General features: G+C 44.1%; 3 protein-coding genes and 1 non-coding gene across 6 annotated transcripts in view; 3 read left to right on the top strand and 1 right to left on the bottom strand.

The window, feature by feature from the left end:
* Positions 1 to 11504: 11504 nt before the first annotated feature.
* Positions 11505 to 11631, bottom strand: LOC137353243 (U6atac minor spliceosomal RNA). The gene has a single exon (XR_010969822.1). It is a non-coding gene; the product is annotated as a U6atac minor spliceosomal RNA (small nuclear RNA).
* A 513-nt stretch (positions 11632 to 12144) lies between these two features.
* On the top strand, positions 12145 to 27729 carry eif3k (eukaryotic translation initiation factor 3, subunit K). Its single transcript, XM_068018867.1, has 8 exons — positions 12145 to 12338; positions 13196 to 13294; positions 14545 to 14665; positions 16592 to 16666; positions 17590 to 17656; positions 19597 to 19674; positions 26866 to 26991; positions 27608 to 27729. Exons 1-8 carry the CDS (start codon positions 12280 to 12282, stop codon positions 27637 to 27639), a joined length of 657 nt encoding a protein of 218 aa, XP_067874968.1. The 5' UTR covers positions 12145 to 12279; the 3' UTR covers positions 27640 to 27729.
* A 4327-nt stretch (positions 27730 to 32056) lies between these two features.
* zgc:85932 (uncharacterized protein LOC405875 homolog) lies at positions 32057 to 62267 on the top strand. The gene is made up of 20 exons (XM_068018866.1): positions 32057 to 32510; positions 34551 to 34620; positions 35895 to 36013; positions 36260 to 36393; positions 37350 to 37518; positions 39054 to 39125; positions 40377 to 40462; positions 43205 to 43276; positions 44027 to 44193; positions 45095 to 45258; positions 45378 to 45586; positions 47642 to 47681; positions 48376 to 48453; positions 48767 to 48827; positions 49377 to 49441; positions 50742 to 50810; positions 52653 to 52731; positions 53180 to 53296; positions 59488 to 59546; positions 60706 to 62267. Exons 1-20 carry the CDS (start codon positions 32265 to 32267, stop codon positions 60730 to 60732), a joined length of 2103 nt encoding a protein of 700 aa, XP_067874967.1. The 5' UTR covers positions 32057 to 32264; the 3' UTR covers positions 60733 to 62267.
* Positions 62268 to 104318: 42051 nt separating this feature from the next.
* The window catches only part of LOC137352994 (alpha-actinin-1-like), a 155676-nt gene continuing 128354 nt past the window's right edge, over positions 104319 to 131640 (top strand). Inside the window, exon 1 of one of the 3 annotated variants that reach the window (XM_068018864.1) lies at positions 104319 to 104772. In XM_068018864.1, the coding sequence (XP_067874965.1) occupies positions 104647 to 104772 (126 nt within the window). In that variant the 5' untranslated portion in view covers positions 104319 to 104646. Of the gene's footprint in view, positions 104773 to 105050; positions 105069 to 131640 lie in introns of those variants that run through there. The other 2 variants (XM_068018863.1, XM_068018865.1) reach the window with 2 other exon arrangements.

The raw sequence follows: 131640 nt of genomic DNA, 5'->3' as shown, positions 1-131640 counted from the left end.
CCTTCACATATTTCCTTAAATGCAGCACCCAAAACTGGACGCAATACTCCAGCTGAGGCCAAACTAGTGTCTTATACAAGTTCAACATACTTACTATCACAGAATCAAGAATTATTACAGCACAGAAGGAGACCATTTGGCCCATCGTGTCTGCATTGCCGTTCCCCCACCTTCCCCACCTTCTCCCCTTAATCCTGCACATTCTTTCTTTTCTATGCCCCTATTAATAAAGTCTAGGATACTGTATGCTTTATTAAGTGCGTTCTCAACCTGTCCTGCCACCTTCAATGACTTATTCACATATACACCCAGGTCCTCTGCTCCTGCACCCATTTTGGAATTGTACCCTTTATTTTATATTGTCCCTCCATGTTCTTCCTACCAAAATGTATCACTTCACATTTCTCTGCATTGAACTTCATTTGCCACTTGTCCACTCATTCCACAAGCTTGTCTATGTCCTTTTGAAGTTCTACTCTTTCCTCTTCACAGTTCATAATGCTTCCAAGTTTTGTATCAACTGCAAATTTTGAAATTGTGCCCTGTTTACCAAGGTCTAATTCATTAATATATATCAGGAAGAGCAAGGATCCCAACACTGACCCCTGGGGAACTCCACTACAAACCTTCCTCCAGCCTGAAAAACATCCATTAACCACTACTCTCTGTTTCCAGTCACTCAGCCAATTTTATATCCATGTTGCTACCATCCCTTTTATTCAATTCAACTTTGCTCTATTATGTGGCACTGTATCAAATGCCTTTTGAAAGTCCATGTACACCACATCAATAGCATTGTCCTCATCAACTCTCTGTTACCCCTTCAAAAAACTCCAGCAAATTCATTAGACATGACTTTCCCTTAACAAATCCATGCTGGCTTTCCTTAATTAACCCACATTTGTCCATGTGACTAATTATTTTGTCCCAAATTATTGTTTTGAAGTTTCCCCACCAGCGAAGTTAAACTGACTGTCCTGTAGTTGCTGGGCTTATTTTTACATCCTTTTTTGAACGAGGGTGTATCATTTGCAATTCTCCAATCCTCTAGCACCACCCTGAGTCTAAGGAAGACTGGAAAATTATGACCAGTGCCTCTGCAATTTCCACTCTCACTTCCCTCAGTATCCTTGGATGCATCTCATCTGGTCCTGGTGCTTTATCAACTTTAAGTACAGCAGCCTATCTAATATCTCCTCCTTAAACATTTTAAATCCTTCTAGTGTAATAATTACCTCCTCGTTCACCGTGGCCTGGGTTGCATCTTCTTCCTTGGTAAAGACAGATGCAAAGTATTCATTTAATACCTCAGCTAGTTCCCCTGCCTCCATGTGTAATTCCCCCTTATGGTCCCTAATTGGCCCCACTCCTCCTTTTACCACCCTTTTACTATTTATGAATGTTGCCCTTCAAAACTGCTGTCTAAGTCCTCAAAAATTACACCCTAGACCCCTCAGTCCTTTAAAAAAAAATCACCCATTTCCTACCTCCTTTTCCTCTCCAAAGTCTTTGAATTGTGGTCACCTCCAAAATCTGTGCTCATCTTTTCCCTAACTCCATGTTTGAACCCCACAGATCAGAATTCTGCCCCTGCAGCAGCACTGAAACAACCCTAATCAAAGTCACATCCTATGTGACTGTGGCCATGGTGCACTATCTCTCCTCATTCTCCTCAACCTGACTGCAGCCTTTGAAGCAATAGACTGCACACTCCTTCAATGCCTTTTCTTCATTGTCCAGCTCGATGGGACTGCCTTCGCATGGTTCCATCTTAACTATCCAATCGTGGCTACAACATCCCTAGCAACGGTTTCTCTTCCTGCTCACAGCCCCATTACCTCTGTAATCCCCAAAGAATCCCTCCTTGGCCCCAACATATTTCTCATCTACATGCTGCCCCTCAAAGTTATCATCTGAAAACACAAAGTCAGGTTCCACACATACACTGATGACATGTAGTTTTACCTCACCATAGCCTCTCTCGACCCCTCCACTGTATTTGATTTGTCATGCTGCTTGTCTGACATTGGATGAGCAGAAATTTCCTCCAACGGAATATTAGGAAGACTGAAGCCATTGTTTTTGGTCCCTGCCACAAACCCTGTTCACCAGCTACCAGTTCCATCCATCTCTTTGACCAATGTCTGAGACTGAACCACACTGTTCACAACCTCAGTGTCCTATTTGACCCTGAGCTGAGCTCACAACCCCAAATCCACTCCATCACCAAGACAGCCTACATCCACATTCAAAATATCACTTATCTCTGCACCTGTCTCAGCACATATGCTGCTGACATGCTCATCCATTCTTTTGTTACCTCCAGACTCCACTATTCCAATATAATAAAAGCAAAATACTGCGGATGCTGGAAATCTGAATTAAAAAGAAGAAATGCTGGAATCACTCAGCAGGTCTGGCAGCATCTGTGGAAAGAGAAGCAGAGTTAACGTTTCGGGTCAGTGACCCTTCTTCGGAACTGACAAATATTAGAAAAGTCACAGATTATAAACAAGTGAGGTGGGGGTGGGGCAAGAGATATCAAACACCAGGAGGGAAATAGAAAGCAATGAAGGTGAACAAGGTAAAAGAGACAAACGAAAATCCCGTCGGAGAGAAGAGCAGAACTTCTTCAAGGTAGGCATTCCTGGAAGAGAAGTGGCAGTGAATTAAACACTGAAATAAAAGCAAAATACTGCGGATGCTGGAAATCTGAAATAAAAACAAGAAATGCTGGAACCACTCAGCAGGTCAGGCAGCATCTGTGGAAAGAGAAGCAGAGTTAACGTTTCGGGTCAGTGACCCTTCTTCGGAACTGACAAATATTAGAAAAGTCACAGGTTATAAGCAAGTGAGGTGGGGGTGGGGCTGTCCAATACTGTCTTCATCAGCCTTCCATCTTCTACCTTCTGTAAAGTTCAGTTCATCTAAAGTTCTGTCACTTATCTCGTGACTGGCACCAAATTTCATTCACCCATCACCCCTGTGCTCACCGACCTCAAAATCAAATCTCTTCATGGCCTCACCCCTCCCTATCTCTGTCCCTACAACCCTCCGAGAACGTTTGGTTCCATCCATTCCGGCATCTTGTGCCACCTCAATTTCCACTGTCCGGACATTGGTGACCGTGCTATTGGTTGTCTTGACCCCAAGCTCTGGAATTCCCTCCCTAAACCTCTCTGCCTCTCTCTCTCTCTCTTCCTTTAAAACGATCCTCAAAACTTTCCTTTTTGACCAACCTTTTAGTCATCTGTCCTAAAGTCTCCTTATGTGGCTCGGTGTCACATTTTGTCTGATAATGATCTTGTGAAGCATCATGTGATGTTTTACTATATTGAGCAGACTCGGAGGGCGGAGTTCCGGAGCGGTGAGTATATAAAAAAACTTACCTCGGGGATTCTCGGAGCAGACTCGGAGGGCGGAGTTAACCTCGGAGATTCTCGGAGCAGACTCGGAGGGCGGAGTTAACCTCGGAGATTCTCGGAACAGACTCAGAGGGAGGAGTTCCAGAGCGGTAAGTTACCTCGGGTGGGAAAAAAAACTGAAAAAGTGGTTACACCCAAGGTACAGACAGATAGATGGGTGACCGCTAGAAGGGGCAGGCAGTCAGTGCGGGAATCCCCTGTGGCTATCCCCCTCTCTAACAAGTATACCGTTTTGGATACTGTTGGGGAGGATGGCCTATCAGGGGAAAACAGCAGCAGCCAGAGCAGTGGCACCACGGCTGGCACTGTTGTTCAGCAGGGAGGGACAAAGCGCAGAAGAGCAGTAGTTATAGGGGACTCTATAGTCAGGGGCACAGATAGGCGCTTCTGTGGACGTGAAAGAGACTCCAGGATGGGATGTTGCCTCCCTGGTGCCAGGGTCAAGGATGTCTCTGAATGGACAGGGGGCATTCTGAAGGGGGAGGGTGAACAGCCAGAGGTTGTGGTACACATCGGTACCAACGACATAGGCAGGAAGAGTGATGAGGTCCTGCAGGGGGAGTTTAGGGAGTTAGGTAGTAAGTTAAAAAACAGGACCTCTAGGGTTGTAATCTCGGGATTACTCCCTGTGCCACGTGCCAGTGAGGCTAGAAATAGGAAGATAGTGCAGCAAAACACGTGGCTGAGCAACTGGTGTAGAAGGGAGGGTTTCAGATATCTGAACCATTGGGCTGTCTTCAGGGACAGATGGGACCTGTACAAGAAGGATGGGTTGCATCTAAACTGGAAGGGCACTAATATCCTGGCTGCAAGGTTTGCTAGTGTCACTCGGGAGGGTTTAAACTAGTGTGGCAGGGGGGTGGGAACCAGAGCAGTAGGACAGCTAGTGAAGTAAATGAGGAGGACATAGTAAATAAGGCCAGTAGGACTAAGAGGAAGAGCAGGCAGGGAGATGTTGCTGAGCACAGCGGGACTGGTGGTCTGAAGTGCATTTGTTTCAATGCGAGAAGTATAACAGGTAAGGCAGATGAACTTAGAGCTTGGATTAGTACTTGGAAATATGATGTTGTTGCTATTACAGAGACTTGGTTGAGGGAAGGGCAGGATTGGCAGCTAAATGTTCCAGGCTTTAGAAGCTTCAGGCGGGATAGAGGGGGATGTAAAAGGGGTGGGGGAGTTGCATTACTGGTTAAGGAGAATATCACAGCTGTACTGCAGGAGGACACCTCGGAGGGGTCATGCAGCGAGGCAATATGGGTGGAGCTCAGGAATAGGAAGGGTGCAGTCACGATGTTGGGGGTTTACTACAGGCCTCCCAACAGCCAGCGGGAGGTAGAGGAGCAGATATGTAGACAGATTTTGGAAAGATGTAAAGGTAACAGGGTTGTAGTGGTGGGTGATTTTAACTTCCCCAATATTGACTGGGACTCACTTAGTGCTAGGGGCTTGGATGGGGCAGAATTTGTGAGGAGCATCCAGGAGGGCTTCTTGAAACAGTATGTAGATAGTCCAACTAGGGATGGGGCCATTCTGGACCTGGTATTGGGGAATGAGCCCGGCCAGGTGGTCGAAGTTTCAGTGGGGGAGCATTTCGGGAGCAGTGACCATAATTCCATAAGTTTTAAGGTACTTGTGGATAAGGATAAGAGTAATCCTCGGGTGAAGGTGCTAAATTGGGGGAAGGCTAATTATAACAATATTCGGCAGGAACTGAAGAATTTAGATTGGGGGCGGCTGTTTGAGGGTAAATCAACATCTGACATGTGGGAGTCTTTCAAACGTCAGCTGATTAGAATCCAGGAGCAGCATGTTGGCGGCACAGTGGCGCAGTGGTTAGCACCGCAGCCTCACAGCTCCAGGGACCCGGGTTCGATTCTGGGTACTGCCTGTGTGGAGTTTGCAAGTTCTCCCTGTGTCTGCGTGGGTTTCCTCTGGGTGCTCCGGTTTCCTCCCACATGCCAAAGACTTGCAGGTTGATAGGTTAATTGGCCATTATAAATCGCCCCTAGTATAGGTAGGTGGTAGGGAAATATATAGGGACAGGTGGGGATGTGGTAGGAATATGGGCTTAGTGTAGGATTAGTATAAATGGGTGGTTGATGGTCGGCACAGACTCGGTGGGCCGAAGGGCCTGTTTCAGTGCTGTATCTCTAAACTAAACTAAACATGTTCCTGTGAGGAAGAAAGACAAGTTTGGCACGTTTCGGGAAGCTTGGATAACACGGGATATTGTGAGCCTAGTCAAAAAGAAAAAGGAAGCATTTGTAAGGGCTGGAAGGCTAGGAACAGATGAAGCACTTGAGGAATATAAAGACAGTAGGAAGGAACTTAAGCAAGGAGTTAGGAGGGCTAAAAGGGGTCATGAAAAGTCATTGGCAAACAGGATTAAGGAAAATCCCAAGGCTTTTTATATATATATAAAGAGCAAGAGAGTAACCAGGGAAAGGGTTGGCCCACTCAAGGACAGAGATGGGAATCTATGCATGGAGCCAGAGGAAATGGGTGAGGTGCTAAATGAGTACTTTGCATCAGTATTCACTAAGGAGAAGGACTTGGTGGATGATGAGCCAAGGGAAGGGAGTGCAGATAGTCTCAGTCATCTCATTATCAAAAAGGAGGAGGTGTTGGGTGTCTTGCAAAGCATTAAGGTAGATAAGTCCCCAGGGCCTGATGGGATCTACCCTAGAATACTGAGGGAGGCAAGGGAAGAAATTGCTGGGGCCTTGACAGAAATCTTTGCATCCTCATTGGCTACAGGTGAAGTCCCAGAGGACTGGAGAATAGCCAATGTTGTTCCTTTGTTTAATCCAGGAAATTATAGGCCGGTGAGCCTTACGTCAGTGGTCGGGAAACTATTAGAGAGGATTCTTCGGGACAGGATTTACTCCCATTTGGAAACAAACGAACTTATTAGCAAGAGACAGCATGGTTTTGTGAAGGGGAGGTCGTGTCTTACTAATTTGATTGAGTTTTTTGAAGAAGTGACGAAGATGATTGATGAGGGAAGGGCGGTGGATGTTGTCTATATGGATTTTAGTAAAGACTTTGACAAGGTCCCGCATGGCAGACTGGTGCAAAAGGTGAAATCACACAGGATCAGAGGTGAGCTGGCAAGATGGATACAGAACTGGCTCAGTCACAGAAGACAGAGGGTAACAGTGGATGGGTGTTTTTCTGAATGGAGGGATGTGACTAGTGGTGTTCCGCAGGGATCAGTGCTGGGAACTTTGCTGTTTGTAGTATATATAAATGATTTGGAGGAAAATGTAGCTGGTCTGATTAGTAAGTTTGCGGACAACACAAAGGTTGGTGGAGTTGCGGATAATGATGAGGATTGTCAGAGGATACAGCAGGATATAGATCGGTTGGAGACTTGGGCGGAGAAATGGCAGATGGAGTTTAATCCAGACAAATGTGAGGTAATGCATTTTGGAAGGTCTAATGCAGGTGGGAGGTATACAGTAAATGGCAGAACCCTTAGGAGTATTGACAGGCAGAGAGATCTGGGCGGACAGGTCCAAAGGTCACTGAAAGTGGCAACGCAGGTGGATAAGGTGGTCAAGAAGGCATACAGCATGCTTGCCTTCATCGGTCAGGGCATAGAGTATAAAAATTGGCAAGTCATGTTGCAGCTGTACAGAACCTTATTTAGACCCCACTTAGAATATTGCGTGCAATTCTGGTTGCCACACTACCAGAAGGATGTGGAGGCTTTGGAGAGGGTACAGAGGAGGTTTACCAGGATGTTGCCTGGTCTGGAGGGCATTAGCTATAAGGAGAGGTTGGAAAAACTCGGATTGTTTTCACTGGAACGACGGAGGTGGAGGGGCGACATGATAGAGGTTTACAAAGTTATGAGCGGCATGGACAGAGTGGATAGTCAGAAGCTTTTTCCCAGGGTGGAAGAGTCAGTTACTAGGGGACATAGGTATAAGGTGCGAGGGGCAAAGTTTAGAGGGGATGTGCGAGGCAAGTTCTTTACACAGAGGGTGGTGAGTGCCTGGAACTTGCTGCCAGAGGAGGTGGTGGAAGCAGATACGATAGCGACGTTTAAGAGACATCTTGACAAATATATGAATAGCCCCCAGCGAGTTAACATCCGTAGCTCTTAAAGCAGCCAGAAGCACTGCACAAACAACAGCCAGGCGCTGCGCAAACGACTACTGGCAACACCTATGCAGTCATATTCAGCTGGCCTCAGACACCGGAAACATCAGAGGAATGTATGATGGCATTAAGAGAGCCCTTGGGCCAACCATCAAGAAGATCGCCCCCCTCAAATCTAAATCAGGGGACACAATCACTGACAAACGCAAACAAATGGACTGCTGGGTTGAGCACTACCTAGAACTGTACTCCAGGGAGAATGCTGTCACTGAGACTGCCCTCAATGCAGCCCAGCCTCTACCAGTCATGGTTGAGCTGGACAGACAGCCAACAAAATTGGAACTCAGTGATGCCATTGATTCTCTAGCCAGCGGAAAAGCCCCTGGGAAGGACAGCATTACCCCTGAAATAATCAAGAGTGCCAAGCCTGCTATACTCTCAGCACTACATGAACTGCTATGCCTGTGCTGGGACGAGGGAGCAGTACCTCAGGACATGCGCGATGCCAATATCATCACCCTCTATAAAAACAAAGGTGACCGCGGTGACTGCAACAACTACCGTGGAATCTCCCTGCTCAGCATAGTGGGGAAAGTCTTTGCTCGAGTCGCTCTGAACAGGCTCCAGAAGCTGGCCGAGCGCGTCTACCCTGAGGCACAGTGTGGCTTTCGTGCAGAGAGATCGACCGTTGACATGCTGTTCTCTCTTTGTCAGATACAGGAGAAATGCCGCGAACAACAGATGCCCCTCTACATTGCTTTCATTGATCTCACCAAAGCCTTTGACCTCGTCAGCAGACGTGGTCTCTTCAGACTACTAGAAAAGATTGGATGCCCACCAAAGTTACTAAGTATCATCACCTCATTCCATGACAATATGAAAGGCACAATTCAACATGGCGGCACCTCATCAGAGCCCTTTTCTATCCTAAGTGGCGTGAAACAGGGCTGTGTTCTCGCACCTAATCTTTTTGGGATTTTCTTCTCCTGCTGCTTTCACATGCGTTCAAGTCCTCTGAAGAAGGAATTTTCCTCCACACAAGATCAGGGGGCAGGTTGTTCAACCTTGCCCGTCTAAGAGCGAAGTCCAAAGTACGGAAAGTCCTCATCAGGGAACTCGACGATGCTGCTTTAACATCTCACACTGAAGAGTGTCTGCAGAGTCTCATCGACAGGTTTGCGGCTGCCTGCAATGAATTTGGCCTAACCATCAGCCTCAAGAAAACAAACATCATGGGGCAGGACGTCAGAAATGCTCCATCCATCAATATTGGCGACCACGCTCTGGAAGTGGTTCAAGAGTTCACCTACCTAGGCTCAACTATCATCAGTAACCTGTCTCTAGATGCAGAAATCAACAAGCGCATGGGAAAGGCTTCTACTGCTATGTCCAGACTGGCCAAGAGAGTGTGGGAAAATGGCGCACTGACACGGAACACAAAAGTCCGAGTGTATCAAGCCTGTGTCCTCAGTACCTTGCTCTACGGCAGCGAGGCCTGGACAACGTATGTCAGCCAAGAGCGGCGTCTCAATTCATTCCATCTTCGCTGCCTCCGGAGAATACTTGGCATCAGGTGGCAGGACCGTATCTCCAACACAGAAGTCCTCGAGGCGGCCAACATCCCCAGCTTATACACACTACTGAGTCAGCGGCGCTTGAGATGGCTTGGCCATGTGAGCCGCATGGAAGATGGCAGGATCCCCAAGGACACATTGTACAGCGAGCTCGCCACTGGTATCAGACCCACCGGCCGTCCATGTCTCTGCTTTAAAGATGTCTGCAAACGCGACATGAAGGCCTGTGACATTGATCACAAGTCGTGGGAGTCAGTTGCCAGCGTTCACCAGAGCTGGCGGGCAGCCATAAAGGCGGGGCTAAAGTGTGGCGAGTCGAAGAGACTTAGCAGTTGGCAGGAAAAAAGACAGAGGCGCAAGGGGAGAGCCAACTGTGTAACAGCCCCGACAAACAAATTTTTCTGCAGCACCTGTGGAAGAGTCTGTCACTCTAGAATTGGCCTTTATAGCCACTCCAGGCGCTGCTCCACACACCACTGACCACCTCCAGGCTCTTACCCATTGTCTCACGAGACAAGGAGGCCAAAGAAGAAGGGCCCCGGAAGTGCAGAAGGTGTTAGTTTAGGCAGGCATCAAGATCGGCGCAGGCTTGGAGGGCCGAATGGCCTGTTCCTGTGCTGTACTGTTCTTTGTTCTTTGAAGGTGCAATGTAAATGCAAGTTGTTGTTGTAAATACAAAATAATTAATTAACTGTAACAGACAATGTCTATGTAATCATTGATTTCTGACTATAATAAACTATAAAAATTGACTAATTGATTACTAACTGTAACAGATTAAAAATTTATTAATTCTTAACTATAAGACTGTAAATATGGAATAATTCATTAACTGTAACAGACTAAATCTGGAATAATTGATTATCTGACTAATAAACTGTAAATATGGACTAATTCATTATGGAACTGTAACAGATTAAAAATTGGATAATTCATTAACTACAAGACTGTAAATATGGAATAATTCACTATCTAACTGTAACAGAATGTATATATGAAGCCTGAAACCATAGCATGACAATTGACATAACAAAATTAAATGAAATATATTGATACGACAATTTATAACGGTAAATGACAGAAAAGTGACCAAAATCTATAGCAATGGGAAATAAGGTTTGTAGATTTCTTTGCTACTTAAGATAACAACATGTAATGGATACTATGGAATAGATAGAGAGGTTCATTGATATTGGGTCATTATTTTGATACAGTGATTATCAGGGAGCATGCAAACTGTTGGGACACTCTAAGCTGGAAATGGACGGAGAGCTCTGCAGTGAATGTTAATGATTGTCAATTATTGCAAGTTAAATTGCTGATCACTCAATTGTTATTTTCATTCTGACAAGAAGGTTTCCTTATTTCTCCCAGGTTTTTGTCCTTCAGATAGTGTGACCTGTTGGGTTATAATACCAGCCTCCTGCCGCTTGGCCCAAGTTATCGTCCTTCATTTGTGAGCTAAGACACTCGAGTGCTTCATGCTTCTTTGAATCGCATTTGACTTCAATTCTGTCCTCGTTCAAAATCCACAGATCTTCCAGCTGCTGTCATTGGGGATCAAAAGCAGGAACCCTGGCTGATGTAAACTTCACTAACACAGACCATTGAACCAAACAGGTTGAGATCAGGGATTGAACTTCAGGTGAAAACATGAAAATGCTGAAAACACTCAGCAAGCCAGGCAGCATCTATGGAGAAAGAAACAGAGTTAACGTTTTGGTGTCAATGACCTTTCATTAATGTACAGAGCTAGGGAAAAGGACCGGGTGTAGGAAAAGAACAAAGGGAAGATCTGTGATAGGGTGGAGGGCAGGAGTGATTAAACGACAAAAGTTATGATGAAAAGCAGAAGGGAGTGGTAATGGATGAAAAGATAGAATGCTAAAAAAAAAAGGCTTATTATTGCATCCTCACTATGGGCACCATCTTGATGTTTTCTGATGCTGGGCATGGAAACATGATGTTCTGTTGCTGAGGCTACAGTTTAGCTACGACCATGTTTTGGACATGGAAACAACCCACTAGTCCAACTGGCAATGTTGTTCTGAAATGAGAAATGTATATTGGTGGGGTTGTGGTGGGGGGGGGGGGGGGGGAATGGGGGAGGAATGGATGGTGTAAAAATTAAAAGATTGATTAAAAAAAAACTTACTTAGCATATCAATCAAGACTATCACTGTGGGGGCATCACCAGACTGGGTGCTGAGTTACCATTGCTGAACTGTGTTGTTGTGGAGTAACAGGAGACTGAGGTGAATGGGAGTGAAAAGTTTGAAGGAGGTTTATCCCAGACTAGTTTCACGGATCTCTTCCATATCGGTAATAGGTTTAATACCAATCCCATAGATGCATGAGCAGAGAAAAACCACAGGGAAAAAAGGGATCACGCCCTGAAAGAAAAACATGGTTAGATGCCACTAAGTAGATGGCAATGCCTTAACCATTTGTGTGTTGTAAGGCCACTAGGACCTCTTCCATCCTTATCAAGGGGAGTGCTAACCTTCTCTCCTTTCATACAACACATTAGCAAGGCATGTAACTAACGGTATTTAAATTCCGAAATACTGATAGCTATTACTATGATAGTGATCTATGTAAGATTTATGTATGTATATATTTGAGTTCTGAATTGTAACGCAATTCAACCACAGAGTACAAAATACCAAAACTTATCGAAAGGACCATAAACTCTGTCTTTTTGATCAGTTTAAGTTTGCATTTATGCAGCAGATGTCTAATTATGTTAATATATGCATGGTCTCAGCCAATTACTTTTCACTTTATATTTTAGCTTCAAAGTTTGCACAAAACAAAACCAAGATCAGTCCGGCGATTGCGAAGCTCAGTACAAAAAGAAAAATGTGACAGGAAGTGATTGGAGATCATCACAGCTTCAATGGTTGGCTGTTACGCGTCCTCCAACTGTTCAGCGGATTGCGCATGCCCAACAAGAGACACCATTCTCATGCATAGGAACACAATGAGCAGGAAAGCGCACGCGCTGATACCGGCGATCCGGCCGGGGTTGCGCATGCTCGCTAACTGCTTTTCCCTTTGACCTCCAGTGTGCCCGAGCCGCGTGTGTTGAGGCCTTCTCAGTTTTTTTCAGGTCCGAAGACTCCGTTACCGAGAAAGCGCCGACAGTGAAGCGGGAGGGTCCGAGTGCAGCCATGAGCGCCATCGAACAGATGAGAGCGAATGTGGGGAAGCTGCTGAAAGGCATCGACCGGTGAGGGGGGCCCGGGGAGTAACAGCCCTGGCAACCGGGGCCCGGGGAGTAACAGCCCTGGCAACCGGGGCCCGGGGAGTAACAGCCCTGGCAACCGGGGCCCGGGGAGTAACAGCCCTGGCAACCGGGGCCCGGGGAGTAACAGCCCTGGCAACCGGGGCCCGGGGAGTAACAGCCCTGGCAACCGGGGCCCGGGGAGTAACAGCCCTGGACCATAGCAACAGGGGCCGACAAGGGCAGTAGTGTCTGGGGCACCAGTAATTGGAGAATTGATGATTGAAGTGTTGTGCTTTCAAACCCACTATGGGTTGACACTTCAGTGCAGTACTAAGGGATTGCTGCAGATGGGACATTAAACAGAGGCCGAGTCTGCCTGTTTAGGAGCGTGTGAAAGATCTCACGGCACTATTGAAAGAAAAGAGGGGAGTTCTCCTCGGTATCCTGGCAAATCCCTCAATCAACATCACTACAGACAGATTATCTGCTCATTTTCTCATTGCTGTTTTTGGGTGTCGCTGGCAAGACGGGTATTTATTGCTCATCCCTAGATCCTGAGAAGGTGGGGATGAGTCGTATTGATAGAACTGAGGATATTGAAGGGTCTACCATGGTTTGGACTGTTTAAGAACAGCAGGTTTCCTTCCCTGAAGGAACCAGTTGGGTTTTTATGACAATCCAACAGCTGCATACCTCACTTTTACTGAATCCCGATTTTTATGTCCAGATTATTTAAAGTGAATTCAAATTCTCAAACTGCCACAGTGGGATTTAAGGCCCGTTCTCTGGATTATTAATGCAGGCCTCTGGATCATCATTCGAGTATGATAGCTCCAATTCTGTGTCCTCTTCTCCCACAGGTATAACCCTGAGAATCTTTCCACGTTGGAACGGTACGTGGAGACACAGGCCAGGGAGAATGCGTATGATCTGGAAGCCAATCTGGCTGTTCTTAAACTGTACGTATTTAATTTAACTTTGAGAAGTCTGAATATCTTGTTCTTTTTCCAGTTTTCTCCTATCCTGTATTGCTCCATCATTGGAGTGCAGTTCCCAGTTCCAGGGCTCTAGTCACACTCCAGTACCTCACATTATTCATGTATGAATTTATTCTAGCAAGGTATTCAGTTATGGGGACCAAGCCCAACACTGGCTGATTATCTTCTGCCTAACCCATGGTTGCAGGGATGAATTGTAGCTCTCCTGCCTGAAACTAGCTGACTGTACAAACACCTGAGATAGAAGCTGGGGTCTTCCTGGCCTGGTGTGACAGTTCTATTCTCGGTAGTGCTTGGCAGATAAACCATCAGGAGCTGTCTTTATTGGTGCAATTTTTAAAAATCCACTTTTTGTGCAGAGGTCACTTTTCCTTCTCAACTCACCCCATGAGGCCCCATATTAACACTTCGGTTCATAAGTCTTCAGGCTTGTCTCTGTTCCTCGTTATTTTATATTTTGGGATTTTACAGTTACACGCATCTTGTGAATGTGCTCACTGTGTCAAATATTCTCCTCATCTCCCCTCTGATGCTTTTGCCAATTACCTTTAAATCTGTGTCCTCTGGTTACTGACCCTCCTTCCAGTCGAAGCAGTGGTTAGCACCGCAGCCTCACAGCTCCAGCGACCCGGGTTCGGTTCTGGGTACTGCCTGTGCGGAGTTTGCAAGTTCTCCCTGTGACCGCGTGGGTTTTCGCCGGGTGCTCCGGTTTCCTCCCACAGCCAAAGACTTGCAGGTTGATAGGTAAATTGGCCATTATAAATTGCCCCGAGTGTAGGTAGGTGGTAGGGGAATATAGGGAAGGTGGGGATGTGGTAGGAATATGGGATTAGTGTAGGATTAGTATACATAGGTGGTTGATGGCCGGCACAGACTCGGTGGGCCGAAGGGCCTGTTTCAGTGCTGTATCTCTAAATAAATAAGCAGTTTCTCCTTATTTACTCTATCAAAGCCCTTCACCTCCCTGATCACATACCCACTCTGAGGTTGCAATTTTTAGACAGCTCATCTCCTGCTACTAGCTGTTTAGGTTGCAGCGTTGGCCAAGAGCTAAGAGCAATCTGGATGCTCTGCTTCTCAATCAATGATGAGTCATGATGCAGGGAGACAAACTAAAAGGAAATGAGAAGAAATGGAGTTCCCTCAAATTTAAAACACAGTTTGCAAAAATAGCTGTCGCAATGATCCATTCCACCTCTCTTTCCTTGTAGGTATCAGTTCAATCCTGCCTTCTTCCAGACCACCGTAACCGCACAGATCTTGCTGAAAGCATTGACAAACCTGCCACATACAGACTTCACACTCTGCAAATGTATGATCGACCAGACACACGTATCCTTACTGGAGAGGCTACTGCTGCTTCAGCATGAGGTTGCCAGTATCTGATTTTCATCAACAAAGTTATACAACTAATATATTTGGTGCACTCAGGTTTTCATCTCCCAGCTGAGGGAATGGCCAGATCTTTCATGGATTATTTCCCTGTCACTTCAAAAATGTAGCACTCCTCCAGGCTTCCCTTTGACTTTTAAGACGCAAGTTTGCTGCCACCATACTGCTGCTATCTCTTGATTTTGCTCATCTTCACCCTTAACTGTGGCTCAGTTGGTAGCACTCTCACCTCTTGAGTCAGAATTTTGTGGATTCAAGCCTCGTTCTTGAAGGTTTTTAAAAAAAAATTCTAGGCTGATGCTCCAGTGCAGTACTGGAGGAGTGCTGCACTGTCAGAAATGCTGTGTTTTGACGTTAAACCAAGGTCCCGTCTGCCCTGTCAAATGAACATGAAAGATCCCATGATGCTATTTCAAAGAAGAGCAGGGATGTTTCCCCAGTGTTCTAGTCAATATTTTTCCTTCAATCAACATACAGATTATCTAGTCATTATCACATTGCTGTTTGTGGGAGCTTGTTGTGCACAAGCATCTGCCATATTTCTTACATTACAACAGAAACTACACTTTAAAAAAGTACTTTACTGGCTGTAAAGCCTTTTTGGATGTCCTGAGTTTGTGAAAGCTGCTATATAAATGCAGGGCTTTTTTTTTAAGCCCATAATGCATGTGCTACTGTTCTCAAATGAGGAGTAGGATTTGAAGTGGGGGGGATGGTAATGAGACTGTGATCACACTGAGCATGAATACACCAAGTTAGTTGAGTAGAATAACAGCCATAAGAGAAAACTGAGACGCATGAAATCTGCTTCCCACCTTCAAGGCTTTGTCTTTCGTAATAAAAGAAAATCGCTTCCTCTTGAAATCTCTTAACTTCCACTGGATTATGGTTTGACAGCCCTCATGATAGTAGCCGCTCTTTAATTGTGGGGGTGGGGGGGTGGGGAGCGTACATGGGCGTGAGTGTTCCCAACTGTTCCACTGTTGGAGCATCACATTTCGATCCTGATCCTGCTGTCACCTCTCGTCCATAGATGCAGCGATTGCTTGGTCGGATCCCAGTGCAGACCCCCTGATTGATTTTTGTTCTTTATCCCAGGTTTGAAGATACCAATCATAGAGTCTCTGATGCTGTCTGGTTTTAAGTCACTTTACATGGAACCTGGTGTCTGTACAGTTTCGTACATCAGATACTGTATTTACCCACTTATGAGAAGTTGCATTGATTCCGATTCTTATACTGCTTAGAGTTACTGAAGCCCTGTGTGACCTTCATACCACCCTTCCTCACTGCTCTTTTCATTCTGCCCCATGCTGTCACCGATGGTATGTTATGTTTTGAGATAAAGTCTCCACTGTTTATATAGTGGGCATATTGGTGTTAATGCAATTTACTCGCTGTAAGAGGTGAGTGATAAAGTCCATCTTCTCCTGTGACCCTTGTGGTCTCTACTGATCACAAAAATACTGAGTGGTGTTGGATGCAGCTCCCACTTGGTTTCTGTACTGACCTAGAGAAGGCAGTCTGCCAGCAAGGTGTGTGTCCTAGGAGAGACACGGCAGCTCTGACGCTTCCTGGGGTCCTCTGAACATCGTGTGTTAAACATTGAATGGGGTTAATATGTGAAGAATTGCCTGATAAAGTCAGCGCAATTAATGTCGTATAAGCAGTTCCTGTGCAACTGACTCTTGTGGTACTGTCAAATGGTTAGCTCCATTTGTCTGATGTAGGGGGCTGCCTACAGTAAGCTTGAACAGTGTAAGTGGTTGGGATTGTGTGTTTTAATAGTAATCTTCACTTCTTAAGCATGGCACAGAGCTCTGCTGAAAATATTGAAACTAATCTTCTTTAATGGAGCGGATACAGCAGGAGGAGCGGCCGATCCAACAGATCCTGAATCTAGGTGACCTGCTGGAGACCTGCCACTTCCAGGATTTCTGGGTGAGTAAAGTGCCTCAGGCTATGTTGTCATGTTGGAGGCTCCCAAATAAATGTATCTTATTGAGTACAAGACACCAGAATTCCTTGGATCTGTGTGAGTTAACATGCAACGTTGATGTTGCATTCTGTTCAACTTGGTCTCCTGCATGGGTACAATGCTGCAGCATTGCAATGCTTCAGTGCACTGCTCCCTGGAATGACAGCAAGGGGCTTTGCAACTGCAGATTCCTCTACATGCTAATCTTCTGATGCCATCCTTACATGCTGTGAGAAGGCTGAATGATTTCTTGCAGATGGAAGGAAGATTATAGAGCAGTCACCTTGTGCCATTATCAAGTTGTCTAGTGACTGACTATAAAGTGCTAGTGGTAGATGACAAGGGAACAGGGTGGTGTGACACATCAACACTCCCCCTGACAGATTACAATTGGCTGGAATGAGAATAGAAAGCGTTAACATTTCAGGTCTGTGACCCTTCATCAGTTCTTGAAACGTTAACTCTGTTTCTCTCTACACAGATGCTGCCAGACCTGCTGAGTATTTCCAGCACTTTCTGTTCGCATTTCAGATTCCAGCATCTGCAGTATTTTGCTTTTATTATAATTGGCTGACTTTGTTTGTCCCTTTACCATATTTCTGCTAAAGTCCTTGTCTATCAGTTAGCCTGGGTTTTTATGTGGCTTTCATTGTGCTTTGAGAGGAGGGAAGGAGATGTTCAGTGTATATCATACAATATAATTTCTATATCAAACCCTCCTCCCCTAGTGAAACACATACTACCTGACTGATTGTAACAGTGGGTTTCTGGAGATTAAGCAGCCAATAAAAAGTGGTGGCAGGATAGTTCACTGCACTCTGCTGTGAAACACAAGTTACAGTCTTGGTTGTGCAGCTATTTCATTTCAATGTACTTCCCTGTCCAGCGCAACTTGGAAGAAAACTCTGAGCTGATTGATGGAATAACAAGCTTTGAAGATTCAGTGCGAAAATGTAAGTACAGGTCATGATCAGAAAGCTGCTTCGATTTTCCTGTGATTGGGGAAGGGAACCGTGCAATAGTGAAATATATCTGGCAGGTAGTGACAGAGTGTGGGTTTAAAACTAGTAGATCTCCTGTGGCATTGCTCAATGTGCCAGGAGGGGGCAACATCGCCACCTAGTGGGAGTAGCAACTAGTTGCATTTCTATAGCACCTTTAACAGTAAAATGTCTCAAGGTGATTCACAGCACCTGCAATTATAGTCACGGGGACCTGTTTATGAGGGGAGTTCCCCATTATAACTGATAATGCAGTCATTTTCCAGGTTATATGTTAAATTTAAAAAGCATTACCAACAGGAAATAAAGTTTGTGGAGAGGAAATGCACAATTGCACAAGATTTTAATGTATAGATGTAATATAGATATTCTTTGGAGAATAATTCCCTACTAAAGGGCATCTTTATAAAGTCTTCATTGAAAAGGTGCAATCTGTTGCCATCTGTCAGAAAAAAGGAAGACTTGCATTTCTTTTGTGCTTTTCACAATCTCAGGACATCCTAAAGTGCTTTGCAGCTGCTGAAGTATTTTTGAAGTATAGTCACTGTTCCAATGTAGAAAGAATCTTCATGTGTGTATTTTGAGTCCAATGTAGTTTGATGCATTAATAGCATGACTCTCTTTCAGTGGCTTGATCCTCATTCTAAGTGATGTCCCTGGGTTCCTGCTTATTTAACGTGTGGCAAAACATTCATCTGTCACCTTCTCACCCTCCTGCTAGAGGAGTCAGTGCAGAGACAAGGTTCCTGTCATATTCTTTATCTAGATTTGTTTCTTTTGTTACCTCAGGTGGAACTAAATCATAAAGCATACGTCTAGAATACACTGTGGTTGGCCCAGGAATCTGAATAGGTTGAGGGAAATGAACAAGCTATAAATAACCAATCCTCGGATATATTCTGTAAATGTGCAATGAGCTGATTATACAGTATTTGGGACTGAGCAGATTTAGGAATCAGTGAAGCTGTGTTTGCATTTGTAAAACATTGTGCAGTAACAGTGGTTATCGTACTGGATTAGCAAAACAGAAGCTATGAGTTCAAATGCCAATAATTAATTAAATCTAGTAATTTATGTACTGATAGCGGGAGGGTACAATATGACCATATAATCTGCCAGATTAAGAACATGAGAAATCGGAGTAGGCCATTCGGTCCTTTGAGCCTGCTCCACCATTCTGATCATCTACCTCAACTCCGCCTTCCTGCACTGTCTCCATATCCCTTGAAAAGTTTGCTATCAATACCCAACTAATTCACATTCATGAAAGTGAAACCTGCCACCCACATCGGCTCCTGGTTTACAGGTGACTCCTGTCCCACTCTATGTGATTGACTCAATGCCATCTGAAGGGGCCTAGCAAGCAACCCAATTCTAAAAACAATCACTCGGTGGTTCAGATCATTGGCCCACCACCACCTTCTGAGCAACTAGAGATAGGCAAGAATCACCCACATCCTGAGATTGGGTTGTTGAGGGTGGGGTGTTGGTGATGGGGGAGTAATCCCCCTTTCACCTGCATTTTTTTTTTTTACTCCTCTCCCCTGGGATATTGGTCTTGCGTGGCTGTACTCAAGACACTAAAATGGAAGGACTGTAGCCCAGTGCAAGCTTCCTACCTGAAGATCAGGTATCTTGGCTGTGTGGGGACTTGTTGGTGCCATTTGTGGGGATCTTAAAAAGAAAGTTGCAGCTTTGAGTGGGAGAATTAGATGCTGTTTGTTGTAATGCTGCATATGATGGGTTTTGCATAAAACAGATATTTTTGTTTGGTGGGAATTTCCAGCAGGACCTTTAGTTACTTTCTGTATAGACAAGACCAGGTGTCTGACGTAGAATCAGCTGCGTGTATGGGATTTTCAAACTATTCTATCTGTGAATTCTTCCCACAGTTATCTGTCACGTCGTTGGAATCACTTATCAAACGATTGAGAAATGGCTGCTGGCTGAAATGTTGGGAGATCTGACAGGTAAGGGTTAATGCCGACGGTGAGGTGGAACCGCCCTGGACTGGTCCGTGGGGCTGGTTTGCACTGAGGGGCAATTATAAAACTAAATTTAATTTTAAAATGTAAACGTAACATATTGTGAATGCAGTCAGAAACATGCTTCATCTTCACTGCTCACTTAGTGTTCAAATCAAAATGCCCGTGGCCTTTCCCCACGTTTCTTAATGCAGTACAAAAATTATGAACTGCCGCTTGAATCAGTTGGTAAAGGTAGCACGGAACTAAGGCATATAAATTAGAATGGCCCTGGTTTGGTTCCATCTTTCCTCGATTGGATTTCACTGTACCCTGGAGTGGGCTGGACCACTTGAACCCCCTCTTGTTAAACCACTGCTCCCCTATTTTCCTTTAAAAATCTTCTCCAAACTCACCTTTTCACCCTAACCTTCAGTCACCTCTCCTAACTGTCTCCCATGATTTACAGCTGATCCTTTTGTCATTTCTGTGCAGAGCTGCTTTGTTGATTTCCGCGCAATGTTATTTGTTGTCGATTGAATGTCCAGCCCACACTTGCATGTGAAGAGTGACAGCTTGGGTGAGCCGCTGGAAAGTAACTGGATTTGTACTCCAGGGATGGCTGTGGGGATACTTCAGGATGAATTAGCATCTTCAGGAGGAAAGAAAGAGAAAGAAAACAGTTGATTTTCCAGCTGAAATAGGAGGCAATTAAACTCTTCACTCTTGAGACCAAATTTTGAAACCTGATCTCAGTTAAAATTTGTGTTTGGGTTCCCCTTTAAAAAGCCATGGTACAGTAAGTTCCTGTTGATCCATTGAGGATATCCTATTGCAACATGTAGAACCGTCCATGCCAATAATTTGGGCATTTATGCATGCATAAATAAACCATCAACTTGCAGTTAAATGTGATGTTACTCTTTCCTGTCCTCATCTTTACCACATGGTAAACTGCTCAAGCTCCACACTCAAAACAAAAAGTGAATTCAGACCGACTTGCAGAAACTTGTCGAGTGTGTAACACCATTTTCTCTAAACCTCTGTGCTTCACCAAACAGACTCCCTGTAAAAATGTTGCTGAAAATGCAAGATATCAAACTGCTAGTACTCTAAGTAAGACTGAGACAGTTTAATGTACCAGTCTGTTTGTAACGGATAGACTGCTTTTTCAGTCCTTGAGTCCACTGATTGTCAGCTTATAGTATCACAGGGTATGGTAGCATGGTGGTTATGATGCTGGACTGACAATCCAGAGTTTAGGAACATCGGAGCAGGAGTAGGCCCTTCAGCCCCTCGAGGCTGCTCCGCCATTCTAGATCATGGCTGATCGTCTGCCTCAATGGCATATTCCTGTACTATCCCCATATCCCTTGATGTCATTAGCAACCGGAAATCTATCGATCTCTGTTTTGAACTTACACAGTGACTGAGCTTCCACCACCCTCTAGGGCAGAGAATTCCAAAGATTCACCACCCTCTGAGTGAAGAAGTTCCTCCTCATCTCAATCCTAAATGGTTTGCCCTTTATTCTGAGATTGTGTCCCCTGGTTCTAGACCCCACAGCCAGTGGAAACATCCTTTCTGCATCTACCTTGTCTATCCCTTTAAGAATTTTGTAAGTTTCTATGAGATCGCCTCTCAGTCTTCTGAACTCCAGAGAACACAGGTCCAGTCTCCTCAATCTCTCCTCATAGGACAGTCCTTCCATCCCAGGAATCAGTCTGGTGAACCTCAACTGCACTTCCTCTATGACAAGTATATCCTTCCTCAGGCAAGGCAACCAGAAGTGCACACAATATTCCAGGTGCAGCCTCACCAATGCTCTGTACAATTGAAGCAAGACTTCTTTGTTTCTGTACTCAAATCCTCTTGCGATAAAGGCTGACATGCTGTTTGCCTTCCGAATTGCTTGCTGCACCTGCATGCTAGTTTTTAGTGACTTATGAACAAGGACTCCCATGTCCCTTTGGACATCAACACTTTCCAATCGTTCACCATTTAAGAAATACTCTGCACCTCCGTTCCCCCTACCAAAGTGGATAACCTCACACTTATCCACATTATATTCCATCTGCCATGTTCTTGCCTACTCACTCAGCCTGTCCAAATTCCCATGAAGCCTCTTTGCATCCTCCTCAGAAGTCGCGTTCCCACCAAGTTTTGTGTCATCCACAAACTTGGAAATACTACAATTCGTCCCCATATCCAAATCATTGACATAGATTGTGAACAGCTGGCGACAAGCACTGATCCTTGCGGTACCTCACTGGTCACAGCCTGCTAACCTGAGAATGACCCATTTATTCCTACCTTCTGTTTTCTGCCTGTTACCCAATCCTCAATCCATGATGGTATATTACCCCCAATTCCATGCGCTTTAATTTTGCTTAGTAATGCGGGACTTTATCAAAAGCCTTCTAAAAGTCCAAATACACCACACATCCACTGGTTCCCCCTTATCCACTCTGCTAGTAACATCCTCAAAAAACTCCAACAAGTTTGTCAAACATGATTTCCCCTTCATAAATCCATGTTGACTCTGCCCAATCAGACCATTATTTTCTAAGTGTTCAGTAATCACATTCTTTATAATAGATTCTAGTATTTTCCCTACTACCAACATCAGCCGAACAGGTCTGTAGTTCCCTATTTTCTCTCTCCCTCCTTTCTTAAACAGTGGGGTTACGTTTGCAAATTTCCAATCCATTGCAGAATTTATAGAGTCATAGAGTTATACAGCACAGAAACAGGCCATTTGGCCCATTGTGTCTGTGCCAGCCATCAAGCACCTAACTAGTCTAATCCCATTTCCCAGCACTTGGCCCAGAGCCTTGTATGCTATGGCATTTCAAGTGCTCATCTAAATACTTCTTAAATGTTGTGAGGGTTCCTGCCTCTACCACCTCTTCAGGCAGTGTGTTCCAGATTCCAACCACCCTCTGAAAAAACTTTTCCTAAAATCCCCTCTAAACCACCTGCCCCTTACCATAAATCTATGCCCCCTGGTTATTGACCCCTCCGCTAAGGGAAAAAGTTTCTTCCTATCTAACCTATCATTACCCCTCATAATTTTGTATGCCTCAATCATGTCCCCCCTCAGCCTTTTCTGCTCTAAGGAAAACAACCCTAGCCTTTTCAGTCTCTCTTCATAGCTGAAATGCTCCAGCCCAGGCAACATCCTGGTGAATCTCCTCTGCATCCTCTCCAGGGCAATCACATCCATCCTATAATGTGGTGACCAGAACTGTACACAGTACTCCAGCTGTGGCCTAACTAGCATTTTATACAGCTCCATCAAAACCTCCCTGCTCTTATATTCTGTGCCTCAGCTAATAAAGGCAAGTATCCCATATGCCTTCCTAACCACCTTATCCTACCTGTGTTGCTGCCTTCAGTGATCTATGGACAAGACACCAAGGTCCTTCTGACCCTCTGTACTTCCTAGGGTCCTACCATCCATTGTATATTCCCTTGCCTTGTTAGTCCTTCCAAAATGCATCACCTCACACTTCTCAGGATTAAATTCCATTTGCCACTGCTCCACCCATCTTACCAGCCCATCTATATCGTCCTGTAATCTAAGGCTTTCCTCCTCACTATTTACGACACCAATTTTCGTGTCATCTGCGAACTTACTGATCATACCTCCTATATTCACATTAAAATCATTAATGTACACTACAAACAACAAGGGTCCCAGCACCAATCCCTGCGGTACACCACTGGTCACAGGCTTCCACTGGCAAAAACAACCCTCGACCATCACCCTCTGCCTCCTGCCATTAGCCAATTTTGGATCCAATTTGTCAAATTGCCCTGGATCCCATGGGCGCTTACCTTCTTAACCACTCTCCCATACGGGACCTTATCAAAAGTCTTACCGAAGTCCATGTAGACTACATCAACTGCTTTACCCTCATCGACACATCTAGTCACTGCCTCGAAAAATTCAATCAAGTTAGTTAGACATGATCTCCCCTTGACAAAGTCATGCTGACTATCCCTGATTAATCCCTGCCTCTCCAAGTGGAGATTAATCCTGTCCCTCAGAATTTTTTCCAATAGTTTCCCTACCACTGATGTTAGACTCACCGGCCTGTAATTACCTGGTTTATCCCTGCTACCCTTCTTGAATAATGGTACCACATTCGCTGTCCTCCAATCCTCTGGTACCTCTCCTGTGGCCAGACAGGATTTGAAAATTTGTGTCAGAGCCCCTGCAATCTCCTCCCTTGCCTCACATAACAGCCTGGGATACATCTCATCTGGGCCTGGGGATTTATCCACTTTTCTTCTTTGGCCTCCTTGTCTCGAGAGACAATGGGTAAGCGCCTAGAGGTGGTCAGTGGTTTGTGGAGCAGCGCCTGGAGTGGCTATAAAGGCCAATTCTAGAGTGACAGACTCTTCCACAGGTGCTGCAGATAAAATTGGTTGTTGGAGCTGTTACACAGTTGGCTCTCTCTCCTTGCACTTCTGTCTTTTTTCCTGCCAACTGCTAAGTCTCTTCAAGTTGCCACTCTTTAGCCCCGCCTTTATGGCTGTCCACCAGCTCTGGCGATCACTGGCAACTGACTCCCACGACTTGTTTTCAATGTTACAGGACTTCATGTTGCATTTGCAGACGTCTTTAAAGCGGAGACTTGGACGGCTGGTGGATCTGATGCCAGTGATGAGTTCGCTGTACAATGCATCCTTGGGGATCCTGCCATCTTCCATGCGGCTCACATGGCCAAGCTATCTCAAGCGTCGCTGGCTCAGTAGGGTGTATATGCTGGGGGTGTTGGCTGCCTCGAGGACTTCTGGTGGCAGCACCGTATCTCCAATGCAGAAGTCCTCAAGGCGGCCAACATCCCCAGCATATCCACTTTTAAGCCCGCTAAAACAGCTAATACTTCCTCCCTTTCAATGCTAATATGTTCAAGTATATCATAATCCCCCTCACTGATCTCTACATCTACATCATTCTTCTCCATAATGAATACAGATGAAAAATAATTTAAAACCTCACCTATGTCCTCCAGCTCTGCACACAGATTGCCACTTTGGTCCCGAATGGGCCCTACCCTTTCCCTAGTTATCCTCTTGCCCTTAATATACTTATAAAACGCTTTAGGATTTTCCTTTATCTTGCCTGCCGGTGTTTTTTCATGTCCCCTCTTTGTTCTCCTAATTACTTTTTGAAGTACCCCCTATACTTTCTATACTCCTCTAGTGCCTCCGCTGTTTTCAGCGCTCTGAATCGGCCATAAGCCTCCTTTTTTTTTCCTGATCCAATCCTCTATATCCCTTGATATCCAGGGTTCCCTGGACTTGATGGTCCTACCCTTCACCTTAACGGGTACATGTTGGCCCTGAACTCTCACTATTTCTTCTTTGAATGACTCCCACTGGTCTGATGTAGACTTTCCTACAAGTAGCTGCTCCCAATCCACTTTGGCCAGATCCCGTTTTATCATATTGAAATCGGCCTTCCCCCAATTCACTACCTTCATTTCTGGTCCATCTTTGTCCTTTTCCATAACTACCTTAAATCTTAGAGTTATGGTCACTATCCCCGAAATGCTTCCCCACTGAGACTTCTACCACTTGTCCGGCTTCATTCCCTAGGATTAGGTCCAGTACTGCCCCTTTCCTTGTAGGACTTTCTACATACTGGCTCAAAAAGCTCTGCTGTATGCATTTTAAGAATTCTGCCCCCTTTAAGCCTTTTGCACTAATTTTACACTAGAATTTTGAAAGATGATCACCAATCCACTATCTCTGCAGCTATCTCTTCCAACACTCTAGGGTGAAGATTATCGGGTCCCAGGCATTTGTCAACTTCCAGTCCCATTAATTTCTCCAAAACCAGTTTTTTACTAATCCTCATTTCTTTCAGTTCCTCATTCTCGCTAGACCCTTGGATCTCAATTATTTCAGGGAGACTTCCTATATCTTCCTCCATGAAGACAAACACAAAGTAATTATTTAGCTTCACTGTCATTTCTCTATTTCCCATTATAAATTCTCCTATCTCTGTCTGTAATGGACCCACATTTGTCTTTTTGCTAAATGTTTTTCCTTTTTACATACCTATAGAAGCTTTTCCAATCCGTATTTATATTTCTTGCTAGTTTGCATTCATATTCTATTCTCTCTTTCTTTATCAATTTCTTGGTCCTCCTTTGCTGGATTTTAAAATTCTCCCAATCCTCCGGCTTACAACCTTTTTTTTTGGTAACTTTATAAGCCTCCCCCTTTGATCTAATACTATCTTTAACTTCCTTTGTTAGGCACGGATGACTCGCTTTTCCTATTGGGTTCTTTTGCATTAAAGGAATGGATGTTTTTTGAAAACCATGCATTAATATTTTAAATACTAGCCATTGCCTATTTACCATCAAACCTTTTAATGTATCTTTCCAATCCAACACAGCCATCTTGCTCCTCATACCTTCATAATTGCCCTTGTTTAGATTTAAGAACCTCGTTTCGATTGAACTACATCTTTGTCAAACTTAATGGAAAATTCTATCCCACTAGGGCAGTATGAGAATTTAAATTCAGTTTTGAAAAGATGTTTTCAGTAAGAGTGACCATAAAGCTGTCAGATTGTCGACAAAACCCTAACTGATTCACTAATGTCCTTTAGGGAAGGAAACCTGCCATCCTTACCCAGTCTGGTCTAAACGTGACTCCAGTCCCACACCAATGGTTGACCCTTAACCACCGTTAGAAGTCATTCAGTAGTATTAAACTTTCTCCGGGTGGCGAGGGGATGCAAAATAACTGCTGAAGCGATGCCACATCCTGAAAATAATTTTTTCTTAAGTATTCCATTATGTGGTGAGGTTGGGATCTTGATGCTGAACACAATATTCTTCACACTCTGCATCGCAATCAGGATTGGAAATGCTTATAGTGCTATTCTGAAACTAGTCAGTAGACACATAGGGGAATGCTCAGAAGTGGATCTCCCTCTTCCCGGTAACAGTATCTGACCTTCATTCAGCCCCGCCATATAAGGTCATGGTGGGATCCAGAGGCGGATCTAGACTGTGAACCCACAACTCATTGGTGGCGCTTTGTCATTCTACACCTGGTCACAATCCCTGAGATTGGATGAATAGACTCTGTCTTCAGGGCTTGTTTTATTTTTGAAAGATAAATGATCTGCTAATGTCTCACTAATGTGTGAAAGCATTTATGTTCCAGATATGCAGTTGCAAGTTTGGATGAGTAAATACGGCTGGACTGAGTCTGAACCAGAAAAAATCTTCATCTGCAACCAAGAAGAAAGTATCAAACCGAAAAACATTGTGGAAAAGATAGATTTTGACAGTGAGTTTTACATATCGACGAGTTCCTCACCCTTGGGATGGCACGGTTAGACTGTGACTGTGTTTCTTGTGTTAATAAGAGATCTGACTCCCTATTCTGGTGGCGGTGACTCACTAGGGTCCTACTGACACCTCCTCCGTCTGCCTGTTGCACAGATGTGAGCACCAGCAGCCTATTGGGTCGTGGGAAGCATCACACAGCTCAAACTGATCATATCCTCAGCTGATAGTCACGTACCCGGGTTCTCACTGAGTTGAGAGATGGGAGTGGTCACTTAATTACAACTGGGAGCAGGAAACAGGACCGATTTCCCCGCTCCAGCCCAGGAACAATGCAACTAGTCAGTTTTTATCTGATAACTGTCCCGTGAGGTGCCTTTGGATGTTTTGTTATGTTAAAGGCACTATACTGGTCTGGCTAAGATCACTAATAATTACTGTGCTGATCAAACAGATTTGTGGAATATTTCTGACAGTCCTGGATGTCATACTGTGGAGTTTTCTTTTTAGAAATGCACAGTTAAATTTGAGTAAAGAACGGCGATATTCTTATAAAGTGTGCATTTTCAAATTCAAATTGAGAATGTGGCGCTGATGTGTTTTTTTTTCATTTCCAGGTGTGGCTAGCATCATGGCATCATCCCAGTGAGCTTCCGCTATTACAAACTCCCAGCCATTATTTTGTTTTCTGACCAAAATGCTCTTCCCATAATTCTTGTCAATAAAATTATTGAAATTACTTGCATTGGATGCTCATATTCATTTGATGAGCAAAGAAGCAATTTGGAGCACAGGAGCAGACACCTTCCTTTCACTTGACTGAAATGGCTGACTTTTTCTCATGTCCTGAAATGTTCTTTGAAGCACTCCTTGTGTATTGTTTGTTTTAGTCACTCCAACATTGACGGCTGTGCCTTCAGCTGCCTAGGCCCTAAGCTCTGGTTTCCCCTCCCTAAGCCCCTCTCTCCTTTTTTGTGAAGTTCCTTAAAACCTACCTCTTTGGCCAAGCTTTTTGTCACCTGTCCTAATATCTCATTACACGGCTCAGTGTCTGATTCTGCTGCTATGAAGCACCTTGGGATGTCTTACTATGTTAAAAGCACTGTATAAATGCAAGTGTTGCTGAAATGCAGTCGTATGAGTCACTGACGTTTACTTGCCCTTTCCTTCTCCCTGTAACACTGCACGTTCTTCTTTTTCAGATAACCATCTAATTCCCTTTTAAATGCCTCGATTGAACCTGCTTCCACCACACTCAGGCAATGCATTCCAAACCTTAACCATATGCTTTTGCTTCTTTTGCCAATTACTTTAAATCTGTGCCTCTTTCACAAGTGGGAATAGTTTCTCCCTATCCACTCTGTCCAGACCCCTCATGATTTTGCATACCTCTATCAAATCTCCTCTCCGCCTTCTCTTCAAGGAAAACAGATCCAATTTCTCCAATCTATCTTTATAACTGAAGTATCATTTATTTTATTTAGAGATACAGCACTGAAACAGGCCGACCAGAACCACCCATTTATACTAACCCTACAGTAATCCCATATTCCCTACCACCTACCTACACTAGGGGCAATTTACAATGGCCAATTTACCTATCACCTGCAAGTCTTTGGCGGTGGGAGGAAACTGGAGCATCCGGCGAAAACCCACGCAGTCACAGGGAGAACTTGCAAACTCCGCACAGGCAGTACCTAGAATTGAACCCGGGTCCCTGGAGCTGTGAGGCTGCGGTGCTAACCACTGCGTCACTGTGCCACCCCATCCCTGGAACTATTCTCGTGAATCTTTTCTGTACTCTGTCCAATGCCTTCACAATTTTCCTGAAGTGCGGTGCCCAGAACTGGACGGAATATGCCAGCTAATGTCTTATATGAGTTCAACATAACTTCCTTATTCTTGTACTCTATACCACTATTAATAAAACCTAGGATACTTTATGCTTTATTAACCACTCTCTCAATCTGTCCTGCCACCTTCAATGACTTAAGCACATATACACGCAGGTCCCTCTGTTCCTGCACCCCCTTTAGAATTGTACTCTATTTGATATTGTCTCTCTATGTGCTACCTACCAAAATGAATCACTTCGCATTTCTCTACATTGAACTTTATCTGCCACTTGTCCACCCATTCCACCAGCTTGTCTATGTCCTTTTGAAGTTCTACATTATCCTCCTCAATGTTCACAATGCTTCCTGGTTCTACAGGATCTTTTACATCCACTTGATAGGGCAGATAGGACCTTTGTTTAATATTTGATAGAAAAGCAGTATCTCCAACAGTGCAGCACTGGAATGTCAGCCTAGATTATAAGCTCAAGTCTCTGGAATGGGGCTTGAACCCATGAGCTTCTGTCTTTGAGGTGAATGTGCTACACATGGAGCCATTCACATAACTAGTTAAAACCATATTCCCAATAATTTGCATCTCTCTCAAGCTGCTACTAAGAACCAGCTTTGTTATTCTGATTTATGAATCATCCATCAATGAGACAATAGTGTGAACACCAGCCCTTTCCAAGCCTCCGTGCATTCAAAATTCAAATAGGAGAAACGAGTAAGAAAGACAAACTCAAACTGAACTCCCTTTGGTTTGTGGAACACAGATTGCAGACCATAGTTTCAACATCACTGAAATAAAGTTATTTCCCCTCATTCCCTTCTGCGTGTTCTGATTGCAGTAAATGGGTAGCACATTCTTCCTGTGTATCTGGTTGGTGAATGTTGGAGGGATATCTAACAGGGGACAATTGCAACAATAGCCTGTGTTGTCTCTGAATGCTTCCTCAGCAGAGTTCATTGGAAAGTACCTAGAGGCTGACTCACTAAAGCACTCAGGAGCTCATTCATTTATAATTCTTGTTCCTACAGTTATACAAAAGTGTTCAGAAAGGTGGCATATCACATTGGTCAGAACTTATTGAAATTAGACTGTCTCCTCATCTCCCAAGCAGCAGTGGCTGACAAACTGGTAACAGTCCACCTCTCCATCTACGATAAAAGGGGGTAGAAGTCAAGGGAAAACCTCAAAATTAGTGGCAAGCAGCAATGAAAGGCAACTTATGTACAGTACGCCCTAAGTCAGAGCCCAAAACCAGGATTTCCAGACCTTTGGAGCTCAAGGATCTTTATTCATCTGCCAGATGGACTATACACTGAAGGAGCTCTTCAGATAGTGCCATGTGATCCTTAATTATTGTTATAAAAGGTGCACTGTGTGTCTGCTCCTGTAAATCAGACTTGCTACAACAGAATGTTCAGTATGTGATAGATGGTGATGGAGCTGTGTTGGCATAAATTAATAAAGCCGATTGAGCACTGAAACACAATTGGCCCCGGTGCATGGAAAACTCCAATCAGAATGAGGTAGCCCAAAAATGTAGATGGAAGGAAAAAAAAGCACAGAGGTTGGAAATTGAAATAGGAAATACAGGGAAAGACCATCAGTGCTTCTAAGAGAGATGACAGATTTTGGTAGAATTGTCTGTGTGAATGAGGGATTTAATGTAATTGAGAGTGAGTAGAAAATATTCTGATGTATGAGGAATCTGCTTTGAGCTATGGAGAAAGAACAACTTGTTTCGGATGGGATATCGTGTTTCAGGAGCATGGAAACACCAGCAACAGTTGCAGGTGTCGCCACAACTCTGCATTGGAGGAGACAAATTAAACAGAGTTCTGTGTCCTTCTGCTGCAAGGTGTGTGGGTGAAAACATTGTGAGAGTGTGGGCATAGCCCTAATGCCTAATAGCAGAAATATCTTCCCGCTTTTGTCTCGGCTCACAATGATTTTATATGAGAGACCAGAGAAATTACATTTATGTAGCAACTTTCACATCCTCAGGATGTCCCACAAGCCCTGCAGAGCAAATATGGAAAAAAACTGAGAAAGTGGTGAATATTGAGTCTGCCTGTCAATGAGGTGTTGGAATGAGTTAGCTTCCTAGTCAATGAGATAGGTTGAGTGGCCTCCTATGCTGTAATGACTCTATGGGTAGTCACTGTTACATTTACAAACGCAGCAGCCAATTTGCTCATCGAAGTGATTGACACTAATGAAACCTGCCAAACAAGAACAATCATCTAAAGGACAATATTACACAAACCGTGATTTCACAATGGAATTTAGAAGATTGAGGGATGATTTGATTGGTTTTCAAGATATTAGGGGAACAGGTAGTGTCGATAGAAACTATTTCCGGTTGGTGAGTCTAGGACCAGGGAGCATAGTCTAAAATTAGAGGCAGACCTTTTAGAGTGAAATTAAGAAACAATTCTACACACAAAGGGTGATAGAAGTTTGGAGCTCTTCTACAAATGGTAATCGATGCTGGATCAATTGTTAATTTTAAATCTGAGATTGATAGATTTTTGTTCACCAAAGGTACTAAGGAATATGGGGCAAAGGGGAGATATGGGGTTAGGTTGTAGATCAGCCAGGATCTCATTGAATCACAACAGGCTTGTGGGGCTTGAATTGCCATGTTCCCATGACAAAGAATTCGAAGGGAGGGGAATAATATCAGAAACCTGAACAGAAAATAATTTTTTACCAAAGTTGGAAAACAGAACTCAATACAATCAGTCTGGAGAGCCACCTCCTCAAAACCCGTTCTAATAGTGGATTCAGGCCGGTGGCCATGTCGATATATGAAGGTTGGACACAGATTTAAGATAACTGGCAAAAGAACAAGAGGTGGCATGAGGGAGGAGAGCAAGTTGTTAATATTGCAATGAATTGCCTGAAAGGTGGAAGCAGATTTTATAGTAAATTTCAAAAGAAGAATTGGATAAATACTCGAAAAGGAAAAATGTCCAGGGAGATGGTGGAAGTGCTGGGGGAGGGATGTGAAGTCGGTTTAATTGGTTAGCTCTTTCCAAGCCTCAGTATAGGCACGATGGACTGAATGGCCTCCTCCTGTGCTGCATCATTCTAAGACTGTATGATCTGAGTCATGCAGCCCGCCTACTTGATAGATCGCAATTATTGGCGTGGTACTTCGCCAATTGATTCCCAGCATAAATTGGTCTTTGCCCAGCACCAATCATTTTCTTGGACTAAAATTGCTCCGCCTTTACCAGGATGTGTGTTGCTGTATCTCGGACTCGATTTCATGCTGTTCCTGTATAACAAACTGGCCAAGAGCAGCTGATAAGCCACTGGCGGAATTGTAGATCAACTTGGAGTGTTCCCCGCCCGCACCCCACCCCACCCCAGTCCACTCCACCACCTTCCCTCTGCCCCGCTCCGGGGATTTTTGTTTGCACCATGTACCCGATTCCTTGGAGCGGAGGGGTTCACAATCCCGGCTTCTACAACAGCAGTTGGGTGCTACGGAGAAACGCCGTCCTCTACCCCAGTCCCGGAACCGCTGCAGCAGGGGTGAACAAGTCGGTCCCTGGGCCACCCGCCCTGTTTGAAGACCTGCAGTTCCCTGCCACTAACTCCTCTATCCATGGCCCAAGAGGGGCTTCACAGTTAAACATTGCCATCACAGGATGGATGAGGCCACAGGTAAGACCAAGCCTTAAGGGACTATGCACTGGGGAGGTGAGACTAATCAATGAATAGCTGGGGAGCTGCTGCCAGATCTAATTCCTTTTAAATTATAACTTTATATTCGCTGTAATAAATGGATTGTCAGTTTGGGCAAGGCAAATCAACCAACTCTTTGATCTGTAGAGTTATGAGTTGATAAGAGTTAATGTTGAATGAGTAAAATTTTTACATTGTGCTCGCTCAAACTGTAAAAAGCAATGTTCTGGAGAGAGAATTTTGAGCTCCATAGATTTGGAGTGAAACATTGATAGTTGCAAGTCTGACACTGGAGGTGGGTGTAAGTTGAGTTGATGCATTAGGGAATATTCCACACTGATGCACATGTGCGCCTCTAGCAGGAATCGCTGCCTAGTGGCTGAATTTCTTCACCCAGGCCCGCTGGTACTGAGCCTAATGAGACCTGACCCCAATCCGTCACATCTGACATCCACGCAGGTATTTTACTGGAGCAAACTGGGAATTTTGGGTACCATACTTATCGTACCATTGCTCCCATAATAACCATTGTTCTTCGCAAATGTTGAGATGAATTGTCTTTGTCCTGGTTAGAGCTGATTTTAGATGTAGAAATTCATTAATACCAGTTGGTTCCAGTTGCACCCACTGATTCAAGCTTTGGAGACTCTGTTTTTCTATGACCATTGATTTTTTTTCTCTCTCTCACCCTGGCTTTTATCATCAATAAATTGATAGTGGCTGCTGCCTTTCTGATCAATGGCTGCACTGTGAAGATGTCCTTCAAAGCTAAGCTGCTGATACAAACTCCCTTGCACATTAGGGTTGCCAAGCCTCCAGGATTGACCTGGAGTCTCCAGGAATTGATGGTTACTTTCCAAGGGACTGCAATGAGCATTCCTGGAGGAAAATCATTGGGCTGTTTCAAAAAAAAATCATAACACTTTCACTTATTAGTCATGAAAATATTGCTGAAAGCAGAGACATTTGTTGAAGCTTTCCATCTTGCACTCATCAGGACAATTTGCAAGAATACAGTATAAATTTGTTGCTTTCTCTCACATCGGTATTCTTGCGAATTGTCCTGATGAGTGCAAGATGGAAAGCTTTGACAAATATCTCTATTTTCAGCAATACTCAAGTTCTGGATGACCAAATGACTAGTTATAAAAATATTGGAGATGCGGTAAAAATGCTGTTTGACTGAGAGTTAAGGGTCATCCAATCAGACAATAAAGACTCTGTTTCTAGATTGTGGGAAAGCAGTGCATCACAAATACTAACCTGTTGAGTGATCAATGGGGCCAGTTGGAGGCAAGAGGTCATGTGATGAAACCTCCAGGAATATTCCAACCAGAGCTGGCAGCCCTAACACATGTGGCCAAGCTGTTTTTTGGCACCAAAGGACTGCATCACATCACAACAGTTTTATGAAAAATTTATTAAAATTTATTAGCATGAGCTGTATTTTTGGGGTGTCACCGTTAGCAAGAAGATCGTTTGCACAAACACATCTGCTCTATGCAATGGAGGCAGCACATGAGTAGTTTGAGATATGACATGTGGTAAGTGTAGCGTGCTTGGGAGGAGCATGTGACTTTGAACCTATGCTTCCCAAGGCTCTCCATCACTGGGGCGTAGGTAGCTGGGTATGGTTGAGGGGGAAGGGTATCAGATAGCATGGAGTATACGGGATGTTTTCCAGGACTGGACAGGTGGGGTGGGTGGTGGGGGGGGGGCAGTTGGATTAGCAGAATGTTGTAAAGGATGGAGATCCACTTACCCTCAGAACATGAAAGGTGCTCATTAATTTTTAATTTATTCAGCTCTGTGTTCAGAAGTAAAATGCAGCACATTATGACACCAGAAACAAACCATTCTTTCAGTCGGGAAGGTTAAAATGTTGTCTTGAAAAGCTGAGTTTGAGATCATAGCTTACAGTCTATGTGAGTGGCCTCCTTTCAATGAGTGTTTCGAGATTCTTAATTAAAACCGCTATAAGTTGCCTCTAACTATTTTATGCTGATTTACTTTCAACAGGAAATTTGTGCCAATCCTCAGTTCATTGTTGACGGAACCACCAGAACAGACATCTGCCAGGGATCCTTGGGTGAGAATCAATGACCTGGGTTAAAATTAAATACATTTCCTCATGTGGGGTTACACTGTAGAGAGAGCGAGAGTTTTTGGAAAACGAGCCCTGGGAAAACTGTAAAGTGGATAACGGGATCATACCCCAAAGGGAGGATGGGGTTGATTATGAGCATCTCTTTCCAAACCTTCTGGCAACTATGGACTGGGAAGGCTTGATTCTGAGCTTCCATCTGTGCCGAGGCTAGCTGACTGCAGTCAGGGCACTGGTTAGGGATTTTACAAGTTTCCACAACGTCCTGGATAACTACAGGGAAATCAGACGTGGTTCCTTACTCCTGATTGATATCTAGTGACCCTTGCTGGACAGTGTGTTTGCACAGGCAGCATTGGGTTCAACTGCGAGGTTGTCTGCAGTCAAATAGCCTGAAGACAGCTCGCTAATAATAGCTACTTTGGAGAAGTGCTGGTGAGTGATGCCTTCAAGATTCAAAAAAGGTTGGAGAGGGATAAAAGTCTGGTGAGGACAGGGTCCTAGACTTGGGTTGCTTCCCTAAATGAGTAGAGAAAGAAATGATGAGGAACTTGCAACCAGATTTACCATTTTCTTTACTCTATAAACTCACATGTAAGTTAACAAGCCAATCTTACACCTCTTTCCTTCCCTCCCTTCCCCCATTTCTTCTTCTTCTTCTCCAGAACCCATAGAACTATAATTTTAAAAAGTGACCTCAAAGCTGTTGGATTTTCATAAAAAAACCAACTGGTTCACTAGCGTCCTGTAGGGAAGGAAACCCGCCGTCCTTGCCTAGATCCCAACCTATATATGAATCTAGTTCTACCCCAACGTGGTTGATTCTTAACTGCTTTCTGAAGTGACCTAGAGAGCCACAATCAATTGTACCAAGCAGCAACAAGCAGTTCCTCCACCACCTCCTCAGGGCAAGTAGAGATGGGCTTAAATGCCAGCCTTGCCGGTGATGCCCACATCCCGGGAATGAATTGAACAATAAACATTGTAGAGTCATACTGCAGCAGAGAATCGCGGGGCCCTGGCAGCATTGTGGTACTGAGGCTGATTGTGGCTGGCACTGAGGCTGCTGCACTGGTTAACTTCACACAGAACGAGGGTCAAACCTTTCTGGTTGGTATGACTCAGTGCCACACCAGGTGATGCATTTACTCACTGAGCCACAAGCAGCATTCAGGCCACCTGTAGTTTCTCTGTCTGCGGTCTGTATAAAGCCCCTCTTCTTTCTCCAGTTGTTAACACATGCCTGTCCTTGTTGTTAGCTGACTGCTGGTTCCTGTCTGTCGTTGCCTGTCTCAGTCTCAATAAGCATGTGATGAAACAGGTTTTACCCCCTGACCAGGGATTTGGAGAAGGTTACACGGGGAGATTCCGCTTTAAGGTAAGTCTCGATTGTTTATCTGTCCACTGTCTCTGATGTGCCAGTGTTAATTGCCAATGTTCTCTTGCACAAACAAGTGTTGGGTGCTATATCTCAGCCTAGGCTCAAAGGGTGGCAATCTTGCCTCTGAGGCAGAAGGTTGAGGGTTCAAGCCCTGCTCCAGGGCAGTGCCACCAACTCCTGTAAGAGAGAATCAGGTCAGTTGTTAATGTTACTAATGTTTTGTCCGTCTTGTCATTTCCCAAGTTCTGGCAATATGGGCAGTGGATCGAGGTAGTGGTGGATGATCGGCTGCCCACCAACAACAAAAAGTTGCAATTCCTTTACTCCAAAGACAACAATGAGTTCTGGAGCCCTCTCCTGGAGAAAGCCTATGCTAAGTAAGTGTGTTCTGAGAATTGTGTGATGCCTACACTGGGACTGGGCGATACTGCACCCAAATGGAGGGCAGCTGTACTGTTGGCACAATGGGTTTATTCCTAGGATGAGGGGATTGACTTTCGAGGAGATGCCAGTCAGTAGTAGACTAGGCTTATATTCCTTAGAGGTTAGGTGATCCCATTGAAAGGGGCTTGACAGGGTAGATACTGAGAGGCTGATTCACCTGGCTGGAGAGTCTAGCCTGAGAGTGTCAGTGTCTGAATTAGGGGTCGGCCATTTAAAACTGAGATGAGGAGAAATTTCTTTGCTCAGAGGGTTGTGAAACTTTGTAACTCTGTACCCCAGAGGGCTGTGGATGCTCAGTTAGTTGTGTGTATTCAAGGCTGAGATCAATAGCTTTTTGGGTACTAAGGGAACAAGGGATATGGGAACAGTGCAGGAAGGTGGAGTTGGGGTAGAAGATTGGCCATGATCTTATTGAATGGTGGAGCAGGCTCGAAGGGCCGAATGGTCTACTGCAGCTCCTATTTCTTACGTTCTTAAAGAGTAACTGAGCCACACAAACCTAGGAGGCAACAAGTTCAGTTCTTGGTCTTTGAGTTAATTTAGCTCACCTGTGGCTCACTGGGTAGCATTTTCACCTCCGAGTGAGAAGATTGTGGGTGCACGTTACCCTCCAAAGATTTGGAGTTGACACTCCCAGTGCAGTAATAAGGGAGTGCCTGAAGGCTAAGAGGGGAAGAATGCTGTGTGAACAAGGTGGCACAAGGTAGCTGGCATCTCTGCTTCTGTGCCTCAGGAAGAGTCAGCACCTTCAGGAAAACTGGGGAAAGGACTTGAGATAAGGGAACAAAGTCAGAGGGGAAGAAACCTCCCAGTACTCTGGACTTGGTGTATGTTATAAGATGACTTTGTTTAATGAGCCATTTCTTTTTCTGGTTTTGTTATTCCTCAGGCTGAAGGGCTGCTATATGTCTCTGTACCTTGGTTACCCATTAGAAGCAATGGTTGATCTCACCGGGGGAGCCCCTGAATCGTTTCAGATCAATGAGATGCCAAAGGATCTTTGGAAATTTCTGCGAAAGCTCCTGCAGAAAAACTCGATCGTCTGCTGTGCTAAGCCGGTAATGGGTTACCAATATCAAGTGGGGTTGAAGAAATGAGAGCACCGTTCACCCGTGTTCTCTCTGACCTACGTTGGCTCAGAGTCCCACAACACCTCTAATCTTAATTCAACATCTGTGAAGCAGCTTGAGATGTTTACTTTCACATTATAAGGGCACTATATAAATGCAATTTTTTGTTCAAATCTCCTCCACTCTCTGGAACTTTTCATTCCTCTTCCCCACTCCTGTTATCCCAGCCATGAGGGGCGGTGCGTTCAGCTGCGTAGGCCCCACACTCCCTAAACTGCTCCACCTCATTCTCCTTCTAACACCTCCTTTTGGTCGCTCCTCCTTTAGCTCGGTGTCCGTTTGTTTGGATTATTTCACTGTAAAACACCTTTGTGATGTTTTGTACATTAAAAATGCTTTGTGAATGTTACTGTGAGAGGCTTAGGATCTATGAGTGTTTCATTGAAAGGGATTGTGAGATACCTGTCAGTGTAACAATGAGAGGGAATGGGGTGGCTCTGTCGGTGTGGCGGTGAGGGAATGGGGTAGCTCTGTCGGTGTGGCGGTGAGGGAATGGGGTAGCTCTGTCGGTGTGGCGGTGAGGGAATGGGGTAGCTCTGTCGGTGTGGCGGTGAGGGAATGGGGTAGCTCTGTCGGTGTGGCGGTGAGGGAATGGGGTAGCTCTGTCGGTGTGGCGGTGAGGGAATGGGGTAGCTCTGTCGGTGTGGCGGTGAGGGAATGGGGTAGCTCTGTCGGTGTGGCGGTGAGGGAATGGGGTAGCTCTGTCGGTGTGGCGGTGAGGGAATGGGGTAGCTCTGTCGGTGTGGCGGTGAGGGAATGGGGTAGCTCTGTCGGTGTGGCGGTGAGGGAATGGGGTAGCTCTGTCGGTGTGGCGGTGAGGGAATGGGGTAGCTCTGTCGGTGTGGCGGTGAGGGAATGGGGTAGCTCTGTCGGTGTGGCGGTGAGGGAATGGGGTAGCTCTGTCGGTGTGGCGGTGAGGGAATGGGGTAGCTCTGTCGGTGTGGCGGTGAGGGAATGGGGTAGCTCTGTCGGTGTGGCGGTGAGGGAATGGGGTAGCTCTGTCGGTGTGGCGGTGAGGGAATGGGGTAGCTTTGTCGGTGTGGCGGTGAGGGAATGGGGTAGCCCTGTCGGTGTGTCGGTGTGGGAATGGGGTAGCCCTGTCGGTGTGGGAATGGGGTAGCTATGTCGGTTAGTGAGAGGGAATGGGGTAGCTCTATCGGCGTAGCAGTGAGGGAATGGGGTAGCTCTGTCGGTTAGGCGGTGAGGGAATGGGGTAGCTCTGTCGGCGTAGCGGTGAGATGGAGCGGGGTAGATCTGTCAGTGTTTCAGTTAAACATAAAACACAGTGACAAGGGGCAAATGAAAGACCAGGAGGTGTGGCTCTTTATAATGTCTAGGAATTTGGAGATACCAGTTACCCTTTAATGGCAAGGTTACTATGATGAATAACTGAGAACAAGAATTTAGTAAAGGTTTCATAACCTAGCCTGTGCTATTCAATCTCCTTCATATTGTCTGTGCAGGGTCCAATGGGAGTAGTAAATGAACAAGGCATTGTAACTTGGCATGCGTATTCAGTGACTGGTGTGGACCAGGTGAGCTGTTCCTGTAATGTGAACTGAATCCTTCCCAAATTCACTTGTTTTTGATAAGTTGTGAATCCTTGCACTTTCTCTGGAGGACATGCTTGTGGCTGAAGGAATGAACGGGTTACCTCCCTGCCCCTGGAAATGGGTTGGAATAACTCTCCCTCTAACAATTTCTCCCCTCTTGTTGTTTGTTTCCTCCTCGTGGCAGGTCAGTCATGACCCAGAACACAGCAGCGGTGAACTTTGAACCTTCGGCTGCAGTGGTCATGTCAATGTGTCAAGCTGCAGTGCCGTGAAGAACTGAATTCCGCATCTTCCTGATTTTTCTCCCCCCTCCCACACTCCCTCCATAACGCTGATTTCTTTCTTATAGGGGATGCCCCTGCCTCCCGTATCCAACATCCATTGTTTTTCAGATGAGATATTAATCCGAAACCGTCTGCTCACTCAGGTGGACATGAAAGATCCCACGGCCACTATTTCGAAGAAGAGCAGGGGAGTTCTCCCTGGCCAATATCTATCCTTCAACCAACATCACTGAAACAGATTTTCTGTTCAATGTCACATTGCTTGTGGGATCTTGCTGTGCTCAAATTGGCTACTGAGCCAGCAGGACAGGCTTGGTATCATAGAATCCTATTTGCCCTGTTGTGCCTATGCCAGCTGTTTCTCACCAATCCACAAAGTTCCACTCACCATAGCCTTGCAATTTTCTCCCCTTCAATGTTATTTTTCCAGTTCTCTGTAGAAAGTTACCAGTGAATCAGTTTCCACTGCCCTGTCAGGCAGTACATTCGAAATCATCATCATTTGCTGCATTTAAAAGAAAAAAAATCTCCTTATTGGCTCATATGCCAATGATCTCAAATCTCTGTCTTCTGGTTACCGAACCCTCAGTCAGTGGAAGCAGTTTCTCCTTATTTACTCCATTCAAAATTGTGAATGCTCTATTAACTCTTTCATTAACCACCTCTGCTTGAAGGACAACAGCACCAGCTTCTCCAGTCTCCATATAACTGAAAAAGTCCTTAATCCCTGGTACCATTCTGGTAAATTTCTTCCATGGCCATCTCCAACACCTTGGCATCTTTCCTAAAATGGAAATGTCTTTTTTTTTAATCACTACACTCCGTTCTTATTCGACAATCAGTTCCCACTTTGAGGTCACTGCCGATTATCAGTAATTCACCTGCTGCAGGTTGGGATCATTAGGAGTTTCCCGACTCGTTAATTGCTTCTCTTTTGCTGGTTGTGCAGGTTCAGCTCAAGACCAGCAGAGTGGAGTTGGTGCGAGTTCGCAATCCATGGGGAAGAGTGGAGTGGAATGGGGCTTGGAGTGATGGGTAAGTCCAGGACTTTGAGAGAAACCGTTTTGTGGAGCCAGTTTGGGTGTGTGCTTTGATCTTCCACAGCTGGATGGTGATTACCATGTCTAATGCAAGACTGGGTTCTCTGAGTGATCTAAGCATCGCATGTTTGGGTTGGACTTTTGGCTTTAGTGTAGCAGTGTAGGACACAAAGCCATATTTGCATACAGCTCAGAAACTCCCTAAAACACTTCACATGAACTGCTTTGGAGTGTAGTCACTGTTACGTAGATGAATTCAGCAGTCATTGTACACAGCAAGATCCCACAAAGAACAATGAAATAAATAGCAGTTAATCTATTTTTAGTGCAAGACAGAATGTTGTTCCAGACACTGGGAACAATTCCTGCTCTCTTCACGTAGTGCTTTTAATGTCAACCTGAAGCATCTTACGGGGCGTCGATTTAAACATCTCATTAGAAGGACAGCACCTCTGGCAGTGCAGCACTCCGTCAGTACTTCATTGGAGTGGCAGACTATATTATTTCTACATCGTGTCTGCATTAACGGAGGAGGTGGGGGAGGCATTATCAAGAGAGGATTCACATTTCCCTACAGGGAGGTAGTCTCCCTGGGAAATGGAGTTACCTTCAGTTACTCGCATATCACTCTACCGGTTATTCTCCTCCCTTGACTTGTTCACACATATAATTAGGGATAAAGAACTGGGAAAGGTCTCTAACTGAAAGATTCATCGGATGCTGCCAGACCTGCTGTGTATCCTTGGGATTTTCTGTTCTCTATTTCAGATGTACAGTTTTGTTTTCTTTCTCTGCTATTCAATTAATTCTGGGCAGATTTCAATTTGTGAAGGTGTTAAAAGTTTTTAGTTTGTTAATCTTCAAATTGAATTGTGCCTCTTTTAAATGTGTCAACAGATCATCCAGTCTGGGAGGTTTAACTCCTATCTGCCACCAGCTGCGTATCAGTCCTGCTCGATAATGAATCAGTGCGACGTGTCTAAGGGCTGCTTGACTTGAGGGAGTTCACCCACTGAGATCCGCATCCTTTGTAGAAGTCTTGTTACTGTTGAGAACATTGTCTCACCCCCTCCCTATCTGTGATTTCTGCCAACCCTATAAGATCTCTGCCCTCCTCCAATTCTGACCTCTTGTACAGTTTAATCGCTCCACTATTGATGGTCGTGTCTTCAGCTGTTTGGACCCTAAGCTGCAGAATCCTCTTTGCCTCGCTCCCCCTCTTGCCTCCTTTAAGGCGCTCCTTAAAACCTACATCTTTTACCAGGCTTTAGAACACTTACTCTATCTCCTTCTGTGGCTCAGTGATAAATTATTTGCCTTGGTTATGCTACTATGAAGTGTCTTGGGACATTTTACTGTGAGTAGTGTTGAAGCTTTTTGTCTTGAAGTCATCAGGACAAATCGCAAGGATATCAATGTAAGGGAAAGCAACAAATTTATCGGCAATCTCATAAATAGGGCCTGAGCCACTTGCTCACTGTGCAAGCTTGATGCTGAAATAGGGCGAATCAAAGCCATCCTGTGTGACCATGGCTACCCTGATCAGATCATTTCTCGCTAAATATTGCACAAATAGTGCCCAGTCCACCTCAAATTATTGTATCCCAAACAGGTGAAGCCAGCTGTTTCGTGCTGCTACTATGCAGGCGCAACACGTGTGGTGTTTGCCATTAATTGGATGCTGCCGTCGAGCCAAAAAAGACATTGTCTATCACACAAATGAGTAATGGGATATGAATTTCAATGCCAGTGTGATGCTAGGTATATAGACCGAACATCCCAAAGACTGGCCGATCATATCAGAGTGCCCCTATCTCTGTTCACAACGGGCAAGGTAGAGACCGTACCCAACCATCCCGTGCTTGCAAAACTCAAAACACAGTGTCCAACATTAGATGTGATTCCTCGATAAGACTACGTTTGCTAAATAATCCACAGTATGCTTAGAATTACACTGACAACCAATTTAACTTGTCAGTCGGGCTTGCAGTGTGGCACATTTGCACGTACTGGAAGCTACATATATTAACACACAGGGCCCTGTTCTTTGCAGACAGAAAGAACGTGTGTACACATTGCTGTTTCAGCTAAACAAAATAATTGACAACCATTCGCAGGATCATTGCCCAGGGCAATGCCTCGACTGATCAGAGTTAAACTGCCTGATTTAAATTTCAAACAAAGCTTGGCAGTTAACTGTCAGTCACCATAAACTGGTGCATTCTCCATGACCATGCCTCTACCAGTCAGAGTCCACTTGCCCACCAATCAGCACTCTTTCTTGCTTTCCCTTACCTTGGTATTTTTGCAGATTGTCCTGATGAATGCAAGACGAAAAGCTTTGACAAAATGTCTGTTTTCAGCAATACTCAAGTTCTATACTACCAAATGACTACATCTTACCATGTTAAAAATGCTGTATAAACACAAGTGGATGTGTACAAAATACAAGGAAGATTGCAAGAAGCATTACTTAAAACATTTGAGCTTGAAGTTGATGACTCTTGTTGGAAGGACAGTCAGTCTTGGGGATTGTGCAGAATGTGCCCTTGTCTCACTCTCTCCAACTGCTGCTACTCTCCCTAGACTAGGTCGCTGGACAGGACCGTTCCTGGCATTCTGGAGTGTTCCATACTGACTATGTGCCCTGTGTTGTCAGCCTGGCTTCATTGCCATTGTGCTCAGGGTTATATCTTTGAACAGTGTGATGTTACATTACAGCAATCTTTATGTGCAGGTCTGCAGAGTGGAGCCAAGTCACTGACAAAAACCTTCCGCAGTTTGCGCACTTGGAAGATGGAGAGTTTTGGTAAGTGACATTGATTGATTGTACATTTTCTAGCAACAGCCTCCCTCCTCCACTTCTCTTTCTTCTCTTTCACCCCCCCTGCTCTTCGTTGTGCTACAGTGAAGTTGTCTGGCTCAGGCCCTGCACGACTCACTGACCTACGCTGCCGCCCAGTCCTGCAACACATTGAACATTAGATCTCAGCTTTATCTTCAAATCCCTCCACAGCCTCATCGTGCCTGTCTCTTTTCCCCCATTAGATTCGGGTTAGGGTGAGGGGGCAGAAGGGGTTCTTGGGTTTAACGTCTCACTGTTGGTGGCCGTGCCTTCAGCTGCCTGAAGGTTTCTTTAGAATTCCTTCCCTAAACCCCTCCCCTTTTTAAGATGCTCCTTACAACCTACCTCTCTGACCAAGCTTTTGGTCATCTGTCCTAATGTCACCTTTTATGGCTCAATGTCTAATTTTGCTTTGTAACACTCCTGTGAAATGTCTTGGGTTATTTAATTGTGTTAAAGGTGTGATAATACAAGTTGTTGTTGAAGGACGGCACCTCTGACAGTGCAGCATTCACTCAGTACTCCCCTGGGAGGTGTCAGTCTGGATTATGGCCTCGAGTGGGACGTGAACCCATAACTTTCTGACTCTGAGGCCAGAGAGTTACCCACTGAGCCACAGCTGATGGCATAATTAATGACTGAGAGTGGATATGATCTGTTGTTCCTACCCTGCCACTCATTAATCTGATTATTTTCCATGTTTGCTTTAATTAGGATGTCCATTCAGGACTTCAAGAAAAATTTTGTCAATGTGGAAATTTGCCACCTGAGCCTGGATCAGCTGTCCAATCCGGATGGGAAGCTGAAGCCCTGGGTACAGATGATGTATGAGGGCCGTTGGGTTCGGGGGTTCTCAGCCGGAGGCAGCTTAGCTTACAAAGGTAGGACACAACTGAGCTTCAGCAAACACTTCCCTTCCTACTTTCCACACCCCGTTACCAGTCTTCTGCCTCCCCTCATTAACCCTAACTAATTCTCGGCTCCAGTTGTATGGATGCCAGCAGCTCCCTCCTATATATTGTCCAAGGTGCTGCTCTTTGTACGTTGAATGAATGTCACCAGGATGTTTGACTGTGAGGGGCTTCACAGCCAAGTTAACCCTGTTTTCACCTATGTGTGCACAGATTCCCAACTTGTACCCTCTGCAAACTTGAACTCACCCAAAATTCTGCTGCCCATATCCAAACTCTTGTGTTCCATTCCCCCAACATCCCTGTGTGTGCTGACCTACACTGGTCAGGAAACGCCTCCACAGCCTCTTTACTCTGTAACTTCCTCCAGCCCTACAATCCTTCAAGATCTCTGCGCTCCTCCAATTCTGGCCTCTTGCGGATTCCCAATTTTGGCAGCTATGTCTACAGCTGTCTAGGACCGAAGTTCTGGAATTCCCTTTCGAAGCCTCTCTGCATCTCTCACTCTCTCGCGCTCTCTTTCTCTCCTCCGTTTAAAATACTCATTAAAACCGACCTCTATGACCAAGCTTTTGGTCACCTGTCCTACTATCTCCTTATGTGGCTCAGTGTCAAATTTTGTTTGATAATACTCTTTTGAATGGCTGATTTTACAATGCATGTCCATTGTTAGTGACTCGCAGCACCGAGAATGGAGCATCATAATGGCTCCTAATCCCAATGTCCGACGGCTTGCCCTTGAGTTAGTGTGTGGGTATTGTGCCATGAAGGATGGGAGCTGTTTCTGTGTCGAGCACTCGATGGCCAGGCCTGAATCAGATGCCGAGTGGTGCAGTACGTCTCTGGGTGATTCTTTTTGATCTCCTTTCAGACAAGTACTACTGGATGAACCCACAGTTTAAGCTCACTCTGTTTGAAGAAGACGATGATCCTGATGACCCCGAGGTGACCTGCACGTTCCTCGTGGTCTTGATGCAGAAACACAGGTGGCAAATGGGAATCAACTTGCTGTGTGTGGGGCTTGACATCTTTAAGGTAAGATCGCACTGTGTGGTCCCAGTGCTCTTCCGCCATCACCCCTCTCTCTGAATCAATAACTACATCCCCCCCCCCCCCCCCCTCTCCCCCCACCCCACATCTCTTCTCTTTCACAGGGGGACCCTACCAAAGCTTACTTGACCTACGAGGATTTGCAGAAAGCAACACCTGTGCTCTCCACAAAACAGCACGAGAACCGCTCCCAGATCATGATGCGAGGCAGCCTTCCGCCCGGCCACTATGTCATCATTCCATCAACTGCTTACCCCAATGGAGAGGGAGAATTCCTTCTGCGTGTCTTCACTGAGAAGGGTAACTCGGCAGTGTAAGCAAGAGTTTCTGTATCCAAAAATGCAAATAACCAGGGGGAGAAGAGGCATCTTATTTTACACAGTGAATTGTTGTGATCTGGAACGCGCTGCCTGAAAGGGTGCTGGAAGCAGGTTCAATAGTAACTTTCAAAAGGGGAATTGGATAAATACTTAAAAAGCTAAACATTTAGGACTATGGAGAAAGAGCAGGGGAATGGGGCTAATTGGATAGCTCTTTCAAAGAGCCAGCACAGGCTTGATGGGCCGAATGGTGGCCTCCTGTGCTGTATCACTATGAATAGTAACAGATATGATGGGAAAAGAGACAATTATTGGATTGCTGTTTGGTAACAGCACCAGACATAGGATTTTGCTTCAAACATACGTCTGTGTGTTTGCCCTGAAGTTTAAACTCCACTAGGTATTCAGTGGAAGACTAATTCCTTTCCCAAATGGAGGGGACGGTCAGTGGAATACATCTGGTCAGGCTGAATAATGTAGGCTGTAATATTTCTCAGAGTTGACCTTTGGGCAGAGGCCGTATCAGGGATCCAGTCCAAAGACTGACTTTCACACACTGACTTCCTCCCCCTCCTGTAAGTGGTGATGCCTTCACTGACGAGCAGCTCCATTGTTGGTGGCCAAAGATCTCTAATTCACCCGTGAACCTCGATGGTTAGTGGCGGCAGACAGTTTGAATGTGGTGAATCCGCACTGTCCGCACGTGTCCTTTCCAGCAAGGCTTACCAGATATCAGTCAGCCCAGGGAATGCTACTTGGTTTTCCCCCCCCGCCACCCTCCTCGCCCCACCAGGGATTCTGAGGGCAATTGTATCTGCCCTTTTGGTTTCTCTTCACTCAGTGTAGTCCAGGAATTTAATCTGGGATGTTGGAGTCTCTCTGGGTCAGAGATGCTGGCTTTACCGCTGAGACATTGAGGAAGCTGCTGCGATTTAGCTTCCCAAACATTTTTGCTTTGGCAGTCCACCTCTTGCAGGGGTTAGTCAGAAAGGTGTGTAGCGCAAGTTAGAGTTTTTCAGGATCAATTATCATGTCATAAAAGCAAAATACTGTAGATGCCGGAAATCTGAAATAAAAACCTAAAGTGCTGGAAATACTCAGAAGGTCTGGCAGCATCTGTGGAAACAAAAACAGAGTTAACGGTTAACAGATATGGCTCTTAGTATTCCCAGCACTTTCTGTTTTTATTTCAATTATAGCATCTGCTGTGGCTCAGTTGGTAGCATTCTCGCCTCTGAGTCACAAGATTCTGGGTTCAAGTCCCACTCCAGGACTTGAGCATAAATATCAAGGCTGAGGGAATGCTACACTGTCAGAGGTGCAGTCTTTCGCATGACTAATTAAAAAAGGCCACATCTGCCCTCTTAGGTGGATGCAGAAGATCCCATGGCACTATTTTGAAGCAGAACAGGGCAGTTCTCCTCGGTGTCCTGGCTAGTATTTGTCTCTCAAAGCAAAATCACAAAAACAGACGACCTGGTCATTATCACATTGATGTTTGTGGGAGCTTGCTGTGCACTTACTGGTTGCTGCATTTTCCTACATTACAACAGTGACTACACACTTCAAAAAGTACTCTATTAGCTGTAAAGTGCTTTGAGATGTCCGGTGGTTGTGAAAGGCGCTATATAAATGCCAGCCTTTTTTTTTAAACTGAAACCCCAAGTGTTGGGCCAGTCTTTGCTAGATTTTAATTTGGCCAAGAGAAAGGTCTTTCTCAGACACCCTGACTGCACTTCGCATTGTGAAAGTCAGTCAGATCCTTCCCTGTTTCATTAAACCCAGCCCGATGAGGGCTCAGCCTGTCACTGCTAGTGAGGCCCCCAGACCTCAAATCGAGCCAATGCTCGTAAGCAGGTCACAGACTGTCCTTTGCAGTTAGAAAATCGAGTGTTGCAGGTGGGGGAGGGAATTAATTGAAAGCAGACGCAGTAAACATAGGAAACCATTTGGCAAAGTCACTGCATGTACCACAGAACTGCCTGACTTTGAAACCCACGTTATTCTGGGGCTGTGTGCCTAGACTGATGAATGCTTCTCTCTTCCAGGCCTGCAGAGAGGAACACCTCATCCACTGAGAATCCTCAGGCGAGTGCAAACACATGTGCGCGCGTGTGTGTCTTTTTATTCGTTCGTGGCATATGGGCGTTGCTGACAAGGCCAGCATTTATCGTCCATCATTAGTTGTCCCTTGAGAAGGTGGTGAATCACCGCCTTGAGCCGCTGCAGTCTGCGTGGTGAAGGCACACTCGGTGCTGTTAGGGAGGGAGTTCCAGGATTTTGACCCAGCAATGTTGAAGGAATGGCCAATACAGATCCCAAGTCAGGATGGTATGTCAGACTTGGAGGGGAATTTGGAGGCGGTGGTGTTCCCATGCACCTGCTGTTCTTGATCTCCCAGGTAGTAGAGGTCGCAGGTTTGGAAGGTGCTGTCAAAGAAGCCTTGGCTAGTTGCTGCAGTGTATCATGTAGATGGTACATATTGTAGCCATGGTGTGCCAGTGGTGGACGGAGTGCTGATCAAATGGACATCTTGCAAAGAACAATTACCCTGGTCTATTAGAAGATGGTTCAGTTGATAAGTGCACGGTAGTAAACCAGGGAAGTCATAGAGTTCTTCAGTCCTGGCTTTCATCCTGTGTGTCCTGAGTTAGCCAATCTAATTAAATAAATTCATTAGTAATCCAATTAAATGATGTACTTTAGTGAATTAGACTTAATGAGCATGCAGATTGTGAGCACTGAACTGTAAATATTGAGGGTGTTTGTGCTTTATCTTCAGATTCCAACTGCCGTCCCACCCTGTCTGCTTCCCTCTGCTGCAGAATCCAGGGAATTGTTTGACAAGTTCTGTGGAACGGTGAGTTTGCGTTTATTCCCCTCCCCAGTTTTCTTCTGTCCTCTCACGAGGCTGTTGAGTTCTTTCTGAGGTACCTGTGGTTGCAGGTTAATTGGTTGTTTGGGGCATCACCCATGTTTGTTTCCGAAAGTAAAGAGGCTGTTTGACTGGGACGGGTGGTTGGGGGATGGGAGGTCACGTAAGGAGTGTGAAAATGACAGAGAAATGCACCGTTTTGTTAATTGTGTTCACTCCTAGTATTGAGGGGGGAGGTGGGACTGTGTGATCAGATTTTTGTTTTTATTTTTTTACTGAAATCTGATCACTCTTACAGGATGAAGCCATTTCAGCTTTGGAGCTACAGAAACTACTGGCAGAAATCCTGCAGAAAGCTGGTAAATATGCCACATGGTCAGTGATGCACAAGCACACATCAGAATAACTAGCTGTTCAGCATGCCCCCCAGATTCACCAGATTGGTTCCAGCGCTGAAAGGGTTAATTATGAGGACTGGTGGCATAGACGAGGCTTGTATTCCCTTAAGTATAGAAGATTAAGGGGTGATCTAATTGAGGTGTTTAAGATAATGAAAGGAATTGATCAGGTAGCTAGAGAGAGACTATTTTATCTGGTGGGTTGAGGCCAGAACAAGGCAGCTGAACCTTCAAAGTGTGATGTAAGGAAGCTCTTCACCGAGTAGTGGAAATCTGGACCTCTTTTTTTTTCTCCTTCAGTTTAGGGATTCCGTCCCAAAACCCCTCTGCCTCGCTTACCCCTCTCTCTTCTTTCGAAGACGCTCCTCAAACCTACCTAAATGACCAAGTTTTATGTGATTCAGTGTTCAAATTTTGTTTTATAATGCTCCTGTGAAACGACTTGGGACATTTTATATTGTTAAAGGTGCTCTCTACATATAAGTTGTTGTTTTCTCATTCTCTCACAAGGTCTTAATGAAAAGTGGGGAGAGTTTGGCCTGGATACCTGCAAGAGCCTCATTTCCCTGACAGATGTATCCTACTGTAGAGTATAAAAGGCACTGATTGTGGATGGTTAATTCTTGATTCTGTACTGATCCTTTCCAGTTTCCTTTCCCTTAGGCTGGGATCCAATTCCTCAGGAGTAGTTTAAGGGGCCACGTGCGAGTCTAGATTTTCCAGTCAGCTGTAGGTCACTGCTGGCAGTGGCATGGTCACTTGGGTCAAGTGCTTGCAGGCAATTCAATTATGAAGGCACTACGAGAAGGAGCTTCTGGAGAGCAGCCAGGAGCAGGAAGGAACACTGGCTGATTTATGTTTTATAACCTCTCCAGCCCAAAGGCACTGAGACTGATTCTATAATTATAGAATCATAGAATGGTTACAGCACAGAAGGAGGCCACTCGACCCATCGGGGTCCGTGCCGGCTCTCTATAAGAGCTGCCCTAACAACTGCACAAAGCTTTAAAAATAAAACTTTTTGCTCCTAGACTTTTGACCGTACAAAGAAAGACGAGCACAAAGCAGGTGAGCACAGCAAGCACATTCAGACTTTATAAATGAGAGAGAAGAGAGAGTACATGTCTAAACAGAGCTAACTCTGCTAACAGCATACAAGGGTGATAGAATTGTCTGATAATCCAGTTGATTACTACAGCACTGGCAGCTACGTGATCTGGAACTCACCAGTGATAGGATGCTTGCCACCTACACAGTTCCCCACGTGATAAGGTTGGAACATTTTACTGTGCTGTCTGGGCTTGTAGCCGGAGTCAGATATTTACTGAGGCAAACATGGGCACTTTGCCATAGCAAAGATGGCTGTCTTATCCACAACAAATATGACTGACCACTCATTCTGGTATCCTGTTCTTGCACTGCAGCATCCTGTGTGTATTTCAATGAGCTGCTTTTGTTTTTTATAATCTATAGTAACATTTTGGGATTCAAATAAATACATTTCCTGGCAATCAGCTCAGGACAGCAAAAAGGTTTGAGGTTTAATGTCTGGGTTGCTTCAGTGGTGCCATTGCTGGAGAGTTGGTGAATTCCATGGGGTCAAAGGAGAAACAGCCCAGGCTGAGCTTGTGTATCTCCCAGTGATCAACTGTAGAGTTGCAGGGGTCTGAAACCTGGAGCCTGACTGCTGCCTTTGAATGGATGAGAAGTGAACACAGGAGCGACGGGGAGAAAGGAAATATCTCTCTTTCAAACAAAAATTCAACCGATTTTATTGGAAATGGAGTGTAATCATGTTGCTTCTTGTTGTCAAACTTTTGATTTTTAGTTTAGCACTTTGTAATTGAATAATTCCTCAACTCGGGATTAACTCAGAGACATGGGTTTGGAAAAATGGGATTCGAGGGCTTCAGTGATCTCTGGAGTAAAATCTGCCAGTGGACGGTGAGTATTGGTAAAGGGCAATTTGATCTGTGCTGGAGCAGAACAGAGTTTAACACAGGAGGACCAGTGATTGAATGAAGCTGGGGTCGAGTTACTGGAACTGATCTCCAGGAACCCTCTTACTGTGCACTACGGAGGTGGGGCTTGAACCTGGGACTTTTCCTGGTCTGCATTGTGTTCTATTTGTGACAGAGAAGGATGAAGGGAGATTTAATAGAGATGTTTAAAATTATTGAAGTGTTTTGATAGTTACTCCCTATTTATTCTATTTCCACTGCCAGGAGGACCAGAGGGCAGAATTGACATTGGCATTTACATGTTAAACTCTCAGATGCCAAGCGGATGTTCCAAAAGCCTCGAGTGCAGGAGTAAGGAGATTAGATATAAATTACAGCACAGAAACAGGCCATTCAGCCCAACAGCTCTATCCCAGAAGGTGGAAGAAGACACAGAACTGCGTTGTTCTGAAGGCTCCAGCAAAGCATAGCAGACACACTGCAATAAGTTTATCCAAACTTTGACTGTATCATAACTCGTGCCAAGTCCCATTCAACCATCCTTCTTGTGCTAACTGACCTACGCTGCCTCCTGGTCCAGAAACACCTCCAATTTAAAATTCTCATCCTTGTGTTCAAATCCCTCCAGAACCTCACCAGCTCCCTATCTCCCTACACCTCCAATTCTGCACATTATCGATTTCCATTGCCGCACCGTTAGCAGCTGTGCCTTCAGCTGTCTGGGCCATACGCTCTGGAATTCCCTCCCGAAACCTCTTCGCCTTTCAACCTCTTCTCCTTTAAGACTCACTTAAAACCAACCTCTCTCAGTCTTCATACCTCCTTATGTGGCTTAGTTTAAATTTTTTTTTTTTATCCGTTTTGTGGGATGTGGGTGTCGCTGGCACGGCCAGCATTTATTGCCCATCCCTCATTGCACTTGAAATGAGTGGCTTGCTAGACTATTTCAGAGGGCAGTTAAGAGTCAACCACATTGCTGTGGGTCTGAAGTCACATGTAGGCCAGACCAGGTGAGGACAGCAGATTTCCTTCCTTAAAAGACATTAGTGAATTGCCTGATGATACTCCTGTAAAGCGCCTTGGGACATTTTGCTACATAAAAAGCACTATATAAATGCAAATTGTTGCTATTCAAGTCTTTTCAACCCAGTGAGGATGCTGAGAGGAGGAACAAAGTGCACCATTGTGTGAGAAGGAAGCATTAGTTTAGTTTAGAGATACAGCACTGAAACAGGCCCTTCGGCCCACCGAGTCTGTGCCGACCATCAACCACCCATTTATACTAATCCTACACGAATCCCATATTCCTACCACATCCCCACCTGTCCCTATATTTCCCTACCACCTACCGATACTAGGGGCAATTTATAATGGCCAATTTACCTATCAACCTGCAAGTCTTTGGCATGTGGGAGGAAACCGGAGCACCCGGAGGAAACCCACACGGTCACAGGGAGAACTTGCAAACTCTGTACAGGCAGTACCCAGAATTGAACCCGGGTCGCTGGAGCTGTGAGGCTGCTGTGCTAACCACTGTGCCGCCCATTAGGATTAAAATAAGGGAGAAGGAGAGAGAATAAACGGTAAATGGGAGAGAGGGACCGCCATCAGACAGCAAGTTTTGTTTTAATATCCTACCTCGGATATTTAGTTCAGTCCCATCATTTGAGAAATGCAGAAATGTACAATAATTAATGGATACGATTTATTTTAGTTACCTTGCAAATTCTGAAGGAGACTCTAATTGTCTGTCAAGAAATTGCAGTATAAAATTGACCACTTTTTTGCAACAAATAACCTTGTGCGATTTTTCGTTTTTCTCCAGCGAGTCTTCAGTCAGTTCGATAAGAATGGATCAGGGACTATGGACAGTCAAGAAATGTTCAGCGCCCTGCAAGCAGCAGGTGGGGTTATAGAGCTAACTTCACTGCTGTCAAGGAACATGTGTGATAAGTGATGGTAGGAAAGCAGCACTACAGCTAATTTTAAATTATTAATTTACTACCCAGCTGCAGTTAGATAGAGTTCTTTATTTGGGTTACCAAACAGGAATGGATTAACCAGTATGCTGATATGACCAGTTTAGTCTAAGAGTGAGAGGGATATTCTGTGTTCCTGCCTACAAACCCTTCACCCCTGTATGATGAGCTCATAGCTGTTCAGTTATAGCCAGATAATTCCCAGCAGGGGTGGGGACTGAAGAGGTGATTAGCAAAGTACTTGGGGCGTGCAGTGCTGTCAGTGCTGCACTGAGTTGAGTTCTTGCCTTGTACATTTACAAAACCTCACTGTTTAGTTGGATCTGACTTTCTTTGTCCAACATTTTATCTCTTGGTTTGATTACTTTCCTAGGATTCCAGGTCGATGAGTTCCTGATGCAGCTGATTGGACTGCGATACACAGACCCTGATCTGACCTTCAGTTACGTGAATTTTATTTGCTGTCTGACGAGGCTAGACACAATGATCAGTGAGTAATCTGTACTTTTTCCTGTCCAGGGTGCTACAAGACCCAATATCTGGAGTGAGTCTAACCAGGGAAAAGCAGCTACAACTGGGTCTGATTGTTCCATGTGTTCAGGTCTTGCAGTGGGACTTGAACTCACAAACCTATAAATCTCCTATAAATTAATTCAAAGACACTGGAGGACTGGTTATTAAAAATAGTAATACTTGGATTTATGTAGCGCCTTATTGTAGTGAAATGTCTTCAAACACTTTGCATAATTAATTAATTTTGCTGTGCAGCCATTCTTCGCCAGACATACCAGGTGCAGTACTGAGGGATCTGCACTGTTGGAGGTGCCGCCTTTCGGATGAGATGTTAATCCAAGGCCTCTTATCCGCCCTCTTGGGTAGATGTAAGAGAATCCATGGCCACTATTTTGAAGAAGAGCAGGGGAGTTCGATCCATTATCCTGGGCCAACATTTATCCTTCAACTAAAATCACCAAAACAGATCATCTGACCATTCTGTCATTGCTGCCTGTGGGAGCTTGCTGTGCACACATTGACTGCTGTGTTTCCTACATTACAACTGTGTCTAAATTTCAGAAGTACTTCACTGTTTGAAAAGTATTTTGGGTTGTCCTGAGGCCATAAAAGGCGCTACAGAAATGCAAGTCTCTCTCTCTTAATTTCCTGGCGCTTTAATATCCACCTGAAGCACAGAACAAACGGGTGCGGCTTCGATTTAATATCACACCCAAAGAACATATCCTATTTTCCTTGTTTCCCACGCAGCCTCTGAGTTACACGGTGCCAATGTACACAAAACATGCAAGAAGAAGCACTTCTTTAGGAAAGAGATTATTAAAGAAAAGCTGCAAATGGTGGAAATGCAAAAATCCAAGCAGAAAATTCTGGAAATAGTCAGCAAGTGCATCAGCATCTGAAAGTGATAAGTGCTCCTAGTGTCAGTTGGGAACCCCTGATGCACATTCTCAGCTGAAATGTTCAGCTATTCTTTCCACTTTGACGGTGACTGATTTCTGTGTGTTTCCAGCAATGTTCTAGTTTGTGTCCTGGATGAGTTGAAACCACTCTGTGATCGAGTGACTTGGTGGAATGTACTGGATCAAAACCAGGTCTTTTGGTCAGATTTTTGTTCCGGGCTGTTCCTAGTTTCGAGCACATGCAGAGGCCTAGGAAATAGCAGCAAGCATTAGTGGAACTTTTGACCTGATTGGTGTTTACAGTTATAAATAGGATGCGAAAAGGATTTTCTTTTCAGTTAAGGTGATATGGACACAGTGAGTAAATCTGATGCTAAAGGGCAGCACAGTGGTTAGCACCGCAGCCTCACAGCTCCAGCGACCTGGGTTCAGTTCTGGGTACTGCCTGTGCGGAGTTTGCAAGTTCTCCCTGTGACCGCGTGGGTTTCTACCGGGTGCTCCGGTTTCCTCCCAGAACCAAAGACTTGCAGGTTGATAGGTAAATTGGCCATGGTAAATTGCCCCTAGTGTAGTTGGTGGTAGGAGACTTGAGGGAAGGTGGGGATGTGGTAGGGAATATGGGATTAATGCAGGATTAGTGTAAATGGGTGGTTGTTGGTCGGCACAGACTCAGTGGGCCGAAGGGTCTGTTTCAGGGCTGTATCTCTCTATGACTATTGTAATGCAATCAGCGACCTCTAGGGAACAGCATTGAGACAGGTTTAAAGCACTGAGCAGTCAAACAATGGTAGGTTCCAATGACTGCCTGGTTTCCAATACACACTGCACTTTGACTAAATTCCAATGTAGTCTACAAGGTTATACTGCATTTATGATCTGTATTGTTGGGGCTCAATCAACATCTGATATGGGGAAGATTGTTATGTGAAGACACTTAATCCTAGTTTTTCCTCTTCTAAAAGCGATGGTTTGTGATGGGATTATAGTTCCACACAAGCCTCCAGTCTTTCATATACCTTAAATTGTTTTTCTTCTGCCTAGACAGTAAGTGTCGGATGATTATTCGACTGTGCTGGGCATCACAATGGAGCTCGCTGATGTCCTCACTTGAATTCCAGGGAGCAGGAATTAGTAACAGATTTAAAAATATATATTTGTTGCAGGGATGTAACGAGGCTACATTTATTGTCCATCCCTAATTGAGTTGAGGGCATTAAAAGTCAACTGCATTTGGATAAAGGCAAGGATGACAGCCAGCTTTTCTGCTCTGAATTAATGAACCATAGAGTCGTACAGCACAGAAACAGGCCCTTCAGCCCATCGCGTCCATGCCGACCATAGTGTCCATCTATACTAATCCCACCTGCCTGCGTTAATTCCATATCCCTCTATGCCTTGCTCATTCTAGTACCTGTCCAGATGCCTCTTAAATGTTGCTACTGTTCCTGCCTCAACCTCCTCAGGCAGCTCATTCCAGATCCCCACTATTCTTTGTGTGAAAAATTTACCCCTTTGATCCCCTTTAAACCTCCTCCCTCTCACCTTAAATCTTAGTCACTCCTACCATGGGAAACAGACTCAGGGTAGATAGCCAATCTATGCTTCTCATAATTTTATATACCTCGATCATGTCCCCTCTCAGCCTCATTTGCTGTGGATATTTTTTTTTAAAACAACAATCCGATAGTTTTTAATGGTCATTTTTCTGATGCTAGCCACAGATGACAAAATTTGTTGAATTCATCTTTTCAAATTTTCCCTGATGGGATTTGAACTTCTGACCTCTGGGTTGCTAGTCCAGTCCTAGTGCCATAACCACTGCACTGCTGTACTTGAGCGAATCCTGGGAGTGTTGACCCTCGCCCTATGTTGCCTTCCTGGCCTGTTTGGTTCAATTCCACAGGAGGGCACTCATTCAGCAGCAGCCAATGGGCAGCCCGTTCTCCTCCTTTTCATTACTCAGTGTGCAATATTATCCTAGAGAAGAATTCTCTCATGGCAGTGTTACAACTTGTTTCTAGCACTCAGAATTTACAAGGTGTGTTCACACTAAAAGGTTTAAATTCCATTTCTGGGAGCATGACTTGGGCAGGGACCTGAGCTGCTGACATGACAATGGGAAAGTTGTTTTTATAGGTCTACGTATCTTCTCCCTTCACCCCTAAATCTCCATTCCATGGAGAATTTTACTACTTGGGATATAAAAAAAGAGACATGCACGATTAATAGGAAAATACTGAGGTGTAGAGGAAGTGAGGGACCTTGGAGTGAATGTCCACAGATCCCTGAAGGTAGCAGGGCAGGTCAATAAGGTGGTTAAGAAAGCATATGGAACCCTTTCCTTTTATTAGCTGAGGTATAGAATATAAATAAGAGCAGGTAGGTTATGCTTTAACTGTATAAATCACTTGGTTCAGCCACAACTTGAGTACTGTGTACAGTTCTGGTCACCTCAAACCGAAAGGATAGAGATTTACGAGGACAAAAACAAGAAATGCAGTATTTTGCTTTTATTTGAGATTTACGAGGATGTTGCCAGGACTGGAAATAATGCAGTTATGAGGAAAGATTGAATAGGCTGTGGTTGTTCTCCTTGGAACAGAGAAGGCTGAGGGGAGATTGAAATGTACAAAATTGAGGGGCCTGGATAGAATGGAGGTGAAGGGTCTATTCATCTTAGCAGAGAGGGGGCATAGATTTAAAGAGATTGGTAGAAAAATTAGAGGGGAGATGAGGAAAACATTTTTCACCTAGAGGGCGGTGGGGGTCTGGAACTCGCTGCTTGAAAGGGAATTAGAGGCAGAAAGCCTTAACCCATTTAAAAGGTGTCTGGATATGCACTTCAAGTGCTGTAACCTGCAGGGCTACGGACCAAATGCTGGAAGGTGGGATTAGACTCGGTGGCTTGTTTTTTGGCCAACACAGACATGATGGGCCAAGTGGCCTCGTTCTGTGCGGTAAACTTTCTATGATTCTGTGATTTTATTTCTATAGCTCAAGACCTCAGGACATCCCAAAGCCCTCTACAGCCAATGAAGTACTTTTAAAGTGTAGTACCTGTTGTAATATAGGAAACATGATAACCAATTTCTGCACAGCAAGCTCCCACAAACTCGAGATAAATGGCCAGATAATCTGTTCCAGTGATGTTGGTTGAGGGATAAATGGTAACCAAGAACTCCCTTGCTCCTCCTCTTGGAATAAATGCTGTGGGATCCTGAGGGGACAGACAGGGCCTCGGTTTTACGTTTTATCCAAAGGACAGCACCTCCAACAATGCAGTGCTCCCTCAGTACTGCACCATGAGTATTGACTTCTGTTTTGTTTTCCATTCTCTGCCCCAAAAAGGTGCTACTTCATATTGACCTGCATTTGCCACCTCCTTGCCCACTTCTGTGTGTTGCCTGTGCCCTCCTTCAGTTGACTGCAGTTTAAGATCTCCTTATTTTGCTGTTGTCGTCAGATTTTGATATTCTCTCTGCATGTGTTCAAATTATCTACATATTTGAAGCACGAGTCCAGAAGTGGGAAGTAACTGGAAATCCTGCATGTCGGCAAGTTCACTGCACTAAACTGTTAAGTTTACTTTTTGCAACATTTAGTCCTGGAATACCAGGTGGTGCTGGCAGTAGTTCTCTCTTTCCATTTGGATGGAGATTTACCTGCACTTCACAAGACTGACAGTTCACGCTTCAATAATTAGGGCCTTTAATCTGGAATGAACAACAATACCACAGGACTGATCGATTATCAGACCAAGAATAACATGCACGTACCTAGTGACGCCCAAGACTGGTCAGATTGGATGCTGCACATAGTTACATAGTTTTACACCCTGGCTGTATTGCAAAGAAAATGTTTATTTTAAACTGAGGTGAAAGGTCAAGGCCTACAGAACAGGATACCACCAAGGTTAGGAAGTGAAGATGAGATAAATTAGGAAGTATTGATTACGTTGTTGCCAGCTTGAGTTTTAAAAGGCTAGATAGTTTCACAGCCTTGGGAAGGAATGGGTTAGAGAGTAGGTGACAACATGTATTTGTACAGTGGCTTTAACGTAATAAAACATCCCGAGGTGCTTCACAGGAGCATTATCAAGCAAAATTTAATACCGAGTCACGAGATAGTAGGTCAGGTGGTCAAAAAGGTAAGTTTTAAGGAGCATCTTCAAGGAGGTAGCGAGGTGAAGAGGTTTCGGGAAGGAATTCCAGAGTTTGGGGCCCCATCAGCTCAAGGCATGGCCACCAATGGTGGAGCGATTTAAAATTGGGGATATTGAAGAGTCCAGAATTAGATGAGCACAGATATCATGGATGATTATGGGGCTGGAGGAGCTTGCAGGGATATGGAGGGGCGAGACCATGGAGGAATTTGAAAACAAGAATGAGAATTTTAAGATCAAGATATTGCTGGACTGGGAGCCAATGTAGGTCAGTGACCACAGGGGTGTTGGTGATCGAGACTTGAGTTAAGACATGGGCAGCAGAGTTTTGAATGACCTCAAATTTATGGAAGGTCAAATGTGGGAGACCAGCCAAGAGTGCATTGGAATAGTCAAGTCCAGAAGTAATGAAAGTATGAATGAGACCGGGGTAAAGTTGACTGATGTTACAGAGATGGAAATAGGTGGTCTTAGTGATGGTGAGAATATGTGGTTGGAAACTCATCTTGTGAATAGACTGGTTTAGTCTCAGACTGTTGCCAGGGCTAGTGTCAGTAGCTAGAGAACAGAGTTTGGGGCAAGGACTGAAAACAATGGCTTCAGTCTTCCCAATGTTTTATTGGAGGTAGTTTCTGCTCATCCAGTACTGGATGTTGGATAAGCAGTCTGATAATTTTAGCAACAGTGGAGGAGTCGAGAGAGGTGGTTGTGAGGTAGATCTGGGTGTATCCAGTGTACAGATGAAAACTAACACTGTGCTTTCAGATGATGATGCCAAGGGGTAGCATGTAGATGAGAAATAGGAGGGTTTAATGGTGCTGGAGTGGGAAGATAAGATATTGCCAGTGATACTGTGGCTACGATTAGGTAGATGAAAATGGAACCAGGTGAGAGCAATGCAGTAATGAGTGACTTACTGGGAAGGGGTTCACTAACTACTGTCCCCACCCCCACACCAATAGCAAGGTCCACGAGTCACAACTTTCAGGGGAATATTCAGTAAAACATACAATTCAAGACAATTTCAGTGATTGCAAGTTTTTTTTATATTTCGAATCATTTGTGAACATTGTTCAAAGGTAATAGATTTTGATTCTGTTCTAGGAGCGTTCAAAATTATGGACAAGTTTGGAACTGGAGTGGTTAATATCAACTATAAAGAGGTAAGCAAGGAGACTCACTCATTTCAGTAACTTTAGCCACACCAGGACACTTTGTATAAGGTTTAATTCGCCGATCAGGACCCTGGACGCAAATGTAAAAGCCCTTGAGCTGTATGCACCAGAGAATGGGGTGTTGGTATAATGTAAATGTACATTGTATGTAAAATGGAATGGCAAGAGTACTGAGGCACCTCATTTCCTGGATGGAAAGAAACTGATCTTAATTGCACTTTCTGAAACATCCCAATTTGAATTGTTTTGTAATGTATTTTTTACAAATTTTATGAATAAAGTATATTTGGGGGAGTGGGAAAAAGACCCTGGACCTAAAATGCACGGATACATTTTCTCACTGTCAGGAACAGCTTCTTGGGCCAAGTCCCAATGGTCGTCTTTCCGCTCACCCGAGTCTCCATGGACTGACTCACCCTCCTTGTTCACTACTTCCACTCCATCCCTTTGCTCCAGTGAAATGCAACCCAGACTCTAACTTGAACAATACAAAAATTTACTAATTTTACTGGATGTAACTAAAATGCAGTTTGTTTGTTACTGTGTCAGCTGTTGACTGATTACATTCCTGTGAAGCACTTTGGGACGTTTCACTAAATTTGAAGGTGCAAATTATTACTCTTGTCGTAACTTTACTCTTTGGATGATGTATTCACCTCTTCAATGAGCTGTGAGCATTAAAAGCCTGCTCGGGTCTGCAAATAAGACCCAACCCGAGCCCGACAGAACCCCACCCGACCTGGCCTGAGTCCGTCCTTTTTTTTTCCCCTTGCCCGACCTGACCTGACCATCAGTTACCTTGCCTTTTTGTTTTTCACTTTTTGTTCCTTACCTGCATAAGCTTAAAATAACTGTAGCAAAACCACCTTTAAAATCCAAAAAGTAAATTAACATTAAAGTCACTTACCTGAGGTGGTGATAGAGCGTGTCCGATCCAGCCCAGCCCAACCCAACCCGAGCCCGAATGCCGGACCTGGAAGCGTGACCCGACCCAACCCGACACATCGTTGGGTCCCATCGGGTTCAGGTCGGGTAGCAGGCCTTTAGTGAGCATCTCCACCAGTTGCTACCATGTCTGCTTATATGGAATTACCATTGCCCAGTCCAGTTTCCTATAAACACAATCTCTCTCTTCCTTTCCCTCTAGTGGCTGCAGATGACTATGTACAGTTAGGATTCTTCTCTCCATCCAATCGATCAACTGGAAGAGGAGCTCTTCTCGCACAAGAAAAGTCCAGGGAAGCAGGGGCTACACATCCCACTCTACCTCGCACCCCCCACTATTGAATGGATAGTAGATCCTTGTAGGTTGCCTGGAGTGATGCCATAGTCAGTTCTCTGAGACACTCTCTTGGTTCAGGGATACTCCAGCATTGAGTTTTTGTTTTTACTCATCCTTTTCCTGTATCTCTACTTCATTTCTTTAAACATTTTCTTGCTGCTTTTAAAACTCAAGCCTGGTTTCAGTTAATCTACTTTCTTAGTGGCTTTGGCTCAATATCAACAACTTGCATTTATATAGCACCTTAAATGTAGTAAAACATCCCAAAGTGCTTCACAGAAGCGTTATCAAACACAATTTGACACCCAGCCATACAAGAAGATATTAGGCTAGATGACAGAAAGCTTGGTCAAACAGGTAGTTTTTAAGGAGTGTATTAAAGGAGAAGAGAGGTGGAGAGGTTTAGGGAGGGAATTCCAGAGCTTGGGGCCCAGGTAGCTGAAGGCACCACAGCTAATGGTGGAGCGATTTAAAATTGAGGATGCTCAAGAGGCCAGAATTGAAGGTACTGAGGGTTAGAGGAGATTATGGAGTTAAGGAGGGACAAGGCCATCGAGGGATTTTAACAACAAGGCTGAGAATTTTAAAATCGATGCATTGCTTAACTGGAAGCCAGTGTAAGTCAGTGAGCGCAGGACTGGGCTTTGTGTGACTTAGGACACTGTCATCAGAGTCCGAAGGTTGTGCATTCACGCCCTACTTCAGAGACTTGAGCAGAAAGTCCAGTTTGACGCTCCCAGCGCAGTACTGAGGGAGTGCTGCATTGTCGGAGGTGCTGTTTTTCAGATAGGACATTAAATTGAAGCCCTGTCTGCCCCCTCCGATGGATTTAAAAGATCCCATAGCATTATTCTGAAGAGCAGGGGAGTGCTTCTGGCCATATTTATCCCTCAACCAACATCACTAAGTGAAAAACAGATTATCTGGTCATTATCACAGTGCTGTTTGAGGCACCTTGCATGCAAATCAGTTGTCATGTTTTCTGCATAACAATGACGACTATGCTTCAAAAAGTACTTCACTGGCGGTAACACATTTTAGAACATCTTGAGGTTGTAAAAGGTGTTAAATGCAAGTTTGTCTTCTGGCTTAGTTTTCTCTAACTATTTTAAGCCTTAGAAATATGCTGCACTATTGGGTTTGGCCCTTCACCTCAGTCTCTCAGTTAAAGAATGCACCAGTAGTCATTTATGTAACTTTTCCGTGGGCGCTATTTTCAACAAAGCCAGTGACTGTTTATGAACTCAGCAGGTTAAAACTGCAGCAACTCCATGTACAACCACAGGAAATTAACTGATCCTCACCCACAGCTTTGAGTTCAAATAGAAAACCTGTGTCTCATTTTGCATTCTTCAAATGTTTGCATTGATATTTTTGCATGATATTCTTTAACAGATTGGATATTCTTTGGTATAATTACAATAAAAGCTTGCATTTGAAAAAAATACACTTTTTTAAAAAAAACTTCTCTTTTCTGACCTTTTTTGAAAAAAAATTAATTCCATGGATGTGAGGATCACTGGCAAGGTGGGCATTTATTGTCCATTTCAGTTGTCCTGAGAAGGCGGTGGTGAGCCACCTTCATGTGCGCTTTCAGCAGCAGTCACATGGTTGACTAGCTTTTTAAAAATTCTTTCACAAGATGTGGATGTTGCTGGCTAGGCCAACATTTATTGCCCATCCCTAATTGCCCTTGAGAAGGAGGTGGTGAGCTGCCTTCTTGAACCGCTGCAATCCTTTTGGGTATAGGTATTCCAACAGTGCTGTTAGGAAGGGAGTTCCAGGATTTTGACCCAGTGACAGTGAAGGAACGGCGATATAGTTCCAAGTCATGATGGTGTGTGGCTTGGAGGGGAACTTGCAGGTGGTGGTGTTCCCATGCATCTGTTGCCCTTGTCCTTCTAGGTGGTAGAGGTCACGGGTTTGAAGGTGCAGGTGAAGGAACCTTGGTGAGCTGGTACATCATACTTGAATCATAACGTTTTGTGACATAATGAATTGAATGGCCTCCTCCTTCGTAGTATTTCTGCAATTCCAAGAGAGCGTTCTAAAAGATGTCCTAACACAGCATCAGTTGTAAATCTAGCCTGAATCAGGAGGTTGTGGGTTGGAGTCACATAGTGGGTTGACAATCCCGTGCCATACTGAGGGATTGCTGCATGGTCGGCGGTGCTGCTTTTGGATGAGACGTTAAATGGAGGCTCCATCTGCCTTTTTCAGGCAGCTGTAAAAGGTCCCAAGGCACCTGTACAAGAAGTGCAGGGATGTTCTCCAGTGCCCTGGCTAATGTTTATCCCTCAACCAACACCACTAAAACAATTTATCTGGTCGTTTATTTCATTTCTCCTTGTAAGAACTAGCTGTGTGCAAATTGACTGCTGCACAACAGTGACTACATTTCAAAAATATTTCATTGGCTGTGAAGCTTTGGGACCTCCTGAGATGATAAAGGATGCAAGTTCTTTCTTTCTACAACCTCAAGGTGAAATCTTTTAACTAGCAATCTCAACGACCTTTCCAACAATCTTTGCGTGAAGTTTTCCTTTGGCTGCCTGGCATGGTTACATTAAGCTTTCTCATTTATCACAACAGCTAAAAGGTCAGTAATTCCATTTTGGTACAAATTATATTGTGACATGTCAACAATAATGGCTATAATTTAAAGCTAGTCTGTTGGCTCCGGGGGTTATCTAGTAAGTAGCTGAGTCTTGCAGTGAACTAAGAATATAAGTACATAATCTAGGCTGACAATTTTGGTTAAGATATTAAATCTAGCCATGCTCCGATGTGTATAAAATATGTGGTGTTATTTGGAAGGAGGAATCTCTCCTCGTGTCCTGGCCAACGTACTTCCCTCAGCCAACACCACCAGAAACAGATGATTGTAATGCAGTACGGAATGTCCTGAGGACTTGAATGGTGTCATATAAATCAAACTTCTTTTATGCAGCAGCCATTTGATCCACAATCGGTGCTGAGTTAATTGGACTCAGCATAACCACAAGGTGACCTTAGTGCCTCTATATTGGGGTGGGGGGGATGCGGGTGGTGGGGGAATAGGCCAGATTTTACATTCCAGATCCCGTCTAGTGACGCCTGCTCAAAGTGCATTTGTGGACTTTGAGAGAGGAGAGAATCAGGCTCGCACACTAATGCAGCAAAACCCAGATTGTTCCCAAAATTACACCTACTTTTCTCTCCGGTCTCCGGAATCATAGATCCACTATTAAGTGTCTCACCCGTAGACTCAAGTTTGCATTGTGTGTTATGGAACCAAGGCATACATGTGTACCAGGTTCCAGGTCTGATGACTGGTCTACACTGAGTTAGCTGATTTTAGACCAGATAATGATGGAGCCAAACGAAGGATTAATTTGCTGGGTCCTGGGAAAATGCTGGGGTGTGGGAATACATTGGACAATTCCTTCAAACAGCTGGCACAAGCATGACAGGCCAAATGGCCTCCACTTGTGCAAAGATTGCACTCTGTGATGCTATGGAAATTGGGCCTTGGTATCTTGGGTCTAGACTGAAGCAATCAGGCAGGGTTTCCATTCTTGTTCACGACCTGTTCACTTTCCTGGTAAGGGTGTGCGTGTGTGGGGACATTGAGTGAGAACAGAATCAGGCTTGCCTGTGATTTACCCCCTCATGGTAAAAGAGCTTGCTAATACATATATCTAAGTTCAACAGAAGTAAAACAGTGAGAAAATGGGGGAGAAAGAAAAAAAAAAAGGAGAATTTAGAAAACTATAGAATAGTTATGTAATAAAGAAACAACAAAGACTTGCGTTTATATAGTGCCTTTCATTACCTCAGGATGTCCCGAAGCAATTTACAGCCAATTTAATTACTTTTGAACTGTAGTCACTGTTGTAATGTAGGAAACGTGGCAGCCAATCTGTGCACAGCAAGATCTCTCAAACAGCAATGTGATAAAGGCTGGATAATCTAATGTTAGTGATGTTGGTTGAGAGATAAACTTTGGCCACAACACCAGGGAGAACTCCCTCTGCTCTTCTTCGAAATAGTGCCATAGGGCCCTTTTCAGATCTACCTGAGAGCAGACAGAGCCTCTGTTTAACATCCCATTGAAAAAACAGCACTCCCTCAGTAGGGCACGAGTATCAGCCTAGATCTGGAGTGAGATGTGAACACACAAACTTCTGACTTGGGCAAGAATTCTAGCAATGTGGTAGATAATAAAACAACAACCTGTATTTATATCGTGCCTTCATCATGATAAAACATCTCTGGTTGCTTCACGGCCGTGTCCTAATGCAAAATTTAACGCTGGAACAGATAAGGAGATATTAGGGTAGATGACTAAAAGCTTGGAGAAGAGGTAGGTTTTAAGGAGCATCTTAAAGCAGGGGAGAGAGACAGAGATTTAGGGAGGGAATTCCAGGCAGCTGAAGGCATGGCCACCAATGGTGGGGTGATTAAAATCAGGGATGCTCGAGAGGCCAGAATTAGATGAGTGCAGAGATCTCTGAGGACTGTGGTAGGCAAGGATATTACAGAGATAGGGAAGGGTGAGGCTTTGGAGGTTTTGACAGACCAGCTGGTTCACTAATGTCCTTCGGGAAAGTGAACCCGCGTCCCCCCTGCCAGTCTGGGCTTCCACGTGACTCCAGTCCCACTCTATGTGGTTGACTCTAATGTTCTCTGATGTGCCCTAATAAGCTACTCAGCTGTAAAAATAAAAACAAAATTGCCACAAAGCAAGAAGGGCCATCGCTACCTCAGGGCATCAAATGACAAGGGCTGGATGTGGGCTTACCAGCTTCGCCTGCATCCCAATAACAAATTAGAAAGATTGTGAGTAAATTCTTTTTACACGGTCTATTTAATTCAGCAAAACTGCATGAAGGCGTGTCACTGAAATTTACAATTCTCTAATGCCTGATTACATCCCTGTGTACTTAAGCAGCAATATATAGTTGAATGCATACAGTGAAACTAGAGCAATTAATTGCATCTCACGGGCTGCATCTGTCACTCATAAATATTCCAGAATGTCAACTCTGTCAGCACTTGCTGTGTCTTGGGCAGGAGCGATTTTGAGATGCTTTTATTCCTTCATCCACATTCAGCTCTAACAACACTCTCTAGTGTGCCGACACCATCCAGGACAGAGCAGGCCGCTTGATCGGCACCCCATCCACCACCTTTAACCTTCACTCCCTCAACCACTGGCGTACACACTGCTGCCACTGTGTCATTTACAAGATACACTGCAGCAACTCGCCAAAGCTCCTTCAACAGCACCTTCCAAACCACTGTCTCTAATACCTAGGAGGACAAGGGTAGCCCACACCAGTGAATGCTGATCTGGAACAGCCTTCCGAACAGCGCTGTGGGTGTAACGCCACCACGTGGACTGTGGCGGTTCAAGAAGGCAGCTCACCACCGCCTTCTCGAGGGCAATTCGGGGATGGACAACAAATGCTGGCCTTGTCAGCAATGCTCATATTCCATCAGCAAATAAAGAAAAAAACCTTCCCCAAAAGAGTCAGAAAAATTATAGAATGAATTCACCGAGCTTGTGCTGCCAGTGCTGAGCCTTGCTTAGGTACTAGCTGAGATGAATTGGCCAGTTCTGAAACCCTACTCCTGTTGAGCATGGTTCCAAGCCAAGAGCACAGACTTTAATGTCCTATTTTAATAAGAATATTTTGCTTGATATATGAAATTTTGGAATAGTCCTGCTCTGAGTATCATTCCCCTTGAGTTCTGATGAAAGGTCACAGACTTGAAACATTAACTCTGTTTCTTTCTCCACAACTGCTGCCAGACCCGCTATGTATTTCCAACACTTTGTTTTTATTTCATTCCTCTTGCCTTCCTTTGTCAGAAAAAGGGACAGAGTATAAATGAATCCCAGCTCAGTGAAAATCACATGGTCCGACAAACTATGAATGGTGGTACAGAGACGCAAGGAAGTCCATCGGTGAAGGGGCAATAGGCCACAAATGGTTCCTAGCTGTATTGTGAATATCATGAGTTTCCATTATTCTCCATATAAATCATCTGTACCTTTCAATTAGATTACTGCCCTGTAATCATTCACAGGTATCCATCATCTATATATAAATCAAGTGAACCTCTTCATTAGATTCCAGCCTTTAATTCTTTTCAGTTTTTGCCTGCACCGGCATAAAGCCTCTGGCTTTATCAGTCGACCAGCTGCCCTCCCAGGCTCAGCCAGGTGGTGTTTTGCTCAATCCTGAGATTCCCTGTCAGCCATCACCTTCAGAAATGTCCACCTTCACTCCACCGCTCTCTCTTTGAGCCCAAACTTTAATTCATGGTTCACCACCTCTACAATTGATTGATTATGCTATTGTGAGGTGCCTTTGAACATTTGAATGTCAATTGTGGCTCAATGGGTTGCATGCTTATCTCTGAATCAAAAGGTTGTGGCTCCATAGAGAGCCAGCATAGATTTAACAGGCCAAATGGCCTTTTTTCTGTTATGACTCCATTTCCAGTCCCGGGACATAAGCACATAATCCAAGATGACTCTTCAGGGAGAGCTGAACTTTTCAAGGTGCTATCTTTTGGATGAAAAGTTCAACCAGGACCCGTCTACCCCCTCAGGTGGATGTAAGAGATCCCACGGCAGTATTTGAAGAGTAGGGGAGTTCTCCTCCGATATTTATTTTTCCCACAACCAGCATCACTGAGACAGATTAGCTGGTCATTATCACATTGCTGATTGTGGGAGCTTGCTGTGCACAACTGTGACTACTTCAAAAATACTTCATTGGCTGTAAAGTGCTTTGGGCTGCCTAATGTAAATCTTTGGCATTCTCTACCCCAGAGAGCAGTGATGCTCAGACATTGGGTATATTCAAGACAGAGGTTTTTTTTAGGTGCTAAGGGAACGAAGGGATGTGAGGATAGTACGGTAAATGGAGTTGGAGTGGAAAATCAGCCATGATCTTGTTGAATGATGGAGCAGGCTCGAAGGGCCAGATGACCTACTCAGCTCCTATATCTTATGTTATTTTGTGAAAGGCACTATATAAATGCAAGTCTTTCTTTTCTTTTAGAGTCATAGAGTTATATTTAATAAATAAATGCAAATTTTCAGATGCCCTGCTCGCTGGTCTCCCTTCACAGGCTAATCCAAAACACTGCCACCTGAATCCTCTTCAGCACAAACTCTCGCACTCCTATCCGCACAATCCCTGCCAAATCCCACTGATTCCCGACTTGCAGAGCACAAATTCGAGCTGCTTGCCCTCATTTAGGAATCCTTTTCTAAGTCTCGCCCCACTTTGGCCGTACGTTCCCAATCTCAACCTCCGCTCCAGTTTACTTTGCATCCGTCTCGCCACCATTCCAGACTAGGCCTGGAAAGTTCTCTTCTGAAACCACATTGCCTTCCCGAGGAAGTTTCTTAAAAACCTACTTCTTTGACTGCCTGTTCAGATCCTCCCTTTAAAACTTTCCTGTGTCTCATTACAAATCACAAAATACTCTTCCATATGAGGGCTGATATATAAATGCGAGTTGTTATGATTTAACCACTCCCAAGTATCTATTGTTCATTATTGAGTTATGTTGATGGGTGTAGAGATAGTGGGAGGTGGCACTGTAACTTGAAAGCAAACAGAATCTTCGTAACATCCTTCTCATCCGCCAGCAGTGAATTGCTCCCTTCTCTGGTATGAAAATACCACATTTCTGATTCAAGCTTGAACTGGGAAGAGAGAGGAATTAACAGAATCAGTTTGAGAACACAGTCGACAGCATACACTTGTGAAAAAAAAAACCCTAGTGTTTTGTTTGTGTTTGAAGCTGAGCAGTGGCATTAATGACTGTGTTGTGAACACAGGAAATAACACCATTTTGTAACCTCACTGTTGAAAGAGTAGCAAGAGGCCACATCTGCTCAAGCGATAGCACTGAAAATGAATAATTAATTTGAGGCAGTTCTTTCACCCTATTTCAGACTGTTTTTGTTACTCACTTCTTTGACTTTTTAAAAATTAAATAAAATGATTTTCCCACTTTCTGGAGATCTGTACTTTAAAATTAGTTTTTTTTTGAAATTGTGAAAGGTGCAAGCTTTAATGTGTCAGCTTTGCTGAGTAGGTAGCACGTCTGTCCCTGAGTCAGAAGGTCATGGGTTCAATCTCTAATCCATGATTTGTGGCCATAAACCAGGTTGACACTTCAGTGCAGTACTGAGGGAGTTCTGCATGGCCGAAGGTGCTGGTCCTTTAGCTGAGAGCTTAAACTGAGGCACTGTCTGTCTTTTCAGGTGGATATAGAATGTCCCAAGACATGACTTGAAGTGTTCTCTGTGTCCTTGCCAACATTTGTTGCTCAATCTATACCACCAAAAACATTAATTGGGCATCATCTCATTGCTGTTTGTGGGATCTTGGGCACAATAAATGTGAATGCACTTCAAAAGTAATTCCTTGGCTGTGAACGTGTGGGATGCTTTGAAGACATGGAAGGTGCTATATAAATACAAGTTTATTTTCCAGAATCCAGAAAACAGGGCTTCCAGTATCCATATAACAGGAGTCGTCATAACAAGGGTGGGTGAAGTAATTCAATTTGTTTCATCAGCCCCACCTTCCTTCATGATGAAGGAACAGAGAGTGACATAAGCAAATCTTTGCCAAACCTGTGAAGCAGTACACACCTTAAAGCCAGTCAGAACTCCCATGTTCTAATCATTCTCAGCACTGAGATAGTAACTCTTTTGTGTTTTTTCAATATCTGATTTCAGTTTGGTATTGCAATACTTCATATTAAGAACAGGAGGAGGCCATTCAGCCCCTCAAGCCTGCTCCGCCATTCAATGAGATCATGGCTGATCTACTTCACCATTTTCCTGCGCTATCCCTGTATCCCTTGATGTTTTTAATATGTAGAAATGTATTGATCTCCGTTTTATATGTGGAAAACTCTTGAAACTTGAATCATATCCTCTTATGATTTACAAAGATATGAAATTGATGGGCTTGAATAGACCAGCTGATTTGTCAAGCCTGCCCCACACCATGATGACTGGACCAGCGTGACTAAATACTCCCTGTCCCACACACCCCTCCCAGACCCCACTACACCAATGTAATCTCCTGGGAGGGAAAACCTTTATAAATAGAAGGGTATCCTCATAACAGACTGTTCTTCCCTGAGCTATTCACTTTATTTTCTTTTAATAATTATCTCTTTTTCTTCTCTTCTGAATGCCTATTGCTAGGCAACAGTTCCAAAAGGTCATTCTCTATATCCGAACCTAGACTTTAAATATTGCTATGTATTTGACCTAAGTGAGAGGTTGTGACTGAGCCAGGGTTCACTGGACTGTGATCTGGAGTGAGAACTCTGGTTCATTTAACACTAATCCAGAGGACAAACTCAGGCCAATTGAAGAACAACTGCTGCACTGACTGAGATTGTCTGACTTCGCTAAGACTGTGAGTTCAAAGTGAACGTTCCTAGTCTGTACAACTCAGAGGGACATCAGGCGAGGGAACCAAACATGTTATTATTAAAATATTCTTTTGAAGATGTCACAACTACACAATAAATGCTTGCAAAAATAGATGAGGGTAGTTTTGAAAAAGCTGCACGTTTAGTAGACATATAATTGAACAGTGAAGTAGCAATAATCACTTGCATTTATATAGCTACTTTAACAGAATTATAGAATGGTTATAGCACAGAAGGAGGTAATTCAGCCCATCATGTCCGTGCCGGCTTTCTGCAAAAGCAACTCATCTAGTCCCACTCCCCTGCCTTTTCCCTGTAGCCCTGCAAATATATTTGCTCTTCATTATAAATATCCAATTCTCTTTTGAAGGCCTCAATTGAATCTGCCTCCACCACACTCTCAGGCAGTGTATTCCTGATCCTAATCACTCACTGTGTAACCATTGCTTTTTCATCCCCCAATCACCTTAAATTGGTGTCCTCTGGTTCTGGATCCGTCCGCCAATGGGAACAGTTTCTCTCTATCTACTCTGTCCAAACCCCTCATGATTTTGAAGACCTCAGTCAAATCTCTTAATCTTCTCTTCTCCAAGGAAAGCAATCCCAACTCTCCAATCTATTCACGTAACTGAAGTTCCCCATCCCTGCAACTATTCTGGTGAATCCCTGCACCCTCTCTAATGTAGTGAAACGTCCCAAGATGCTGGGTTTCAAGGGGCGTCATAAAAGGATAGAGAGGTGGAGAGGTTTAGAGAGGAATTTCTCAGCTTGGAACTTGGGCAGCTGAAGGTCCCGCCGCCAATGATAGAGCGAAGGAAACCCGGGATTCTCAATGTAATCCGGTACCAATCTGCCAATGAATAAACCTTGATGAATGTTACATGAGTTGTGTGCTTCATGCCCTGAATGGAGATTAGAGCAGTTCTTTTGTCACATTCCTGACTCACACAGCATGATGTCTTTTTTTTTCTGACAACGCTTGCAACAAAAACCACAATGGTTGGGAATCACACTGGCCTTTCTCGAGTATCACTCGTGGAATGTCTTTGAGAACAAAGGCTTGTGGAGAGGATGACACTGGCTCTCTGATGGGTCACAGGATGGCCCCGGGTTTGCTGCTTAGTTTGTGCAAAGGTTAACTGATCACTGTGGGGCTGTAGTACAGGTGCTGTTTCAGTGTGCTTTGGGTTTGGGAGGCTGCAGTCTGGCACTCCAGCCGATCGGCCTCTTTTTATTTCAAATGATCTTTTTTTGTGATCATCAAGACACTTTGCACTTGGGACACCCAAAGGCCGAGATTGTAAGTCACTGCTACTGGCTCTGGCTCCTACTAGCACCGAGCGTGAGTGGAGAATTGAGAGCTCCATCTCCAACCTGCTCCTGTGTCTAGTCAGATTCAAGCATCGGAGCCTCCCCATTCTGACCCTCCAGTGTCAACATAGAACAGCTCGAACACAGATGCAGCTTCAAGTCTCCTCTACGCTGTACCAATAACCTGCTTCCACCCCAATATCAAAAGCTCTTTACTGTTCCAGTGCAACTTGAAAAAAACATATTTAGGGTGTCATAGAGTCATTTACCGCACAGGAGGAGGCCATTCAGCCCATCGAGTCAATATTGGCACTCCACGAAGCTATGCTGTCAGTCCCACTCCCCGGCTGGATTTCCCACTGTTTGGCCTCTCGATTGAAAGTTATTCTATTGTGACCTGGGACTACTTGCTGCAAACAGTGGATGCCTGGAATAGGGAAGTCTTCCTTTTACCATTATTAACATCTCTCCCCTTCATTCAGTGTAAAGTGCTTTGGGGTGTCCTGACGTTGTGAAAAGCGCTATATAAAAGCAAGTCTCTCTTTCAGTGGGAGCTGTTCTAATAGGGCTGGGAGTCCATGACTGATTTGGGGTGTGGACTCTGGATGGAGTGAGCTTGCCTGACTAAATGACCTTTCCCTTCTCGAGAATTTCCTGCCTTCTGACAAACTTCCACATTTCTGAAGAGTGGAAAGTAACATGTGTCTGAATGTTTCAGATCTGCGGCAAGCTTTATTTACATTACAAATACCTCAGAAAGCATCCGGAATTCTGAAGTGGCAAATTTAAAAGAAACGTTATGGGGGTGGGGAAATGCATTACAATAACTGGCACAGCAGGGGTTAAGGTTCCAACCTCACCACAATTGGGCGGCTGGGTACTGGAGATGAGAGTTTAAATTGAGGCCCACTCGAAAACAGCTTTTTTTTTTGGTGTTTTGTCCAAAATTCCTCCCTCCTCCAACAACTCCCTGAAAAACAGGTTAATGTTTGTGTCACTACTGTCTGTGTGTCATTGCCTGCATAGCAACAGTCACTGCATGCCATTGCGTGAAGCGTTTGATACATTTCAATTACATGATAAAAGCAAGTATCTAGGCAGTTAATAATTTTCCACCTCAAATGTATCTTTTAATTTTATATAATGAAATCTGTTTTAAATGAATGTAACCTTTAATTCTCTCCTTCTGAAAAATAATTGTACCATTGTAAAGCACAGCAAGTATTCACCTTCAGGGATCATATTTCGGGATGTGGGTGATGCTGGTAAGGGCCAATTGTAGCTGCCTTGAGAAGGTGCTGGTGGGCCTTTGCGTGTTTGGTTGTACAGTTGAGTGCCAGACCATCTCGTTGACGTGTTAGGAATCAACCACATTTTTTTTTAGAGATACAGCACTGAAACAGGCCCTTCGGCCCACCGAGTCTGTGCCGACCAACAACCACCCATTTATACTAACCCTACAGTAATCCCATATTCCCTATCACCTCCCAACACTAGGGGCAATTTACAACAGCCAATTTACCTATCACCTGCAAATCTTTTGGATGTGGGAGGAAACCGGAGCACCCGGCGAAAACCCACGCAGGCCAGATCAAGTGGAAGCAGCAGATTCCCTGCACCGAAGGACATAAATGAACTAGTTGGGATTTTAACGACATTCTGGCAGCTTACGTGGCCATTTTTCTGGTGCCAGACCCCAAATTCACTGAGTTCGATTACACAACCAGTCCATTTAAAAGGAAACTGGTTCAGTGCATGAAGGAGAAGGAATAGAAGGTTATGCTGATAGGGTGAGATGAAGTAGGGCGGGTAGAGCATAAACACTGGCACCGATCAGTTGGGCCAAATGCTCCCTTTTCCGTATTCTAAAAATTATTGAATTCTGTGTAACCATGTGCCACGGTGGAATTTGAACTGTTGCCTCTGGGTCACTTGTGCGGTAATTAACTGCCTTACCACCAAACTGAATAATCACACTGCTAAAATAGGTTCATGGGATAGCTATGAAGTGTGAAAAATAGCATTTTACAGTGTTATCGTGACTTACAGTGGCAAACTGACTTTCTGTTGTCTCGCACCCCCTTCCCCAATAAAAACAATTTGACATAAGCTTAGTCGCCCTCATTCTCCTGCTGCAAAGGCTGGAATGTAAGGTGATGGTTTCCTAACACTTTACATTCAGTTGTACCTCTGACTATAGCCCAACATGACTCAACACCTCCAAGGAAGGAAGGAAGCCAAACCTTCCTATATCTTTTTCACTCCCGTCGTTCTATTCAGTTGCCTGATAATGAACTCATTGTTCTCCATGATGACTATTTGAAGCAGAGAAGGATATAGGTTTAGATGGAGGGAGCAGGGCAGAAAGATTAATTATAGATTGCTCTGGGACAGAGCTGGCAGAGACACAGATGGGCTGAATGGCTTCTCTCTCAGTGCTTCTTTGGTTTGCTTGTAATTTTCCACAAAAAGTATAGGCTTATTAAAAAATTAAATCCATATTATACATGAACCAAACTTAGATGCAAAATTACAGAGGGCAGTGAGTGGGCAGATTGCTCTGGTAAGTTATTTGCCTGGCACGGATAGTAACTGTTCCAAATATGAAGTAAACATGTCAGATTGCAGCCAGTTACACATGCAGAAAGTCTGGGGTCAAACACTTTAAGTGATCCAGCAACAATTGCCAGAATTCCTCACTGTTTTAGTGTTCAAGCACTGATTCCCCCCTGCCCCCCCCCCCCCCGCCCCCCCCCACTGAGCAGGCAATTTAACAACAGGCGGATGTAATTCAGTTAAAAGGTCGACATTGAGTGGAGAATCCTCAGCTGTCTTAAAGGAGGCTGTTGGAACTTGCTTCAGCAACACAGGAATCTGCCCATTGCTTTCTGAGCGCCTTGCAAAAGGAAGGCCCCACCCTCCTCTCCCAGCGTCTGGTGCTGCAACATTGTGCCACAGACCACAAGCATTGAGTAAACAGTACGGGAAGTTCATCTCGGAGAGGGGAAAAGACTAAACTTCAGCAAAATATGTTTTATCTTTAGAATAATCCCGTTTCTCTAAATGACAGCAATAAACAAGGGGGGGACTGGGGGGAATAGTGCTGAATGTGTGAATATAGAGCCTCACATGTCCTATAGAAGTAGCAGTTTTTTGTGAGATTATAGAAGTTCAAAACAAAAAGAGGAATAGTGAAAACAGGAAATGCCTTTTAAAATTTGTTTTCGAAGGTCAAGTTCCTTTTACCCGCTGTAATGCATGACATGCAAGCCAGGACTATAGCTTTGGTAACAGAGTCACTGGCTCCTGTTTACACAATCTGCAGATTTGAATCGTAAGCTTTACTGGCACATGACTTGGTTCCTTTGGATTACTCAAGACCTGGGGTGGCATGGAGCAGTGAAGAAACCAGGGGTCAGAAAAATTAAACAATTTGGTCTCCTTACTTTAGGAAGGATATACCTACCTTAGAAGGAGAGCAATGAAGGTTCACACCAGACTGATCTTGAGATGAGGGGATTGTCCAAAGAGGTCAGCTTAAGTAGATTGGGCCTCAATTCCCTGGAGTTTAGCAGAATCAGATGTGATCGCTATGAAACATATAAAATTCTAAAGGGGCTTGACAGGATAGATACTGAGAGGATGTTTCCCCTGGCTCTGGAGTCTAGAATTAGGGGTCACAGTCTCAAAATAAGGGGTCAACCATTTAGGACTAAGATGAGGTGAAATTTCTTTACTCAGAGGGTTGTGAATCTTTGGAATTCTCTGCTCCAGAGGGCTGTGGATGCTCAGTTGTTGAGTATAGTCAAATCATTGATAGATTTTTGGGTACGATGGGAACTGCGGGATAAGGGGATAGTATGGGAAGGCATAGAAGAGGTGGAAGATCAGCCATGATCTTAGTGAATGGCGGAGTGGGGTTTGAGGGGCCAAAAGGCCTCATCCTGCTCCTATTTGTTGCGTTATATTCTTAAAAGGCCCAGTCCTACCCAAGGCGAAGGATACCTCCTCTTTGACAATCACAACACTCTGAAAGCAAACATTTACTCTATTCTATTCTCCCAGGAAGCAGCACACTGACAAGCAACACCCAAAATGAGGTCATTTTTATGCTGTTAAGTTATTGAAGTTTATTTTCCCATTGTTCCTTTTCCCCACCCATAGAATCATATAACTCAGGAGGCGACCATTTAGCCCATTGTGCATGTTCTGTTTCAAGCATGTATCCAATTCTCTTTTAAAAGTTGCTATCGAATCTGCTTTTGCCTCCCTTTCAGGCAGTACATTCCTGTTGATAACTTGCCATGTAAAAACATGTCTCCTCATTTCCCTTCTGATTCCCTTCTGATGGGCGCACCATGTGTCCTAGACTAACACATCTGCAGGAAGTGTCACTGGCTGCACAAGCTTGAGCTCCAGGGTTCAGAACTCGAGCAGCGTCTGGAGTCGCTGTAGTGCATCCGCAAAGCAGAGAACTACGTGGATAGCACATTTAGGGAGGTGATCACACCACATGCAGGCAGATAGGGAATGGATGACCGTCAGGCAGTCTAAGAGAATCAGGCAGGTAGTGCAGGAGTCCCCTGAGACGATCTCGCTCGCTAATCGTTTTCTAACTTCGATATTGGTGAGTATGATGGTTCCTCAGAGGAGTGCAGTCACAGCCAATTTTGTGGCACCACAGGTGGCTCAGCTGCACAGGAAGGGAGGAAGAAGAATGGAAGAGCAGTAGTAATAGGGGATTTGTTAGTTAGGGGAACGGACAGGCCTTTCTGCAGCCAAATTTGTGACTCCAGGATGGTGTGTCGCCTCCCTGGTGTCAGGGTCAAGGATGTCATGGAGCAGCTGTGGGACTTCTGGGTAGGGTGAACAGCGAGAGGTAGTGGTCCACGTTGGTACCAACGTCATAGTTAGGAAGGGAGATGAGGTCCTGAAAGTAGATTTTAGGGAGCTAGGAAGGAGATTAAAAAGCAGGACCTCAAAAGCAGTAATCTCAGGATTACTCCCAGTCCCATGTGGTAGTGAGCAAAGGAATAGGAGAATTGAGCGATTGAACACATGACTGGAGAACTGGTGTAGGAGGGAGGGCATCAGATTTCTAAGACATTGGGACCGGTTCTGGGGCAGGTGGGACCTGTACAAGATGGACGGGTTGCATCTTAGCAGGACAGGGACAAATATCCTCGCAGGGAGATTCGCTACTGCTGTTGGGGAGGGTTTAAACTAGATTGGCAGGAGGATGGGAAACTGAGAAGAAGCTCAGATTGGAGGCAAGCAAAACTGGTAACAGGAAGTAGAAAAGTAGTAAGCGAAATTAGAAGACAGACAAAGTGAAGACAAGCATCAAATAGGATCAGAATGCAGAATAATGTTAAATAGGCAAAATTAAAGGCACTTTATCTGAAAGGATGCAGCATTCGCAACAAGGTGATGATTTGAAGGCACAAAATGAGGTAAATGGGTATGATTTAATTGCCATTACAGAGATGTGACTATAGGGTGCCTGAGATTGGGAACTGAATATCCAAAGATATTCATCATTCAGAAAGGATAGGCAAAAACCTAGCAATAACCTGCTCACTGACACTCAGTTTGGGTTCCGCCAGGGCCACTCAGCTCCTGGTCTCATTTCAGCCTTAGTCCAAACATGGACAAAAGAGCTGAACTCCAGAGGTGAGAGTGACTGCCTTTGACATCAAAGGCAGCATTTGACTTAGTATGGCATCAAGCAGCCCTAGCAAAATTGGAGTCAATGGTAATCAGGGGGAACACTCTCCACCAGTTAGAGCCATACCTAGCACAAAGGAAGATGGTTGTGGTTGTTGGAGGTCAATCATCTCAGTCCCAGGACATCACTGCAGGAATTCCTCAGGGTAATGTCCTAGGCCCAACCATCTTCAGCTGCTTCATCAATGACCTTCCGTCCATCATAAGGTCAGAAGTGGGGACGTTCGCTGATGATTGCACAATGTTCAACACCATTCGTGACTACTCTGATACTGAAGCAGCCCATATCCAGATGCAGCAAGACCTGGACAACATTCAGTCTTGATCTGATAAGTGGCGAGTAACATTCGCGCCAGGCAATAACCATCTCAAACAAGAGAGAATCTAACCGACTCCCCTCAGTGTTCAATGGCATCACCATCACTGAGTCCCCCACTATCAACATCCTGGGGGTTACCATTGACCAGAAACTGAAGTGGACCAGCTATGTAAACACTGTAGCTTCAAGAGCACGTCAGAGGCTGGAAATTCTGCAGTAAGTAACTCACCTCCTGACTCCCCATCTACAAGACACAAGTAAGAAGTGCTTTGGAATACTGTCCACTTGCCTGGATAGGTGCAGCTCAAACAATACTCAAGAAGCTCAACACCATCCAGGACAAAGCAGCCCATCGACCACCTTCAACATTCACCACCGATGGCAGCAGTGTGTACCATCTACAAGATGCATTGCAGCAACTCACCAAGACTCCTTTGACAGCACCTTCCAAACCTGTGACCTCTACCAACTAGAAGGACAAGGGCAGCAGATGCATGAGAACACCACCAACTGCAAGTTCCCCTCCAAGTCACACACCATCCTGACTTGGAACTATATCGCTGTTCTTTCACTGTCACTGGGTTAAAATCCTGGAACTCCCTTCCTAACAGCACTGTGGGTGTATCTACACCCCAAGGACTGCAGCAGTTCAAGAAGGCAGCTCAACACCACCTTCTCAAGGACAATTTGGGATAGGCAATAAATGCTGGCCTAGCCAGCGATGCCCACATCCCATGAATGAATAAAAAAGGAAAGGAGGTGGGGGTAGTGCTCTTAATAAGGGACAAGATCAGTACATTAGAGAGGGAGAATCTTAGATCAAAGGATCAAGATGTGGAATTTGTTTGGGTGGAACTAAGAAACAGCAAGGGGTGGCAAACATTGGTGGTATCGTTTATAGGCCACCAAACAGTAGTGGTAATGTTGGGCAGGGTATAAATCAGGAAATTAGAGATCCATGTAATGTGGGTAATACAGTAATAATGGGCAACTTCAATTTACATATAGACTGGGTAAACCTAATCAGCACTGATGCTCTGGAGGATGAATTCCCGGAGTGTATACGAGATGGGTTTCTAGAACAGTACGTTGAAGAACCAACTAGGGATCGGGCTATTTTAGATTTAGTGTTATGTAATGCGAAAGGGCTAATTAATAACCTTGCTATAAAGGAGCCTTTGGGAAATAGTGACCACAATATGATAGAATTTCACATTAAGTTTGAATGTGATATCGTTCATTCTGAAACCAGGGTCTTAAATCTGAACAAGGGAAACATTGAAGGAATGAGGAGCAAGTTGGCTATGATGGATTGGGAAAATACACTAAAACATTTGACAGTAGACAGGCAATGGCTAGTGTTTAAAGAAATATTACATGGCCTACAACAGATATATATTCCTCTAAGGCACAGCACCCAATGGGAAAGGTGAATTAACCATGAATAAGAAAAAAAGTTAAAGATTTCATTAGATCAAAGGAAGTGGCTTATAAGGATGGGAGAAATTTCGAACCCAGCAAAGGATGACCAAGAAACTGATAAAGAAAGGGAAACAAGAATATGAACGCAAGCTAGCGAGAAACATAAAGGCGGACTGTAAAAGCTGCTTTAGGTATGTGAAAAGGAAAAGATTAGTTCGGACAACTGTGGGCCCATTACAGGTGGAGACAGGAAAATTTATAATGGAGAACAGGGAAATGGCAGAGAAACTGAACATTTACTTTGTGTCTGCCTAAATTGAGGAAGATACAGAAAATCTCCCAGAAATACTAGGGAAGTGAGGGACTTGTGAAACTGAGGAACTAAAAGAAATTATTATTAGTAAAGAGGCAGTAGTTTGAAAAGTTAACTGAATTGAAGTTTGATAAATCCTCTGGACCAGATGAGCTACATCCCAGAGCATTGAAGGAGGTGACTATAGAGATAGTGGATGCATTGGTGGTTAACTTTCAAAATTCTATAGGTCCTGGAAAGGTTCCTGCACACTGGAAAGTAGCAAATGGAACCCCACCATTTAAGAAGGGAGGGAGAGGGAGAATGGAGAATGACAGACGTGTTAGTTTGACGTCACTAGTAGAGAAAATATTAGAATTATAAAGGATGAGATAACTAGACACTTAGAAAATAATGGTAAAATTGGGCAGAGTCAATGTGGATTTATGAAAGGGAAATCACGTTTGACAAACTTGTTGGAGTTTTTTGAGGATGTTACTTATAGCATTGATAAAGGAGAACCAGTGGATGTGGTGTATTTGGATTTTCAGAAGGCCTTTGATAAGGTCCCACACAGGAGGTTAGTTATCAAAATTGGAGCACATGGAATTGGGGGTGGGTTGAGAATTGGTTAACAGACAGAAAGCAGAGAGTAGGAATAAATGGATCATTCTCAGGATGGCAGGCTGTTACTAGTGGGGTACCGCAAGGATCAGTGCTTGGGCCACAGCTGTTCACAATCTATATAACTAATTTAGATGTGGGGGCCAATTGTAAAATTTCCAAATTTGATGAAGACACAAATCTAGTTGGGAATGTAAATTGTGAGGAAGATGCAAGGAGGCTTCAAGGGGACTTGGGCAGGCGAAGTGAATGGGCAAGAACATGTCAGATGGAATATAATGTGAATAAGTGTGAAGTGATCCACTTTGGTAGAAAAAAACAGAAAGACAGAATATTTCTTAAATGGTGAGAGGTTGGGAAATGTTGGTGTCTCAAGGGACACCAACTAAAATGTTAGCATGCAGGTGCAGCAAACAATAAAGAAGGCAAATGGTATTTTGGCCTTCATTGCAAGGGGAATTGAGTACATAAGTAAAGAAGTCTTGCTGCAATTGTGTAAAGCCTTGGTGAGACCGCACCTGGAGTATTGTGTACAATTTTGGTCTCCTCATCTAAGGAAGGATCTACTTGCCGTAGAAGGAGTGCAATGGAGGTTCAACAGACTAATCCCTGGGAGAGTGGAATTGTCTTATGAGGAGAGATTGAAGAAACTGTATTCTCTAGAGTTTCAAAGAATGAGAGGTGATCTCATTGAAACTTACAAAATTCTTACAGGGCGTGACAGAGTGGTGGATGTAGGTAGGATGTTTGTCTTGGCTGGAGAGTCTAGAACCAGGGGACATAATCTCAGAATAAGGGATAGGCCATTTATGACTAAGATGAGGAGGAATTTCTTCACTCAGAGGGTGGTGAATCTTTGGAATTTTCTACCCCAGCAGGCTGTGGAAGCTCAATCATTGAGCATGTTCAAAACAGAAATTGATAGATTTTCTAGAGACATATGACATACGGAGATAGCGCAGGAAGGTGACGTTGAGGTAGATGATCAACCATGATATAATTGAATGGCGGAGCAGGCTCGATGGGCTGAATGGCCTATTCCTGCTCCTGTGTTCCTATTTTAAATATATATCCTCTGGTTACCGATCCTCCTGCCAATGGAAAAAGTTTCCCCTTATTTTACTTTATCATAGTATTGATATTGCAGCTGTTACAAAGCAAACTGCACTGAATTTGGTACAATTGCTGTTTCAGGTGTTAACCGCCTAGGAGACAGGTATCCAAGCAACTCAGGTAGTTATTATATCATTATGTCTCTTTAGGGTGTGACAGCAACACAGTAACACATTCATGTCTAAACTTGATGGAATAGTGAAGTGATACAATAATAGTACTTTTAAGCTACATTAGTTTTATATTGCAAAACTCTATTTTTGAAAAGAGTATTTTTGCAGTTAAAAGTTATTTAATATATTGTGCACAGTTAGTGTCTGGAATTCCTTATTCATATTGTTCCTTTTTATTGTACTTTTCTGTGCTTTTCCCCAACTCTCCTCTGCTGAAGGGGGTGACTCTCTCTGGGGTACAGTCTTATTGGCGCCAACAACTCTCCAGTACATTGTCTGAGAGGCTATCCTTCACGTGTGACTCTTGACAATCAAACTGGAGGCAGCATCACTTCCAGGTCTACTCCTCAGTAATATCTGCCCAAGGACCACAGAGGCATAGAAGCAGGAGTAGGCCATTCAGTTCCTTGAGTCTGTTCCGCCATTCAATTAAATCATTGTAAATTTGTACCTCATCTCCATTCACACGCCTTTGGTCCATGTCATTTAATTAAAAAAACCTTACCTAACAAAAATCAATCTCAGTCTTGAAAATTTAAATTGACCCAACATCCACAGCCTTTTAGGGAAAGAGTTCTAGTTTGCCGCTACCCTTTGTGTGAAAATATGCCTTCTGATTTCACTCCTGAATGGCCTCTCATTTTACGATTGCCCCACAATTCTGAATCCCCTACCTGGAGAAATACTTTCTCTGTATCTACCCTATATTATGATTTTATTATTTTAAATACCTGATTAGATAACTCCTTCAATCTTTACCTGTCCTCATAATTTATCATTTTTAAGCCTGATATCATTCAGGTGAATCTGCGTGGTACCCCTCCAAGAGGAATGGAAGCAGGAGTAGGGCCCTTGAGTCTGCTCAGCCATTCAATAAGAAAATGGCTGATCTGTTCTTGGCCTCAACTCTGCTTTCCTGCCTGTTCCCTGTAACCCTCGACTCCCCTGTAGTTCAAGAATCTGTCTATCTCAACGTTGAATATATTCAATGACTCAGCCTCCACAGCTCTCTGGGGAAGAGAATTCCAAAGATTCACAACCCTCTGAAAGAAGAAATACCTCTTCATTTCTGCCTTAAATGGACAACCCCTTATTCTGAAACTATGTCCCCTAGTTCCTCCACCAGGGGAAACATCCGTTCAATATCTACCCCGTGAAGCCTCCTCAGAACCTTATGTGTTTCAATAAGATCACCTCTCATTCTTCGAAACTCCGATGAGTTTAGGTCCAACCTGATCAACCTTTCCTCATAAGACAACCTCTTCATCCTAGGAATCAACCTAGTGAACCTTCTCTGAACTGCTCCAATGCAAGTATACCCCTTCTTGAATCAGGAGCCCAAAAACTATATGCAGTACTGTGTGGTCTCATCAATGCCCTATACAGTTTTAGCAAGACTTCCCTACTTTCATGCTCCATCCCCCTTGCGATAAAGGCCAACATTCTATTTGCCTTGCTAATTACTTGCTGTACCTGCAGGCAAGCTTTGTGGTTCATGTACGATGACACCCAGATCCATCTGTACCACAGTATTCTGCAGTCTCTCTCCATTTAAATAGTTTGCTTTTCTATTCTTCCCACCAAAGTGGATAACTTCACATTTTCCCAAATTATACTTCATCTCCCAAATTTTTGCCCATTCGCTTAACCTATCTATATTGCTTTGCAGACACTTTGTGTCCTCACAACTTGCTTTTTGACCTGAAATGAGAACAGAAAGTGCCGGAAATACTCAGCAGGTCTGGCAGCATCTGTGTAGAGAGAAGAAGGGTTCTGAAGAAGGGTCACTGACCCGAAACGTTAACTCTGCTTCTCTCTCCACAGATGCTGCCAGACCTGCTGAGTATTTCCAGCATTTCTTGTTTTTATTTCAGATTTCCAGCATCCGCAGTATTTGCTTTTATTTCTGTGTAGATAGAAACAGAGTTAATGTATCATGCCTGGACTTGAAAGGTCACAGACCTGAAATGTTAACCCTGTTTCTCTTTACACAGATGCTCCCAGACCAGCTGAGTATTTCCGGCACTTACTGTTCTCATTTCAGAGTCCAGCATCCGCAGTATTTTGCTCTTGCTTTCCTACCTATCCTTGTGTCATTAGTAAATTTGGCTACAGTACACAAAGGTTAGTCCCTTCATCCAAGTCATGAATATAGACTGTAAATAGTTGAGGCCCCAGCACTGATCCCCAGTTACAGTTTACCAACCTGAAATGACCCATTTATCTCTGTTCTTGTTAATTGATCTGTTCTTGGCCTGAACTCTGCTTTCCTGTCTGTTCCCCATAACCCTCGACTCCACTATTGGGCGGCGCAGTGGTTAGCACCGCAGCCTCACAGCTCCAGCGACCTGGGTTCAATTCTGGGTACTGCCTGTATGGAGTTTGCAAGTTCTCGCTGTGTCTGCGTGGGTTTTCTCCGGGTGCTCCGGTTTCCTCCCACAAGCCAAAAAACTTGCAGGTTGGTAGGTAAATTGGCTATTATAAATTGCCCCGAGTATAGGTAGGTGGTAGGGAAATATAGGGACAGGTGGGGATGTGGTAGGAATATGGGATTAGTGTAGGATTAGTATAAATGGGTGGTTGATGGTCGGCACAGACTCGGTGGACCGAAGGGCCTGTTTCAGTGCTGTATCTCTAAACTAAACTAAACTAAACTAAACCAGTCTATCTCAGCCTTGAATATATTCAATGACTCAGCCTCCATAGCTCTTTGGGGAGGAGAATTCCAAACAGACTCTATTTCCTGTTAGTTAGCTAATCCTGTATCCATATTAATATATTACCCCCAACAACATGGGCTGGATTTTATCTTAGGCAGACGGGAATTCGCCACTGACATGAAAGTCGGTGGCGAAGCCTAGCCCAGGGATCCGTCCCGCATTTTACGGGTCCCCAGGCTTTAATTGTTCCGAGGCGGGACTTCCACCCACTTGATGGAGGAGGTCCTGCCTCAGTGAGCTGCCGGCCAATCAGCGGGCCGGCAGCTCTTAGTCCCAGCGGTGCCACCGGGAGTGGTGGCCACTGCTGGGACTGCAGCCCAGCGGACGCCAAGGAGCCTGGAGGGAAGCCAAGTTTGGGTTGCCTCACCAGGGGGATCAGTCCTTCCCTGGTTAGGCTGGAGTGGTTAGGCTTGGGGGGGAGGGGGGCGTCGGGTCCCAGGGGTGGGTTGGGAGGCGGGGGCGGCCCTCAATTGGGCACTCTGTGCCTGACTGCCATGCGCCCCCCCCGGGGCGCGGAAAGGCCGGCAGCTATCGCAGAGCGGCCTTTCACGTCCCCAGCATGCCCACTTGCCACAGGTAATATACCCGTGGAGGCGGGCGAGGGCCCTTAAGTGGCCGTTAAGTGGGAAGCGGGGTGGGTAGGCCTCCCGGCGCCTTCCGCTCAATATTACGCCACCCCCACGCCACCATCCGACCCACTGGAGCAGCGTAAAATTCAGCCTCATGAGTTCTTAAATTGTTCAGTAATCTTTTATGTGGCACCTTAGCAAATGCCTTTTGGAAATCCAAATACACCACATCTACAGGTTCCCCTTTATCCGCCCTGCTTGTTACATCTTCAAAGAACAATACGCCTCAGTGGGTCCGATCAAGGCTTCTGTAACTGAAGCATCACTTACACACTTTTTTGTTCTAACTCCCTTGAGATAAAGGCCAACTTTTTACTCGCCTTTTCAATTACATTTTGTATGAGCTTTTAGTGATCTATGCACATGGGCACCCCGGGAACACTGGGTAGTGATTCAAAACATTGGCTTTGATACAGCAACATACTGTAGGATAAAGTCACTGAGGGAGGGGGTAGAATATTGCTTTCAACCCATTTCCCCTCAGGAAAGGAACAGCAAACAAAGAAAATCTATATGTCTACCGCAAATGATGAATTTATTTAAATTTACAATTATCCCGAGTCACTGGGACATGCCAGAGCATAAAACGAACACAACATACAGAGGAAGATATAAAAGCTTCTCTTCCATTGGTTTAGTGCCATAGTAATTCAACTTTGTCCCAGCACGCACATGTTATGCAACCCACAGTAACACCAAAATGAATGTGACCAATTTACTAAGGCCAGGAACTGGAAAAGCTTCTTTTTAAAAAAAAACTGGTCCCTAGCTTTAGCGAATCTGGTAAGCTTACTCTGTGTTGCCACATGTTGAGTCAAACCCATGGACTGAGAGCCATCTGTCTCAATGAACAAATCTGATCAAAAGCAGATAGAGAGTTTCAAGCTTACACTCACTTGCAATGCTACCTGAGCACTTGGGCTGTTTGCCAAATGGTGCACAAGAAAATATCATGGCAAGATCACCTATGATATTATGGCAAGATATTATGGTGCAAGATATTCTTTTGGGCCTCCTTATCTCGAGAGACAATGGATACGCGCCTGGAGGTGGTCAGTGGTTTGTGAAGCAGCGCCTGGAGTGGCTATAAAGGCCAATTCTGGAGTGACAGGCTCTTCCACAGGTGCTGCAGAGAAATTTGTTTGTCGGGGCTGTTACACAGTTGGCTCTCCCCTTGCGCCTCTGTCTTTTTTCCTGCCAACTACTAAGTCTCTTCGACTCGCCACAATTTAGCCCTGTCTTTATGGCTGCCCGCCAGCTCTGGCGAATGCTGGCAACTGACTCCCACGACTTGTGATCAATGTCACACGATTTCATGTCACGTTTGCAGACGTCTTTATAACGGAGACATGGACGGCCGGTGGGTCTGATACCAGTGGCGAGCTCGCTGTACAATGTGTCTTTGGGGATCCTGCCATCTTCCATGCGGCTCACATGGCCAAGCCATCTCAAGCGCCGCTGACTCAGTAGTGTGTATAAGCTGGGGGTGTTGGCCGCTTCAAGGATATTATGGTGCAAGATATTATGGCAAGATCACCTATGGCTGATGTGAAAAGGTTTGGCAAACAGCCCTCAACAAGAGAGAGGCTTCAAGTGGGAAATTATGTTCACTGGCTATAAATGGATTTACTGTTAGGGACATAAGTTTCACAAACAGGAAGGAAACTCGTGTGGTAAACCTTCTAAATAACGATGACTGAATGAAAAACCAATACAACAGCTTGTTTTTTTTATTTAGCATTCCGCAAGTAGATAAGAATCTCATAGCATTTTGTAAGATGGACACTTAATGAGAAGTAAGGGAATTGGAGAAAGGGGAGAAAGATCAAGGACACAGTCAAAGTGTTAAGTTTTTATGAGGCGTTTGAAGGTAGGGAGAGAGAAGTATCAAGTTGGTTTGCAGAATCTCAGAGGACAGGAAAATGGATTGCAACCTGTATGCACCCGTTGAGGTAGACAGGACACAAACTTGGTGCTGCTTCCTGATGTAGCTGATTGTAACATTGGTCTGAGTGGGGCCAACGCTGCAGGCTGCCCGAGCACTCAGCAGGGGGCCAAGCAGCGTGCGTTGATAGCACGTGATGCAACCAGCCTGCTCCTTTTAAAGGCAATCTGTCTGTCTTAAAAGGGGAGCTGCACTCATTGGAAGGGAGCTGCTGCTGGCTGCTTTTACTAACACCGGCTGCATGTAAGAGCTGCACAAATGGAGCACAAGGGAAGAGTGGGAGGTCTTAATGGTAGGGGTTGACAGGAGGAGAGAGGTTATGTTTTCGTAGGGGCCAGGAGCCTCAGGGCAAATCCTCAGAAGGAAATGGGAGCAGGTGGCCAGGGAGGTCAATACCTGGAGCCTGGCCCCGGGGATCTGGCAGCAGTGCCATAAGAAGTTCCCTGATTTCATTTGTGAGGTCAAGGACAGTGACTGCGTCTTCAAAGGACATCTTCTACCCAGAACTCCTCTAACCTCTCAGGCTGCTTCCTGTACTTCACCAACAGCAGTCACCCATCAGCACTCCGGACTCAGACCTAACATCCAGATACTTAACCTCACCCTCACCCATTCCAATGATGCCAGCCTCACACCCAGCTTCCGCTGTTTCCACATACCTCCAGCTATTCAGCTGTGACAGGCACATGACCCAAATACAGTGCAACACAGTTAATGAAATTCTGCCCACTTTCTTGCAGGACAACATGGCTCATAGTTGCCAAGAGCAGAGCAGAACTGGCGGAGGGGGTGGTTGGGGTGGGGTGGGGGGTGCGGAATGGGGAAGGATGTCAGCTTCTCCTGAGCCCTATGGAGGAGAGGGTGCCAGCTGCGACAGAGCTCGTGTCATCTGGCACCGCTAAAACATTGAGGATGATGGTATGTTCCTGCCTTATGCCCCTTCTCATAGAAACATAGAAAATAGGAGCAGGAGTAGGCCATTCGGCCCTTCGAGCCTGCTCCGCCATTCATTATGATCACGGCTGATCATCCAACTCAGTAATCTGTTCCCGCTTTCTCCCCATACTCTTTGATCCCTTTAGACCCAAGAGCTATATCTAACTCTTCTTGAAAACATTCAATGTTTTGGCCTCAACTGCTTTCTGTGGTAGCGAATTCCACAGGCTCACCACTCTCTTGGTGAAGAAATTTCTCCTCATCTCAGTCCTGAAGGGTTTACCCCGTATCCTTAGACTATGACCCCCGGTTCTGGACTCCCCCACCATCGGGAACATGCTTCCTGCATCTACCCTGTCAAGTCCTGTTAGAATTTTATAGGTTTCTATGAGATCCCCCCTCACTCTTCTGAACTCCAGCAAATATAATCCTAACCGACTCAATCTCTCCTCATACATCAGTCCCGCCATCCCAGGAATCAGTATGGTAAACCTTCGCTGCACTTCCTCTATAGCAAGGACATCCTTCCTCAGATAAGGAGACCAAAACTGCACACAATATTCCAGGTGTGGCCTCACCAAGGCCCTGTATAATTGCAGCAAGACATCCCTGCTCCTGTACTTGAATCCTCTCGCTATGAAGGCCAACATACCATTTGCCTTTTTTACCACCTGTTGCACCTGCATGCTTACCTTCAGCGACTGATGTACGAGAACACCCAGGTCTCGTTGCATATTCCCCTCTCTCAGTTTATAGCCGTTCAGATAATAATCTGCCTTCCTGTTTTTGCTACCAAAGTGGATAACCTCACATTTATCCACATTATACTGCATCTGCCATGCATTAGCTCACAGTCAACTTCTCCAAATCACCCTAAAGCCTCTCTGCATCCTCCTCACAATTCACCCTCCCCCCAGTTTTGTGTCATCTGCAAATTTGGAGATATTACATTTAGTTCCCTCATCTAAATCATTAATATATATTGCGAATAGCTGGGGTCCTAGCACCGATCCCTGCAGTACCCCACTAGTCACTGCCTGCCATTCGGAAAAAGACCCATTTATCCCTACTGTTTGTTTCCTGTCTACCAACCAATTTTCTATCCATTGCAATACACTACCCCCAATCCCATGTGCTTTAATTTTACAAGCTAATCTCTTATGTGGGACTTTGTGGAAAGCCTTCTGAAAGTCCAAATAAACCACATCCGCTGGCTCCCCCTCATCAACTCTACTAGTTACATCCTCGAAGAATTCTAGTCGATTAGTCAAGCATGATTTCCCTTTCGTAAATCCATGCTGTCTCTACCGACTCTACCATTGTTCTCTAAGTGCTCTGCTATAAAATCTTTGATAATGGACTCTAGAATTTTTCCCACTACCGACGTCAGGCTCACTGGTCTATAATTCCCTGCTTTCTCTCTACCTCCCTTTTTAAATAGTGGGGATACGTTAGCTACCCTCCAATCTGTAGGAACTGTTCCAGAGTCTTTGAATCTTGGAAGATGACCACCAATGCATCCACTATTTCTAGGGCCACTTCCTTAAGTACTCTGGAATGCATACCATCAGGCCCTGGGGATTTATTGGCCTTCAATCCCATCAATTTCCCCAACACCATTTCCCTACTGATACTGATTTCCTTCAGCTCCTCTCTCTCACTAAGCCTTGTGTTCCCCAACATTTCTGGTATGATATTTGTGTCCTCCTTTGTGAAGACAGAACCAAAGTATGCATTTAGTTGGTCAGCCATTTCTTTATTCCCCATAATAAATTCCCCTGTTTCTGACTGTAAGAGACCTACATTTATCTTCACCAATCTTTTTCTCTTCACATACCTATAGAAACTTTTACAGTCAGTTTTTATGTTCCCCGCAAGTTTGCTCTCACATTCTATTTTCCCCTTCTTAATCAATCCCTTGGTTCTCCTTTGCTGAATTCTAAACTTCTCAACTCCCAACCCACCTTCATCCTGCTATCTGACATGATGAGCAGGCTGCAAATGGTTCGACCATGGACTTCTTGCTTTCCAACCCTCCCCCTCCCCTCCACCAGCTGCTTCACCCCAATCTTCCCCTTTCTGATTTCCTGCTTTTAGACTGCTGCCTGACAAGACATAGGAGGGAGGAAGAGCGCACTGATGAAGAGGCCCCATCATTTGATCTGAATGAGAAGCTACCAGCTCAGGTATCGGCACTGCGTGAACTTCAGAGGCTAGTACAGAATTAGGATCTGTGTGTGGTGAGTCACTGGTCACAAGTGGGCCTGAATAGAGTGGAGGTGAAGGGTCTATTCACCTTAGCACAGAGGTCAGTGACAAGGGGGCATAAATTTAAAGTGACTGGTAGAAAAATTAGAGGGGAGAGGAGAAAAAACCTATTTCACCCCGTGGGTGGTGGGGATCTGGAACTCACCGCCTGAAAGGGTAAACATAGAAGCATAGAAAATAGGAGCAGGAGTAGGCCATTCGGCCCTTCGAGCCTGCTCCGTCATTCATTATGATCATGGCTGATCATCCAACTCAGTAACCTGTTCCCGCTTTCGCCCCATACTCTTTGATCCCTTTAGACCCAAGAGCTATATCTCACTCCTTCTTGAAAACATACAATGTTTTGGCCTCAACTGCTTTCTGCGGTAGCGAATTCCACAGGCTCACCACTCTCTTGGTGAAGAAATTTCTCCTCATCTCAGTCCTGAAAGGTTTACCCCGTATCCTTAGACTATGACCCCCGGTTCTGGACTCCCCACCATCGGGAACATCCTTCCTGCATCTACCCTGTCAAGTCCTGTTAGAATTTTATAGGTTTCTATGAGATCCCCCCTCACTCTTCTGAACTCCAGCGAATATAATCCTAACCAACTCAATCTCTCCTCATACATCAGTCCCGCCATCTCAGGAATCAGTCTGGTAAACCTTCACTGCACTCCCTCTATAGCAAGAACATCCTTCCTCAGATAAGGAGACCAAAACTGCACACAATATTCCAGGTGTGGCCTCACCAAGATAATTGTAGCAAGACATCCCTGCTCCTGTACTCGAATCCTCTCACTATGAAGGCCAACATACCATTTGCCTTTTTTACCGCCTGTTGCACCTGCATGCTTACCTTCAGCGACTGGTGTACGAGAACACCCAGGTCTCGCTGCATATTCCCCTCTCTCAGTTTATAGCCATTCAGATAATAATCTGCCTTCCTGTTTTTGCTACCAAAGTGGATAACCTCACATTTATCCACATTATACTGCATCTGCCATGCATTAGCCCACTCACTCAATTTGTCCAAATCACACTGAAACCTCTCTGCATCCTCCTCACAACTCACCCTTCCATCCTGTTTTGTGTCAGTTGGGTAGTCGAGGCAGAAACCCTCAACCCATTCAAAAGGAGTCTGGATATGCACCTCAAGTGCCATAATCTGCAGGGCTATGGACCAAATGCTAGAAGGTGGAATTAGAATAGGTGAATCGTTTTTTGGCTGGCATGGACACGATAGGCCAAGTGGCCTCTTTCTGTGCCTTAAACTTTCTATGGATTTCTATGAATCCAGGCCAGGGGAAAAGGAAAGTTTGTGTAATAAAAACAAGAAATGCTGGAACCACTCAGCAGGTCTGGCAGCATCTGTTGAAAGAGAAGCAGAGTTAACGTTTCGGGTCAGCGACCCTTCATCGGAACTGGGAGGGAAATCGAAAGCAATGAAGGTGAACAAGGTAAAAGAGACAAACGAAAATCCCGTCGGAGAGAAGAGCAGAACTTCTTCAAGGTAGGCATTCCTGGAAGAGAAGTGGCAGTGAATTAAACACTGAAATAAAAGCAAAATACTGCGGATGCTGGAAATCTGAAATAAAAACAAGAAATGCTGGAATCACTCAGCAGGTCTGGCAGCATCTGTGAAAAGAGAAGCAGAGTTAACGTTTCGGGTCAGCGACCCTTCATCGGAACTGGGAAAGCTTGTGTACCCAGCTCACCAGAGTGTGGTGTCACACACGATTCCTATTATAGGATACTCAGATAAGAGCTTTGATGGTGCCACACACAGGAGAATGTTGGTGAGGATTCCGACCAAGATGCTGGGTGCATTGGTAGGTCTGTCAAATAGCCTCCTGTCACTGCCTTGCTCCAACTTTTGTAGAGGGCATTGCGCAGTTTCCCTTTTCTGCAGTCTCTGCTGCATCTCCCTAGCATTTTGGAGACCCAGAAGCACTGCAATTGCAACCCCAATACCTATTGCAGCCTTTGTGTGGAGAGGTCACCAAATCCTCTACCTTCCCTGTGAGCAACACTCCCCGCCAAATCCAGCAACTCATCACAACACCCCTAAAACACTCCACAGTTCTTCCACAAACTTTGCTATAGCAGGTTGGTCTAAATTACCTTCCATGCAAGCTGGATGCCTGCCCCTTTAAATAACCCTCTTGCAGCTGAACACACTTTCTTTAGTGAGTGATGGGCGAATGCATTCTTTGGACCTGTGTAGCCTAAGTTTGGAAGGTGTGTGTCAAAATCAACCAGAGTGGATGTTCGAAGTCATGATCTGGCCAGTTAGGAAGCTTCCAATGCATGCACACGTGAGTGCCCTTTCCAGTATGGACTCTGCATGGGCTGTTAATTGTGTGTCAAGGTGAACGGTGTTAATTGGGGTTTTAGTTGAGCATTTATAAGCAGACACTGGCTGGGACTGAGGAAGGTATTCATTGAGGAGCTGTATGTTTGTAATCCTTTTACTCGGCAAAATAATTTTGAAACTGAGTAAATATAAGCTCCAGCATTATCTTTTCATAACAAGTTTTGGAATCATAGAGAGATACAGCACTGAAACAGGCCCTTTGGCCCACCGAGTCTGTGCCGACCATCAACCACCCATTTATACTAATCCAACATTAATCCCATATTCCCTACCACGGGGCTTAACAGGGCTGTGCTGGAAGCATTGAGTGCCCTACTTGGAGGGCCTCTGCCTTCTGTAGTGGCAGTGTCAACGGTGCTCTGGAGCTGAATTTCTCAGCCAATATGATAGAACTGGAAAGAATTTCCCACGTAGGTTGCGGAGAGATTGGCAAGGAATTGAAGATGTGGATCGTGCCTTGCTGGGACATCAGCTGCCTGGCATTCCCTTCCAAAACCTCTCCACCTCTCTCTCATTTAAGATGCTCCTTGAAACCTACCTCTTTTGACCAGTCTTTTAGTCACCTGTCCCAATATCTCCTTATCTGACTCAATATCAAATTTTGTCCGCTAATGCTCCTGTGAACCTGCTTGGGACATTTTATTGTGTTAAAGGAGCTTTATAGTGTTAGCTGTTATTGCTGGATCAAAAGTGAGCCTGTGCACACACATACAAAAGGGAAAATATAAGAGGGTCTTAGCTCATTATTTTCCTCTGTCAACTTTCTCCCGAAGGTGTTGAATCCTGTTCCATTTGTTTACTTGCTCAAAAAGCCATTATTTCAGTGCCAACAATGGTAGGAAGCGTTGAGGTAGTTTGACTGCTTCTCGACACAGTTGTGCCGATCCCCTGTCCCAGCCCATGTTCACATGTGTATTCCTAGCAGGGACCACAGAACAGCAAACAGGAGTAGGCACCCTGGGTGATTTTAACCCGGGGATACCGAGGCCAATTGTAGCAACTTTGCTGCTGTCCTTGTCTGAGATTAACAAATTGAACAGTGATTGACCCTGTGATTTTCCTGGTCTGTGGATTTGACGGTGTTGACAGTTAAACTTCAGGGCAGAATGTTTTGTTACCAAAGAAACACCTGCAGGCATAAAAGACACTTCAAACATGGGAAGAGCTAATAACCATGTGAATACTACCTTTGAAGTTGAAAGGATGTGCCTAACACAGAAAAAAGGTCTACAGAGTTGGAAAATGAGCCAAGGAAATGTCGGCAAACACCAAGAACATATTCATGGCTACAGAAAGCAGTTCAAACTCCCAAGAATAACACTGCCAACACAGGAAACAGCCACCCATCACCTCACACTGGGGATTATTACTGGACTAGACACCTAAAAGATCTTAGTGAGAATCATAATTTTTCTGCTATGTTAGTTAATGATATTTCTTTGCATTTGAGATATGAACTTTGCAGAAATTGTGATGGGAAAGAAACAAACTTATACAATCTGTTGTGCTACTTGTTGACACTGTGCTAAAATAAACACAATGCATGTAGTAACTCTGTAGTCACTCATCGCATTTCTGCAATTGAGAAGCTATTTATATTTCAAAATCTCGTGCCTTGTGCACATCTATTACGCTTCTGATAAACCATTTCAAAGTATGAAAAGCATTCTCCAAAAGTAAACCAATCATTTCCTGTTTGTTTCTTCTGACCTTGCAATTAAGCACCTGCTGTCAATAATTATCCTCTAATAGGTCTCAGGTTGTGCCTTTTTTGGCCACTTCCGGATAGGGAGTATTTGAGCAGAGGTCTTAAAGAGACAGGTTCAACACAGTTCTGCCTTGGCAGCAGAACATCTCAACTGCTCCAGACGTCGCACTACCTGCGAGCAAGGCCATAGCAGATGGAGTGAGGCATTAGGGAATTGCTAGGGCTTAAAAATTTGAAGGAGGGACCATTTATGTTAGTTATGAAGGAAGATTACTGGCACTGACCAAGTGACATTCACTAACAAATGCAACAGTTGTAAAGGTAGAATTCCCATTCCTGGTCAATGGAAAAGTGCTTTTGTGGACATTGGATAAAGCGTGATTGAGTTTGCCATGAATTTATACTTGAGTGAGGTATTGGAGAACTGTGGATATTTATGGAGTTGTTGCCTTCAGGGCAAGAGGGGAGAAATTGGGAAATACAAACACTGAATTAGATAAGAACACTAAGCAGTTAGTTCTCATAAACTGGCGGCATGCAGGTGGTAGTAACTCCAAAGTCAATTGGCTGAATTCAATGAGGCTGGCAGCAGGCAAGACACAGATTTTGTTGGGTCCTGCTGGCCACCAGCTTTGGTAAATCCAGCAAACTTCCTTTGAGTTTGCCGCCAGCTTAGGAGACTCATGCATTGGGAGCTGGTGGCATTAGCACGCCATGAAACACAATACAAAAGCAGCTGTAGTTAACTCTAAATTGCTGTAAGCTACTTGCCACATCAGAAATGCTTCTCAAGTCTCTGAAATGAGTACGTGTTGATTACACTGTGATTAAATGCAGAACCCTCTGCTACTCTACATACTGTTATACTTTAAACATGAAACTGTGATCAGCTACAATTAAACTGTTATACTAGTGCCAAGTGATCTGTTTAAAGACATCTCAAGTTGCTTTGTTTTCAAACTCCAGGTCTGTTTTTTCTCTTCACTGCACGGTGCACAATTTGATGCAAAAAGCTGGCTCAATATTATACACATCAATATACCATGTTTCTGTCTTTTATTTCTTGCCTCCTGCTCATCTGAGTAAAGAATTACATTTATACAACATTTTCATGTCTTCTGTATGTCACAAAATGCTTCACAACTAACGAATTACCTTTGAGTGTAGTCATTGTTTTTAGGCAGATGCAGCAGCCAATCTGTGCCTAGCAAGGTCCCACCAAGGGCAATGAGATGAACAAACAGTTAATTTATTTTTGATGCAATTGAGGGATGAATGTTGGACAGGTGACCAAAAGAATTCCCTGCTTTTCAATAAAGTGCATGGGATCTTTTACATCCACCTGAATAGGCAGACTGAGCCTCAGTTTAATGTCTCATCTAAAATGCTGTGAGATAGGGGAGAGTGAAGCTGTTGAGGGATTTGAAGATGATAAGGAGTTCAAACTTCATATGTTGGGGAACAGGGAGCCACTGTGAGACAAAGAGGATGGGAGTGATAAGCAAACGGAACTTAGTGTGGGACATGATATGTGCTGTTTAGACATATTGTCACAGCAAAGATAACAACTTCAGGTCTTGACTATGTCCCCTATTTTCCTCAAATAAAAACAGAAAATGCTGGAAATACTCAGCAGGTCTGGCAGCATCTTTGGAGAGAGAAGCAGAGTTAACGTTTCAGGTCTGTGACCTTTCATCAGAACTGACAAAGGTTAGAAATGTACTAGATTTTAAGCAAGTGAAGCGGGGGTGAGAGGGGAGGGGGAAGAGAACAAAAGGGAAGGTGTGTGATAGGCAGAGGGCAGGAGAGGTTAACTGCCAAGGAGGTCATTAGGCCAAGGCAAAGGGAGTGTGCTAATAGTATGATGAAAGACAAAGCATTGGTGCAGAGACAGTGTTAATGACAGAATAATGAATAGCTCTGTCCAAAAGCACAAACATGAAAAAACAAATTTAAGGCAGGCATATGGTAAAAAAAAATGATAAAACAAAATAAAATAAAATAATAAAATGGGCCCCTATTTTTCCTGCCAGTTTCTGCCAATTTAGGGAGAGAGATGAGGGCCTCTTAAAAGTGACATTAACTGGGGAGCCTGACTGCACCTTGTGCAGTGCCAGGGGAATTCTGGTTCTAGTAATAGGGTGAATATCAGTGGGTTATAGGATTACTACTAGTTACAGGTAGGATATTGGGGCATTACACCTATTATTACCAGTTACATATTGACTATGAGTGAGTTGTATTAAAGTTAGTTACAAAAGGAAACTGAGTGTTACCATTATTAGTATGTTACTGGTGCGATTTCAGTGAGGTACTGTTGGAATCAAAGTGCCTCCCCAAAGCTAGTTTCCTCCCTGTGAATCCGCCCCCATTCGGTTTCTCATCTTCCTCACCTTCGCCAGCTTGTGGGTAGTCTCCTGGTTCTTGGAACTTTTTGTATAAAAGTTGCTGGCATAAAACTACAAAGATAATCAACTACAGTGGACTTCATCTTTATAAGGTAAATGCAATGACATTTGTGTGTGTCACATGATCAGACATCATCTGATCAGATGTCCTGTAATCAAACCTGGAATACCTCCAGTCACAGTTAGCAACTCTATGCAATGACCATGCACAATCTAAAGACCCTTTTAATCTCCCGAGTGATGGTTCTAGTGTGGGCTTCTTAGATTGTTGTTGGAAAACTTGTGGGAAGAGCATAAAGGATTAAAGCAGAAACTGGATCATCATAAAGACTGGAACTTGGCTGTTTATAGAACAGAATCTTTAATCATAATAAACCTGGTGGCAACATGATGATCCTGCCAAGATTTTTGGTAATGAATATTACATTAGGCAGTCACAATAGCGAGATGTCTATGTAAACCAGATTTTATAAGCACGTCATTATTACAAATGTAGAACCATTTTGTATCATCAAAAAATGTGCTTCTATCCTTGTGCTGTCTTGGTTGATATATACAGTGGGTTAAGTTTGACATGCATTTGCGTTTGGTCCAGACAACTCCATTTATAATGAGCTATTTAGAAATTTCTTAAGTGTAAACCACACATTAAAAGGAAGGCAGCTAAGAGGAAGGGAGGAAAGAGCAAAATTTCTGAAATAAAAGTCGATTTGTTTCCCCCACCTGCTTCTGTATTTCAGGATGGGACACATTAAAGTTTTCAATGACTTTTCAAACCATGATTCTGCCTTATCAGAGATGAGTCACATAGATTTGAACAAGCCCTTGTCACACAGAAAACAAATTATCAGGAGTATTATCCTATTCTTTTCCTTCCTCTTCCCAACTTTTAAATACACCATTCTGCTTTTGTTGTGATTTATACTGTCGCCCGAGGCCAGGTCAAGCTGGTCGCAGACACTCATCAATCTGCAGACTGACAGTGGATCTGAGTAGAAAACGGCGACATTGTCCATGTATAATGATGTATTGACCTGAGCACCTCTATTGCTTAGGATTATCACCCCACTAATGCCCATATCCTTCCTGATGAACTTGGCAAAAGACACGAATCAACAAATTAAATGAAATTTAGAGTGGCGCAGTGATTAGCACCGCAGCCTCACAGCTCCAGTGACCCGGGTTTGGTTCTGGGTACTGCCTGTGTGGAGTTTGCAAGTTCTCCCTGTGACTGTGTGGGTTTCCGCTGGGGGCTCTGGTTTCCTCCCACAGCCAAAGACTTGCAGGTTGATAGGTAAGTTGGTCATTGTAAAATGCCCCTAGTGTAGGTAGGTGGTAGGAGAATGGTGGGGATGTGGTAGGGAATATGGGATTAATGTAGGATTAGTATAAATGGGTGGTTGTTGGTCGGCACAGACTCGGTGGGCCGAAGGGCCTCTATCTCTCTATGACTCTATAACACACAAACAAGACAGAGGAGAAAGAACAGCCTTGCCTGATTCCAGATTTGATCGGAAAGTTTTCTGATTCCAATTTACTGATTAAATCTGTGCTACCTGATGTCTGTGTAGAGCAGCTGGATCCAATTGCAAATACACTCCCCAAACCCTACTTTCATCATGTACGTGTGCGATTTTGTATCAAAGGCCTGCTCCTGGTCCACTCTGATTAAGCTGGTGTCCACCTTCCTCTCCTGTACACAGGTGATCATATCCCTCAGAGATTATCCTACCGGGTTCAGCACAGGCCTGATCTGAGTGGATCATTGGCCCCAGAGCAGACTTGACCCAATTGGCAATGACTTTGGATGGAAATTTGTAGTCCACGTTAAGCAAAGAAACTTCTGATCTCTTCTTTCTCCCTTTCTGCTCGTAGGTGAGGGTGTCGATCCCTTTCTTTGTAAATTTTGATATGTTGCCGACCAGAAGCATAAGCTTGTACATTTCCAGCAGGTCTGGGCCAAACCAGTTCCATAGAGTCGAAAACAACTCAACTGGTAAACTGTTGCTCCCAGGAGTTTTAATCTCAAAGGATCAGACAACCTTTGTCAGCTCATCCAGTGTTCACAGGTATTCCAGACTCTCCCGCTGGCTGTTGTCAAAAACTTCTGAGATAGAGGACAAGAAGGGATTGGTGGCCGTGCTGTCTGTGGGCTTCATACTGCACAGCCTGGCATAAAAGAATTTTCTAATTCTTGTAAACTAGCTGCGAGGACATCAGCGATCCGTCTTCTTCCTTCAGGCTGCTGATCACAAAGCTCTCTTTGTGTACCTTTTGGAAGAAGATAAGCAAGCATGTCTCATCCTGCTTCAAGGATGAAATTATAATCCAAGCAATGGGAAGTAAAAAAATGAAATTCTACATGTTTTTAAAGTCTAAGCTGGGCATTACATAATACTTTTTAATTTGTGGTGTCCTGTGCTTTGAGCAATAGCCCTTCACTACAACAACAACTTGTATTTAACACAATAAAACATTCCAAGGTGCTTCACACGAGTGTTCAATTGTGTGAGTAAAGACATGGGCAGCAGAGTTTCGGACAACCTCAAGTTTATGGAGGGTAGAATGTGGGAGTCCAGCCAGGAGTGCATTGAAATAGTCAAGTCTAGAAGTAACAAAGGCATGGATAAGGATGACCTAGGATGGTTAACAATTAAGTAACAGGCAGCCATTTTCATAGGAATATGACGAGGCCATTCAGCTTCTCGAAACTGCTCCACCACTATTCTATTAGAGCAAAGCTGATCTGTACCTCAACTCCATTTAACCAGCTTTGATTCATTACATAACAAAAATCTATCAATCTCAGTCTTGAAAATTTTAATTGACCCAGTCTCCACAGAGAGAGTTCCAGATTGCCGCTACTCTTTGTATGAAAAAGTGTTTCCTGATTTCGCTTCTGAATGGCCGAACTGTAATTTTAAGATTATGCTCCCTTCTGCTGGATTCCCCCACCAAAGGAAATAGTCACTCTGTATCCACCCAACCAGATCATTCATCTGCTCTTTTAAACATGTCAATTAGACCGCTCCTCAACCATCTACACTCAAACGAATAAGAAGCCAAGTTTATGCAACCGGTCCTCATAAATTTAACCTTCAAACTATACTTTGTGAACCTCTTCTATTTTGAACTGGGCTGGTAGTGGAGTGGCACTTGGATGAATGCCACCAAATACAAGTCACCCCACCCAGACAAGAACACCAATAATAGACAATAAACAGCATACCCAAACTAATAAAAATAAAAATATTGCAGATACTGGAAATCTGAATCAAAAACATGAAAAGATGAAGGCACACATCAGATCACTGCCTGTGAAGAGACCAGACATGTCTGTCCAGCTATTATTCATTAGTTTTGTAGAAGGGTCCTATTCGGGAACTTAGAATCATACAATACAGGAAGAGGCCATTTGGCCCATTGTGTCTAGGCTGACTCTTTGAAAGAGCATCCAAATAGTCCAGTCCCCTGCTTATTCCCCATAATGTTGCATTTTTTTCAAGTAGATATCTAATTGCCTTTTGAAAGTTGCTATTGATTTTGCTTCCACAACCCTTTCAGGCAGTGCATTCCAGATCAGAACTCTGAGTAAAAAAAATTCTTAACTCCCCGCTGGCTCTTATGCCAATTATCTTAAATCTTAAAATGTTTCTGCTGATTACTGACCCCTTCTGCCACTAGAAACAAGTTTGTCTCCATATACTCTATCAAAGCTGCATATAATTTTGAACATCTCAGTTAAATCTCCTCTGAATCTTCTCTGCTGAAAAATCAATCCATAATACAGAAACACATTAGACTTATAAACTGGGCATTTAAGAGTCACATTAACTTTAACATAGATAAATGTGATGTCATGCACTTTGGAAGGTAAAATAGAAATCTTCTACACCAGAAAATAAGAAGCTGAATGGGGTAAAAGAGCAAACTGAGCTAGGGATACAGGAGAACAAATTATTAAAAGCAGCACTGCAGGTCATAAAGCAATTAAAACTGCAAACAAAGCACTGGTATTTATTTCTAGGGGTATAGAATTCTAAAGTACTTAAGTTATGTTAAACTTGTGGTCAGGCCATACTGAAGTGTACTGTACACAGTTCTGTTGTTATGACCAGGTGAGATATGGGTCTAGGGGTCCCTCTCAGCCTTTGCCTGGTCTAACCATAACAGGGTTTAATTTTAAAAACACCGTGTTTTTAGCTCCCCCCAGTGAATCCTTGTTCACTGCTTTCCAATTGTAAGGCAAATAAATCATACAGGTTTTCTTAGATTTAAACAAAAAGGGTGGAAGTTTATTAATCTTAAATTCTAATTTGGTTAACAACTACGAGTACACGTCGCGACCATGCTAGCATGCATACGCGATAGTGTAGTGCTGTAGTGTTGTAGTGTGTAGTGCTGTCTCCCACCCCGACAAGATGTGGATCATCATTGCCCAGCCCAATCTCTGTTAATTGAATCCGTGAGCAATTCTTTTGTCTCTCCAAGCACAGTCTCTTCGTATGCAAATGTCCTCCAGCCAAGTGTCTGGTGATCTCTTGTAACACAAGTAATTTCTTTACTCCAGCAACAGTTTAAAATTAATGTTCATATGACAAAATTAATATGCCTCATTCTTGGCAGTTGGGGGTCTTCATGACGCTATACCATCAAAAAAAACCACAGAAGCACTAGAGAAAGGGCACAAAAGATCTACAAAGATGGTACCTGAACTGAGAGATTACAGCTATCAGGAAATACTGAACAGGTTGAGGCTTTCTTCTTCAGAAAATCTTGAAGTTTTTAAAATTATGAATGGGTTGGGCAGGGTTGACATCAAACATTTCCACTTGTGAGAATCCAAAACTAGGAGTCATAAATAGAAGATTGGTATTAATAAATCCAATGTGGAAATAAGAAACGTCTTTACTCAGAATGGTAGGAATGTGGAATGCACTACCACAGGAAGTGGTTGAAGAAAATAGCTTAGATATTTTCAAAAGGAACTGAGACAAGTACATGAGAGAAAAGGGAATAGAAAGATATGTTGAAAGGCTGTAATGAGGTAGATGGAATAGAAGGGGAACTGTGTGGAGCCAAGGCCTTGACATCTTTTCTAAAGTGTGATGTGCAGAATTGGACACAATGGTCTAACAAATGATTTATAAAAGATTTATTAATAACTTCCTTGCTTTTGTATTCTGTACTTCTATTTATAAAACCAAGGATGCCATATACTTTAAAAAAAGATACAACTTTACCAACTTGGTCTGCCACTTTCGAAGTTGTCTTGATTTGCTCCAAACTTGTTTTGCAAAATGACAGTTTTATTCTTAGCATGAATGAGGCAAACATGTCTTTACACTGATCTCCCTCCTCAGCCTTGATGGAGACTGGAAGAAATGACAACAGGAATAGGGTATGGAGCAGAGTTACTTGAGTAGTAATCTAGTAGCCTGGCCAAATCGTCTGGAGATATGAGTTCAAATCCTACCACAGCAGCTGAAGAATTTAAATTCAGTTAATTAAATAAATCTGGAATTAAAAAGTATCAGTAATTATGACCATGTAATTAGTGGGTTATTGTTTAAAGACCTATCTGGTTCAACAATGCCTTTTAGTGAAGGAAACCTGCTGTCCTTAACTGGTCTGGCTTCAATGTGACTCCAGACTTACACCAAAGTAAAAGCAAAATACTGCGGATGCTGGAAATCTGAAATAAAAACAAGAAATGCTGCAAATACTCAGCAGGTCTGGCAGCATCTGTGGAGAGAGAAGCAGAGTTAACGTTTCAGGTCAGTGACCCTTCTTCAGAACTGGCAAATATTAGAAATGTGAAAGGTTTTAAGCAGGGGGCGGGGAAAGAGATAACAAAGGAGAAGGTGTAGATAGGACAAGGTCACAGAGAATAACTGACCAGAAGGTCATGGAGCAAAGGCAAATAATATGTTAATTGTGTGTTGAAAGACAAAGCATTAGTACAGATAGGCTGTTAACAGACTGAAAACTGAACAGCCGCAAGTACAAACATGAAAAAAGTGGGTAAGCAAACTGAACAAACTAAGTTGAAATAAAATAAAATAAACACACAAAAAAAGAAAAAATAACTAAAAATAAAAGTAAAATGGGGGGCCCGTCATGCTCTGAAATTATTGAACTCAATGTTCAGTCCAGCAGGCTGTAGTGTGCCTAATCGGTAAATGAGATGCTGTTCCTTGAGCTTGCGTTGATGTTCACTGGAACACTGCAGCAATCCCAAGACAGAGATGTGAGCATGAGAGCAGGGAGGAGTGTTGAAATGGCAAGCAAACGGAAGCTCGGGGTCATGCTTTCGGACTGAGCGGCGGTGTTCCGCAAAGCTGTCACCCAGTCTGCGCTTGGTCTCCCCAATGTAGAGGAGACCACATTGTGAGCAGCAAATACAGTATACTACATTGAAAGAAGTACAAGTAAATCACTGCTTCACCTGAAAAGAGTGTTTGGGGCCTGGGATAGTGAGGAGAGAGGAGGTAAATGGGCAGGTATTACATCTCCTGCGATTGCAGGGGAAGATGCCGTGGGTTGGGGACGAGTTGGTGGGGGTAATGGAGGAGTGGACCAGGGTGTCGTGGAGGGAACGATCCCTTCAGAATGTGACAGGGGAAGGGAGGGGAAGATGCGTTTGGTAGTGGCATCACGCTGGAGGTGGCAGAAATGGCAGAGGATGATCCTTTGAATACGGAAGCTGATGGGATGGAAAGTGAGGACAAGGGGAACCCTGTCGCGGTTCTGGGAGGGAGGGGAAGGGGTGAGCGTAGAGATGTGGGAAATGGGCTGGACACGGTTGAGAGCCCTGTCAACCACAGTGGGTGGGAATCCTCGGTTGAGGAAAAATGAAGACATAGAAGCGCTGTCATGGAAGGTAGCACCATCAGAGCAGATGCGTCGGAGACGGAGAAACTGGGAGAATGGAATAGAGTCCTTATAGGAAGCAGGGTGTGAAGATGTGTAGTCGAGGTAGCTGTGGGAGTCGGTGGGCTTATAATGGATATTAGTAGACAGCTTATCCCCAGAGATGGAGACAGAAAAGTCGAGGAAGGGAAGGGAAGTGTCAGAGATGGACCATGTAAAGGTGAGAAGGGTGGAAATTAGAAGCAAAGTTGATAAAGTTTTCCAGTTCGGGGTGGGAGCAGGAAACGGCACCGATATAGTCATCAATGTACCGGAAAAAGAGTTGGGGGAGGGGGCCTGAGTAGGACTGGAACAAGGAATGTTCGACATATCTCACAAAAAGACAGGCATAACTAGGACCCATGCAGGTACCCATAGCAACACCTTCTACTTGAAGGAAGTGAGTGGAGTTGAAGGAGAAGTTGACCAAACAAGTACACCAAAGTAGTTGACTCTCTAGCACAGAATGGCCTCCTTCTGTGCTGTAACCATTCTGTGTCAGCTGTGGCTCAGTGAGTAGCACTCCTGCCTCTCAATCATAAGGTTCCCATTCTAAGGTTTGACCACAAAAATCAAGGCTGGCTGTTCAGTACTGCACTGTCAGAGGTGCTGTCTTTTGGATGAGATGTTAAACCAAGGTCCCATCTGCTTGCTCGTGTGGTTGTAAAAGATCCCATGGTACTGTTTCCAAGAAGAGCAAGGGCGTTATGCTGATGTCCTGGCCAACATTTATCTCTCAATCAACATGGCAAAAACAGATTTTTCCAGTCATCAACACATTACTGTCTGTGGGAGCTTGCTGTGCGCATACTGGCTGCAGGTTTCCTGCATTACAACAGTGACAACACTTCAAAAAAGTATTTCGTTGGCTGCGCGCTTTGAGGCACCTGGTGCTCGTGAAAGGCGCTATATAAATGCAAGTTTCCCTTTTGCCGATTGAGCGCCGAATTTAAGCGCAAACTGGGGACGGGCTCGAACTGCAACTCCCGCCGTCCTTGAGGCGGCGAGGCGTGGGTGTGGAGTAGCGCGCAGGCGCGGAGTGGGGGGGGAAGGGCGTTGGGGCGAGTAACGCGCAGGCGCGGAGGGGGGTGGTTAATGCCCAGGCGCTCCGCCCCCCATCGAGAGCAAGACCGTTTTTATTTGAGTTGTGAGCGAGCGAGCGAGACGGCGGAAGTAGGGGGGGGGGCTCAAGAAGCGGAGCGCAGGCGAGGCGAGCAGGCAGACGGAGAGCGGGCGGCTACGGAGAAGCCTAGTGTCTCCCACTCTCTCCGCCCAAACACACATTGCATAAGGCGACGGGCAACGGACATTTTTTTTTTAAACCAAAAGTGGGAGATAGGATTTTGACTCGAAGCTGCTGATTTTTTTTTTTAATTGTTATTGCCGGGAGTGGGTGGGTTGGTTGTCGAGTCAACGGCCGATCCTGAGTCAACGCGCCGCTGTGACTTTGCCGGTTGCCGAACTCCGCTCGCCCGGACATGGTCGACTATCACGAATCGAACTCGCAGTTCCAGCAGTCCAACCACGGGGACTACATGCAGCCCGAGGAGGACTGGGACCGCGACTTGTTGTTGGACCCAGCCTGGGAGCGACAACAACGGAAGGTAAAACAAAAAAAACCTGGCGAAGGCGTTCGGTAGGCGGAGGAGGGGAGGTAGGGCCATGGTTGGTTGGGGGTGGGTGGGGGGGGGGGGGATCTCTTCTATGTGCAAAGCAAGGCATTGAATTGTACAAAGCCCTACAGCTGGAAAAATGTCCCCCACCCCGCCCCTTTTCAAAGCAGAAAACTCTGAGCTGTGCAGTCAGCAGCGTTTTCTTGTAAACGTCACCAGTTCTCTTTACAACACAACGAATTTCTGCAACTCCATTAATTCTAGGTGTATGTAGGCGCGTACTTTAGGTATGTGACACGCCTGTTAACTTGGAGGCCTGAAATAATTGAGAATTTTGGTTGTATTGTAACGGTTCAGTTTATAGAAATGACAGACTGGATTTAAAAAAAAAACTAGACCGTCTCTAATTTATTTTACGACTCTTTTTATGCTGCTGGATAACGGAACCAACAGACTAAATATGTAAAAGACCAGTGAGTTGCATTATACTTAAAATGCTGAATGTTTTTAGTGATTCAGCAGTGCAAGGAGTTTGAAGGTGAGCAACAAAAGAGAAATTTACAGAGCTATGGGGGAGTGGGACTAGCTGACTCGCTCTTGTAACGAGATGGCACGGACATGGTGGGCCAAATGGCCGCCTTCTGTGCTGTAACTATTCTATGATTCTAGATACTCCGGTCTGCAAAGTGGCAAATTTGCAGTACTGAACATTGACTAAGTAGCCACGTTTCTTAAATAGTATTTTCACCTCTGAAGGCACTGATTATGGCTGGTATACAGAATGCCAGCAGTCCTGTGTCACGTCAAAGTGGCCATGGTTATTTGTAAGCCGGGATAGTGTGGTGGTAAGCAATTTACATAAGAGCTAGGAGCTGAAGTATGCAATTCAGCCCTTCGAGCTTGCATCATGGTTGGCCTCATCTCGGCCTCAACTCCACTTTCCTGCCCATTCTCTTCCATAACTCTTCAACCCATTACTAATTAAAAATCTGTCTATCTCCTCAAATTTACTCAACGTCGCCGCATCCACTGCACTCTGGGATAGTGAATTCCACAGACTCATGACCCTTTGAGAGAAGTAATTTCTCCATCTTTGTTTTAAATCTGCTACGCTTTATCCTAAAACTATGACCCCTCAACTATTCCTGTTCGACCATAGGAAACATCAGAACCCCACTTGCTTTTACTCAATTTTCTGCATTTGTGCAATTTCCAGTAACAGTCACTAACAGTTTTTATTTATATAGTGCATTTAGTGTAATAAAATATCCTAAGGTACTTCACAGGACTGTTATAAAGCTAAATTTGACATTGTTTAAAGGTGATATTAGGGCAGATGGCCAGAAGCTTGGTCAGAAGTAAGTTTTAAAAACTGTCTTAAAGGAGGAAAGCAAGGTGGAGCGGTTTAGGAAGGAAATTCTAGAGTTTAGGACACAGGCAACTGAAGGCACGGTTACTAGTGGTGGAATGATTAAAATCGGGGATGCTTAAGAGGCTAGAATTGGAGGAGCACTGACATATCTCAAAGTTGAGGGACATTGATCGGTTAGATAGGAAGAGACTTTTTCCCTTAGTGGAGGGGTCAATAACCAGGGGGCAAAGATTTAATGTAAGGGGCAGGAGGTTTAGAGGGGATTTGAGGAAAAATATTTTCACCTAGAGGGTGGTTGGAATCTGGGACGCACTGCCTGAAGTGGTGGTAGAGGCAGGAACCCTCACAACATTTAAGAAGTATTTAGATGAGCACTTGAAACGCCATAGCATACAAGGCTACAGGCCAAGTGCTGGAAAATGGGACTAGAATAGTTAGGTGCTTGATGGCCGGCACAGACATGATGGGCCGAAAGGCCTGTTTCTGTGCTGTATGACTCTGACTATCTGCACGGTTGTGGGAATATGGAGAGATGTGGAGAGGCAAGGCCATGGAAGGATTTGAAAACAAGGATGAGAATTTTAAAATCAAGGCATTGCTTAACCAGGAGTTGATGTAGGTCAGTGAGCACAGGGGTGATGGGTGAATGGGCCTTGCGAGTTAGAACAGGGGCAGTGGAGTTTTGGATGACAAGCTTACGGAGGATAGAATGAGAAGTTGTCTAGGTGTGCATTGAAATCCAGTCAAGAGGTAATGAAGGCATGAAGAAGTTTTCAGTGGTGGAGTCATGTGATATCACAGATTGCGTGGTCTTCGTGATGGTGTGGATATGTGGTTGGGAGCTCATTTATTTAGAGATACAGCACTGAAACGGGCCCTTCGGCCCACCGAGTCTGTGCCTACCAACAACCACCCATTTATCCTAGCCCTACAGTAATCCATATTCCCGACCACCGACCTACACTAGGGGCAATTTCCAATGGCCAATTTACCTATCACCTGCAAGTCTTTGGCTGTGGGAGGAAACTGGAGCACCCGGCGAAAACCCACACGGTCGCAGGGAGAACTTGCAAACTCCGCACAGGCAGCACCCAGAATTGAACCCGGGTCCCTGGAGCAGTGAGGCTGCGGTGCTAGCCACTGTGCCGCCCAACCACTGCGCTGCCCATCTTGGGTTCAGATATGACATTCAGGCTGTGAACAAGGAATTCTGGTCGGTTTACTCTCCTCAGCTCAGGAGCATAGATGCCAGTTGTAAAACTAATGCCACTGAGGACAGCTAATTTAGTACAGGGTTGGGGATAGAACTTTAGACCCTCACATCTGTGCAGATTAGCAACTTGGTAAGCCATTGGGGAAGCTGTAAAATCTTCAAAAGTAGATGCAGACTTGACTGCACTGTTGGGGGAAAGAAGTATTTTGTATATTAATTCTAGCTTTAAAATGTGTCCCTAATAAATAAGTGGGAATTTTTTCCTAAATTGTTTTGACTTTTGTGTTTTTTGAGGACAGTTGAGTCAAAATCTAACTTCTGTTAGGCTGTAGAGGGAGCATAAATTATAGACCTATTAATAAAGTATACCATTCTGTTTTCCCACTCTGAAGTAAGATCTGACAGAATCTCTGGCCCACGATTTTATGGGCACTGAACTGCTGTTGGTATCCATTTATCTCTTAATGGTGAATGTTTTTAGAGGAGCAGTGACATTAAATATGAATGGGGGAGAATGTCATGGAGAGCTTGAGTGCTGTAGCAGTTCTGCATTTTTAAATTCAGAAGGGCCTTGTGTGTATTAAATCTATCCTAGATAGGCTTTGCCACGGACTGATTGACATTTGCCAGCATAAGTGATCAGTATTCTTCCAGTAAGTTAGCTATTTCAGCTTCTGCTGTTCCAGCTGTTTGCAAGGTGCTGGTGTCTGCACTTTTTTTTACATGAGCCATTCAAATTTAGTCCATTTGTGAGAAAACTATATAAATGGGGCAATTTAGCTGTTTTTGACATTGTGGATTTAGAATTCTGAATCTTGGTTCTGCTGTTTTCTAACTATGCAAATTGGTTTGCAACTGTTCAAGTTGGTATGAAAACAGGCTGTGCAAAACCTGATTTAAAAATAAAAATATTTTGAGGGATGTGGGTGTTGCTGGTTATACCAGCATTTATTACCTTTGAGAAGGTGCTGGTGAGCTGCCGCCTTGAACCGCTGCAGTCCTTGGAATGTAGGTACACCAACAGTGCTGTTAAGGGATTCCAGGATTTTAACCTAGCGATCGTTCTGAGCCAGGATGGTGTGTGGCTTGGAGGGGAACTTGCAGGTGGTCCTGTGCATCTGCTGCCTTTGGCCTTCTAGGTGATAGTGGTTGTGGCTTTGGAAGGTGCTGTTGCAGGAGCCTTGGTGAGTTGCTGCAGTGCATCTTGTAGATGGTACACGCTGCTGCCATTGAGCATTGGTGGTGGAGGGAGTGAATGTTGAAGGTGGTGGATGGGGTGCTAGTGAAGTGGGCTGCTTTGTCTTGGATGGTGTTGAGCTTCTTTAAGTGTTGTTGGAGTTGCACCCACCCAAGCAAGTGGAGAGTATTCCATCACACTCCTGACTTGTGCCTTGTAGATGGTGGACAGGCATTGGGGAGTCAGGAGGTGAGTCACTCGCTGTAGAATTCCCCAGCTCTTGTAGCCACAACATTTATGTGGTTGGTCCAGTTCAGTTTGTGGTCAATGGTAACCCCCAGGATGTTGATAGTGGAGGATTCAGCGATGGTAAAGCCATTGAACGTCAAGGGGAAATGCTGAGATGGTCATTGCCCACCACTTGTGTGGCGCAAATGTTACTTGCCACACATCAGCCCAAGCGTGAATGTTGTCCAGGTCTTGCTGCATATGGACACAGGCTGCTTCAGTATCTGAGGCGTCGTGAATATGCAATCTTCAGCACCAATCATCAGCGAACATCCCTGCTTCTGACCTCGAGATGAAGGGAAGGTCATTGATTAAGCAGCGGAAGTTGGTTGGGTCTGGGACACTACCTTGAGGATCTCCTGCAGTGATGTCCTGGGGCTGAGGTGATTGGCCCTGGCAGAACCCAAACTGAGCGCCAGTGAGCAGGTTATTGCTGAACAAGTGCAGCTTGATAGCACTGTCGATGACACACCTTCCATTACTTTGCTGATTGGGAGTAGACCGATAGGGTGGTAATTGGCCGGGTCGGATTTGACCTTTTTGTGCACAGGACCTACCTAGGCAATTTGCACATTGCCAGGACGATGCCAGTGTTGTGGCTGTACTGGAACAGCTTGGATCGGGGCATGGCTTGTTCCAGAGCACAAATCTTCAGTACTATAGCTGGAATGTTGTCAGGGCCCATAGCCTTTGCAGTATCTAGTGCCTTCAGCTGTTTCTTGATCACGTGGAGTGAATTGGATTGGCTGAAGACTGGCATCTCTGTTGCTGGACCTTGAGACTGAGATGGATCATCCAATCTGCATTTCTGGCTGAAGATGGATGCAAGTGCTTCAGCCTTGTCTTTTGCACTGATGTGCTGGGCTCCCCCCATTGATGAGGATGGGGATGTTTGTGGAGTCTCTTCCTTCTGTCAGTTGTTTAATTGTCCACCACCATTTGTGACTGGATGTGGCAGGACTGCAGAGCTTAGATCTGACCCGTTGGTTGTGGGATTGCTTAGCCTTGTCTATTGCATGCTGCTTCCACTGTTTGGCATGCAAGTAGTCCTGTATTGTAGCTTCACCAGGTTGACGGCTTGTTTTAGGTGTGTGTGGTGCTCCTCCTGGCATGCCCTCCTACACTCTTCATTGAGCCAGTGTTGGTCCCCTGGCTTGATAATGGTAGAGTGGAGGATGTGCCAGGCCATGAGGTTACAGATTGTGGTTGAATACAGTTCTGCTGCTGCTGATGGCCACACTGCCTTATGGATGCCCAGTTTTGAGTTGCTAGATCTGTTCGAGATCTATCCCATTTAACATGGTGGTAGTGCAACACAACATTATGGTGGTACCCTCAGTGTGAAGACATGACTTCGTCTCCACAAGGATTGGGCAATGGTCTCTCCTACCAATACTGTCCTGGACAGATGTATCTGTGACAGGTAGATTGGTGGGGATGAAGTCAAGTAGGTTTTTTCCCTCTTGGTTCCCTCACCGCCTGCCACAGTCCCAGTCTTGCAGCATGTCCTTTAGTGCTCGGTCAGTAGTGGTACTATCAAGCCACTCTTGGTGCTGGACATTGAAGTCCCCCAGCCAGAGTACATTTTTGTGCCCTTGCTACCGTCAGTGCTTCTTCCAATTGGTGTTCAACGTGGAGAAGCACTGATTCATCAGCCTGGGTGGGGGGGTGCGCAGTAGGTGGTAATCAGCAGGAGGTTTCTTTGCCCATATTTGACCTGATGCCATGAGACCTCATGGGGTCAGGAGTCAATTTTGAGGACTCACAGGCACTTCCCTCCTGACTATATGCTACTATGCCGCCACCTCTGGTGGGTCTGTGTCCTGCTGGTGTAAACTGAACACAAACTGCCTGCAAAGTGCATTTTTCCACACCTTATAATTGGCCTGCACTATGTAGTCAGATTCACGACGAACTTGGAATTGTACTATGTTCACCTGTGTTGGGGGGCAAAATGTGTCAATGAAAACAAACACAAAAAAATTGGAAATTTGGAAATACACAACAGATCTGGTAGTGGAGGGTGGGGTGCGGGTTACTGAAATTAACCCTGTTCTGACGGAGATCCCAATTTTTAACCTATCATTTACAGGTTCTGGTGTCTTCAGAAATTAATTAAAATTGTGAACATTTACTTTTTTCAATTTTTTTTTTGTGGATATGATAGTTTTGCACTTTTCCCTGACTGCCTTTAAAGACAGAACCTGGATGACTGATCTTTGCATGGGCTGGTGGGCAATGTTGATGAATGTCATTTTAGTGTATATGAGGAGCCATCCAGGTGTGCTCGGCTTTAAGTTTCGAATAAATTTGCATTAACAACCATTCCTGCAAATTTAATCCGCATTAAAAACTGCTGGTCTGCCAATATTGAGATTTCACATCCTTATTTGTGCAGGTGTCTTTTCAGAGGCAGTTTGTAAAAGCCTTATGGGAAGTAAAGTTTCCTCGGTCATGGACCTGATGCATGCGTCATTGTGTTAGTCAGTTATTAAATATTGCTGGTTTGAACAATTTTTTTCTCTAGCTGATCAATCTTAAATTTGAACCTTGTGTGGATTGGATGGATTTTAAGCCTTTGTGCTTGCGCTTCTAAGTTCGTGGTCCTCACAAAACCAATTGATTTATCACATCCATAGATGAGATGCTGTGATCTTGTAGGTATGTGACAATGTAGTCAGTTTGGAATGTATATAAAATCTAAACTTTTTAAACATCGGATCTAATTATCTGTATATTCATGAATTGGAAAATTAGATTATTTCTGGTTTTTTTGGTTCTTTCCATAATTTTTTTGGAAGACTAAATTTTACATTTTTAAGTGTAGCACAAATTTATTTATAAATGTTTTGATTATTTGGAATCTGACTTCTGAAAGCAGTGACTTGCTCCCATACATAGCATGTCGCACTTGGTTGCCGCTCAACCTTAGAAAATATGAATATGTACTTAAACATTATTAGAGTTGCACTTGGATAAGAAATCCAATGAGTAAAGCTCAACTCTTATCAAGCAATTCAAGGCCTGCTTTGCTTTTATTTAATGTTTATATAACTGGCTTTATTAAAACAAAGCATTAATATATGGTGCCAGTTGGTTCATTTTAACACTAAAGTGTCCAGAAGTGAGATGAACAATTATAAAATGTCTGGATTGCTGCTTGTGGTTTTACGTGTATTGTATGTGAAGGTTTACATGTAGGCTTGAAGCAGTAGAGATGGTGAGTTTTTTTAAATAGTAATTGTTAACAATAGTAGTTCCCCAGCTATTGGGATAGATCTGGGGACTGAAAAGTAAAGTTTATTTTATTTTTTAAATTTTTATTTAGAGATACAGCACTGAAGCAGGCCTTTTGACCCACCGAGTCTGTGCCGACCAACAACCACCCATTTATACTAACCCTACAGTAATCCCATATTCCCTACCACCTCCCTACACTAGGGGCAATTTATAATGGCCAATTTGCCTATCATCTGCAACTCTTTGACTGTGGGAGGAAACCGGAGCACCCAGTGAAAACCCATGCAGTCACAGGGAGAACTTGCAAACTCCACACAGGCAGTACCCAGAATTGAACCCGGGTCCCTGGAGCTGTGAGGCTGCGGTGCTAACCACTGCGCTACTGTGCTGTTGGCAGTTTAAAATGTGTATATTGTGGTTTTCTGCCACTTGTGCTGTGCAGTCTGCCATGTCAGATAAAATGTCAAAAAGGGATGTCTGATGCTTCTGATTGGCTAACGTCCCCACAAGTTAGCTGCCCACATCCTGGTGTCAACCAACTGATTTTCAATCTGTAACGTTGGGACTTTAGTATTGGTGCATTGCAAGTCCTAGCAAACTATTGCATTGTTGCTGACTTTTAATTCTGCATTCTTTCACTTACTATGCATCTTATCCATTATGACTTGTTGCACTTCTAGTATCCACAAGACATCAATAACCAAGGCGATTTAGTCAAGGACCCATTTTTTTCTCTTATTAGGTTAGCATCCTGGTGGTGTGCAACCACTCACTACTGGATCTTGCACTTTGGATGATGACAAACAGTTATTTGCACAAGTTATTTAAAGTTGGATGACAAATGGTTGGGGAAAGATTACTGCAGAGCCAGCCTATTATGCAGGCTGAGCGCTTGACTTGATCAGTCTGGCAAAATGGCATAATGTGATTGTTGCTTTGTTTTGTTGGTGGAAATCGTGCATAATGGACCATTGCAGAAGTCAGAATGTTGATCAATATTCTAGATGCTTTAATAGAATTGTGTTGACTGACTGCTTTTGTCTCCATGATTTCTTTGATTTCATAATTTGCTGTCACAGCTAGAACCTCGTGCTTCCAATCATCCAGTAAGACTGCCAGAGACTAATGTCATACTTCAAATCTAAAAATGGGAGAACGAATGCAGAAGTCATTTTAGCATCTCTTTTCTGGGACCCAGATTGTACTGACAATAATGGCAAGAGCTGACCAGAAACCAAATTGGTTATCAGAATATTGTAAACTGCCAGTGTGTGGGTCTTGCACAGTTGACTGATATATTTTTTGTCTGCCACCAATGTCATAGTCTACATAGTGGCAGAACTAACTGTTCTTCCTCCAACATTTGTATTTTGTTTATTGGAATCTCATATACTGTGGAAGTAGGACCCCAGCCATATACTCCTTGTCGGAATAAATCCGGTGTAGAAAATGGTGATTTGACAGTAAACCTGAAGCTCTGGTTTCCTTTTCTTACTCTGTCTTTCCATAACTATTGCTGTTCTGTGTTCCCACTACCTGGGATCTTTATTGGAACCTTATGCAAAGAGTGGAAACACTTCTGAAAATCAGATTATACTCTGAGGTAAAGTAATGAGGTGTACTGTAGTAATAAATAGCATTATGCTGTTTTTTAAAATTCCAGTGATGCCCATATTGCATTATTATTGGCTGCAGCAACTCAACTTGGCTAATTTAAGCATTCCTCAACAAGCCTGTGGTATGTGTACTAATCATGTAATTTCTTGATACCTAATTTCTTGTTGCCTAATGCATTCTTTTGTCATTCCCATCTGCCTCACTTGTCATACCTCTTGCTTTAAAAAAAAATGTATGCATGTTTCTTTGCTATGAATTGTATTCATACTATGGCACATAGTGGGGTAGCTAACAAAGCAGAGACTTACCTGCCTAATTCCCATTCCCATCTTCTCATGATCACAAAATTGCTTTCCTCACTTTAGCCCACTAGCAACATGAGAAAATGAAAAGCAAGATTTTGAGATATGGGGACAAAATTGAGTTCTGAATGTTAAAAGACTTCGATGATTCTGCAGGCAAATCAGTAGTAGAGTTTAAATTTTAAACATCTTTGTATTTGGTTTTTGTTGGCATTTTGAGTGCTGCCCCAACTAGCAAAATAGAACGGTTTCTGCCCCTGTCTTTCTAATGCTTTTCACTACTTGATTGAGATTCTTCAAAAAACTGAAAGATGCTTGATGACAAAGAAGAAACACTTCACAGGATATTCAACAGATTGATTGCTTTGTATTGGTAGCTGGTCTACCTGATTCTCTTGCCTCCTGTTATCTTCCTTTGTGTCTGTGCCATAGGCAAGCTTGATTATCACCCAGTTTTAAATTTTGATAGTTTGCATTATAATCTATCCTTATTTTGCACACCTATTGTGTGCTTTAAAAAAAAAGCAGGTAGTATTGGCATGAAGCTTGTGGAGAGGTGTTTTTAAATTGTGATGTTGCTGAATGACAAGTTCATTTGTATTTGGTTGAAGGAAGATTGTTGTCCAGGACAGTGAGCCTCTGCTCTTTGATGTTGTGCCATAGGTTCTGTTATGTCTACTTAGACCCCTTCCCAAGCTTGTTCAGCATATCTGGAAAAAGCTAATCTCTGATCATTAAGCAGTCTCAATAGTGCTCTGAAACATCAGTTCAGATTATGTGCTCAGATCCTGGATGGGGCTTGAAATAAATTTCCATTTCAGTAATGTTTTTTTTTGTCTCTAAGCATTTTGTGTAGTGACCTTATTTTTGTGTACTGTATGTAGGCAAACATTTTTATCCATTATATGCACTTGATGTGAGATCCTCCTCTATCCATTTGTGCTGGCACTGTTCATTGGCCTTACAGTAGTCTAAGGGATTATATTGGGTGCCTTTTCCCATGTGATTTCCAATAACCAGCAGTTATTCCAATATGTTTGTAGCTGTATACTGAATGCTTTATCATAGTGTTTTTCCAAGTTGTTACTTTGCTTTTTTTAAAAAAAAAACTAGTCATACCAATATTTAATCTCTGAACTTGTTTGTTCTCTTGCCTCTGCATCTTTTTGTTACCCATCATTGGCAACCAAGCAATCAGTAGCCTGGTCCCTATGCACTGGAATTCCCTCCAGAAACCCCTGTCTTCACCTGCTGAAACACTGCTTTTCAATGCACATCCTTGACCCTAACCCATGCCAATATATCCTTTAGCTCTGCCCTTTTTTGACTGTTAAGTGCCTTGGAATATCTTTCTATGCTAAAAGCCCTGTATAAATATAACAAGTTTATTGATTGCAGTAAGAAAATACTAGTTTGATTTAATAACTCTGCTCCAATAAGTAACTCAAAACTTGTATATCGAACTGGAGTTCATCTGACCTAGAATTGAGCTGGTAATGATTTTTTTGGACAATAGATTTTTTAAAATTAAGTTGCATGTTATTTTCATTGTGGTGCCATATCATTCTATTGTTTTGCCGATGTGTCTCTGTACTGGTTCTGTTTGTGCTTTAAAATTCTGCTTGTACTTTAAACCATTAATAGATTTTGTATTTCCAGAATTCATTTTTTTTTGTAGCTATTGTCATTTAGCAATGATTCAGTCGCATAGTTATTACTGGACCAACATCCCAGATGTCATGAGTTCAAATCCTACAATTATAAATCTGAAATTTGTGGGCTGTCACTAGGATGAAAAGACATGAAAGTTGCTGAATTGTTGTAAAAATACAAACTGATTTACTAATCCTCTTTGGGGAAGAGGGACCTGACACGATGCTTTGGTGTTGCCCAACCCAAGAAAGAGTAGGGACGGTGGTTGACTAGGTAGATTTTTAAGACTATTATTGAAGATGAGGAAGGGTTTAGAAAGTATTTCAGAATGTGGAGTGAGATGGCAATAAATGGTATAGGGTTGGTTGATCCACTGAGCATTTCCCCCATCCCAATCAGTGGAAGGCAAGGAGTACATGGAGCTAGAATTACAGTAGTAGGGTGGAGTGAGGCTCTGGAAGGATTGGTAAATGAAGCTTTTAAAATCAAGGTGAGAAACCAGAATGCTGGGAGTTGGTGATGGGACTGTTAGCTGAGCAGACTTCTTATGGGATAGAATTCAGGAGATGGATTTTTTGATTGGGTTAAAATGCCTCTAGGGTGAACTTCAGGATCTGGGAAGAAGGGTATCCGAAAAGTTAAGCCAGAAGGTAGTGAAGAAATGTATGATTTTGGTCACGGTTTGAGGCAAAGGATGAAGATTGTCTTTTTTCAGATGTGGAGATGTGTTCTTTACGGAATGAATGTGGGACTTTAAACACGGCTCGATCAAGGAGAAGACTCAGCTTTTGAAATATTAAGTTCAGCATGAGCAGGTAGTCAGTTGGGCGATGGAGTCTAAGGTGAAGGTGTGAAATTGTGATGAGCCAAAGGAGATGGTTTTGGTTTTGTTAATTTTAAGCTACAGAAAGATCTGGCTCTACAACAAAACTTGCATTTCTGTAGTGGCTTCCACCTTGGAAAAATATATGAAAGTATTCCGGAAACATGTGGGAATGAATGCTGAGCCAAAGGAGACATGAAGAGGGGTAACCAAAATCTGGGTCGGGGTGTAAATGTTGTCAGTCTTGCCTTTGTCAGAGTTTCGGGTTCAGGTCTCACTCTAGAGATAGGCCCATCTAGAGTAACGCCAGCGCACTAAGGAGTGCTACAGAGTCTTTCGAATGTGATGCTAAACTGATACCCTGTCTGCCCTCTTTGACACTGTTTGAACGAGAGCAGGGTAGTTCTGCTGGTTTGGCCAGCATTTATCTTTAATCCGACACTGTTTTTAAACCAGATTATCTGGTCACTTCTCCCCTTACTGTTTGTAGTAGCCAATTTGTATACTGCATTTCCCTACATTAAAATAGCAATTATACTTCAAAGTATGTTACTGGTTGTGAAATTTTTGGTATGTCCAAGACTGGAAAAGTGCTATTAAAAATACAAATAAGTCCTTTTTTCCTAAATGGGAGAAGGACTTTAAAAAGATTCAAAGTTTTTGAAAGAGGAATTTCAGAGAGTGGGAACTGTACAGTTAGAGGCACAGTTGCCCATGGTGGGCTGAAGTCAGAAATGGAAAGATTGGCTGGGCAGTTGTAGGCTGGAGGAGGGTAACCAGGGCAAATTTTTAATGAGGCGTGTAGCTCTGCTTGGGTGATGGGCTAGCAGGACGGTGTGAATTTATTCCTGACTTGTTAGACAAGCAGATGAACAGTGTAGTAACTGTCAAGGTTAGTGATTTGGTAAAGCTGGGTGTAAACGTGAGGGCTGGCCCATGCCTGGATACTAAGTGACGGCATATAGATGATTAGCGGGGCCAAGGATAAAACTGAGCCCTACTGGCGATGGCTGGCTGAGCCTGTAGAACCTATTGCACGGTGGAGAAATTATGTCTCTCAAACTTAGTGTGGGAGATTTTCAAAACTAAGAATCTGCATCGACCATTGAGAATAGAATTTGAACAGAGTTCTGACTCTTTATGGGTGTGTCTATTCTGTCCTGTGACGGTTCCTGAGATATCTTTTATGTTCTGTGTTTGTGCAGCAACCCGTCTGGCACTGAGACAAGTGTGGTTTTGCGTGTGTGTGGAATGCCAGCAATGTGCTGGCGACCAATGGGGCCCAACAGGACACCACGCAATCTTAAACTTTAATAGTTATCAAGGCAATTATTTTATCCACCTTTTTCATAATTAGAAACGGTACTATTGATATATTTCCATTAGGAAGACTTGGACAAATTCTCTAGCTTTTATGTTTAATGATTTGCACAATGGGATGGAACGTATCTGGGCCTGTAGTCACCCAGATGTATTTGAATTCTTTCCGTTCATAATGAATGGGTGTTTGCCTTTTGTCTTACAAATGGCTCTGATGAACAGGATTACTTAGTATAGTTTAAATATATAAATTTTCGTATTGGTAGAGATTACGGGTTGACCTAGGGTGTTTTTTGTTGCTGAGAAATGGTTTAAAACAAATGCAATTTGGAAGTCCACAGACCCAAATAAAAAGATGCGTTCACTAAATTGACTTTATGAATCTTAATACTTTATAATGTATCTGCATATCGTTAACGTCGCGAAAGATGTTCACTTTTTTTTTAATGTTGCTTGCAGTTGGGAGGAGTTGGTTGACGGGAATGCATTCAAATTTTGTTTGAAGGTGGCGTAGAATCTTGTTTCCGGTCGTGAATATCCTGGACCCCTTTTCTTATGGAGTCGCAGTGTTTGCATAGACGCTTTTCTGTTTTGCAGATGAAGTGATTTTAAACTTATGTTTTCTTAAAATGAATGAAATGGCAGGAAACGACATCCGGCCATAAAATAGAGAAAATGGCGCAGTTTAAATGTTTGTAGTTCTGTCAAGCGGACGAGATTGAAAATGCTGGAGCGGTGGCTCCAGAACTCAGTAGCATTACGTTTTTAATGTAAAAACTTTTTCCTTCTTTGGAAAAAAAATTAGATGGGTTACACAGCGATTCAGTCAAAAGTTCTAGAAGTGTCACCCTTCAGTGTGATTTTATTGACTTTATTTTTTGGTAGGTGTAATTTATATATTTAAATAAAACTTCACTTTGAGGGTTTTTTTTGTGATCATTAAAATCTCATTGCTGACAGTCTGATCGTGGCAGCTTTATGCTAACTCAACTTTATTTATAAATACCACTTTGTTACAATGTCCTCTACTATACTTGGGTAACCAGCAGTCAAAATAGTTGGTGTAATTGTTTAACCCTTCAACTACTGAATTTGGCAGGAATAATCATTTCATAAAATGCTTTTTACAAAATATCCTATAAATACAAGACCAAAATTAATTTAGGACTTAATGCTGGCCTACTTCATAGTCTAATCAAAATTAGTAGTTATGAGACAAAAGTTGTTTTGAAGGAAATAATCTGTGAGCCTACATGGGAAGCTTTGGAGACTTAAGATTCACCACTTTTATTTGTAACATGGGTGGGTCAGTCTCTCAAGCTGCTGCTCCTGTTGCTAGTATTGAGTTCCATTACGTTTTTACCAAATTAATAGGGATGGGAGAAAGATTGAAATTTCCTGTTTTGATTGATTGAGAATCATGTGTACTTTTAAAAATGCTTTTAAGTATATTCCAAAAATGTCTATAGAATAGATATAATTCTTCTTTCTTTGGGCCTCCTTATCTCGAGAGACAATGGATATGCGCCTGGAGGTGGTCAGTGGTTTGTGAAGCAGCGCCTGGAGTGGCTATAAAGGCCAATTCTGGAGTGACAGGCTCTTCCACAGGTGCTGCAGAGAAATTTGTTTGTTGGGGCTGTTGCACAGTTGGCTCTCCCCTTGCGCCTCTGTCTTTTTTTTTGCCAACTACTAAGTCTCTTCGACTCGCCACAATTTAGCCCTGTCTTTATGGCTGCCCGCCAGCTCTGGCGAATGCTGGCAACTGACTCCCACGACTTGTGATCAATGTCACACGATTTCATGTCGCGTTTGCAGACGTCTTTATAGCAGAGACGTGGACGGCCGGTGGGTCTGATACCAGTGGCGAGCTCGCTGTACAATGTGTCTTTGGGGATCCTGCCATCTTCCATGCGGCTCACATGGCCAAGCCATGTCTTTCAACACACCATTAACATATTGTTTGCCTTTGCTCCATGACCTTTTGGTCAGCTATGTGGCCTTGTCCAATCTACACCTTCTCCTTTGTTATCTCTTGCCCCACCCCCACCTCACTTGCTTATAACCTGTGACATCTTTAATATTTGTCAGTTCCGAAGGGGGGTCACTGACCCGAAAGACAATAGATATAATTACTTTTGACAATTCAATATCACAAGGCGCTACTACTTGAGTTTAGGAGAAATGTTTTGAATACTGCAGTGAGTATTTGTAATCTCATGACTAAGGTACCAGAACTATCATTGCAGGATTTTAAAGTTGACTCGAGACAGGACGTCCTTTGTACCTAGTGTATTGTCTGAAGTAGGGTTTTGATACATTCCTCCTGTAGTAAATCAGAACCAATAATTCTGCACATATAACTATTTACGAAAACTCAAATAATGATGCTCGACATGATCTGGGTTTTTCTGGTAACTAGTTTTAATGAATCCAGTAAGATTACTTTGTTGCAGCTGTCCACAATCGCTACATAATAAAAGTAAAATACTGCGGATGCTGGAAATCTGAAATAAAAACAAGAAATGCTGGAACCACTCAGCAGGTCTGGCAGCATCTATGGAAAGAGAAGCAGAGTTAACGTTTCGGGTCAGTGACCCCCCTTCGGAACTGACAAATATTAAAGATGTCACAGGTTATAAGCAAGTGAGGTGGGGGTGGGGCAAGAGATAACAAAGGAGAAGGTGTAGATTAGACAAGGCCACATAGCTGACCAAAAGGTCATGGAGCAAAGGCAAACAATATGTTAATGGTGTGTTGAAAGACAAAGCATTAGTACAGAAAAAGTGTTAACGGACTGAATATTGAACAGCAGCAAGTGCAAACATGAAAAAAAAAACAGTGGGTAAGCAAACTGAGCAAACTAAGATGAAATGAAATAAATGCAAAAAAAGGTTGTAAAAAATGTAAAAAAAGGAAAAAAGAAAAAATAACTAAAAATAAAAGTAAAATGGGGGGCTGTCATGCTCTGAAATTATTTAACTCAATGTTCAGTTCGGCAGGCTGTAGTGTGCCTAATCGGTAGATGAGATGCTGTTCCTCGAGCTTGCGTTGATGTTCACTGGAACAATAGCTGCATGTCGGGCATGAGTTTTGGTTACCTCTACCTTTAAAAATAGAGGGTGTGACAGCAGATGAGGATTCTGTGTCCCTGACCTCTGAAGATTTGAACTGAAGTCTTGAAGTTCAGTCCTGAATCCTGTACCCTTTTCTTAAAAATTTCTGGTTAGACCTGTGAAAGTTCATTTGGTTTATCTTTCCTATGCTGTTTACCATTCAGCGCATGGGTAAGGCTTCCACTGCTATGTCCAGACTGGCCAAGAGAGTGTGGGAAAATGGCGCACTGACACGGAACACAAAAGTCCGAGTGTATCAGGCCTGTGTCCTCAGTACCTTGCTCTACGGCAGCGAGGCCTGGACAACGTATGCCAGCCAAGAGCGACGTCTCAATTCATTCCATCTTCGCTGCCTTCGGAGAATACTTGGCATCAGGTGGCAGGACTATATCTCCAACACAGAAGTCCTTGAAGCGGCCAACACCCCCAGCTTATACACACTACTGAGTCAGCGGCGCTTGAGATGGCTTGGCCATGTGAGCCGCATGGAAGATGGCAGGATCCCCAAAGACACATTGTACAGCGAGCTCGCCACTGGTATCAGACCCACCGGCCGTCCATGTCTCCGTTATAAAGACGTCTGCAAACGCGACATGAAATCGTGTGACATTGATCACAAGTCGTGGGAGTCAGTTGCCAGCATTCGCCAGAGCTGGCGGGCAGCCATAAAGACAGGGCTAAATTGTGGCGAGTCGAAGAGACTTAGTAGTTGGCAGGAAAAAAGACAGAGGCGCAAGGGGAGAGCCAACTGTGCAACAGCCCCAACAAACAAATTTCTCTGCAGCACCTGTGGAAGAGCCTGTCACTCCAGAATTGGCCTTTATAGCCACTCCAGGCGCTGCTTCACAAACCACTGACCACCTCCTGGCGCGTATCCATTGTCTCTCGAGATAAGGAGGCCCAAAAGAAAAGAATACTTCCTAAAATCACCTCTCAATGCCCTTGGCTTGGAGTTGAATTCATTAGAAACTTGAGGTCAGAACATCAACTCCTGGGGCACCCCAACTTGACATTTTCATACCCTCTCTTTTTCTCCCTCCCATGTTTTCTAATCCATTTCCAATATTTACCCTGAATCCCCACACCTTTTTGGCCTTGGCTAATAGCTGTTCTAATCAATATTGTCAAATTGCTTTTGAAAGTCGGAGTTCAATTCATGGGACTTGTAGTGCATTTGGGAAATCACTTCCTCAAAGAAAAGGGATTGGTCAGAGTCCATGTTCACAGCTGTACTGCAATCTAGTAAAGAGCAAATCCAAGTTTGCTCTTGATTTTTACATTATTTTGGGATGATCGCAAAACTGTTGCCTGTGCCTGACTTGTATCCTTTTTTAAATATGGGCAGTATGTTGGTCTACTAATCTGGGACTTTTCCAGTGACCTGACTCCTTCATAATTGTAAACACTTCACCAAACTTAGTATTATAGAATAAATACCATCTATCCCATGGGTTTTTTGTATTATTTAGTCTAACAATTCCATCTTTCATTATGAAGTTATAAACTTTCTTGAGCTTTGTTTGAGGGGGGCAGTTTGTTCAAATCTATCTTGAGTACTTAGAATAAATAATCACTGAGTTTATGGTCTCGTGCTGATCCTATGCTTTGACCCAATGTGCTGGCTGTTTGCACTTGTATGGTGCCTTTCACATAATCAGGTTATCCAATGAATCACTTTGAAGCATAGTCATTCTTACATAGGCAAATCTAGCAGTCAATTTGTGCATAGCAAGGTCCCAAAAATGGGAGAGATAAATGACCAGTTATTCTCATTTAGTTGAGGGATAAATAATGGGCAAGATATCAGGGGAGCTCATCTGATTAGTGCTATGGGATAGTTTACATTTTCCTGAGCCTGCAGATGGGACCTTCCATTTAACAACTTATATGGAAAAACAGCATCTCCAACAATGCTGTACCCCCACCCCATTCAATATCAAACAAAAGTTTCTGGTTGGAATATGTGTTCAAGTCCATTATGGACCTTGAACCCACAATCTTACCCTGAAGTGAGTCTTGCTGCTGAGCCAATGAGATAGACAATGGGTAGAAATTTAAATGGGACATTTGTTCCCAATACAGATTGAGATGAAAAGGGAGGGGAAAGTGGGAGGTGCACACATAAGTTTTTAAAATATAAAAATCTGATGAATGACATCTTGTTCTAGTTTGTGGTAATGTAATTAGCCAAATGGGATTCCTATCCCTTTAGCTCTAGTAGTGAGCCTTCCATAATTCATCTACAGACAGTGAAACATTTTTTTTCTTCCCACTTTTTTTTTGAGGTGCTGATTTTTCATCCACTAAGACTGGAAGTACTAGTACCTTTCTAAGTCACTACTCTTCTTGCGTGAGGTGGAGCACATCAGTGGGTAGCTTGGTGGGGCAGGCTCATGTATAATGAGCCTTATTTGTCCATATTTGCAGTTTCCAGCATGGTACCTAGATAATGGTCAGGCCCAGGTACACTGGGTAACTTGTTGCCATTTCTTTTCATGACTCACTTCGTCTAGTTGTGCCCTGCAGCTGCTCAAGTTAAGACAGGATAACGCACTATACCAAGTCGGGGGTAGAACTTGGGGGTTTTCTTGAGTGAGGCTGATTGAGCCTTTTTAAGGAAACTTTTTTTTCCCCCTCAGTTACTTTCAGAATATAGAGTTCATTAACTGTGGCTCAGTGGGTAACACAATCACCTGAGTTGGATTCTGGGTTCAAATCCCAGTCCAGAATCTAGGCTAACACTCCAGTCCAATACTGAAGGGATTCTGCACTGTCGGAGGTGGCGCATTTCGGAGGAAATGCTAAGCAGAGGCCCCATCTCCACGTTCAAGTGAACGTAAAAGAACCCATGACACTATTTTGAAGAACAGGGGCGTTATTCCTGGCCAATATTTATCCCATAATCAGCAACACTTTAAAAAAAAAAAAAAAAAATCCGTCTGGTCGTTATCGCGTTGTTTGTGGGAGCTTGCTTTATGCCAATTATCTGCTATGTGTCTTAAATTGCAACAGTGACTACACTTCAGAAGGGCTTCAAAGTCTGTCTTCTACTGGGATTAGAAATTAATAAATTCATTAATACTTAATAGTTCCCCTCAATCTGCTGTGGTTTGGTTTCAGTATGTACTGATATCATTGATATTGATATTACATCATTAGTATAAATTTGTAATGAGATTACACAGGTTAAAATTTGTCAGGGATACTGATGCTCATGTTACTGAATAAATTGAATTATGTATTAGATTGTTTTGGGAGTTAAATGTTGCAATTCTGTGAAAACTGTAAAGCAGTGGCAAGTCAAATATAAAACAGCTGGACTTATTTAACACTGGTTATGAAGAAGGGAAGACCTATTTTTGTGTCCAATTAAATAAGGAACTTACAGCTGCTACTATGCTGCATGTTTAAATCAACAACAGTGACTCCTGACAATGCATTCGGTGCGCCAATGTTACCAGAGTGCTCGTAGCTGCGCACATGCACAGAAAGGTCTCTCGCTGTCAGTGAAGTGCTGCGCATGCACATCTATGTCCTTGCCAGGACTAGTTCGCGCATGCGCGCACAAACATAATCACGCAGCTGTACTGGAACATCATCCAGCCCCACCACCTCGGGACCCCAACTTTCCCGCCCCCCCCCCCCCAAAGTGTCTCGCTTGCAGTCCCTCCCCTGCCTATCCCTATCTTGTGCCTCTTTCTCTCCTCTCCTCCTTCTCCCCCCCCCCCCTCTCTCCTCCTTCTCCCCCCCCCTTCTCTCCTCCTCCTTCCCCCCCCCTTCTCTCCTCCTTCCCCCCCCTTCTCTCCTCCTTCCCCCCCCTTCTCTCCTCCTTCCCCCCCCCTTCTCTCCTCCTTCCCCCCCCTTCTCTCCTCCTTCCCCCCCCTTCTCTCCTCCTTCCCCCCCCTTCTCTCCTCCTTCCCCCCCCCATTCTCTCCTCCTTCCCCCCCCCCATTCTCTCCTCCTTCCCCCCCCCCTTCTCTCCTCCTTCCCCCCCCCCTTCTCTCCTCCTTCTTCCCCCCCTTCTCTCCTCCTTCTTCCCCCCCTTCTCTCCTCCTTCTTCCCCCCCTTCTCTCCTCCTTCTTCCCCCCCTTCTCTCCTCCTTCTTCCCCCCCTTCTCTCCTCCTTCTTCCCCCCCTTCTCTCCTCCTTCTTCCCCCCCTTCTCTCCTCCTTCTTCCCCCCCTTCTCTCCTCCTCTTCCCCCCCCCCTTCTCTCCTCCTCTTCCCCCCCCCCCCTTCTCTCCTCCTCTTCCCCCCCCCCCCCTTCTCTCCTCCTCTTCCCCCCCCCCCCTTCTCTCCTCCTTCCCCCCCCCCCTTCTCTCCTCCTTCCCCCCCCCCCCTTCTCTCCTCCTTCCCCCCCCCCCCTTCTCTCCTCCTTCTCCCCCCCCCCCTTCTCTCCTCCTTCTTCCCCCCCCCCTTCTCTCCTCCTTCTTCCCCCCCCCCTTCTCTCCTCCTTCTTCCCCCCCCCCCTTCTCTCCTCCTTCTTCCCCCCCCCCCCCTTCTCTCCTCCTTCTTCCCCCCCCCCCTTCTCTCCTCCTTCTTCCCCCCCCCCCTTCTCTCCTCCTCTTCCCCTTCCCCCCCCCTTCTCTCCTCCTCTTCCCCTTCCCCCCCCCTTCTCTCCTCCTCTTCCCCCCCCCCCCCCCTTCTCTCCTCCTCTTCCCCCCCCCCCTTCTCTCCTCCTCTTCCCCCCCCCCTTCTCTCCTCCTCTTCCCCCCCCCCCTTCTCTCCTCCTTCTTCCCCCCCCCCCCTTCTCTCCTCCTCTTCCCCCCCCCCCCCCTTCTCTCCTCCTCTTCTCCTCCCCCCCCCCCCCCTTCTCTCCCCCCCCCCAATGAAGTCTGTGAACATGATTACGCTGCAGGATTGAATAACCCGTCTTGAAACTAAAATATACAGTCAACCTGAGTTAACTGACTTCTAGCATAGGTGCAATGTGTCTTTTTGATCTGGTTGTTCAGATGCCCTTTTCCGGTAAATTAGAATTCTGACCGCATAATGAAATACAAAAGTATAGTTTTAATAACTTGTCACTTGAATTTTTTGGCCAGTATTTGCCACTTCAATGAATGTGACTCCAAGGAAGGCTCTTGCACATATGACTGATGTGAACATTGCCAGCTTCATCTATGTTTTTGTATTTCTAGAATTTGCATTTCATGAATTTTCACAATTTTGTCCTTAATGCAATCTTTTTGTCTAAGATCCATAGTTAACTTGACAGCAGTGCAGTTGACCCATCTACCACTGTAAGGCAATGGTAGCTTGAGCCAAACGGTGTTTGTACTGAGATATTTATGAATAAAGCAGAAATATTACTGTTTCCTGTAACTCCCAAATTTAAGGTGATCTGAATCCAGAATCTTGTGCACTTTGCATTCAGCATGAAGGCCAAGCCAACTGTAATCTTTTAACTAGATGGGATTGAATATTTTCTCCTGCAGGAAGTTTTTACGAGGATGTCACAGTGCTCTGCAGTAGTGAATTATGGTGTCTTATCAATTGTTCTATAATGCAATTCAGCTGCTTTTGATAAGCCAGTTAATCTAGCCTGTTAGCATTAAAGAATAAAACTTGCATTTTTAATAATTTGATACACTGTTTTAATTTGTTACCCAGCCTCAGAATACCTCATTGTATAGCTCCAGTATCTGCATTGCCACACTTTAAACCTAAACTACACAAAATTTAGACAAGATCAGAGAATAGTGTGACTTAACTGATTGTTTAGCATAGCTCCTGTTTTATATTACCTAAAAACCATTACACTAAGATTGGTATACAATGAATACAGAAAACTGCCTGGACACAATCCTTTTTTAAAATCAGATGTCTCTCCTAAAGAAGAATCTTTCTCTTCCCTCCTGCACCCAGGGTGCTGGCCATTAATTCATGGGTAGAAATAACTGCCTCCCAGGGACTAGGAAATGTACACATCATTACCTGCTCTTAAGTTAAGTGCATTAATTAGTACAGGATCATTTAACTGTACAGGGTTTAATCAAGATTTTTGTGATCATAACTTCAAAATGTGATGCTTCAGCTTTTTTGCATACTGTCTGTTAATTCAGTTGGAGCCAGACACAATTAGTTTGGCATGAGTTTTTCCTTGCACCTTTCCTGTGATGTACTTTGGAGCTGATGGCATTCCATCCAAAGCCTTTAAGTACGGTGGTCCTGCCCTATACACCAAGCTGAGCTTTACATGGCCTGCTGGGAACAGGGCAGGATTCCACAGGATCTTCGTGATGCTGTTATCATCTTGTACAAAAACCAAGGAGAAAAATCCCAACTACCATGGGATCACCTTCCTTTCTATTGCTTGGAAGATCCTGGCTAGAATATTTCTGAACAGGCTTGTGCCTACCATTGCAGGAAAAAAACCTCCTCGAGAGCCAGTGTGGTTTCAGAGCAAACAGAGGCACCACAGACATGTAATTGGCTGAGTGCAAATACCAAGACAAATGTTGTGAGCAAAACAAGGCCTGTGCGTCACATTCGTAGCCCTCGCCAAGGCATTTGACACTGAACAGAGATGTACTTTGGAAAAACCTGGATGCCCACCCAGGTTCCTGGTCATGGTGAAGCAGTTTCATGAAAACCAGGACGGACAAGTCGAGCAAAACAGCGACCTCGCGAGTCTCTTCCGTATCTCCAGTGGTGTGAAGCAGGGTTGTGTGCTAGCCCTGACCCTATTCACCATCTTTTACAGCATGATGCTGCAGCAGGCAACGGAAGACCTTTTAATGATGGAGTTTATGTATGCTTCTGGACTGAGGGAGGTCTTTTCAACCTCTGGCATCTTCAGGCTCTCACAAAGACAAGAAAAACTCATCCGTGAACTTTTTGCCGATTGACGTGTGCTCTCCTGGCCCACAGTCAGACCTGCAACGTCTAACATCATTTTCCGAGGCGGTACAACTCTTTGGACTAAAAATCAGTTTAAGGAAAACTGAAGTCCTACATCAGCCTGCACCCCAAGAAGAATATAGCCCACCAAGCATTGTCATCGAGGAAACCAAGCTGAAGGCCGTCAAGCAATTTACTTATTTGGTGGCATCAAAACGAGATGTTCCCCATAGACAAGGAAGTGGACAATAGGCTCTCAAAAGCAAACACTACATTTGGCAGACTGTACAAACGTGTGTGGAGCAAACTCAAAGTATACAAAGGCATGGTTCTCACCACCCTTCTGTATGGTGCAGAGTCATGGGTCCTATACTGCTGTGATGTACGCCTTCTAGAGCACTTCCATCAGCGCTGCCTCCACGGTATCCTCAAGATCTGCTGGCAGGACCGCATGTCAAACATTGAAGTCCTGGAAACTGTCAACGTCATCAGCATTGAGGCCATTCTTCTGCAAAGCCAACTGCGTTGGGTGGGTCACATTGCCCTGATGGATGACAGTTGTTTGCCCAAGATAGTGTTGTCTGGAGAGCTGACCACGGGTAAAAGGAACAGAGGGGCCCCATGCAAACATTTCAAGGACTCCCTGAAGTCCCCCTCTCTGTGCCACATCGACCATTGCCAGTGGGAAGTGCAGGCCATAGATCATGATGTGTGGAGATACTACATCATGAGGGCTACAGACATCTTTTGAGACTGAGTGAAGAACCAACATGAAAGAGAAAAGGATAGATCCAATTGCCCCCAGCAGTGACTACACCTTCACTTGTACTTGCTGTGGGAGAATCTGCCACTCACTGATAGGCCTGATGAGCCACCAGCGGGCTTGCAACTGATGAGTGCAACCTTCCCAAAATCTTCGTCTGCGAAGAAATGCCAAGGGACTTCACCTTCTGATCCTGATTTTGTGCCTTGAAGCCAAGAGATATGTCAACATACTTTGGCTGAAACTACATTCCTCTTGTATGTGTGTAGCGAATGCATAGTGTACACAAATTCTAGACATGATGCCATGATAATGGAGATGAAGGTAATCTGGTGTTAATATCACTTAGTACCTTACCTGACTGAGTCAAGTGTACTGCATCCTTAGTTTGTAAAACTAACAGAGGCACCATGATGTCTTTGCCAGGAATTTGTGAAATGCTGTTTCCTCAGTATTCCAATGCAGTCTGTCACCTTTGTATGTCCAACATTTTTGTGAACTGCTGCCACTGAGACAGAGGAGCTTTTAGAATTTCCCCACTAAATACCTCACATTTTTCTGCCTTAATAGGCTATGCTTGCTGCTTAACTGTAGCTATTCTGTTAGTGTGCAGATCCTGTCAATAATTATGTACCACAGGGTTGAAAAGTTTATACCAAACGGACCAGACATTGGCTATAATCTTCCACATGGTATCTTCTATTAAAGGGGAGGGTGGAATAGATCATCAGTTGTTCTGACAGGTTTACGATAAATGGAACATGGAAGGATCCATGTGCTTAAATCTTTTAACATCATGGATAGAGTGGTGATGCTCTTGACCTAATGTATGACTTTCTTTTGAAATTGCATCATGTTTGTAAGCACAAGACATTCCAGTTATATTGATTTTAGATAGGAGACCAACTCTAATGCACCAATTGATTTAGTTGGGCTGTTGGTTTGGATAATTGAAGTATAACAGATTGAAAGCACCTGTATTAGCTTTGTAGCATCTTGCTCAGATGATAAGTGATAATTCAACATACATTTCTTTCTTCCAAGTAATTATCAGACATACTGTCTTTTTTGTACTCTGGTCAGCATGCCTACTAATGTAAATAAAGTGGGGTGGGATACATATATTTTCCAAATCTTGTATATGCTACTGGTAATGGTCACAGTACATTAGAGGATATATTGCAAGGAAATCATGCACTATAGTATGCATTACCCTGTATTGTTAAGCAGCAGTATGTAACTTTTGGGTATCTCTTTTGATGCTTCAAGATGTAACAATTAGTGTCTTCCTGGTAAATTAGAGGCTTATTGTATTCGGCTAAGTGGCCATCTCAATTGGATGCTAAATTGTCTGTCTTATACTTTTTTTTTAACAATTGTGACTTCTGCAGTCAAGTAGAAGGTATTGCTTGTATATTAGAAATAATTGTATTTTCTCATTGTGAAGTTTTTCCTTTCACTAACGAGATGCATTTTGGAAGATCTAATTCAAGAGTGAACTATACAGTAAATGGAAAAGTCCTGGGGAAAATTGATGTCCAGAGAGATTTGGGTGTTCAGGTTCATTGTTCCCTGAAGGTGGCAATGCAGGTCAATTGAGTGGTCAAGAAGGCATACGGTATGCTTTCCTTCATCGGACGGGGTATTGAGTACAAGAGTTGGCAGGTCATGTTACAGTTGTATAGGACTTTGGTTCGGCCACATTTGGAATACTGCGTGCAGTTCTGGTCGCCACATTACCAAAAGGATGTGGATGCTTTGGAGAGGGTGCGGAGGAGGTTCACCAGGATGTTGCCTGGTATGGAGGGCGCTAGCTATGAAGAGAGGTTGAGTAGATTAGGATTATTTTCATTAGAAAGATGGAGGTTGAGGGGGGACCTGAAATCATGAGAGGTATAGACAGGGTGGATAGCAAGAAGCTTTTTCCCAGAGTGGGGGATTCAATTACAAGGGGACACTAATTCAAAGTGAAAGGGGAAAAGTTTAGGGGGGGATATGCGTGGAAAGTTCTTTACGCAGAGGGTGGTGGGTGCCTGGAACGCGTTGCCAGCGGAGGTGGTAGACGCGGGCACGATAGCGTCTTTTAAGATGTATCTGGACAGATACATGAATGGGCAGGAAGTAAAGAGATACAGACCCTTAGAAAATAGGCAACATGTTTAGATAGAGGATTTGGATCGGTGTAGACTTGGAGGGCCGAAGGGCCTGTTCCTGTGCTGTAATTTTCTTCTTTGTTTATGCCATTAAGTATAAATTGATGTATAAAAAGTGTATTCGTGTAATGCAACTTTTAACGACAAAAATCCTAACACTTGGTTTAATTCCATCGTGGGTTATAAATCTGTATGTCCAGATTTGGACAGATGAGATTTAGATTGTATTTGAAGTGTCCTGTATACAGACAGGGTTATTGTTTGGTTCCCAGAAGTGCACCAAAACAGTGTTTTTATTGTCTGCCTTTTTCTATGTTTTTATAGTTCTACAGAACCATTTTTGTGTCTTTGCTCTAGTGAAATGATTCAGTAAGAATCTGGTTGGTTCAGTAACTCTAAAGAATTTCAGACGGGGGGTAGCTCCCTGAATGGAATGTTGAAAGTTCTTTGGCATATTCACTGACTAGTTCAAAGTACAGTTAAATAAGGAAACATGCCAGAAAACGTTGTTATGCCCTGTACTGCAGACTAGGTTACCAAAAAAAAAAAATCTGTAGCTTGAATCTTCTCTAAAATTGTGAAGTAAAAAGGGAAAACTAGAAATCTTGAATACTCAATGTTGGAAATACAAAGCAGGCCAGCATCTATAAAGAAGAAATACTGGTTTTAACCTTCCATCAGAACACTATCTTATCTTTTCTCTTTGCAGTTGAATGCAATTCCAGCATTTTATTTTAGGTTTGCCGCACCCCCCCACCCCAACTCTAAATAGTAAGCTAGTGGAAGGGATAAAATATTCAAAAACTAGATGATAACTTCATCTTGTAAGGTCCTACAAGTTTCCATCATTTTGAATACCAGTGAAACCCTTAAAGGTGGATGAACGTTTTTTTAAAATCATGTATGATTTTTGTCTTTGTGCATGATGTGTAGATGGAATGATGCCGACCAGTCTTGTGCAGGATATGATTCGAGGTTGTGCTTG

This window comes from Heterodontus francisci, chromosome 40, assembly GCF_036365525.1.
Source record: "Heterodontus francisci isolate sHetFra1 chromosome 40, sHetFra1.hap1, whole genome shotgun sequence".
Lineage (NCBI taxonomy): Eukaryota > Metazoa > Chordata > Chondrichthyes > Heterodontiformes > Heterodontidae > Heterodontus > Heterodontus francisci.
This window is presented reverse-complemented; position numbering and strand designations above follow the sequence as displayed.

Excerpts from the sequence above, each read along its gene's own strand:
- eif3k (XM_068018867.1), top strand. The coding sequence starts at position 12,280 with ATGAGCGCCATCGAACAGATGAGAGCGAATGTGGGGAAGCTGCTGAAA. Across the intron at positions 16,667-17,589 it reads GCCACTTCCAGGATTTCTGG|CGCAACTTGGAAGAAAACTC; the intron begins GTGAGTAAAGTG and ends TTCCCTGTCCAG. Across the intron at positions 17,657-19,596 it reads TGAAGATTCAGTGCGAAAAT|TTATCTGTCACGTCGTTGGA; the intron begins GTAAGTACAGGT and ends TTCTTCCCACAG.
- zgc:85932 (XM_068018866.1), top strand. The coding sequence starts at position 32,265 with ATGTACCCGATTCCTTGGAGCGGAGGGGTTCACAATCCCGGCTTCTAC. Across the intron at positions 36,394-37,349 it reads CTGGAGAAAGCCTATGCTAA|GCTGAAGGGCTGCTATATGT; the intron begins GTAAGTGTGTTC and ends GTTATTCCTCAG. Across the intron at positions 50,811-52,652 it reads GTAAAATCTGCCAGTGGACG|CGAGTCTTCAGTCAGTTCGA; the intron begins GTGAGTATTGGT and ends GTTTTTCTCCAG.